At 45.8% G+C, this 126,692-nt stretch overlaps 1 protein-coding gene across 7 annotated transcripts; it reads right to left on the minus strand.

Annotated features, from left to right (window-relative positions):
* Positions 1-11,142: 11,142 nt before the first annotated feature.
* On the minus strand, positions 11,143-100,172 carry FAM83H (family with sequence similarity 83 member H). 7 transcript variants are annotated; one of them, XM_033933100.1, is made up of 5 exons: positions 100,039-100,172; positions 39,486-39,973; positions 37,622-37,786; positions 26,939-27,063; positions 11,143-16,949 (listed from the first exon to the last, which is right to left on the minus strand). In XM_033933100.1, exons 2-5 carry the CDS (start codon positions 39,939-39,941, stop codon positions 14,273-14,275), a joined length of 3,423 nt encoding a protein of 1,140 aa, XP_033788991.1. In that variant the 5' UTR covers positions 39,942-39,973; positions 100,039-100,172; the 3' UTR covers positions 11,143-14,272. The 7 variants fall into 7 exon arrangements, with proteins under 7 accessions (XP_033788991.1, XP_033788993.1, XP_033788995.1 ...); XM_033933102.1 differs by lacking the exon at positions 100,039-100,172 and adding an exon at positions 87,521-87,722; XM_033933104.1 differs by lacking the exon at positions 100,039-100,172 and adding an exon at positions 72,172-72,250.
* Between the last annotated feature and the right edge of the window lie 26,520 nt (positions 100,173-126,692).

Genomic DNA, 126,692 nt, shown 5'->3' on the forward strand with positions numbered 1-126,692 from the left:
CGGTAGGGCTAGAAAACCCAGAGGAGAAGCTGGGGAGAGGGGTGGTGGAAATGTGGGGAAACCGAAAGCTGCGAGAGTAAAGGCTAAGGGCAAAGCAGAAGCACAGGGAACAGGAGAACTGCCCCAAATTCAAGGGGAGGCGGCCCAGGTAAATACGGAGGTGGAGGAAAAACAACAGGACCTGCGGTGCTTATACGCCAATGCAAGAAGCCTCATGGCCAAGATGGGTGAACTAGAGGTCGTAGCCAAGGGGGAGGACCTGGATATAATTGGAATTACAGAAACATGGTGGACAGAGGAAAATCAATGGGATGTGGCGCTGCCAGGGTACAAGCTCTACAGGAGGGACAGGACCCACAAGAAGGGGGGAGGCATAGCACTATATATAAAGGACTCTATCTACTCGGTCGGGATGGATATGGCAAAGAAGGCAGAGGGGCTGGAATCGCTATGGGTCAAATTGCCGGGAAACAAGGGTACAGGCATAAAACTGGGGCTGTACTATCGCCCACCTGGTACGCCGGAAGAAATCGGACACGACTTGGAAGCTGAACTGAGACAAGAATGCAGGACTGGAAGTGTAACAGTGATGGGGGACTTCAACTACCCGGGGATTGACTGGAGTACGGGTCACTCCAACTGCACTAAGGAAACAGGATTTGTAGAAGCTGTGAGGGACTGCTTCATGGAGCAACTAGTCAAGGAACCAACACGAGGGAGTGCTACTCTTGACCTCATCTTAAACGGATTAGGGGGGCCTGCAAGAGGGGTAGAAGTGGGAGGACCACTAGGCAACAGTGACCACAACGCAATCCGATTCACATTAGAAAGGGGGACACCCACAGTAAAGAGGACCGCAACAACTGCGCTCAACTTCAGGAAAGGGAACTATGTTGCTATGAGGGAAATGGTGGGGAGGAAGCTCAAAAACGTCCTTAAGATGGAGACTGTAGGAAGCGCCTGGACCCTATTCAGGGACACCCTGCAGGAAGCACAAAGAATGTACATCCCAAGTTTCAGGAAAGGTGGAAAGAACAAGCGGTCAAAGGACCCGGTTTGGATCTCAACAGAAGTAAAGAGGGCAATAAACGACAAGAAAGTGTCCTTCCGGAGATGGAAAAAGGACCCAACGGAGGAAAATCACCAGGCGCACAGGAAATGCCAAAAGGAATGCCACCGAGAGGTTAGAAAAGCAAAAGGGAAATATGAAGAGGGGCTGGCCAGGGAGGCGAAAAACTTCAAGGCATTCTTCAGTTACGTAAAGGGGAAGCGACCAGCGAGAGAGGAGGTGGGGCCGTTGGACGATGGGGATAGGAAGGGAGTGATCAAGGAGGATAAAGAGGTAGCTGAGAGGTTGAACACGTTCTTCTCGTCGGTTTTCACGAGAGAAGACACATCTAATATACCAGACTCAGAGGAGCTCATGAGTGGGGAACAGGCTGAAAAATTAGAACACATAGAGGTAAGTAAGGAGGATGTCCTCAAGCAGATAGACAGGTTAAAATGCGGCAAATCGCCGGGCCCGGATGGGATCCACCCAAGGGTTCTGAAAGAACTAAGACAAGAAATAGCGGGCACAATCCAGCATGTTTGCAACCTATCCTTGAAAACTGGAGAGGTACCAGAGGACTGGAAATTGGCGAATGTCACACCTATCTTCAAGAAGGGATCGAGGGGTGACCCCGGAAACTACAGGCCGGTGAGCCTGACTTCAATTATAGGGAAGATGGTGGAAGCTATGATCAAGGATGGTATTTGCGAGCATATCGAGAGATATGGCCTACTGAGAACAAGCCAGCATGGATTCTGTAAGGGAAGGTCATGCTTAACGAACCTTCTGCACTTCTTTGAGGGAATAAGCAGTCGGGTGGACAATGGGGAACCTATAGACATCATTTACCTTGATTTTCAAAAGGCTTTCGACAAGGTGCCACATGAAAGGCTGCTTAGGAAACTGTGGAACCACGGGGTGGGAGGGGATGTGCACAGATGGATTGAGCACTGGTTGTCGGGTAGACTGCAGAGGGTCGGAGCAAAGGGACAATACTCTGACTGGCGGGGAGTCACGAGCGGTGTGCCACAGGGATCGGTGCTGGGGCCGTTACTCTTCAACATATTTATCAATGACCTGGAAAAAGAGGTAAAGTGCGAGGTTATAAAATTTGCAGACGATACCAAACTGTGCGGCAGAGTTAGGTCTAGGGAGGAGTGTGAGGACCTGCAAAGGGACCTGGACAAGCTGGAAGACTGGGCAAACAAATGGCAAATGCGCTTTAACGTGGAAAAATGCAAGGTCATGCATATAGGTAAAAAGAACCCGCTGTTCAAATACAAATTGGGGGGGGCATTATTGGGAGACAGCAGTCTTGAGAGAGACTTGGGTGTGCTGGTGGATGCATCACTGAAGCCATCTGCACAGTGCGCAGCAGCCTCGAAAAAAGCCAACAGAATGCTGGGCATCATAAAGAGGGGCATAACAACCAGGACTCGGGAAGTCATCATGCCATTGTATAGAGCTATGGTGCGTCCTCATCTGGAATACTGCGTTCAATATTGGTCGCCGTACCTCAAGAAGGACATGGCGGTGCTTGAGAGAGTCCAAAGGAGAGCAACGAAACTGGTAAGAGGGCTGGAACACTGCCCATATGCCGAGAGGTTGGACAGGCTGGGGCTCTTCTCTCTGGAAAAAAGGAGGCTCAGGGGTGATATGATAGAGACCTTCAAGATCATGAGGGGCATAGAGAGGGTGGATAGGGACAGATTCTTCAGGCTGAAGGGGTCAACAGGCACGAGGGGGCATTCGGAGAAACTGAAGGGAGATAGGTTCAGAACAGATGCAAGGAAGTTTTTCTTCACCCAAAGGGTCGTGGACACTTGGAATGCGCTACCGGAGGAAGTGATCAGGCAGAGTACGGTACAGGGATTCAAACAAGGATTGGACGGATTCCTGAGGGATAGGGGGATCGTGGGATACTGAGAGAGGTGCTGGGATGTAACACAGGTATAGAAAGCAAACCAAGTAATAAGTATAGAAATCCGACCAGGTCGTGCATGTGCAAGACCGGAGGGTTAGGACTTCGATGGGAAGATAAAACTCAATGGGAAACCAAGGTGGCAAGGGGGCCCCTTCTGGTGTCTCAGACAGGCCGTGACCTGTTAGGGCCGCCGCGGGAGCGGACTGCTGGGCAGGATGGACCTGAGGTCTGACCCAGCGGAGGCACTGCTTATGTTCTTATGTTCTTATGTTCAGTCCAACCCCCCCATGCCACTGCCCAGAACATCTTTTCAAGTAACCCCAAAAGCATCCAACTGCAGCACAAATTTCTGCACTGTTCAAGTCATTTTAGTACATTACTCTATTCTATTTTCCTTTTCATAAGAACATAAGAATAGCCTCACTGGGTCAGACCACTGGTCCATCAAGCCCAGTAGCCCATTCCTCACGGTGGCCAATCCAGGTCCCCAGTACCTGGCCAAAACCCAAGGAGTAGCAATATTCCATGCAAGCAGTGGCTTCCCCCATGTCTTTCTCAATAACAGACTATGGACTTTTCCTCCAGGAACTTGTCCAAACCTTTCTTAAAACCAGCCACGCCATCCGCTCTTACCACAACCTCTGGTAACTATTCTCTGAGTGAATATTTCCTCCTATTGGAAAAATGATATCGGTTTGAAGTTGCCATTCATCCTTAATAATACCCCAATAGAAATCGTTCCCAAATTGAAAATCTTAGGAGTTATAATCGACGACAAATTAGTATTCAAAGACCATATCAATAACATAGTTAAAATATGCTTTTATAAACTACGCTTGATACGATCTATTGCCAAATTTCTTGAGCCCAAATCGCGCAATATTTTGATTCATTCACTAGTAATAGCTAAAATGGATTATTGTAATTCTTTACTGCTTAACATTACTCAAAAAGAAAAACGACGTCTGAAAATTATCCAAAATACCGCTATCAAATTGATTTATAACGCTAGAAAATATGATCATGTTACACCATTATTTATTGACGCTCACTGGCTCCCTATTAGCCATCGCATATAGTTTAAGGTTATGTTGCTTATATTTAAAACTTTGGCTTACAACGAACCCCAGTTTATATCAAAAATGCTAATTCCCCACAGCTCTGCGTGTGCACTCAGATCATCTTTTCAAAATCTATTAGTTGTTCCTTCTCTAAAAATAATAGGCACTCGAAGATCAGACATGTTCTCTGTAATCGGTCCCCAATGGTGGAACTCTTTGCCTCAACACATCAAAAATGAAAAAGATATCTCTTCTTTTAAAAAATCCTTGAAAACACCTTTTTAAAGATGCTTTTAACATTTAAACTTTTTCGATTTTATGATATTTTTTTAATTAACTACCCTGTTTCCTTTTGTTTTTTCCCTTAATTGTCTTTCTCGATATAACAGATGTATCTTTTTACCCTCCTCCCCTTCCAACTAATGTCTGTCTTGTCTTAATCTCAATGTTCATGTATTTTGTATTTATTTTTAATTCTATCCTATTTTATAATTATGTACATCGCTTTGTAAACAGATTCAGCGATTCATCAAATATTTAATAAACCTTGAAAAGTATTTCCTTGTAACTTCATCGAGTGTCCCCTAGTCTTTGTCATTTTTGACGGAGTGAAAAATTGATCCACTTGTACCCGTTCTACTCCACTCAGGATTTTGTAGACTTCAATCATTTTAATAGTTTGTTTACATCTATTTTATGTAGTCATTTATCTGGAGAAAGACCTCAGTGGCTGCACCCAAACATATTTCATTCAAGCTAACCTCATCGATCAACCGCTCCACTAACAAATTATACAGATTTTTAAATATGGTTGTTAGTGGAGCGGTTGACCGATGAGGTTAGCTTGAATGAAATATGTTTGGGTGCAGCCACTGAGGTCTTTCTCCAGATAAATGACTATAAACAAACCCTTTCTTTAAAAAAATTTTCTTTAAATCAAAGAGATCTCTAAGAGAAAAGGAAAATAGTATGCAATAATGACTTGAACAGTGGAGATTTGTATCCTGATTTGTGGATTTGTTTCACTAATTGGCAGTACTCCGTTTTTCAAACACGATGGTGCTCCAGCAAAACAGGCGCGCTCTTCATGAAACCCCAGAATTCATTGAGCCAACAGTCCAAGTCCAGTGGCGTCAAGGGCCAAGGATGGAGGATTAGTACCATCTTTGCAAATGTTTGAACACATGATGAATTAACTATGAAAACAGAGAGGTATTAACAATGTTTAAGGGGTATCCCAGACACTGTGTAATCCACCTGGAGCAGGAAATTGGACAGTTTAGTAGTTAAATCCATTTTCATCCACACAGAACCACTCAAAAGAACAAGGATCCCAAGGTAGAAACTTTTATTAACAGATATTTTTATAAACACATATAACCGTCTTAAAATCGTATTAAACAGGAGATTTAAGTTGAGACAATGCCCCAATATATGTTACATCCCATCCTAAAAAATATAGTACAAATTTCTTATTAAAAGCCCACTGTGGTGACTCCTCATCTATCAGTAGTTATAAAATGGGCCCCAGGAATGGCCATGAGCTGAATGGCCCCTGGGAGAACAGGCCAGCCTGGTCCAGCCACATCTCATTTCCTTGGCTGCTTGTGCAAGAGTCCATGCTTGTGCCAAAATGTCCTGTCCACAGGCAGAAAGGGGGGTGGATGTGTGGAATAGTCTCCCGTTTGAGATGGTGGAGATAAAAGACTGTCTGAGTTCAAGAAAGTGTGGGACAGGGACGAGGGATCTCTTAGGGAGAGGAGAAAAGAGTGGATGCTGCGGATGGGCCATTTGGCCTTTATCTGCCATCATGTTTCTATGACCTCACAATGCAGGTGTAAAGAGCCTTAGCCTATAGGAAGAGGAGATGCAAATGTTAAGAGCCTTAGCCAATAGGGAGAGGAGGAGATAGTGGATGCTCTGGATGGGCCATTTGGCCTTTATCTGCCATCATGTTTCTATGACCTCACAATGCAGATGTAAAGAGCCTTAGCCAATAGGAAGAGGAGATGCAAATGTTAAGAGCCTTAGCCAATAGGGAGAGGAGGAGATAGTGGCTGCTCTGGATGGGCCATTTGGCCTTTATCTGCCATCATGTTTCTATGACCTCACAATGCAAGTGTTAAGAGTCTTAGCCTATAGGAAGAGGAGATGCAAATATTAAGAGCCTTAGCCAATAGGGAGAGGAGGAGATAGTGGCTGCTGCGGATGGGCCATTTGGCCTTTATCTGCCATTATGTTTCTATGCTGGCACAGTAGTACACCCTAGGACTGGCACTTCTTTAAAAACAGATCATACCAATACAATTTCAAGACCCTGTGTGGAGAGCTGCTCTGCCACTCCTTTCCTTCAATGCTCTGGATGACTTTCCCTTGTTGCTGCTTAGGCGATTTTATGCGAGTGCCTTAACCAAATGGAAGTGAGGCCTTAGCACATGGCAGTACTGTACTATCATCTCTGCTTTCCCACTGGCTACAGGCTGCAGCCAGTCAGAATATGGCTTATTACATAAGAACATAAGAATTGCTGCTGCTGCTGCTGCTGGGTCAGACCAGTGGTCCATCCTGCCCAGCAGTCCCCTCACACGGTGGTCCTTAGGTCAAAGTCCAGGGCTCTAAATGAGTCCAGCCTCACCTGCGTACTTTCCAGTTGAGCAGGAACTTGTCCAACTTTATTTTGAATCCCTGGAGGGTGTTTTCCTCTACAACAGACTTTGGAAGAACGTCCAGTTTTCCACCACTCTCTGGGTGAAGAAGAACTTCCTTATGTTTGTACGGAATCTATCCCCTTTCAACTTTAGAGAGTGCCCTCTCGTTCTCCCCACCTTGGAGAGGGTGAACAACCTGTCTTTATCTGCTAAGTCTATTCCCTTCAATATTTTGACTTAGCAGATAAAGGCAGATTGTTCACGCTCTCCAAGGTAGGGAGAACGAGAGGGCACTTTGCTGGATAAGGGAAGCAGGCAAGGGGTGATGGTGGACAGCCGAGGAAAAAGAAAGACAGAAATACAGAAAACCGCTGAGAGAGAGAAAGAAATAAAGACAGACACACACATATATATTCTAGAACCCATTAATGTAACGGGCTATAAGACTAGTAAGCCATATTCTGACTGGCTGCAGCCTGTAGCCATTGGGAAAGCAGAGATGATAGTACAGTACTGCCATGTGCTAAGGCCTCACTTCCATTTGGTTAAAGCACTCGCATAAAATCGCCTAAGCAGCAACAAGGGAAAGTCATCCAGAGCATTGCAGGAAAGGAGAGGCAGAGCAGCTCTCCATGGCTGTCATTGGCTCTTAACTCTTCTTTCCACTACAAGTTGATACAATTTCTTTGGTAAAAACTTAGAATAAAGTGTGAAACTTCTCCTGCCTTCCAGAAACAGCCACTCCCTGACTTCACCTTTACCCTATCAGCCCAACCCTGGGTCTCTCAACACCATCCTTCCCCAGCTCAGATCCTGAAGACCCTCTTCCCAGCAGCACGTCAATAGCATGGTGTGAGCCCACTCCCTCATATGGCTTCCTGTGGGGCCTGTATGTTCACATGGCCTTCTGATCGCCTACATCCTGCTACTGATACTGCCAAGAGCTGCCACCTCACCAGGTCAAGCCAAACAGGGTGATCCAAACTTGGTTTTGCCTCAATGCATGTAACAGTAGGCAAAGTAGAAATACATTTCCCTAAAGGCCTTGGGGCAAGACCAGCCTGTTCCAGCTGATCTGAGATGGCATGCCTCATACTAATTCTGCTGTCTTTTGGTTACTGGCATTAGAGAGACACGAGGAGATGGATGGTGGAAGTACGATCCCAAGTCTGGTATGGGACATGGTGAGGGCTAGATTCTGCAAATAAGCAGCTAATTCCCACCTCCCTCCTTGCTCCTGACACCAGGTTGGCAAGCTACCATCATCAGCCCACACAGGCTGGTTGCATGCATGGCGGTCTCGGAGGACTCCATTTCTATGCACACAAGAAGACAAAACATGGACTGAATCAGCTTGTCACAGCTGATCTGGATCACATGGCAATCCTAGAGGTGTCATCAAGTTTATACTCTTTACTTATTTAGATTTTAATTTATACATTGAGTGTGTTCAGTTCTCCGACTTCAAGGTCACCATCCTAAGGACCATAAGGTTGAAGAGTAAAGCACTGACGCCGGATAGATTCTTTGGCATCTTATGTCAGTTGAAAGAGAGGTTTGGTGATGAGGATCCCTACTGTGTATGAGACTTTGCAAGAAATGAATCATTTGAACTGTGCAATTTAGTTAAGTGTGAAAAGGTAGAAATTAAGGTCTATAAATTATCTTTGTTGCCAACAGTCAAGTTCTTCCTCCTGTTGGGGACAACAGAATTTCACATTGGATGATTAAAGCACTTTTTTTGAACACAGCTTCCATACCAGCGGACCTGCCATCATGGACAAGGACACACTTTACCATGGCTATAAGGAAAATATCAGTGTCTTGTCTATTAGTTATGAGCAACATTAGCCATAGAATGAAGACTTATTGGAATAAAGTGCGTCTCTGATGGTCTTTACGAGGGGGTGCTGAAAAGTTCTCAGCCCAACCAAGAAGAGAACGATGTTGGATATGGTTCAGTCCGTGATCTGAACCAAAGTCAAAACCTTGAATTTCATTTCTGCTAATTGGCACTTAACAATGGAAAATAACGCTTGGCATTTAGGAAGTTGATTGGGCTGAGAACTTTTCAGCACCCCCTCATATGTAATAAAAGTGAGCCAAGTATAGGACAATGAAGCTCTTGTGACATCACTGATGTTGACTCTTATTGGTGGAATGAAGCATTGTGACATCACAATCTCAGCTCTAGAATGTTGCTACTTAGGATTTTAAAGGGTTTGAGGCTTGTGCAGATGAGGACGGAGCTTAGGCATTGGTGGAATGAGGCATTATGACATCACAATCTCAGCTCTAGAATGTTGCTACTTAGGATTTTAAAGGGTTTGAGGCTTGTGCTGATGAGGTCGTAGCTTAGGCATTGGTGGAATGAGGCATTATGACATCACAATCTCAGCTCTAGAATGTTGCTACTTAGGATTTTAAAGTGTTTGAGGCTTGTGCTGATGAGGTCGCAGCTTAGGCATTGGTGGAATGAGGCATTATGACATCACAATCTGAGCTCTAGAATGTTGCTACTTAGGATTTGAAAGTGTTTGAGGCTTGTGCAGATGAGGACGGAGCTTAGGCATTGGTGGACTGAGGCATTATGACATCACAATCTGAGCTCTAGAATGTTGCTACTTAGGATTTGAAAGTGTTTGAGGCTTGTGCAGATGAGGACGGAGCTTAGGCATTGGTGGACTGAGGCATTATGACATCACAATCTCAGCTCTAGAATGTTGCTACTTAGGATTTTAAAGGGTTTGAGGCTTGTGCAGATGAGGACGGAGCTTAGGCATTGGTGGACTGAGGCATTATGACATCACAATCTCAGCTCTAGAATGTTGCTACTTAGGATTTGAAAGGGTTTGAGGCTTGTGCAGAAGAGGACGGAGCTTAGGCATTGGTGGAATGAGGCATTATGACATCACAATCTCAGCTCTAGAATGTTGCTACTTAGGATTTTAAAGTGTTTGGGGCTTGTGCAGATGAGGTCGCAGCTTAGGCATTGGTGGAATGAGGCATTATGACATCACAATCTCAGCTCTAGAATGTTGCTACTTAGGATTTTAAAGGGTTTGAGGCTTGTGCAGATGAGGATGGAGCTTAGGCATTGGTGGACTGAGGCATTATGACATCACAATCTGAGCTCTAGAATGTTGCTACTTAGGATTTGAAAGTGTTTGAGGCTTGTGCAGATGAGGACGGAGCTTAGGCATTGGTGGACTGAGGCATTATGACATCACAATCTGAGCTCTAGAATGTTGCTACTTAGGATTTGAAAGTGTTTGAGGCTTGTGCAGATGAGGACGGAGCTTAGGCATTGGTGGACTGAGGCATTATGACATCACAATCTCAGCTCTAGAATGTTGCTACTTAGGATTTTAAAGGGTTTGAGGCTTGTGCAGATGAGGACGGAGCTTAGGCATTGGTGGACTGAGGCATTATGACATCACAATCTCAGCTCTAGAATGTTGCTACTTAGGATTTGAAAGTGTTTGAGGCTTGTGCAGAAGAGGACGGAGCTTAGGCATTGGTGGAATGAGGCATTATGACATCACAATCTCAGCTCTAGAATGTTGCTACTTAGGATTTTAAAGGGTTTGAGGCTTGTGCTGATGAGGTCGTAGCTTAGGCATTGGTGGAATGAGGCATTATGACATCACAATCTCAGCTCTAGAATGTTGCTACTTAGGATTTTAAAGGGTTTGAGGCTTGTGCAGATGAGGACGGAGCTTAGGCATTGGTGGACTGAGGCATTATGACGTCACAATCTGAGCTCTAGAATGTTGCTACTTAGGATTTGAAAGTGTTTGAGGCTTGTGCAGATGAGGACGGAGCTTAGGCATTGGTGGACTGAGGCATTATGACATCACAATCTCAGCTCTAGAATGTTGCTACTTAGGATTTGAAAGTGTTTGAGGCTTGTGCAGATGAGGACGGAGCTTAGGCATTGGTGGAATGAGGCATTATGACATCACAATCTCAGCTCTAGAATGTTGCTACTTATGACTTTAAAGTGTTTGAGGCTTGTGCAGATGAGGATGGAGCTTAGGCATTGGTGGAATGAGGCATTATGACATCACAATCTCAGCTCTAGAATGTTGCTACTTAGGATTTTAAAGTGTTCGAGGCTTGTGCGGATGAGGACGGAGCTTAGGCATTGGTGGAATGAGGCATTATGACATCACAATCTCAGCTCTAGAATGTTGCTACTTAGGATTTTCAAGGGTTTGAGGCTTGTGCAGATGAGGACGGAGCTTGCAGGAATGGGGCAGGGACAGGAAAAGAACTCGCTGGGACGGGACCAGAAAATGAGTTCCCACGGGGACAGGCAAAAATTTATCTCCATGTCATTCTCTACTTCACACTACCAGGAGGTGCAGAAAAGTTCTCAGTCCAACCAAGAAGAGAACGATGTGGATATGGTTCAGTCAATGATTTGAAACAAAGTCAAAAACATAGAATTTCGTTTCTGCAAATTGGCACTTTATGAAATAAGATAACCCTCTTTTCAGCTACAGTGGTAAAATAAGGCTCAGAATTTAGGAAGCTGGTTGGTTGGTTGGGCTGAGATCTTTTCAGCACCCCCTCGAAGTATGGTAACCTTGAAGTCGGAGCACCGAGCACACTGAATTAATTTATAAATTAAAATATAAATTTGATGGTACAGGTATGACAATTTTTTACTAATTTGGGTACCTTTTTTTTATATATATTTACAGTACTCCCCCGATATTCACGGGGGTTCCGTTCCAGGCCCAGGTCTCTTCCTCTAAGTCTGTATATAATAAAAGTGAAGTACTTTGGGTTTAGCATCAAATCCGTGAACCTTTACTCTTCGTGGACTGTTGCTCCAGACTCCCTTTCAAACTGAAGTTTATTTCTAAATATTAAACTGAATTTGAAAACAGGCTTCTTGCTTTTTGGCCCTGAAGTAAAAGCAAGGAATGTTGCTCCTATTTGGGTTTCTGCCAGGTCTTCATGACCTAGACTGGCTAACATTGGAAACAGGAAACTGGGCTAGATGGATTCTTACATTTTTACGCTGCTTTTGTAACCCAGTTCTCTCTTATATAGCATGTAGTTTGCTATCAGCAGAAAACTGTGGCCCAAAGCTTTTTGTATCTTCCCCACGTGTCACCCTTAAGGCTGAGGAAACAGGAGTTGAAAATTCTACAAGCCCATGAGACTGTCCAGCTCAGATGCACCAGTAGTTATGCAAATATGGCTGGTGCCCCTTTGTGGACAATGGTCAGATCTCTGAGCATCTCTGCAGCAGAACAGAAACATCTGTGTGGATCAGAGGCCCCAGCTCGGCAGTCATCATCTGTTGGGAGTCGCTCTATGCGATGGGGACCAGTAACATGGTAAAAACCAGGACCATCTTGGGCTGGTGGCCTTTAAAACTTACCATTCATAAAGAACAACAAAGCATGATGGTCGTCCTCTCCTGCCCCTCGTTTCCTTGCCCAGCTCCTCTGCTTCACTTCCTAGCCCCTTTGGAGCACGATGGCTGAGCCACAGAGCTACCATTGCTCCTCCCAGGGAAGTACAGTTGAGCCACAGATCTAGAATCAGGATGGCTGTGCCATGGAGGTAGAGCTGGTTCCTCCCAGATGGCTTTACTTTCCCCAAAGGAAAACAGCTGTGCCAAAGAGGTAGCACTGCTCCTACCAAGGTGGAACTAGCATTCTTTCGCTCCAGCCAAAGACACAGAACAGGAAGTTAATTGTATGGATATAGCAGTGGAACAGCCATGCCATGAAGGCAGTGGCAGATAGGCACCCAGAGCGACACAGGGAAAGACAGTCATTTGTTAGACCTTTGGCACAGCCATCGCTACAGTAACTCCATGCCGGAAAGTTGATCCAGACCTTGGTTATGCCCCATAACTGGGTAAACCAAGCACTGGCTCTTGGCTGAGGTCAGTGACATGGAACTTTCTGGTAGCCCAGGCTAAAACATAATCATTAAAGCTTCCATAAAAAATAATTTTATTTTTTTAAAAATCGCTAATCTGTTTAGTTTTCGCCCCATCTAGCACTTGATTGCTCAGTACTCTGAAGTTGAAACACATTTCTCATCAGTGAAGTACTGAAAACGGATTGCCAAAACTCTCCACTATGACCTGCAGAAGCGAAATGTTTGCAGGTTGTCCAGAACACTGCAGGTAGACTATTTCTGGGGGTTAAAAGATATAAGCATAGTACCCCCATTGGTTGCCTATTTGTAAACATATGGAATTCAAATTGCTCTGCCCGATGTTCAAAGCATGTAACATTGGTCAACCTGAATATTTGTCAAATAAATTGTCATGATATCTACCAGCTAGACCCTTGTGTCCTTCACAAAGGGATCTATTTGAACTGCCAGGATTGAAATGAATTAAATTGTCATCTACAAGAAGCAGGGCTTCTTTGCAATTCTTTATTAAGTATCTTTCATGGCGATTGCTCTTAATTAACTTTTCGTAAGATGATTAAATCTATCTTATTTCAGCAGTATTTTATGTAATTGCTGCTTGATTATGATCTAAGCTGTAGACTGATTTTTATTTGTTTGTTAGACTAAGATCTTTTGGGTTTGTATTTGTCTTTTACTGATGCCATATTTTTTTCTCGTAACTTGTTTATATTGTAAACCACTTAATAACTGGCTGTCAATAACGGTATATCAAATTAATCAGTTCAGTCCAATCATCCCTCAGAACAGCTGGCATGCTGGGCTGCCTTGTGGCTCTGCCTCTGCGCGGCCCATTCCATGGATCCCCCTGGTGACTTTTAGTGATGTCCATTAGCAACTCAAGGCCTTCGACTTTCAGAAAAGTCTTTAAGCCCAACCAACTGTGCCTCATTAAATGTTTCTGAAAGCATCTAGGTCTAGGGAAAGTGATCAGGTCTGGGGAACAAAGGGGGTATTGGATGAAGAGAAATAAAATACAGCTGCTTAGGTGATAAAGCAGAGTAGGCCGGCTGTAGAAGAGATCATATAACCAGTGGTGAGATAAGGGAGCTGTGAGGGGTATGGACCGCCCCAGGAACCATCGTCCCATGAGCGTGGTCTTCCTAAGGATACAGCCCCACCCCTCCTTCTCTCCCCCCACCACCGCTCCCCCATACCCTTTTTACTTCCCCAGCAAGAGGTTCTTGCATCGGCTCTCTCTCCGACATCACTTTCAGGACCCGCACCTAGGAAGTGGCGTCAAAGGGCGAGCCGACACCGACGTGGGCATGCTGCTCACGCCAGAGAACGCGGCAGGGAGGGTGGAAAAGGGGTGCCATTGCCTCGGTCACCGCTCACCCTTACTACGCCGCTGTATATAACCAGTAGTGGTCACCTTTCTGAAAGTCACAATTAGGAATATTCCCACTGTACCCAGGGCCCCAAGACTAGGCTGTGAACTGTGCTGTATTTTGTTTCTTATGAGCAGTTAAATTATCATGAAAGTCCTAGCAAAAAAAACAAAAGTCTCTTATTAACTTGGATTCTTAAGCAGTGTCTTATGCTTGGAGCAACAAACGGTGACAGACACAAGCACCCTCTTCCCTTTCCTGTAGGAAGAGCCCCAGCCTGCTCCAGCAGCATATGAGTCTCGGATTCATCACTTCTTGGTTTTGAAGGACCCCAGGATTTTGGGCATAATTTTGCCTAACTTCCTATCTTTGGCATCTCCATCTCCTTCTGCTTCTCCTTGACTTGGCTGCTCATCTTTCTTGCAGAAAACCTCAAACCGGCTGTAGACCCGTTTCTCCTTACGCATATTCTCCATCTTCTTCAGAAGAGTCTCCCTGTCCTCTGAAGAGGCTTGAGAAGGCTTCAGGAAGCGATTTTGGCTGGTAAAACTTTCTGAACTAGGGATCTGGCCCTGCTCAGGTGTCTCTTCCCCTTTGTTCTCCAGGTCATTGGTGGATGTCACCTGTTGAGCCTGCTTAAGGAGTTCAGCTCGGTTCTTTTGGCTATTGGCAGAGATTTGTTCCAAGATGACTTTGGTATCATCCCTGAGATTGCTACTATAAAGGACATTGGAAGTGGAGGAACTTAGCCTGCTCTGGGAGGGCTGAATGGTTTTGGAAGCTGGGGCAGTTTTGTAGCTCATCTCCTCACTGTTTGCCACAGAAGTGACCTCATGAACATCCCCTTTGGACAGCTGTCTCAGAGCCGTATTCTGTTTCTCAATCTTAGCACTGTCCTGGACAGTTTCCTCCTCTGCCTTCTTCTCTACTTTTGTGTTCAGAAGCTGCTTCAACTTTAAGGAGCCCTTCCGGAAAAACTCCCTGGTAGGCTGGTCTGACTTGGTTGAACTCTCGGCATCTGTCTTGGTTAAAAAGCTTGATGATTCTGGGCTCCTGGCCAAGCTTTCCAGAGCATTCCCAAAAACTAAGGCAGAGTATGGCTTCTTGGTCTCCTGGGGAGTTTTCAATGAATCTGAGTTTCCTCCCAAAGAAATCTGGCTTTCTTGTGGTTCTGGGAGAGCTGGTTTAGTGGTCTCTAGAAGAGATGATTTAGTGGCATCTGGAAGAGCTAGGTTGCTGGCCTCTTTGATCTGGAATTGAGTTTCTACCTTTTCCATCTTGCTACTCATAATCCCTTGATTCAGGAGTGCCTCAAACTGTGAGCTTACAGTAGACTTACTGTACTGACTATTCAAGAGTGTCCGAGCGAATGATTCCTTTGTGTCTAGCACCTTAGATTCCATGGCTTTGAATGTCATAGTTTCTGTGCTCTTTTTCTGAGTGCTCTGAGAGTCTTCCTGCAGAAAGCTGGAGACTGCTTTAGTGTGGCTCATGGCAGTGGTCTCTGAATCTTTACCTACAGTCTTATACCTCTCCAGGAGATCAGCCACTTTAGTAGAGGAGGTCCTCCCACCATCATTCTCACTAGTCACCTCACTGGTGGCCTGCTCCTTCTGGAACAGCTGCAATGTGTCACTCGCCGAGTTGTGCTGTTCCACTTTAGAGCTGCTGAAGATAAGTGAGGATCTTAGTCTCGAGCTCCTTTGAATCAGAGGATTGATCCTGGACCGGAAGGAATCCTGTCTCACCAAAGAATTTGATTCACTGTCTTTATCAGTGCTGGTAGTCTCTTTGAATTGCTCAGGAGCCAAAGCTGAGTTGTTAAATGGCCCTGTAAGTTTGTAAGAGGGGATCGGGTCATTGGAATTCTTCGGCAGGGGCTCGCTGGGGACCACTTCTTTTTCCATAGGAACCAAGACATCATCACAGATTTCTGTGTCTATGGGAACCGGGAGGCCCTCTTCTCCTTGCTCTGATTGGTAGGCACTCAGGTAGGATGAGATTCTCCAGTTGCGGAGACCCTGCTTATTCTGTTGAGGTTTCTTATCTGTGTCTTGGTCTTGTAAGAACAGCCTTTGCTCCAAGTTCTGCTTCTGAGTTGGAGAGGTCTGACATATAAACTTCTGGCCAATGTTTTGCCTCTTCTGAGACCTCTGTCCTAGTATCCCATCTCCTGCTAGGTTCACCTGGTCTGATCCATATCTCACCTCCCGGGAAGAACCAGACGGAACATAATTTAGTCTCTGGGAATAGCCTTCTTGCTGGTAGTTGGATTCAATGGGCAGAGCATTTGGGGTGTATCTAGGGTCATTTCCAAATCCCTCCAATTCCTGGAAGCCTTGGCGGGCAGCTCGGATTCGCTCAAACAGCCCTTGTGGTCGGTTGGCACCAAACATACGCTCAGTTTGGAAGGTTTGCTCCTTCTGGAAGTGGCTAGCCTGGAATCTGTAATCATCATTGTTCACGAACATTTGTTTGCTGTACTGCTTGGAGGCCATGTAGTTTTCATATGTACCCTCTGCAAAGCTGTGCCTTTTGAAGGCGTCCATTTCCAGCTGCTTGCTGAACATTAATGCTCTTTTCTGCTCCATTTGAGTTCTCTCCATTTCCATCTGCTGTGCCATCTTCTTAGCAATCATCTGCCGCATTCCAGACCCTTCCATTGTGTGCCGAAGAACGTCATCACGTCGGAAGCTCTGAAGGAACACCTTTTCTGGATCCATCCTATCATAGGAATTGTAGGAGTTCTGGGAACCATCATCCTTGGGGAACATCATCTGGAGCTTTCTTTGGTAGAATGGACGGGCACCACCATAGGGAGCCACGGTATATGGGTTGTCTACTTTTACCAGGGCATTCTGCGCAGGAATGAGGGGGTCTGACTGGGCAAAGAGAATCCGGAACTCCTCATCAAAGCTAGCCACTAGCTCCCCTTGGAAGATGTGAGCCATGCTACGGTGGATCTTTTCAAAGGACCACATGAAGCTGCAAAAAAGAAAAAGGAGAAACAGGTTAAGAGAGTGTGATGCATACAGGATATCTTTGGTATTAGTTCCCATTCACTAAGGAAATGAAACCGCCAGGGTGAATGGGGCTCCACACCATTATTCCTGGAAGTTCTGGTTTCTGCATATATTGTGTCTATATTTCCAGTGACATCTTGAGTGGACATAAGGCATGCCTTTCACTTACATACTCAGTCAAATAAACACAGATGGGGGCAAAGGACAAAAAATGTCCTAAATCCAATGAAATAATCACTCTTAATCGATTTCAAAATGTACTGTTTCAAGGATACTTCAACTGTTAGTAAATTTTATGCTCAGAGTCATGGAGGCAATAACAGGGGAGAACCTCAACACTACTGCCTCACCGCCCAATCATTGCATATTGAAGAAACTTTTGTAAGAAGTACGGTTGTTTGAATTTCTAACATCATCTGAAACTCAGGCTACTGTTTGCTCTATACTTTTATGATTTGAATCTAAACAGCAAACTTATCTTACGGCTTGCAGGTTGCGACATGACACGTTTCGTTCCTGCTTCAGGGAACCAACAATATTTTGCAAAAGTTTTCTAATTATGGGCGATGTAGACTCAAAAGGTTAGACACGTCTTACACATTAGCCAAACAGTTCTTTGATAGGAGGACATTTCAATGATAGGAGGAAGTTCAAAGAACTGTTTGGCTAATGTGTAAGACGTGTCTAACCTTTTGAGTCTACATCGCCCATAATTAGAAAACTTTTGCAAAATATTGTTGGTTCCCTGAAGCAGGAACGAAATGTGTCATGTCGCAACCTGCAAGCCGTAAGATAAGTTTGCTGTTTAGATTCAAATCATAAAAGTATAGAGCAAACAGTAGCCTGAGTTTCAGATGATGTTAGAAATTCAAACAACCGTACTTCTTACAAAAGTTTCTTCAATATGCAATGAATGGGCGGTGAGGCAGAAGTGTTGAGGTTCTCCCCTGTTATTGCCTCCATGACTCTGAGCATAAAATTTACTAACAGTTGAAGTATCCTTGAAACAGTACATTTTGAAATCGATTAAGAGTGATTATTTCATTGGATTTAGGACATTTTCACTTACACACAGCATGCCATGAAATTAGGTGAGAGCAGTGGAATAGCCCACCCTGCAACAGCGCAGTCTTGTTGGGGCTGATGGGATGTTGTCTGTGAAGCCACTCCAACTCCCTTCCAGCACAGTTGGCAAGCTGCCCCTAATGCCAAGACCTGGTACATGCTCAGTTTTGAAGTGTACACAAAACAGGTGTAAACGAAAACTGAGCACTTGCCACTGGCCCTGTTTCGGGAATTGCATTCGCTACCGCTCAAGGCACGTATTGTCTAAATTCTCTCGGAAAACTCGTCTTATTTGCCTATCCATCAGTGAAGGGTTGCAAGCTTAAAAGATATCACGAACGTGTAAGCTGCGCTGGAGGGAATTAGGATGTCTTCACAGATGTCGTAGGTTGGTTGGGCTTGAGGATCCCATCAGCTCAGGTTAGGCTGGGAGGGCAGTGGGCAGGGGGAGGGGGTACATTGTCATTTTGCTGGTACGTTCACCCAAAATTTGGGGTCCGGTATGCCACTAAGGAGTCCACCTTATTACACAAATAGTGCATCAAATAAGATTTCTTTCAGATATTTGTAATTATTTTGGTTATTTGACCCCATTCAACCACTCAACCTACTTTTCAGCGGAGACTTCTTCTGCTGTTTGGGAAATAATGTCTCCTGTGTACGATGGTCCTTCTTTATTTGATCAATAATGTGGAGCTGGATAATATACATTTTCTAATCCTTGCTCCTGATCACTTTGTGCTTGTATTTTTTATCAAGGTAACATCTGTCTTTATATTATTACCCCAGGAAGAGCCAACATGGCAGGGACAGATGCAAGCGTGTTCGTCAATAGGTATCTCCAGGTCTGTCTATTTTCTACCCCCAGGAAGTAGGTAATATATTGAAAACAAACTATATGTTGACTGGTCTCCAGCAAACTCGTAATTTGCCTAGTCTCAACACTGTGAGTGGGGTAAGACAGAGGTTTCCCTAAAAATGATCTGTTTAGTCTCAATATCTAACTACTACATCGATAATTCACCTACCATTAAGGGGGTGCTGAAAAGTTCGCAGCCCAGCCAGCCAGTTTCCTAAATTCTGAGCTGTAGCTGAAAACCATGCTATCTTGTTTCATTAGGGGCCAATTTGCAGAAACAAAATTCTATGTTTTTCACATTGTTTCAGATCACTGATTGAACCATATCCACATCATTCTCTTCTCGGTTGGGCTGAGAAGTTTTCAGCACCCCCTCGTATGACCAGCTCCACCGCACATATAGATTAAACCAAATTCTGGTACCAGTGGCTAATTTACACGTCTGTACATGTATATAACCAAAACGAGTTTGTTAACAGTCCACCCGAGTTATAAAGCCTCTCCCCGCCCCTTGCTGTTTGATCTGATCTCCCCAGCTGAATTCCACTGCCAACTGAAACACCCAAATAACCATAAAGTCTCCAATGAGCAGCTTCTCTAGGCCCATCAAAGGAGTGGACAGCACTAAATGTCAAAATGTACAGTGCCGCATAGGCCTTGCAGTGCTATAGATGTGATAAATAGTAGTAGTAATGAATATACTGTGCTTTTCTTAAAATGCAGGTTTTTGTGGCAGCAAAAATCTATCGGCAGCAGAGCTGGAATCAAGGTGGAACAAAATCTAGTGCATGGGACCAGAAGACCAGCAGAGGGAGCTGCAGCAGCTCTGCACCTGCCAGAGACCAGAAATGTCTGTGGCTGTAATTTCAGTGAAAGACAAGCTCTGACCAGCAGATGGCAGCATTGCACTGCTTCTGCCAGTCAAGGGGCGGAGCAAAGATCACTGAAGATGATCTCTGGAAACAGGAACCAGCATGGAGGTTTATAAGCCTGCAGTTGCAAGTTCTCTCAAACTCTGCCCCTCACCAGGTTCTCCTCACCTACGTTGTGGAGAAGGGGAAGGATAGGCATTTGCTTTTGAAAATCTGCCACCGCTCGTATAGGACCCAGTTTTAAAAGGATGTTTTCCCATTCTCTTTCTTAACCGATCAAGGGGCATATTCACTAACCTGCCCGATCGTGTCCGATCCTTGGCAGGCTGACTGATCCACAACAGGTCTTTATTCAAATGAGGGCAATCAGAGGAATGCCACCCACCGACCACACGGAGTGCTGGAGAACGATCCTGACACATGTGCAGACCATCTTCTTTGCCTGCAGATGGTCTGCATATGCACTGGCATATGTGCCCGGCAGACCTGGAAACTTTTTTTTTAACTTTGCGAGCCCGTGGTTTTAACTCGCTTTAAACCTGTGGGTTAAAACCATGGGCACGCACTGCGGGGGCGAGCAGAGCAAGGCAGCCAAGAGCAGGAGAGTCGGGGCAGAGAGCAGGAGAATCGGGACAAACAGTCGCTTGTTTTTTGATCGGGCAGCCCAATTGGTGTTCCTGAAATTGTTTTGTGAATCGTGTCCTTCCTACTTTGTATGCCGTTCTTCATTTGCATGCGCAGATCGGATTGGGAGTAAGGTTAGTGAATCGGGTTGGGGTCGCAAAGTGGTCGGGACACGATCGGTGTCCTTAGTGGATCTAGCCCCCAAGTCCTTAGCACGCCATTGTGAAGTGCTATTCAAGTTTAATTTAAAATTTGATTAAATCACTTAATCTTGCTTGTAAGCGATGTACAAAATAAAAAGATTAGAAACAATTAGGGAAGTACAGCATAAAACACACAAACTTAACATAAAAAGACTTACAGTACCAATGGGGAAGAAAGGTAAGAAATACAATATCAAACTGGAAAGAAACAAATAAAGGGAAAAACATAAGGGGGGATTAAAAGAAGAAAGTTAAAAAGAATGAAAAAAGGGGGAAAAAAAGTAAATGATACTATAGAGATGAAATGAATAAGGAGCTCATCCTGGCTCAGAGTCAGAGACTGAAAGCATCCTTGAATAGGAAACATTTAAGGGAGAGTGTGGTGCAGTGGTTAAAGCTACAGCCTCAGCACCCTGAGTTTGTGGGTTCAAACCCACGCTGCTCCCTGGGCAAGTCACTTAATCCCCCACATTAGACAGACTGTGAGCCCACCAGGACAGACAGGGAAAAATGCTTGAGGACCTGAATAAATTCATGTAAACCGTTCTGAGCTCCTTTGGGATAACGGTATAGACATTGGAATAAATAGTGTGAATAACCAGAGCTGGTACTGTGACATCATAATGCCTCACTCCACCAATAAGAGCCACCTCATCAGTGATGTCACAATGGCTGGATTGTCCTATACTTGTTCACAGAAACGAAGAACGGGAAAGAGGAGAGGCGGGATTAGGAAGAAAGATAAGGAGCTCAGTCTTGGCCATGTTTAATTTTAGATGGTGGCAAAGCCATCCAGGATGTAAATGTATTTTACAGCGCTGGGTGTCAGGATCCACCTCACTATTGGGAATGGGGAGGCTAAGGGGACCCATTCTCACTCCTCGCTGTTGGAAGCATTTTCTTGAGGTGTGAGGACTTCATCTTGCTTCTCTTTGTCCTACAGCAAAAAATCTATTGATAAGTCAATGGTGATTTCTGAGTCTAACCGGTTCCATCCAACTCTACTTGGTTGCGTCATTAGACTAAGTGGGTAAAACGGGTGGAGCAATATTTACTAACAGGAGTTGTAGGGGGGAGGGGAGTAATTTGGTGTTTAAGTTGCTCACTCACAATAATTAACTAGAGTGGTGACTCAGACTAGATGGACCATCTGGCCTTTATCTGCCATCGTGTGTCTATGTTTCAATAGAGCAGAGCTGGCAGATAGTGTCTCCTCCCTAGCAGATTGGGGGGGTTTGTTTGAATTTGAAAAAGTTGATGAAGTGCAACTTTGCTTTCTCTGAGCTATGTCTTATCTTCGTTGACCTTCCTTCTTCTCCTCATGGGTTGTTCCGAGGTCGCCAATGAAAACGTTTACTACTGGAACAGCCCAATTTCTGGGCATCATGGCGACCTTGCAAGGTGAGATTTCTGGAGCTAGCTTTAACTATACCTTGACATTAAAGATATCAGGATTGGAGAGGGGAAGAGACAGCAGAGCCCGGCTCTGTCCTGTGCATAGTGATACAAAAGATATCAGGGTGAGGAGCGGAGGGGAGTGTAGAGCTAAGCTCGGTCCAGTCTGTACTGATATTAAGTCCATAGTACGCAACCGCAAGAGTAGAATGGACTTGGGATGGATACATGCAGGTTCTAGAACAGTCTCAGTTATGCTCCTTAGGGTAGCTCAAAAAACACTCATTTCTGACTGCTGGCACCTATACGAAGTTTGGAGGGAGCAGAAGCCACCAAGCCTTGAGCATGAGTATATTTCTTTTAGACAAACTATTTTATTTAACTTAAATACTGGTCCAGTTGCTGGTCCAGAAGCTACTAAGTAGTAGATTTAAAGCAAACTGCAGAAAATATTTCTTCACACAACATGTAATTAAACTCTGGAATTCATTGCCAGAGAATGTGGTGAAATCGGTTAGCTTAGCAGGGTTTAAATAAGGTTTGGATAATTTCCTAAAAGAGAGGTCCATAGGTCATTATTGAGATGGCTTGGGGAAATCCACTGCTTATTCCAAGGATAAGCAGCATAGAATCTGTTTTGCTACTTGGGATCTAGCTGAGTACTTGGGACCTGGGTTGACCATTGTTGGAAACAGGATACTGGGCTTGATGGACCTTCGGTCTGTCCCTCTACGGCTATTCTTATGTGAGTCAAGTATAGGACAATCAAACCAATGTGACATCACTGCTGAAGTTGGCTCTTAGGCACTGGTGGAATGAGGTATTATGACATCACAAAATCAGCCCTGGAATATTGCTACTCTTTGGGCTTCTGCCAGGTACCTGTGACCTGGATTAGCCATAGCTGGAAACAGGATACTGGGCTTGATGGACCTTTAGTCTATCCCAGTATGGTCATTCTTATGTTCTTATGTGAGGCAAGTAAAGGACAATCCAGCCATTGTGACATCACTGATGAGGTTGGCTCTTAGGCATGGGCGGAATAAAGCATTATGACATCATAATCTCAGCCCTGGAATGTTGCTACTCTTTGGGTTTCTGTCTGGTACTTGGGACATGGGTTGGCTACTGTTGGAAAAGGATACTGGGCTTGATGGACCTTCGGTCTGTCCCACTACAGGTATCCTTATGTGAGCCAAGTATAGGACAATCCAGCCATTGTGACATCACTGATGAGTTTGGCTCTTAGGCATTGGTGGAATGAGGTATTATGACATCACAATCTCAGCTCTGGAATGTTGCTACTCTTTGGGCTTCTGCCAGGTACCTGTGACCTGGATTAGCCACAGTTGGGGACAAGATGTTGGGCTTGATGGACCTTGGTCTGTCCCAGTATAGCAATTTTTATATTCTTAAGAAGAGATATTTATCCGACCATGAATCATGCCCATTAGGATGGCAACTTGCTCATACACTTATTCTTCCAAAATCACTGAGGATCACCGCTGATGGTTGATTATACACTTTAAATAATTATTGATGAGGTAGTGTTGAGTCTGTATTGCAATTGATGAACTCTTGAATGCAGGATTTCAAACTCAACCTTAACCCTGATAAGACAAAGTTTTTTTGTTGTGTCGCCACATAAGATTATTCACGAGCCATCGATTAGTATAAATTGTACCTTGTATACAATTCAACCAACAATTAAAATATTGGGAGTTATTTTGGACCAGTATCTGACTATGAAAAACCAAATAGATGTTGTGGTACATAAGGGTTATTACACGCGATGGAAACCTTTTTTTAATTTTCTGTTTTTAAACTTCTGGTACAATCTTTATTATTGAGTCTTTTGGATTATTGTAATATTGTGTGTTTAACAATTCCCAAGAAAGACATGGTTCGACTCAAACGGATTCAGAATACAGTGGTTAGAATGATCTACGGTCTTAAAAAATATGATCAAGTGAGTCCATTGGCTGGTGTTTTGTTTAAGTTGGGTTGCTTTTGCTATAAGGTCATGTATGGTTAACAGATTCTCTCTAGCATCGTAGAAAACTAGTCGAAAGTCTCACGCCCTATTCACCTTCCCGTCAGTCCAGGGCTGCAAAAGTAAGAAATTTCTGGGCCCTACTTTAGCATTCCAAGCAGCTTCACACGACGGAGAATTTCGATTGTTATTGCTTGGAGCCTGTTCTTATAAACGTTTCAGAACTCAACTGAAAACTTATCTCTTTTCAAAATACTTGGTCAAATAATTTCTTTCTGGCATTCTTAAATTGTTTTTAGTTTATAATCTTTTGTAAACCGCGTAGAACTCATGGTTAGGCAATTAAGAAGTATGATGCTATGTTATGTTGACCATTCTTGTTCTAGACCTTTAACTGGAAGTTACATGGCTGACTGGAAATGGTCTAAGTGAACCTTAATATGACAGGCACAGTTCACATGACCTCTAATGCAGTGGTGTAGCCAGACCTCTTATTTTGGTTGGGTCCTCAGTTAGGTTGGGTGGGCCTTCTTAAACTACTCCCCCGCCACGTAATTTATCCTGCATCCTGTCCCCTCTCCTTCTTCCTCTGGATCTGGCATTTGCTGCCACCCACACTGCCTGCAGCCTAGAAACTGTCCGTCCCCCTCCCCCCAGTGTACCTCAGTTCTGTAGAAGCTACGGTGATGGTGCCAGCCTTATTTATCCACTACTTGTGCTGAACCTGCAGGCTTCCCTCTGCTACATCCCACCAGAGAGAAAACAGGAAGTGACATCAGCAAGGGTAAGGCACAGCAGAGGGAAGTGAATATGTGTCACTGCTCCTGCCTGCAAAGCTGATGAGGTTTGGGAAGGGGGAGGTTTAGAAAGAGGGGGGAGTTGCTGGGCGGGAGCAAATGCCAGATCCAGGTGTAGGAAAGAGTGAAGGCCCACCCATAGCTACGCCACTGGACTACAAATAACAGCGATAAAGGCTAAGGAAACTTGGAAGGGGCAACTTTCTTTTTTGGAAAGTTCTGAGTACTGTAGGGTCAATAGAATAGAACAAAGCAATTTCTTCCACAACCTTGATGTTTCTATGTGCTATAGCCTAAAAACTGCAGGTACCGACAGTGGGGTATGTGACTTCTGGAATTAATTACTTTTATTATTATTATTAAGTATTTCTCCGTTTTTAAAGAGATTGTAAGTCCATACCTGAGGTTGGAATTTGATCAGGATTGCTTAATCGCACTTATCCATTACAGCTTCAAAGTGATTTACAAGATAATGGGGAAATAGTTACATCAGATTGTAGAGGAAGAGGGAAAGCAGTTACAATACTTGCAGAGGATTCATTTAATAGATGACTGCAACACTAGATTTTTATCGTTACTGGTAATGATAGTCTCCAGGTTAAGAACGAGGTCTGTTTTTTTAAACTGTTCTGAATTTGTATGTAACTCGGATCTATAAAAATATGTAGTTTAAATAGAAATAAAAGATAGGTCTACACTTACTTTCGCTGTTCATCCATCCATCTCTCTCTTCCCCGTGCATATGTACCGCACGCCTCTCCCACCACCATGTCCAATATTTCTCTCACCCTCCCTATGCCCAACAATTCATCTCTTTCTTCATTTCCCCATATGCACCATCTATCTTTCCCTCTCACTCACCCCACAATTCTCCCTTTCTATTCTTCCACCTCAGCATTTCATAGAAACATAGAAACATGACGGCAGATAAAAACCAAATGGCCCATCTGGTCTGCCCATCCGCAGTAACCATTATCACTTCCTCTCTCTAAGAGATCCCACTTGCTACCACCTCTTCTGGGAGACTATTCCATGCATCTACCATCCTTTCTGCAAAAAAGTATTTCCTTAGATTACGCTAGAGACTATCACCTCTTAACTTCATCCTATGCACTCTCATTCCAGAGTTTCCTTTCAAATGAAAGAGACTCGACTCGTGTGCATTTACACCACGTAGGTATTTAAGCGTCTCTATCATATCTCCCCTCTCCCATCTTTCATCCAAAATATACTCCCTCCATTCTATGTTCCTCTCCTCTCTCCTTCCATTCTGTGTCCCAAGTTCATGCTCCCTCCCTACTTCCTTCCCTCCCTTGTTCGAAGTTTGTGCTCCCTCTCTTCCTTCTGTGTCCCAGCGCAACCCTGCCTCTCTCTTCCTGTGTCAACGCGCCCCTTCTTCCTCCCTTTCTGTCAAAATATGACCCTCCTCCTCCTCATTTTCGTGTCCCAACGTCCCAAATTCATGCCTCTTGCCGGTGTTTAATTCCTCTGGCCAGCTCTCTCCTCCCAGTCACACTTTGCAAAGCCACGGCTGCTGGTTCCTGCACGCGGCTCGCGGCTGACCCAGAAGTCTTCCTTCACATCAGAGGGGTGCGTTGGCACAAGAAGCAAGAGGCAGAACACCAGTTCGTAAGTACAAGTTTGACGTAAGCTGGTCGTTCTTAAACCGGGGGACTCCCTGTATTTTGAATTATTGCATGTGATGTAGTGTTGTATATCTGTATATCTGATGATTTAAACCAAACTAAAACTTAGCTTTGTGTACGGGGTCTTCAGCCAAAAAGGAGCGCGACTCGGTTAACAGTAACTAAAAACATACTGAAAAAAGTAACAATCAGAAAATATTAATATGACTAGTTTCCAAAGTGTTTGGCAAATAAAATAGTTTTTAGAGATTTACGAAAAAGTTGAAAAGGACCAGGACCCCTTAAAATAAGAGGAAGTTCGTTCCATAGTTGAGAAAATTTGAAAACCAAGGACTGACTGAAATTCTTGACTCCTTTGATTCCTTTCACTTTAATACTTTTGGCTCAAATCATTAATAAACAAGTCACATATCCCACTCTTTGTACCTTTTAGCTCAGCAGGTCACATGTACAGCCCGATAGAGGAGGAAGAAGGGCCCAAGGTTGACACCCGTTACCTGTAATTCCCGCTGAGTACCATGGTACAATCAACCAGTAGAAACTTCTCCATGAGGTTGCCCTTGAACGATGCCCCCGTTCGGCAAAAGTAGGTAGAACCCATAACAGTCCTCACCCTGAAAAACTACAAAACAGCAGAAAACAAAAAGGGGGTCAGAGATATAGACAGACATAGGGTTACGGCAAAATATCTGTGGGTGGGGTGTTGTGTCTACATCGAACAAAGAAAAGGAGCAAAAAAAACCCACACGCAATCCAACAGAGGGAAAAACTTGGGATAAGCCTTGGGACAAGCAAATTGTGTTTTAATAAACTCAAAGCAAATGCAAAATCACGTAAATAAAAGCACATCTGTAAAAATGTCCTTATGTTGAAAGGATCCAGCCAATGAGCCGACACGGTCCGTGTTTCAGGAGGAGACCTGCCTCGGGGGGAAGGGGGGTCTGTAGGTCTGAAGAAAATACACTTAAAATGACTAAATCATAATAACAATAATAATTGAAAATATAAAGTCAAATGGCGTGAAAATGAAATGGGAAAACAATATCAACCATATTGAAAATAATTATTGTTATTATGATTTAGTCATTTTAAGTGTATTTTCTTCAGACCTACATACCCCCCTCCCTCCCCCCGAGGCAGGTCTCCTCCACCTGGGGGCCGAAACACGGACCGTGTCAGCTCATTGGCTGGATCCTTTCAACATAAGGACATTTTGACAGATGTGCTTTTATTTACGTGATTTTGCGTTTGCTTTGAGTTTATTAAAACACAATTTGTTTGTCCCAAGGTTGACATTTCTATACCACTCGTTTTCCTTGTGTTAAGTGTCTACAACAGGGGTGGGCAACTCCAGTCCTCGAGGGCCGGAATCCAATCGGGTTTTCAGGATTTCCCCAATGAATATGCATTGAAAGCAGTGCATGCAAATAGATCTCGTGCATATTCATTGGAGAAATTCTGAAAACCCGACTGGATTCCAGCCCTCGAGGACCGGAGTTGCCCACTCCTGGTCTACAACAAGGTATTTTGGAAAAAATTAGACTCAGCCTTTACCCAGCTAGGGTTCCAAGACAGGCAGTAGCCATGATTTCATTTCAGCAGGGCTTGAGTTCTTTTCCAAAACCTGAAAGGATAAGCAGAGGTGGGGGGCAAGGAAGGACATCTGACTGCCATCTGCTTCAACCCTAAATTCCCTTCTGAGGATGAAAACCCTGAGACATTTGACCACGTGGGACGGTTTAACCTGGGTAGAACTGCAAGCTTTATAAGGGCTGGGCGCTTTCTAACCAAGGGCCGGATTCTCAAAACTCACGGGTAAAATCTGGCAGTGGGATTGATTTTTCTTTTCTGGCGATTCTCAGTATAATAATATGCAAATTATATGCACACTATTTGTGTGGAGAATCACCAGTAAAGAGGGGGAGGGGGAGGAACTGTGCCTGGAGCTTACTCAGAAGAGTAATCGCTAGGTTCAGCTCCTCCCTCCCTGCCCTGATCAACTGAACTGCAGATCTCCCCGAGTCCTGCTCAGCTGATTGACCGGAAGGGAGAGCAGGAGAAGGAAAAGTCCCACCTTGCCTGCCGCTGACCAGCCCTCCACACGAGATCAGTGGGAGGGATGCCCATTCCCTCCAGCCTTGGTCACCGCTGTCCGGACCTGCCCAGACCCACCCCACACACACAACCCTGTGCTTTAGCAGGAGGGATGCCCCCCCCCCCCCGACAATCCCCACCCCCTGTACCTTCAAATTAAAGGATGGCAGGAGGAATAACCACTCCCTAAAGCCAGCAGGAACGCCTCTTCGAATGGCGGGCCTTCCCCTTCCTGGTGCATCCTGGGAAGCACTATGAGAGGACTAAGTCCTGATTGTCTCACGTGCTTAAGGCCTTGCCCTATCTCAGGATGCACTGGGTAGGGGCCTAAGGCTCTGAATGGCTCAGGTTGTAAGGCCCCTCCCAGGGGAGGGGGCCTTAGGCACCAGAGCCAATCAGGGTCATAGGCCCTTCCTAGTACACCCCAGAATGGGAAGGGGAATGTCTGCCATTTTGAAAAGGCAGGCCTGCCGGCCAGTGGGAATGCACATCTCTCCTGTTGCCCTTGAATTTAAAGGTGAGAGGAGAGTTGGGTTGGCAGGAGGGAGTGGGCATCCCTCCTGCCTTCCTTCAAGTTAAAGGTACAGGGGGCAAGGGGTTCTCATGGGGGCCGGGGACCCTGGCGGCAGGAGGGAGTGGCATCCCCTCTGTTGATTTTTTTTTTTTAAGTGCTGGGGATAGGAGACATCAAATGGTCCTGGGTGGGGGGGATCGGTGGAAGGGAGGGAGGAATTGGGGGTCTTTTTTTTATTTGAGGGCAGGAGGGTATTTTTTATGGTGGGGTCTGTGCTGTCAAGCCTTACTTTCCTGTCAGTGCCTAACCCAATCAGTGCTCAGGAACTGACCAGAAAGTAACGACAGATCAAACCCTGCCGGAAAATTTTGCCTGGGCAGAAAGTTTAGGGAATCGTCAGGAGTGCTCATTTTAATATTAATGTCCTCGTTGTACTACATTTACATAGTACAATCAGAGGCTGCTAGGAAGCCCAGAGAAGACCACGGTGAACTCTTCCGAGATTTGGCCAGTAAAATACTTGGATGCTAAACCAGCTACGATTAGTTTAGCATCCATCGTCAAATGCACAGTGAGTTTTGAGGATCTGGCCCTTAGTCGCTATTTTCTGTACACTTATAAAACTTTCTTTCTGCAGTCACTCAGTACAAGCAGAGAAATAATCCCCTTGATTTATTCCTAATTAACAAGGGAGTAAAGGGGATGGGACTTAATACTCATATATACCACTTTTTCTGTGTGGTTACAATCAAAGCTGTTTACTTATTTTAGACAGGTCCTTATTTTGTACCTGGGGCAATGAAGGGTTAAGTGACTTGGCCAGAGTCTCAAGGAATCAAACTCACAACCTCAGGGTGCGGAGGCAGTGGCTCTAACCACTAAGCCACTCCTCCACACCTATAAGACCATAGCAGAAAGACTAAATGAATTACTGTATTTGCTTCAGTCTTTACCAAGGAAAATGCTATTTAACAGTAATGATTTGGAGGAACTGAAACAAACCTCACTGAACTGGAAAATGTAATAAAGGCAACTGACAAACTACAGAATAGCAGATCACCTAGACCAGATGGCATCCACCCCAGAGGAAATATGAGCACACAAGAGCTGCCCTACCACAAATACAGCGATTGTATTGAAAAGGGAGCGTGAACAGAGTTCCTCATGTCCTGATGCTGACCTTTTGAAACACAGTCATGGATGGTGAGAAGTCTTTCCTGCAAGCTAAGTATGAATTGCTGTTAAAATTGTTGTACAGACGGATCAACCTCCCTATCTGGCACGCCTTTTGGATTTATATGAGCCATCTAGATCAGAAAAACAAAGACGCCTTATAGTACCATGGTATCATGAAATAGTCCACGATCACATAAGAGACGCAACTTTTGCCGTGAAGGGTCCCCAACTCTGAAATGGCCAACCATTAATAATCAAATTGTTAGGGAATTTCGATACATTTATGGTTAAAAACGCTCTGGTATGGAGAGAACCCTGGAGACATTAGAAATTTAGATTTTTGACTATTGATTTATGTAAATTTCTAAACTAATTTGAATTTAGATTGTCTTATTTACTTTTATTTTATTTTTATATTGATTTATGTAAACCCAATTGTTTGGCTTTTTAGACTATAAGCCAGTCGGGTGGACAATGGGGAGCCCATAGACATCATTTACCTCGATTTTCAAAAGGCTTTCGACAAGGTGCCACATGAAAGGCTACTTAAGAAGCTGTGGAGCCACGGGGTGGGAGGGGATGTGCACAGATGGATCAAGCACTGGTTGTCAGGTAGACTGCAGAGGGTCGGAGTAAAGGGTCAATATTCTGACTGGCGGGGAGTCACGAGCGGTGTGCCACAGGGATCGGTGCTGGGGCCGTTACTCTTTAATATATTCATCAATGACCTGGAAAGGGAGGTAAAGTGTGAGGTTATAAAATTCGCAGACAATACCAAACTGTGCGGCAGAGTTAGGACCAGGGAGGAGTGTGAGGACCTGCAAAGGGACCTGGACAAGCTGGAAGACTGGGCAAACAAATGGCAAATGCGCTTCAACGTGGACAAATGCAAGGTCATGCATATAGGGAAAAAGAACCCGTTGTTCAGCTACAAATTGGGGGGGGTATTGTTGGGAGACAGCAGACTCGAGAGAGACTTGGGTGTGCTGGTGGATGCATCACTGAAGCCATCTGCACAGTGTGCGGCAGCCTCGAAAAAAGCCAACAGGATGCTGGGCATCATAAAGAGGGGCATAACAACCAGAACACAGGAAGTCATCATGCCACTGTATCGAGCGATGGTGCGCCCACATCTGGAATACTGCGTTCAGTATTGGTCGCCGCACCTCAAGAAGGACATGGCGGTACTTGAAAGAGTCCAAAGGAGAGCAACGAGAATGGTAAGAGGGCTGGAACACTGCCCATACGCCGAGAGGTTGGATAGGCTGGGGCTCTTCTCTCTGGAGAAAAGGAGGCTCAGGGGAGATATGATAGAAACCTTCAAGATCATGAGGGGCATAGAGAGGGTGGATAGGGACAGATTCTTCAGACTGAAGGGGACAACAGGTACGAGGGGGCATTCGGAGAAACTGAAGGGAGATAGGTTCAGAACAAACGCAAGGAAGTTTTTTTTCACCCAAAGGGTCGTGGCCACTTGGAATGCGCTACCGGAGGAAGTGATCAAGCAGAATACGGTACAGGGATTCAAACAGGGATTGGACGGATTCCTGAGGGATAAAGGGATCATGGGATACTGAAGGAGGAGCTGGGATGTAACACAAGTATAGAAAGTTAACCAGGTAATGAGTAAAAACCAACCAGGTCGTGCATGTGAAAGACCGGAGGGCTAGGGCTTCGATAGGAAGGCAGGACTTAAATGGGAAGCCAAGGTGGCAAGGGAGCCCCTTCTGATGATTCTGACAGGTCGTGACCTGTTTGGGCCGCCGCGGGAGCGGACTGCTGGGCAGGATGGACCTGTGGTCTGACCCGGCGGAGGCACTGCTTATGTTCTTATGTTCTTAAGACTATGACCCTTGGTGCGGGATAGAAAATTTTAATAAACCTGGAAACTTGAAAGTCAGAACACAAATTGCACTATGAATCTTGATCACACATGCAGATAGGCTGATGATGCAATAGAGCCTATTAGCTTAATATATTAAAGAGTCATACGCTATATACTTTAAAATTTAATATGTATTATAAGAACCTAAGAATAGCCTTATTGGGTCCATCAAGCCCAGTAGCCCATTCTCACGGTGGCCAATCGCAGCGATTGTTTAAATTTCTTCACGCTTTGGAAGTTAGAGCCGACAGATTTTGAATAGTGTTCTGTCGAATTTAATTCCAAGTCTTTCCCGCTCCTGACGAAGACGATGAAACGGAGCTCTGCCGAGTGGCAGTACTTTCTTTATACAGGATTGAGCTAAGTATTCCTCGAGTAGCAGTACTTCTGAAACAGGATTGGCTAAGTACTTTTTTGTGCATTGCGGTTCCTGATGAGAATGTTCCACGAATGAAGTGGCATTATGAACCGTTTGTAGAAAGATGAATTGTGATGAATATATGAATTGTTACGAAGAAATTGAATGTGTTATAGAATTTCTTTATTTTTCTATTTTTTTGACTTCTATATATTTTTCTTAGTATTTTTTATTGTAATTGATATGAGGATTTTTGAATATTTATTTATTTATATACGTTTTCATGAATTTTCAATGACTTAAGTACTTAGGGGTTTAACCATGTATTACTCTATGCTTATAACAATCATTACATTGCATTTCATTAGAGATTTTTATTCCGCCATTACCTTGCGGTTCAAGGCGGATTACAAAAGAGTTAAAAAAGGTGGTTACAATGGAAGAACATTTGTCCTTTCTAGAGAGGTAAAGAGTAGGTCATGTAGTTTCTGTGTGGCGGGAAGAGGGAGGGAGGAAGGAAGGTAAGTTTGATGTTAGGACTGTTTCAGGAATTTCTTTTCTGAACATCTTGTAGTCTGGGGTCGTTATCAGTAAACTGGAGATTTGGTTATCTAGTTTAGCTGCTTGAGTGGCTAGGAGGCCATCGTATAGTTTTTTCCGTTTTACTTCTTTGATCGAGGGTGTGTGTGAATGGGGTGTGTGTTTTTCTATGTCTGACTGAGGTAGTTTGGATGAGGTGGTTCTTCAGGTAGGTTGGGCTGTTTCTGTTTAAGGTTTTAAATAACATACAGTAGAATTTAAATAGTATTCTTTCTTGGATTGGTAGCCAATGTGAGTTGATCTATGCTTCTGTAATATGGTCGTGTTTTCTCAATGAGTAGATGAGTCTCAGAGCTGTATTTTGGATTGTTTGCAGTTGTTTAGTCATTGTAGCAGGGCAGGGGAGGTAAAGGATGTTGCAGTAATCTAATAGATTTAGGATTAGGGATTGTACTATAAGCTGGAATTGTGTTCTTTCAAAGAATTTCCTGACTTGTCTTGGGTTTCTCATTACTGCGAAGGATTCTGTATTGTTTTATTTATTTGCGGTTGCATGGTGCAGCATCGGTCTATAGCAGTGGTCTCAAACTCAAACCCTTTGCGGGGCCACATTTTGGATTTGTTGGTACTTGGAGGGCTGCAGAAAAAATAGTTAATGTCTTATTAAAAAAATGACAATTTTGCATGAGTTAAAACTCTTTATAGTTTATAAAACTTTCCTTTAACAGTTAAAGGAAATATATATAAACTATAAAGAGTTTTACCTTATGCAAAGTTGTCATTTCTTTAACAAGACATTAACTATTTTTTCTGCGACCCTCCAAGTACTCTATTTTTTTCTGCAGCACTCACATTTAAAGTTCAATATCTTTTCTTTCTCAAAACTGGCACATTTCAATCACTAAATTGAAAATAAAATAATTTTCCTACCTTTGTTTGGTAATTTCATCAGTCTCTGGTTGCACTTTATTCTTCTGACTGTGCATCCAATACTTCTTCCCTTCTTTCAGCCTCCTGTATGCTTCCTCTCCTCCAGACCACATTCCTTCCCCCAACTTTTTCTTTCTTTCTCTGTCTGTCTTTCTCTGATTCCGAGCCCCATTTTTTTGCTTTGTTTCTGGTTCCCTGTCCCCCCTCCTTCTTTCTTCCTTCCTCCGTGCCCCATTTTTTGCTTTTTTTTCTGACCCCCTGTCCCCACCCCACCTTCTTTCTTTCTTTCTTCCTTACTTCCTGCCCTCCCCCATGCCACCGCTGCCGCGGAATAGGCTGCTGCCGCTGCCGTTATCGGGAACAGGCAAAGATCTCCCTGCTTCTCTTCTGCACTGGGCCGACCAACTCTTGCCGCCCGATGTCAATTCTAACGTCGGAAAGGACGTTCCGGGCAGCCAGGCAGCGTTTGGCTAGCCAGAACGTCCTCTCGACGTCAGAATTGACGTCGGGCCGCGAGAGTTGGTCGGCCCCACAGGGAAGAGAAGCAGGGAGATCAAAAAACACGGTGCCGGCCTGATCCCCGATGGCAGCAGTGAGAAGGGAAGGGAAGCAGGTTGGGCACCACTGCTCTAGATGAGCCGCGAGCCACACTCTAGGGAGAACAGTGGACTGCCCCCCCCCTTGGTACGCCACTGGAGCATCAGCGTGTCTGGCCAGCTCGTTCGTTCAAAGCCGCGGGTGGCGGCTCCTTGCAAGATTCGTGCCTGCGTCTGAAGCCTGTCTGATGTTGTGACATCAGAGAGGCTTCCGATGCAGGAGTGGATAGCGCAAGGAGCCGCCAACCCGCGGCTTTGAACGAACGAGCCGGCTGCTGCTCCAAAAGGAAGAGAATGATGCCTCAGACCACGGGCCGCAAATAAAACCTGGAGAGCCACATGCAGCCCTCGGGCTGCGTGTTTGAGACCGCTGGTCTATAATCATTCCTAGTAATTTTATGTGGTTTGAATGGGATAGTTGATTGAGTTGATTTCTATGTTGGTTATGGTTGGGACTTTGTCGTTTTCGAGGAGTATGAATTTAGTTTTGTCTGTGTTGAGTTTCAGTTTGTGATCTATCATCCAGGTCGCTACTGTTTCTAGTATTCGGTGTAGCGTGTTTGTCATGGCGGTCTTTGGCTAGTCAAAAGGTATGAGAATGGTAATGCCATCTGCATAACTATAGGTGGTTATGCCTAGGTCATCCAGGTAAGTTCCGAGAGAGGCAGTGTATAGGTTGAAGAGAGTAGGGGATAGCGGGGATCCTTGTGGTACGCCGCAGGGGTTGGACCAAGGTTCAGATTTTTCTTCATCTGATTTTACTCTGTATGTTCTGGATTTTAGGAAGCCTTCAAACCAAGAGTATACTTTATCTGAGATGCCTATTGCATCCAAAATTTGCAGTAGGATGTTATGGTCTACCAGGTCAAATGCTGCAGTCAGGGGGGTCACGTGATGCGTTTGCTGTGAACAGACGTGTGCCCTCGAGCTCTCCGGCCTCCGGTCTCCAAAAATCGGCTACAATCTATTAAAATACTGACTGATCGGCATTGTTATCTTCGGGGACCTTCTTTCAGCTTTGGGCGAGCGTACGACCTCCGGAGCGACGGATTGAGGCCGGAATGCCGGTCCGATCAGTGAAGACGCCAAAACACAAACCTGTCTTCCCTGCACATAAAATGGCATCGCCGCCGACTCCGTCTTCAGCCCCGGCGCAATGGGGAGAGTGGGCACAAGAAATATCTCGCATGGTGACGGCAGCACTGGAGGATCGTCTCCACAAACTTCAGTCAGCAGTGGACTGCATTAATGAACGTTTCGAGTCGCAGGTGACCCGAATTGCGGCGGTGGAGCAGCGCGTCTCAGACGGAGAGGATGCGGCCCTGCGGAATCGCAACAGCATGGTCGCGTTGCAAGCCCAGGTGACAGTGTTGACAGACCGAATCGACGAACAGGAGAATCGTCAACGCCGGAATAATCTCCGCGTAGTGGGTCTCCCTGACCTTTACAAGTTTTTTCAAATTTGGCTCCCGACTCGACTGGGCTTGGAGACTCCACCGAGTGGCTTTCTCTGTGAGCGAGCACACCGCATGGGACAATGCTTGGGAGATCAGAACCGCCCTAGGGCTGCGATTGCCCGGTATCTTAACTGGAGAGAAAAGGAGCTCATACTACAGGCGTACCGGAAAGTGGGCCAGCTGGACTATGAAGGACAGAAGCTGTTCTGTTCAATGACTATTCTCCCCATGTGGCTTCCCTCCGTAAAGGGATGGCGCCACTCTGCACTGCGCTTCACCCGACGAGGAATGCGCTTTGCGCTGGTGTACCCGGTATCGCTGTGCATTTGGAGAGAGGGAAAACCTCACACTTTTGTTGATCGAGCAGCGGCACAACAATTTCTAGACTCCCTGCCAGCGGTGGCAGCCGAGGGGACGCCTGGAGCTGCGCCGGTTCCTTGATGTGGTAGCTTGCCCTCAGTATTTTCAATTTGAGGCCTTTATTTCTTTGTGAGACCTATTAGATACCTGGGCCAATGAGGGAAGCTATGTCTGAACCCTGCCAGCTTGTGTGGGGGTGAGCTGCGGGGTCTGGGAGGCCTCGAGGAACCTTGGAGGGAGGCCCAGGCTGGTCAGACTGGGACCGGGTTGAGGCCGTGGTCAACTGACCCAGAACCGAGGAAATCTGCGAAGTAAGGATAGCCTTAAGCATATCCTCAAACATAGGCACCGAGACCAGCAAATGCTAGGGTTGAGGTGCAGCAGTACGCTCCTTCTGGGGTGAACTCGAGGAAGAGTATTCCCTACGTGAGGTGATACACTTAGGACGATGTCTCAAAGAGGCCGACGAAGCAGCACTCGCATGAGACTCTGAGGGAGGCTTCTTTGCTGGCACACCTGCGGAAGGGAGACTTACCCGAGGCCGGGGTGGCAGGAGGAGCTGAAGTCGGGGCCTTCGAAGCTGGGGCCCCCACTGTCAGGGCCAAGGCTGTCCCCGCTGTCTCCATGGGGCCAAAAAGTTGGAGGATTTTGGCCACTCGCTGATGAAGATCCCGCGGTTGGAGAGTAGCACAACGCGGACATGACTCGGCGTGATGATCAGCCCCAAGGCACTCCACACACCAACGATGGGGGTCGGTGATGGAGATCATCCAGGTGCACTTAGTGCAGTTCTTAAACCCGGACAGAGGCTGGGACATAGGAAAAAATACAGCCGTGGCCCCGCGAGGCCAGGCAGCCTGACAAAAACCGGTAGCCTGGTCGAAAAAAATTACGAGGAATTGAAAATTTTTTTTTTTTTTAACAAGACAAAACGTGCCGCACAGCGACTCACCCGAAAACAATAAAGCAAGCCGCGGTGCAAAGAGGCACTATGAATTTGCGCAAAGTAAGGGAGCAGGGCTTCTGGCTCTGCGGAAAACTTAGAAATGAGGCCACGCTGAGGAGACGCAGGCCCTGAGTCGGGCGGGAGGGGCACTTGTGCATGCGCGGTACACTCGCAAGCTTGAAGATCTTCAAGCAAGTCTGTTTGTGAGAACGTCCACTAGGGGGCTCTGTAGATGATGCCACCCACATGTAGAGAATATACTGCCTGCTTGTCCTGGGATAACTGAGCATTTGCTGAACCCCCAAGTCCCCACCCAGCACTCACCTCCACATAGTTCAGGTTCACCCTGCACTTGGCAGCCATGTCTAGGAAGTAGTGGGAGTTCACCTCATCCAGCAAGATGTAGACGGGGACCCTGCGGGCGGCAGCATCTAGGAGCTCACTCAGTATGTCCACGTCCGTGAAAATGTCCATCACAATAGCAATAACCTAGAAAAGAGGCAAAGAGCATCGGAGTGTGTCTGTAACATTATCTCAGAAGCCCCCGTCTTTCCTCCACAGTCCACCCCAGCTCTAAGCAAGTTCTTTGGCCACACAGCATTATATATATATAAATATATATATATATATATATATATATCATCTATAATAAAACCCTTACCCGCGCATGCACTGTTGAAATGGCGTGATCCCTGCCACCGTGATTTCTGCTTCTGTGCCGTGTTCCATTTGCAGCAAGTGCACAGCGGTGGATTTGCGGCACATAAGAGAAGCCTGCAGCGCTGATTATAACCATTGCCAACGGCTGTGTGAGACCCGGGAGGGGGGATGAGAAACGCTATTGATGGCTGGCCTACTATAGGACAGGGGGAGTAGGGAAGGGGTGCTGCTGGACGGGGGGGAGGTAAAAGGAAGGGAAAAGGGCTACTGCAGGATAGGGAGAGCAGGCAAGGGGTGAGTGCACATAGAAGGGGGGGAATGCTGCTGCTGCACAGGGAAGGGGGTAATGCTGCTGCTGCTGCACAGGGAAGTGGGGGGAGAGGGAAAGGGGGCCAGGGAGCAATCTTGGTTTGCTTTGGGGGGGGGAGACAGAAGGGAGCCATGGAGAGAGACAGAAAGACATGCAGACAGTGCACGAGAACGAAAGTCAGACACACAGAAAGACAGCGGGCAGGGAGAGAGACAGAAAGACAGACAGACAGGGGGAGGGAGAGAGATAGAAAGAAAGAAAGATAAACAGCGGGAGGGACAGAGACAGGGAGAGACACTGAAAGAAAGAAAGACAGACATATATTCCAGCACCCGTTAATATAACGGGCTTAAACACTAGAGAGAGGGAGAGAGAGATAGACAGAAAGAAAGTCAGACAGCGGGAGGGAGAGAGATAGAAAGAAAGAAAGAAAGATAAACAGCGGGAGGGACAGAGACAGGGAGAGACACAGAAAGAAAGACAGACAGACAGACATATATTCTAGCACCCGTTAATGTAACGGGCTTAAACACTAGTATATATATCTGTATATATCTAAAAGTAGCCATCTGGGAATGCAGTAGCAGAGGTGCCAGCTCTGTGGGTGCGGTGCACCTCCAAAATTGAGCAAGCTCCTTCATTATGTCCAGGGATGGGTAATCAGTATAGCTGGCTCCAATGCTATGGAGGGCTATATACTCCCCCCCCCCCAACTGCTGTATAAATGGTAGTCACTGGTCTGCAACTGCATAGCACTTTATAAATAATAATCTCTGCTCTGGGATTGTACAGTGCTGTGTACACTGATGGACCTTAACATATAATCACTGTTCTTGGACTGTACAGTACTGTGTACACTGACGGAGCTTAACAGATCATAATCACTGCTCTGGGACTGTGCAGTACTGTGTACACTGGCGGAGCTTTCTAGATAGTAATCACTGTTCTGGGACTGTGCAGTGCTGTGTACACTGATGGAGTTTAACAGTTAATCACTGCTTTGGAACTGTACAGTGCTGTGTACCCTGGCAAAGCTTTCTAGATAGTAATCACTGCTCTGGGACTATACAGTGCTGTGTACACTGGCGGAGCTTTCTAGATAGTAATCACTGCTCTGGGACTGTACAGTGCTGTGTACACTGATGGAGCTTAACAGTTAATGATCACTGCTCTGAGACTGTACAGTGCTGTGTATAGGACAGACCTTAGTCCTCCTACCTGCTGAGCTGAGCGGATCATTCTCCGGACCTCCTCTTTAATGCTAGGATTGTCAGGGGGAGGTGGGTGAATCAACGTCGTCACCTCGGTCCCCTGGAAGCCCAAAACCATTGGCCAGCCCAAGTCCAGCTCAGGGGCGGCCGTGTCCGAGTGCATGGGCCAATAAGTGCCAGAGGAGCCATCAGCATCCTGCTCAGTGCTGTAGGACGTCTCTTGTGAGCCGCTGTCTTGCGTGGCTGCAGGAGGCCGTTGCAAGCGCTTGCCAATGTGGTCCACCTCGGTGCTGCACAGGAAGTCGGGGAAGCCCTCGTTGGTCAGGAAGCGACTGTAGCTCTCCACGCCCTCCTCAGCCAACATGTCGATGGCCACCCGGTAGTACTCTTTGTAGTGGGGCGGCAGATAGTTCGGGTCCAGAGGGTTGTCCCCCTGGGACGAGCACTGGGACCGACGAGCCATGGCTCAGCACCAAGTGGAGGAAGGGATGGGACCTGTAGATAAAAGGAGAGTGGTGAGAAGGGATAAGACACGGCTGAAGTTGAAATCTTGGGACTCACAAGCTTAAGGCTCAGGGAATATCTTCCCTCTCCTTCCCTCATAAAACCCTTTGCCTCTGTGACTGGCTGGATATTGTTCTCCCAACGGTTTACATTAGTTTATTCAGGTCCTCAAGCGTTTTTCCGTCTGTCCTGGTGGGCTCACAATCTATCTAATATACCAGGGGCAACGGGGGGATTAAGTAACCTGCCCAGTGCCACCACGCTGCCTCTAGACCTCCTCCTTCAAACGATTCACATGATCAGTGGTTTAGTGCATCATCTGTCGCTGCCATGGGACCAAAAGAGCAAATGTGGCTCTTATGATGAGATTTGGCTCCAGCTGTAGGAGATGATGCGCTCCTTCCGCTGGGGCCAAGTTGGGTAATGCATTTGGAAGAAGAAAGTGGGGAGGCAGCGTGGCAACCCTGTGAGCTCTGCCTCTGTCCAGAGGTCAGTTGGCTGCCTTCGCTGCTAGAAGAGTTCTCCTTGTAGAGAATTCAGGATCTCCCTTCTTCTAGAAGACCCCGCAATAGGGATTCCCCAATCAACATCCGCCATGTTAAAATCACCTATTAGCAAGACTTCCCCTTTTTTAGATATATTCTGAATGTCTACTATTAAATCTCTATCCATTTCTTCCGTCTGTGAAGGAGGCCTGTGTATTACACCAATGTCAATATATTCACCATTCCCTCTTTCCAAATTGATCCACAGTGCCTCTTCCTTGCCCTGCAGATCCTGCAATTGTGTGGCTTTAATATGATCTTTCACATAGAACGCTACTCCCCCCTCCTATTCTTCCTGCCCTGTCTTTCCTGAACAAATTATAGCCCGGCATAACAATATCCCAGACATGGTTCTCCGTGAACCACGTCTCTAAGATAACCACTCTATCCAACTCATCTTCATCGTGCAGCAGAATTTTGTACGGACTGAAGGAGAAGTGGAAGACCTGTGAGAAGCGAGAGGCGATGAGGGTTTTAGTAGAGTGCTCAGAGAGGAAAGGTTGGATTTTGGTAATATTACAGAAAAAGGACAATTTAAATTAAATCATTAATTTTATAGAGCATGTACGGTTGGGCAGACTGGATGGACCATTTGGGTCTTTATCTGCCGTCATTTACTATGTTACCTATTGAATATGTGCAGAGCAAGAGAGAGGAGTCAAAGATGACCCCGAAGTTGCGAGCTGATGAGACAGGGAGGATGAGTGTGCTCGCCACAGGAAAAGAGGCCTTTGGATTACCTACATACGCACACCGTTATCACAGGACCACAGTGACAACCTTTAAACTCAACTGGAGCTTTCTACTTCCAGTTTCCCAAGAGACTCCCAGTAGCCAGAGCATTGCCCTATGGATTGCGACTCCCCCTCCTCCTATTGCTATGCCACCAGTTTCCTTCCACTGCCACCAAACTCCAAGGAACATACGTTGCGCCTGGCAATATCGTACCAAGCACGGTTGTCTTCAAGCAGTGATCCAGAGACATCGCGTTCCAGTACAGGTCTCAAGGCTTTCCATCCTGAGGCCTACAGATAAAGAGAGTCCTTCTCAGAACACAAGATTTCTCTACCGCACCCCACTGTACAAACGGGGATCTTGATCAATGCCTAATGTCTGGATCACACCAACACAGGCAGACGTCTGCATGGCTGCAGACAGGCAGAATCAATGAAAAGCTGCCAGATGGCATGGAGACCTGCATTCCATAGGTGGCAAACATCATGTGAGAAGGAAGGGGGCTGGGAGAGGGGGCTATGAAGGCCTGTCTGAATCTGCAGCCTTCTACTGAGCAAAAAAAACCCAGAGGCACCAGTGTCTACATTAGACGGCCCTGAACAAACTGAAGGGGAAGCCACTGGTCAGCTTTAGTGCAGAGTACATCAGGGCGGGGTAAATCTCAGGGAGAGTCTGTCAGTATTAGTTCAAGGCACATAGTATGGTCAGTGAACGACTGGTGGGGGCTTGCCCTTTTTCAAGCTTTAGTCCTTTTTTCTGTGTGTCTGGCTCACATGCTGCTTTGACCTGTACAAATGTTTTGCAATCCATTAAAAACTTTCCTCTCGTGCCAACTGTGGGCGAGGCTGGGCCAGGTCAGCTACCTCCAAGTTTCTTCATAACATTTCCTGATTATAAACACTCAGCAAATGGCTGCGTTCAACCGTCAGGGCCCAGCACTCGGCCAGCGCAGACACCACCTGCTCGGTTGCTCTGGAAAGGGCCAGACAAAGTTGGATGATTTATAATCAGGCAGAAAAGAGAGCAGCCTTCTGGAAAAGGGCCAAACCCTGTAGAGGTTTTGCCTGTCTGACATCTCTCTGCCAAGAATGTGATAGTTCTAATTTGTTGTCACACAGCTAGAACAATCCAAGGCCCCAGAACACTCAAGGTAAAGACCGTCCCTCTTCTGTAGTGAAGGCTCACTGCAAAGCAGTCCTTGAAAACATTACTTTATTTATCTCTACGGTAATTTGCTTTCGAACCCATTCTCCCCGACAAGCTCAGTACGGGTTACAGGTTAACTAAGATTTTTTTGGCCTAATGAAAAAATTCAGGAAACAACGATTCAATTTAAAGGTCAAAGCTTTGAGATAGCGTCAAATCTGAAGATCCTGAGAATAAGCCTGGATCGTAGTGAAAGGTCACTTGGACACACAAAGTTAGAGGCGTGAAGAAAGTACAAGAGGTTTATTCACAGCATGCCGGACTCTAGTGCAGTTAACAGCCTGCCTACTAGAGTGTCAGAAACAGGAAATACACGGACTTTTATGCCCTTTTCGCAAACTAATATATGCAAAAACTACAATTTTCATTTGTTACTTCTATAACTTTCTACAATTATTATTGGTCCTAAGCCAGCACTTATGATAGGTTCAGGGATACAACTTATAGTCCTATAGGAAACTAACTCATTTCTCTGCTTATCTAAATCTTACAGGTCTAAATGTTACATGTACAGAAGGGCAGGGCACATCATGGCTCAAACTTATCTATTCAGCTTACAATGTGGTAAGGCAGGGACATACATTTCAGGCAGATGAAGTCAATAGATTGTACACTGTTTTCAGCTATGTAGGCCAGAGCAATATTTTAAACAACAGTTAACTATTTCATGACCCTACAGTCGTTTAACATTCAGGAAGCATACAGACCTTTTAATTAAAAAAAAGTTATGCATTATTGTGGAAATTGAGGACTATCAAGAAGTATTTTGACATGGAGTCCTTTCGGTTGCTGGTCCAGTCTACAGTATTGTCCATCTTGGATTATTGTAATATAGTCTATTTAGGATTACCGGAAAAAGATTTTATTAAGGGCTCCTTTTATCAAGCCGCGCTAAACGGCCGGCCATGCTAGCCGCTACCGCCTCCTCTTGAGCAGGCGGTAGTTTTAGGCCAACACAGGGGTTAACGCGTGATGAAATGTCACACACGTTAACCCCGCTAGCGCAGCTTGATAAAAGGAGCCCTAAGACTGCGATTGGCTCAGAATGCTGCAGTTCGTTTATTCTTTGGTCTTAAAAAAATATGATCACGTAAGCCCTTTTTATGCTAGATTGCACTGGCTGCCTTTTGGGGCCAGGTGTATTTGGATTACTACCCTTTTATCTGGTATCTTACTTGAAATGGTTTAATTCCAAAAAAATACCAGAAACTCAGGTATGTTTATCTTCCCTATCCCAAGGGACTTTTTTAAACAAGACCTTGGAATATCAGGCGGGGAAGATGAATTCCTGGATAAGCCCGTTGATTGCCCAAGCTTATTCGTACCCTATATTTAGGAAATGATTAAAAACTCATTTATTTCATAAACAAGAATGTTAATTTTTACTAAGTTTTTTTGTTTATAATGGTGGGTTTTTTTTCATCACGTTAGTTTTTTAACTTATTTTTTAATCTCTGTTGTATTTACCTAAGGTATTAACATCAGTGTGTTTGAAACTGTATTTTAACTATGATGTATTAACTGTTGCATTAGACCAGGGATCTCAAAGTCCCTCCTTGAGGGCCGCAATCCAGTCGGGTTTTCAGGATTTCCCCAATGAATATGCATTGAAAGCAGTACATGCACATAGATCTCATGCAGATTCATTGGGGAAATCCTGAAAACCCGACAAGGAGAGACTTTGAGACCCCTGCACTAGGCCAACTCTTACGTTCTTATGTGAACCAAGTATGAGACAGTCCGGCCATTGTGACATCACTGCTGAGGTTGGCTCTGAGGCATTATGACATCACAATCTCAGCTCTGGAATGTTGCTACTCTTTGGGTTTCTCTCTGGTACTTGGGACCTGGGTTTCCCACTGTTGGAAACAGGATCCTGGGATTGATGGACCTTCGGTCTGTCCCACTATGGCAGGGATCTCAAAGTCCCTCCTTGAGGGCCGCAATCCAGTCGGGTTTTCAGGATTTCCCCAATGAATATGCATTGAAAGCAGTACATGCACATAGATCTCATGCAGATTCATTGGGGAAATCCTGAAAACCCGACAAGGAGAGACTTTGAGACCCCTGCACTAGGCCAACTCTTACGTTCTTATGTGAACCAAGTATGAGACAGTCCGGCCATTGTGACATCACTGATGAGGTTGGCTCTGAGGCATTATGACATCACAGTCTCAGCTCTGGAATGTTGCTACTCTTTGGGTTTCTGTCAGGTACTTGGGGCCTGGGTTGGCCACTGGGCTTGATGGACCTTCGGTCTGTCCCAGTATAGGACAATGAAGCCAATGTGACATCACTGATGAGGTTGGCTCTTAGGCATTGATGGAATGAGGCATTATGACATCACAGTCTCAGCTCTGGAATGTTGCTACTCTTTGGGTTTCTCTCTGGTACTTGGGACCTGGGTTTCCCACTGTTGGAAACAGGATCCTGGGATTGATGGACCTTCGGTCTGTCCCACTATGGCAGGGATCTCAAAGTCCCTCCTTGAGGGCCGCAATCCAATGAATATGCATTGAAAGCAGTGCATGCACATAGATCTCATGCATATTCATTGGGGAAATCCTGAAAACCCGACAAGGAGAGACTTTTAGACCCCTGCACTAGGCCAACTCTTATGTTCTTATGTGAGCCAAGTATGAGACAGTCCAGCCATTGTGACATCACTGATGAGGTTGGCTCTGAGGCATTATGACATCACAGTCTCAGCTCTGGAATGTTGCTACTCTTTGGGTTTCTGTCAGGTACTTGGGGCCTGGGTTGGCCACTGGGCTTGATGGACCTTCGGTCTGTCCCAGTATAGGACAATGAAGCCAATGTGACATCACTGATGAGGTTGGCTCTTAGGCATTGGTGGAATGAGGCATTATGACATCACAGTCTCAGCTCTGGAATGTTGCTACTCTTTGGGTTTCTGTCAGGTACTTGGGGCCTGGGTTGGCCACTGGGCTTGATGGACCTTCGGTCTGTCCCAGTATGGCTATTATGTGAGCCAAGTATAGGACAATGAAGCCAATGTGACATCACTGATGAGGTTGGCTCTTAGGCATTGGTGGAATGAGGCATTATGACATCACAATCTCAGCTCTGGAATGTTGCTATTCTGGGTTTCTTCCAGGTACTTGGGACCCGGGTTTCCCACTGTTGGAAACAGGAGACTGGGCTTGATGGACCTTCGGACTGTCCCACTATGGCAGGGATCTCAAAGTCCCTCCTTGAGGGCCACAATCCAGTCGGGTTTTCAGGATTTCCCCAATGAATATGCATTGAAAGCAGTGCATGCACATAGATCTCATGCATATTCATTGGGGAAATCCTGAAAACCCGACTGGATTGCGGCCCTCGAGGAGGGACTTTGAGACCCCTGACTTAGACGCAGTGTGCATGAGATTGTATTTTTCATTGAAATGTCTCAATTTTTCACTGTTGTAAACTGCCTAGAACTACTGGTAGGGCGGTATACAAGAAAATAAATCGGATTTGAAAGTAATAATAATAACAAGTTTATTTTATATACTGCCATACCACAAACAGCTCTAAGCGGTTTACAAGGGAAGAGACATTACAGAGAACTTTCGAGATTACATTGGCATGCTAAGTTTAGTCAGGTTTATCTGGAAGTGTTTTTTGGAAGTACATCGGCAGCAGCAAAATGTCTGTTCTCAAAAAATGCAACTCATTTTTTTCGTTTTTCCCCCGAGAATCACATATCTGGACATCCAGGCTATTGTTCGTCCGGACTGCCACATTCTTGACCAAGAATTTGTCCAAGTCCCAAACGCCCAGAACAAGATCTTTTGGGCGTCGGAGGGGCGAGCATTGTGATGGATGGCAACATACAGGGTATTGCTGTGAACTTCACAAAAAGGATGCCACATAAACATCTCATCAGAACCCCCCCAAAACCCAAAATACCCACCCATCTACAACCCCAATAGCCCTTATGGCTGCAGGTGCCACCTATATGGCAGTACAGGGTTTTTTTGGTGGGCTCACATTTACCATCATGAATGTAGTGGTTAGAATGGCTTATGGGCCTGGGTCCTTCTCTCTATGGTTCATTAGCCCACCCCCCAGGCTACTTAAGCCACCTTTGATGTTCTGGAGGCAGGTATATACGTGTTTATTCTGAACTTTGTGGGGGTGCAACGGGGTCAGTGAACAGGGGTGGGGTCTTTACTTTGTCCCTGCAGTGATTATCTGGTCACTTTGGATCCCTTTTGGGCACTTAGACCTATTTTTACATTGTCTAACTCACAACATATAAGTTCCGTCTAGGAAGTCTCGTTAAACCTTCAATTATCCCTGCAGGTGCAAATCATTTGCATACAAACTTGATAGGGCATCAATTGCTGCTGGAGAATCGGCCAGAGAATCAGCCAACAGCAATTGAGTCTGTATCATTAGTGCATCTAGCCCATAGTTGCAATGAAATTTGGTCATTAAATAATAAGTCTTTATCAATAAGAAATTAAATAGTATAAGATCTTATTTTGACACCGAGTCATTCAAGCTACTGGTACAACCGTTGGGGTTGAGCCAACTGGACTATTGTAATATATTTGGCAGGTCCTCAAAAGAATTTATCTAGGCTGAGTAACATAGAAACATAGAAACAGACGGCAGATAAGGGCCACGGCCCATCTAGTCTGCCCACCCCAATGACCCTCCCCTACCTTTCTCTGTGAATAGATCCCACAGAGAAAGAGACTCACCAGACAACAAAAAGTGGATCAGTAGCAGTGTTTAACATGTGAAGAGACTAGGCTGAATCCATCGAAAACTCAGCCGACGCTCGGTGGAGAGAGGGCAGCCAGCCTCGTGAGATCCAGCAGGAGAGGAGCGTGGGAGCACTGCTCCGCCCCCCTCCCGACTCTACAGGACCCCCGACGCCTGAAAATCTTGAAGCACCAATGGCGTGCAGCCGTTCGGCGTGCCGTCAAAGGCGTGTGCGCCTTAGCACGCGCCTTTACGAAGCACCTACGAGAGGCACCCGCACAGGGTGTCTATCCCATTTGGCCTTAAAATCAGGCACGCTGTTGGCCTCAATCACTGAAGTGGAAGACTATTCCAGCGATCAACCACCCTTTCAGGGAAAAAGAATTTCCTGGTGGGCACTGCGCAGTTTCCCGCCCCTGATTTTCCACGGATGCCCCCTTGTTGCCGCGGGACCCTTGAAAAAGAAGATATCTTCTTCCACCCAGAATGCTGCAGTCCGCTTGATCTATGGACCGATCTATACGAGTCCTTACTGCCGAGATAAATTTAAATTCGGTTGTAACTGTTACAAAGTCCTCTTTGGCATGGCATCTACTTACTTATCCGAACTACTCAATCCAAGCATTCATGTAGTTCACACAGACTTTTTTATTTCCCATCTATTAAAGGCTGTCGTTATAAAAATAAAAAAAAATCACTAATCTTTGCTTTCTTAACAGGTGGCTTTCTGGGATAAGGAACCTTTGTTATTGAGTTCTGTGTGTTATCATCACTTCCGAAAGCAGCTGAAGACACATTTGTTCGCCCAACTAATCAGTTTTCTCTAGTTTGTATTATTTGTTAAATTTTGTTAACCACATCGATTATTCGTGCTTTTAAGCTTGCTGGCTCTTTCCCCCAAATTACATCAGCTTGCATAGAGAAATCGCCAACTCCCAGCACTTTCTTCACTGTGTTTTGCTTCTCCTTCAGGAACAGGCCAGGTTTCCCACCATGTTATTCATGGTTTCACTATATTCACGATGGTTTATAATAGAAAACAGTTATTCACGTTTTTTCTGTATTTGTGGTTCTGTTAATCCCCTATCACAGCGAATACGGAGGGAGAAGGGTTTTGAATAAATTGAACTTGAACTTCCAGCCCCATTCCATGCCGTTTCTTCAGCCTACTCCCCTCCCCTCCCCTCCCCTCCCTCTCTTCATACTGTTACTCCCTCCCTTCTTTGATATTCTCTCTAGCTCCTGACTCCCTCACCTACCTCTTCCCCGGGCCCGCAGTAGCAATGAGTAACCCTGCTGCTGCCAACCTGCCCCAGAAGCTGCCCCTCTGGAAGTACCGCCTATTCAGGAACAGGAAGCTACTGCGCTGCAGAGAGGCAGCTTCTGGGGCAGGCTGGCAGCAGCAGGCTTACCTTGTTGCTACTGCCGACTGCCTAAAGATTCAATTACAGCAGCTGGGCCCGGAGAGGAGGTAGGTAGGGGGAGTCGGGAGAGCTGGCTAAACCCGGTCAGACTCTCCCATTTTTGAAAACTGTATGAGCACCCGGGTTTCCCTGGATATGTCCTTTTTTTGAGTCTGGGCGGTTTTTATATTTTACTACTTTTGTCTGAGGAAACCAGACATCTAGTAATCCTACAGCAGAGGTTTTCTCCTTCGGGGCAGCTTGCGTACCTATCTGGAGCCCCTCTCCCCACCAGTGAGATCCAGTGCTTGCTCACCATTCTTGCTCCCAGCAGCACTGCTCTAACTCTTCGGGTTGCTGGCAGTATAAGTGAAGTGACCCAGAAGCTTTTCCTCTGCAACTGCTTCCTGTCCCCACAGAAGCAGAAAGCAGTAGCAGAGAGAAAGCTTCTGGGTCTCCGACGGCAGTGTGTTCACTTCACTCACGCTGCTGGAGGCCCAAAGAGTTACAGCAGTGCTGCTGGGAAAATGCACTGGAGCCCATGGTGGTTGGGGGGGGGAGGAATAGCATAGAGAGGGTAAGAGAGATGCTGGACCGCGGGGATGGGGAGGAAAGGGAAGAAAAGATGCCAGACCTCCAGAGGAAAGAAGGGAAAGGGCAGATAAAGATGCCAGACCATGGGAGGGAAGGAAGGAGGTGTCAGACTACTGGAAGGGGGGTTGGGGGAAGAAAAGAGAGATACCAGACCAGGGAAAGGAAGGAAGAGGGAGAGATTCCAGACTAAGGCAAAGGGAGGGGAAGAGAAAGACAGAGATGCCAGACCACAAAATGGGGAGGAGGGAGAGGAAGGAGGAGAGATGCCAAACTGTGGGAAGGAGAGGACAAAGATCCCAGAGGAAGACAGATGTCAGACCACAGGAGAGGGAGGAGATGGTACACAGGGATGGGAGGGGTGGGGTGGGGTGGGGAAGGGAAGAGAGATAGAAGAAATGCTGTTTATGGATAAATGGGAATAGGAGAGAAGAAAGAGAGGGGAGATGGCATACATAGATGGTGGGGAAGGGCAGAAAGAGGGAGGAGATAGTATGCCTGAATAGGTAGGAAGGGAAGACATGGAAAAGTATATAGATTTGAGGAGGAAAGCAGAAAAATGGAAGAAAGATAAACATTAAAAGTTAATATCAAATATGAATGCAGGGCAGAAAGTGAAGAAGCAAATGGATAAGAAGGCCCAGGAGACAGAAGGAAGTGCCACCAGAGACTGGGAATAGATAAATAGAAAAATAAAATCACCAAACGAAAGGTAGGAAAAATTATTTTATTTTCAATTTAGTGATGGAAATGTGTCAATTTTCAGAATTTTGTCCAGAATTCCAGATTTTGTCCGTAGTTAAATCTACCCTTTTCCAGTTACGACTGTTAAGTTGCCTAAAATCGATAATGTCGATACATGATTTCCGGATTGTGGTTCAGACGATAGTCTTATCAAAGTTGGACTATTGTAATGCCCTTTATTTAGGGGTTCCAACAGTACAGTGTAAAGCATTACAAATGATCCAAAATGCGGCTAGGAGGTTAATTTATGGAGTTAAGAAATTTGACTACATAACACCGTGGTTAAAGAAATTGCACTGGTTACCTGTGCGAACATGTATTATTTTTAAAGCCTTAACGTTGCTGTTCAAAGTCATTTACCATGGGATTCCCCAGTGCCTGTCACAAACTAATAAACAAATTGTTGGGTACAAATAAACCACTTATAGCATGCGTTTATTGGTTACCACCTTTATACGGGACCCCTGAGGAAGACAGTGTTGATCGAAACATGGACCGTGTCGGGTCCCAAATTGCTATAAGTGGTTTATTTGTACCCAATTTGTTTATTAGTTTATAATACATTTTGCCCCATCTTGTACAGTCCTTTTCTTTGTCCTTGGCATGGAGTAGGGTGTAATGGAAGGATGAATCTTTGGATGCAGCAATTCAAACTTAAGCTTAATTCTGATAAAACAAAGTTCTTTGTAGCATCTCCTACCAAAATTTTTCATGAACTTTCCATCATCTTATACAATCCATCCAACGATTAAAATTTTAGGAATCATATTAGATCAACATCTTACTCTGAAAACCCAGATAGATGCTGTTGTATTTTACTTTATGGAGACTACGAACAATTAGACCTTATTTTGAATTTTCAGCCTTTACATTATTGGTCCAGTCATTACTGTTGAGTCTCCTTGACTATTGCAATATTGCTTATTTATCAATTAGTAAGAAGGAATTATTGAGATTATCACTGATACAGAACACAGTTAGATTGATTTACGGATTGAAGAAATACGATCATGTTACGTTATTTTATTGCAAATTGCATTGGTTGCCTGTGGAAGCTCGGGTATATTTAAATCCTCCAGTACCAAATTCCGCGCTCTCCTCTTACTATGGATACAAACCATGCTTGCATATGGCCTTTTCCCGTAAGACCTCAGCAAAATCATCATCACTCCAACCCTAAAAGACCCTAAAGGAGCAACAGATCAACCATCCAACTACAGACCCATAGCCTCAATACCATTTTATGTCAAACTAATGGAAGGCCTGGTAGCCAAACTCCTCACCAACTACCTAGAAGACCACAACATACTCCATCCTATACAATCGGGCTTCAGAACCAACTACAGCACAGAGACTCTACTAGGTTCCCTCCTGGACACAGCTAGACAACACCTCAGCACAGGTAGAAAAAGGCTGCTTATACAACTGGATCTCATCGCAGCATTTGACCTGGTGGACCACAACATCCTACTACAAATACTAGAAACAATAGGAATCACAGACAAGGTACACACATGGTTTCAAAGTTTCCTACAATCCAGAACTTACAGAGTCAAGTTGAACAAAGAAAAATCAGAACTATGGTCCAACCCCTGCGGCGTACCCCAAGGATCTCCACTATCCCCAACTCTCTTCAATCTCTACATTGCATCCCTGGCACCTGCTTGGACAAATTAGGCTTAACCTCCTATAGCTATGCAGACAACATCACCATTCTCCTTCCTTTTGACCAACCAACGTCCTCCATGACAGACACACTACACAGGACACTCGAAACAGTAGAAACATGGATGAAAAATCACAAACTGAAACTGAACCCAGACAAGACAAAATTCATTCTCCTCGAAAATAATAAAACCCCATCCATAACAAATCTAGTAATAAACTCAATCATATACCTCATACAACCCACTCTAAAACTTCTAGGAATGACGATAGACAGATGCTGTACCATGTAACCACAAATCAAGAAAACAATACAAAAATCATTCGCGGTCATGAGAAACTTAAGGCAAGTTCGAAAATTCTTCGACAGAACACAATTCCAGCTCTTGGTCCAGTCCCTAGTCCTAGGTCTTCTAGACTACTGCAACATACTCGATCTCCCCTTTCCCGCAACCATGATAAAACAACTACAAACAGTTCAAAACACAGCGCTAAGACTTATCTATTCCCTGAGGAAACATGATCACATCATGGCAGCATACCTCGACTCACACTGGCTCCCAATACAAGCAAGAGTACAATTCAAATCTACTGCCTACTATTTAAAGCCATAAATGGAGACAATCCAGCCTACCTAAACAACCGCCTAATCCAAACTACATCAACCAGACAAAGGAGAACGCACAAACCGTTCACGCTTCCCCCAATCAGAGACGTCAAACGAAAAAAAACTGTATGATGGCCTTCTAGCCACTCAAGCAGCAAAACTAGACTACCAACTCTCCAATTTACTGATAACGATTCCAGACTACAAATCGTTTAGAAAAGAAATAAAAATCATCCTATTCAAGACATCCTTGAAGACAAACTAACACCGCAAGACTCATCCCAATTCTCTGAAGCAACTCGTTCTTCTCTTCAATTCCTCTGGAAATGGCCAGATAACTTCTTTTGTAATCCGCCTTGAACCGCAAGGTATTGGCGGAATAGAAATCACTAATGTAATGTAATGTAATATTGTTCAAGCTGGGCTGTTTTTGTTACAGGGTTTTACATGGTGCAGCCCCTACTTATCTGGCTAATAGTTTTTCTATAGCTGCAAACAAATGCAGTAGAAAACTCCTGCTCTGTTCAATTTTCCTTCTGTAAAAGGTAGTAAAAGCAAGAAATTCCTAAATCACTCTGTAGCATCTCAGGCGGCTTCACATGAAAAAGAATCTCGATCATTGTTGCTCACAGCTGTTTCTTACAGACATTTTAAAAAACAGCTAAAAACCTATCTTTTCTCCAAATACCTGACTCATTCAATTAGACAATTATGTTTAATATTTATAATCTTTTGTAAACCGCTTAGAACTTTTTGGTAACGCGGTCTATAAGTATAATGTTATGTTCTCCAGGAAACACATGACCCTGCCCCAGTTGTGCTTTACCTCCCCAACACCTACAGCAAAACTGCATTTTAGTTTCCAGGAACAACTAATCCATTTTTTTTCCCTCTTTTCCTGTCCCCTCCCCCCCACCCGCAGCCATGACTGGCGCCTGTGTAAACTCGTCTCTGCCTGTACCATGACTCACAGCTCCTGCACTCTGCTCACGCCCCTTAATGATAACATTCAACAGCAAGGATCAGCCACACCGGCCAGGTCACACCTCCAAAATACTAGACTAATGTAAGTATAGAATGTACATCACACCCCACCCCCTCAGCACATCTCAGGCCTCCAGATTTAGACTACAGAAGGCAGCATACGCTGGCTATAGGTGTATAGCTCTCTGGTTTGAGGATGGATATGGTTCAGTTATAACTGGCTAAAATTAAAGGTTTTGATTCCCAAAAGTAGTACACGCTGCACCAATAACACTGAAAAGAGGATGTTATACCAATAAAGCGCCTACAGCACTGATAATTTTGCAAAGGGGATAATTAACAAAAGAAGCACACACTGCACTGATAATACTGCGAAAGGGGCCTGTTTACAAAAGAAGCACACACTGTACTCATAACCCTGCAAAGGGGCCAGTTTACAAAAGAAGCACACACTGCACTGATAATCCTGCAAAAGGGGCCGGTTTACAAAAGAAGCACACACTGCACTGATAATCCTGCAAAGGGGCCGGTTTACAAAAGAAGCACACACTGCACTGATAATCCTGCAAAGGGGCCGGTTTACAAAAGAAGCACACACTGCAATGATAATCCTGCAAAAGGGGCCGGTTTACAAAAGAAGCACACACTGCACTGATAATCCTGCAAAAGGGGCCGGTTTACAAAAGAAGCACACACTGCACTGATAATCCTGCAAAAGGGGCCGGTTTACAAAAGAAGCACACACTGCACTGATAATCCTGCAAAGGGGCCGGTTTACAAAAGAAGCACACACTGCAATGATAATCCTGCAAAAGGGGCCGGTTTACAAAAGAAGCACACACTGCACTGATAATCCTGCAAAAGGGGCCGGTTTACAAAAGAAGCACACACTGCACTGATAATCCTGCAAAGGGGCCGGTTTACAAAAGAAGCACACACTGCAATGATAATCCTGCAAAAGGGGCCGGTTTACAAAAGAAGCACACACTGCACTGATAATCCTGCAAAAGGGGCCGGTTTACAAAAGAAGCACACACTGCACTGATAATCCTGCAAAAGGGGCCGGTTTACAAAAGAAGCACACACTGCACTGATAATCCTGCAAAGGGGCCGGTTTACAAAAGAAGCACACACTGCTCTGATAATCCTGCAAAAGGGGCCGGTCTACAAAAGAAGCACACACTGCACTGATAATCCTGCAAAAGGGGCCGGTTTACAAAAGAAGCACACACTGCACTGATAATCCTGCAAAGGGGCCGGTTTACAAAAGAAGCACACACTGCACTGATAATCCTGCAAAAGGGGCCGGTTTACAAAAGAAGCACACACTGCACTGATAATCCTGCAAAAGGGGCCGGTTTACAAAAGAAGCACACACTGCACTGATAATCCTGCAAAGGGGCCGGTTTACAAAAGAAGCACACACTGCAATGATAATCCTGCAAAAGGGGCCGGTTTACAAAAGAAGCACACACTGCACTGATAATCCTGCAAAAGGGGCCGGTCTACAAAAGAAGCACACACTGCACTGATAATCCTGCAAAAGGGGCCGGTTTACAAAAGAAGCACACACTGCACTGATAATCATGCAAAGGGGCCGGTTTACAAAAGAAGCACACACTGCACTGATAATCCTGCAAAGGGGCCGGTCTACAAAACAAGCACACACTGCACTGATAATCCTGCAAAGGGGCCGGTTTACAAAAGAAGCACACACTGCACTGATAATCCTGCAAAAGGGGCCGGTTTACAAAAGAAGCACACACTGCACTGATAATCCTGCAAAAGGGGCCGGTTTACAAAAGAAGCACACACTGCACTGATAATCCTGCAAAAGGGGCCGGTTTACAAAAGAAGCACACACTGCACTGATAATCCTGCAAAAGGGGCCGGTCTACAAAAGAAGCACACACTGCACTGATAATCCTGCAAAAGGGGCCGGTCTACAAAAGAAGCACACACTGCACTGATAATCCTGCAAAAGGGGCCGGTCTACAAAAGAAGCACACACTGCACTGATAATCCTGCAAAAGGGGCCGGTTTACAAAAGAAGCACACACTGCACTGATAATCCTGCAAAAGGCGCCGGTTTACAAAAGAAGCACACACTGCACTGATAATCCTGCAAAGGGGCCGGTTTACAAAAGAAGCACACACTGCACTGATAATCCTGCAAAAGGGGCCGGTTTACAAAAGAAGCACACACTGCACTGATAATCCTGCAAAAGGCGCCGGTTTACAAAAGAAGCACACACTGCTCTGATAATCCTGCAAAAGGGGCCGGTCTACAAAAGAAGCACACACTGCACTGATAATCCTGCAAAAGGGGCCGGTTTACAAAAGAAGCACACACTGCACTGATAATCCTGCAAAGGGGCCGGTTTACAAAAGAAGCACACACTGCACTGATAATCCTGCAAAAGGGGCCGGTTTACAAAAGAAGCACACACTGCACTGATAATCCTGCAAAAGGCGCCGGTTTACAAAAGAAGCACACACTGCTCTGATAATCCTGCAAAAGGGGCCGGTCTACAAAAGAAGCACACACTGCACTGATAATCCTGCAAAAGGGGCCGGTCTACAAAAGAAGCACACACTGCACTGATAATCCTGCAAAAGGGGCCGGTCTACAAAAGAAGCACACACTGCTCTGATAATCCTGCAAAAGGGGCCGGTTTACAAAAGAAGCACACACTGCACTGATAATCCTGCAAAAGGGGCCGGTTTATAAAAGAAGCACACACTGTACTCATAACCCTGCAAAGGGGCCAGTTTACAAAAGAAGCACACACTGCACTGATAATCCTGCAAAAGGGGCCGGTTTACAAAAGAAGCACACACTGCACTGATAATCCTGCAAAGGGGCCGGTTTACAAAAGAAGCACACACTGCACTGATAATCCTGCAAAGGGGCCGGTTTACAAAAGAAGCACACACTGCACTGATAATCCTGCAAAGGGGCCGGTTTACAAAAGAAGCACACACTGCAATGATAATCCTGCAAAAGGGGCCGGTTTACAAAAGAAGCACACACTGCACTGATAATCCTGCAAAAGGGGCCGGTTTACAAAAGAAGCACACACTGCACTGATAATCCTGCAAAAGGGGCCGGTTTACAAAAGAAGCACACACTGCACTGATAATCCTGCAAAGGGGCCGGTTTACAAAAGAAGCACACACTGCAATGATAATCCTGCAAAAGGGGCCGGTTTACAAAAGAAGCACACACTGCACTGATAATCCTGCAAAAGGGGCCGGTTTACAAAAGAAGCACACACTGCACTGATAATCCTGCAAAGGGGCCGGTTTACAAAAGAAGCACACACTGCAATGATAATCCTGCAAAAGGGGCCGGTTTACAAAAGAAGCACACACTGCACTGATAATCCTGCAAAAGGGGCCGGTTTACAAAAGAAGCACACACTGCACTGATAATCCTGCAAAAGGGGCCGGTTTACAAAAGAAGCACACACTGCACTGATAATCCTGCAAAGGGGCCGGTTTACAAAAGAAGCACACACTGCTCTGATAATCCTGCAAAAGGGGCCGGTCTACAAAAGAAGCACACACTGCACTGATAATCCTGCAAAAGGGGCCGGTTTACAAAAGAAGCACACACTGCACTGATAATCCTGCAAAGGGGCCGGTTTACAAAAGAAGCACACACTGCACTGATAATCCTGCAAAAGGGGCCGGTTTACAAAAGAAGCACACACTGCACTGATAATCCTGCAAAAGGGGCCGGTTTACAAAAGAAGCACACACTGCACTGATAATCCTGCAAAGGGGCCGGTTTACAAAAGAAGCACACACTGCAATGATAATCCTGCAAAAGGGGCCGGTTTACAAAAGAAGCACACACTGCACTGATAATCCTGCAAAAGGGGCCGGTTTACAAAAGAAGCACACACTGCACTGATAATCCTGCAAAAGGGGCCGGTTTACAAAAGAAGCACACACTGCACTGATAATCATGCAAAGGGGCCGGTTTACAAAAGAAGCACACACTGCACTGATAATCCTGCAAAGGGGCCGGTCTACAAAACAAGCACACACTGCACTGATAATCCTGCAAAGGGGCCGGTTTACAAAAGAAGCACACACTGCACTGATAATCCTGCAAAAGGGGCCGGTTTACAAAAGAAGCACACACTGCACTGATAATCCTGCAAAAGGGGCCGGTTTACAAAAGAAGCACACACTGCACTGATAATCCTGCAAAAGGGGCCGGTTTACAAAAGAAGCACACACTGCACTGATAATCCTGCAAAAGGGGCCGGTCTACAAAAGAAGCACACACTGCACTGATAATCCTGCAAAAGGGGCCGGTCTACAAAAGAAGCACACACTGCACTGATAATCCTGCAAAAGGGGCCGGTCTACAAAAGAAGCACACACTGCTCTGATAATCCTGCAAAAGGGGCCGGTTTACAAAAGAAGCACACACTGCACTGATAATCCTGCAAAAGGCGCCGGTTTACAAAAGAAGCACACACTGCACTGATAATCCTGCAAAGGGGCCGGTTTACAAAAGAAGCACACACTGCACTGATAATCCTGCAAAAGGGGCCGGTTTACAAAAGAAGCACACACTGCACTGATAATCCTGCAAAAGGCGCCGGTTTACAAAAGAAGCACACACTGCTCTGATAATCCTGCAAAAGGGGCCGGTCTACAAAAGAAGCACACACTGCACTGATAATCCTGCAAAAGGGGCCGGTTTACAAAAGAAGCACACACTGCACTGATAATCCTGCAAAGGGGCCGGTTTACAAAAGAAGCACACACTGCACTGATAATCCTGCAAAAGGGGCCGGTTTACAAAAGAAGCACACACTGCACTGATAATCCTGCAAAAGGCGCCGGTTTACAAAAGAAGCACACACTGCTCTGATAATCCTGCAAAAGGGGCCGGTCTACAAAAGAAGCACACACTGCACTGATAATCCTGCAAAAGGGGCCGGTCTACAAAAGAAGCACACACTGCACTGATAATCCTGCAAAAGGGGCCGGTCTACAAAAGAAGCACACACTGCTCTGATAATCCTGCAAAAGGGGCCGGTTTACAAAAGAAGCACACACTGCACTGATAATCCTGCAAAAGGGGCCGGTTTATAAAAGAAGCACACACTGTACTCATAACCCTGCAAAGGGGCCAGTTTACAAAAGAAGCACACACTGCACTGATAATCCTGCAAAAGGGGCCGGTTTACAAAAGAAGCACACACTGCACTGATAATCCTGCAAAGGGGCCGGTTTACAAAAGAAGCACACACTGCACTGATAATCCTGCAAAGGGGCCGGTTTACAAAAGAAGCACACACTGCACTGATAATCCTGCAAAAGGGGCCGGTTTACAAAAGAAGCACACACTGCACTGATAATCCTGCAAAAGGGGCCGGTTTACAAAAGAAGCACACACTGCACTGATAATCCTGCAAAAGGGGCCGGTTTACAAAAGAAGCACACACTGCACTGATAATCCTGCAAAGGGGCCGGTTTACAAAAGAAGCACACACTGCACTGATAATCCTGCAAAGGGGCCGGTCTACAAAACAAGCACACACTGCACTGATAATCCTGCAAAGGGGCCGGTTTACAAAAGAAGCACACACTGCACTGATAATCCTGCAAAAGGGGCCGGTTTACAAAAGAAGCACACACTGCACTGATAATCCTGCAAAAGGGGCCGGTTTACAAAAGAAGCACACACTGCACTGATAAACCTGCAAAAGGGGCCGGTTTACAAAAGAAGCACACACTGCACTGATAATCCTGCAAAAGGGGCCGGTTTACAAAAGAAGCACACACTGCACTGATAATCCTGCAAAGGGGCCGGTTTACAAAAGAAGCACACACTGCACTGATAATCCTGCAAAAGGGGCCGGTCTACAAAAGAAGCACACACTGCACTGATAATCCTGCAAAAGGGGCCGGTCTACAAAAGAAGCACACACTGCACTGATAATCCTGCAAAAGGGGCCGGTCTACAAAAGAAGCACACACTGCTCTGATAATCCTGCAAAAGGGGCCGGTTTACAAAAGAAGCACACACTGCACTGATAATCCTGCAAAAGGGGCCGGTTTACAAAAGAAGCACACACTGCACTGATAATCCTGCAAAAGGCGCCGGTTTACAAAAGAAGCACACACTGCACTGATAATCCTGCAAAGGGGCCGGTTTACAAAAGAAGCACACACTGCACTGATAATCCTGCAAAAGGGGCCGGTTTACAAAAGAAGCACACACTGCACTGATAATCCTGCAAAAGGCGCCGGTTTACAAAAGAAGCACACACTGCTCTGATAATCCTGCAAAAGGGGCCGGTCTACAAAAGAAGCACACACTGCACTGATAATCCTGCAAAAGGGGCCGGTCTACAAAAGAAGCACACACTGCACTGATAATCCTGCAAAAGGGGCCGGTCTACAAAAGAAGCACACACTGCTCTGATAATCCTGCAAAAGGGGCCGGTTTACAAAAGAAGCACACACTGCACTGATAATCCTGCAAAAGGGGCCGGTTTACAAAAGAAGCACACACTGCACTGATAATCCTGCAAAAGGCGCCGGTTTACAAAAGAAGCACACACTGCTCTGATAATCCTGCAAAAGGGGCCGGTCTACAAAAGAAGCACACACTGCACTGATAATCCTGCAAAAGGGGCCGGTCTACAAAAGAAGCACACACTGCACTGATAATCCTGCAAAGGGGCCGGTTTACAAAAGAAGCACACACTGCACTGATAATCCTGCAAAAGGGGCCGGTTTACAAAAGAAGCACACACTGCACTGATAATCCTGCAAAAGGCGCCGGTTTACAAAAGAAGCACACACTGCTCTGATAATCCTGCAAAAGGGGCCGGTTTACAAAAGAAGCACACACTGCACTGATAATCCTGCAAAAGGGGCCGGTCTACAAAAGAAGCACACACTGCACTGATAATCCTGCAAAAGGCGCCGGTCTACAAAAGAAGCACACACTGCTCTGATAATCCTGCAAAAGGGGCCGGTTTACAAAAGAAGCACACACTGCACTGATAATCCTGCAAAAGGGGCCGGTTTATAAAAGAAGCACACACTGCACTGATAATCCTGCCAAGGGGCCGTTTTACAAAAGAAGCACACACTGCACTGATAATCCTGCAAAAAGCAAATTCACCAAGGGAAGCACATGGACTCATAATGCTGACAACAGACTGATTCCTGAAAAGAGTGCACACTGAATTGATAACTGTACTAATGCCCCTTTAGGTGCTGTTATTATCCCCCAGCATCTTTGTTGGGGTCGGTTCCACTGCCAGTTGATGATTGAGGGGCACCTCATACATGAGATGAGGAGATTTTGAAACTATTGAGCGAGGTTGATGTTGAAATCTTCTTCAGAATAAAAAAAAACAAACAGAAACACAGCTCCTTGAGTTATGTTGGAGCTAAGGACTGTGAAAAGAAAAAACCAAGATGAGCACAGTTGGGAAAAGAGGAAAATAAACATTGTTAGAGAGACCTTTGTTGAAGAAGAAACTGTGGGAAGTGAAGAATCGTTTCCTACCAGTAACGGGCCTGCAGGATTATTCCGTAAGGAGGAAGGGAAGAGGAGTGGGTTGAAATACGGTCTTTTTGTGGTTACAATCAAAGCTGTAACTGGGACACTGGAGGGTGAAGTGACTTGCCCAGAGTCGCAAAGAGCTGCAGTGAGAAAGTGGGATTTTGAGTGGAGTAGAACGGGTACAAGTGGATCGATTTTTCACTCGTCAAAAATTACAAAGACTAGGGGACACTCGATAAAGTTACAGGGAAATACTTTTAAAACCAATAGGAGGAAATATGTTTTCAATCAGAGAATAGTTAAGCTCTGGGACACATTGCCAGAGGTTGTGATAAGAGCTGATAGCGTAGCTGGTTTTAAGAAAGGTTTGGACAAGTTCCTGGAGGAAAAGTCCATAGTCTATTATTGAGAAAGACATGGGGGAAGCCACTACTTGCCCTGGGATCAGTAGCATAGAATGTTGCTACTCTTTAATGTTCTAGAATCTTGTTACTCCTGGGATTCCGGAATCTTGCTACTCTTGGGATTCCGGAATCTTGTTACTCCTGGGATTCCGGAATCTTGTTACTCCTGGGATTCCGGAATCTTGTTACTCCTGGGATTCCGGAATCTTGTTACTCTCTGGGATCCCTTCCCTTTCTCCATACCTCTAGTTGCTGACCGTCACAAGCAACAACTTCAACATGCTCCTCGTGACCACATCAGCTCCCACTGATGTCACTTCCGGGTGCCGCGCATAGTTAGTGACGTCAGAGGGAGAGTTGACAGCGTCGCGAAGAGCATGTTGTTGACCGCCGTGAGCAACAACTTCTACTAGAGTACGGGGGGGAAGGCAAGGGGGTGGTGCGCATGACATGCGGGATCAGGGAAGAAGCGGGGGGGGGGGGGGGGAGGGGGGCGAGACTAGGGTGGAGGAGGGGCACCACTGCTGTAGAAGTTTCTTAAAGCCAACCCTATCAACACGTAAACGCAATTGACCAGGAAGAGCATTACATAGCTTCGCCCGGCTGCTCTGGTATCACCCTAATTTGACCTCACTCTTTTACCCTATTCTTAGACTTATCATATGTCTGGATGTCCTCTTTTTAGAGGACTGTCCGGGTGGGGTGTTGGTTTTTTTTTATTCTTTATTGATTTTATATTTGCTTAATTATGAATCATCAATTTACCAACCCACTCCCCCTCCTCTGGATATGTGTGGAGAGTAATAAAGATAAATCGAATCTGGTAAACCTTAAGGAATTTGACAAATGAATCCAATGGACCCCAAATTTCTTTAAATTTCTTCGTTTCTCCTGATTGCTCTGTTAACATTCTTTCATACCGGTAGTATAAGCAGAGTAAACATTAGACGAACCCAATTTTTCCAGTTTCTACAGTGAAAGATTAGAGAAACTGGGCCTCTTTTCCCTCGAACAGAGGAGATTGAGAGGGGACATGATCGAAACATTCAAGATATTGAAGGGAACTGACTTAGTGGAGAAAGAGAGATTGTTCACCCTCTCCAAGGTGGGGAGAACGCGAGGGCACTCTCTAAAATTGAAAGGGGATAGATTTTGTACAAACGTAAGGAAGTTCTTCTTCACCCAGAGAGTGGTGGAAAACTGGAACGCTCTTCCGGAGGCTGTTATAGGGGAAAACACCCTCCAGGGATTCAAGACAAAGTTGGACAAGTTCCTGCTAAACTGGAACGTACGCAGGTGAGGCTAGACTCATTTAGAGCACTGGTCTTTGACCTAGGGGCCGCCGCGTGAGCGGACTGCTGGGCATGATGGACCACTGGTCTGACCCGGCAGCAACAATTCTTATGTTCTTAAGTTTATTAGGTGTTTATAAACCACCTATCAAGATTATCTAAGCGGTTTTTACAATCAGGTACTCAAGCATTTTCCTTATCTGTCCCGGTGGGCTCACAATCTATCTTGCACACTTCAACAGTTAAATCATAGGAGCCCATTAACTAATTATTTTGGGTGCCAATCTGAGATCTGCCCCCAATTTTGGGCAACCTTTAGAGAAGCCAAGGGATGATGTACACGCTATCTTTCATTTTCAGAGGTAGATACAGAAGTGCTGAGATCTTCGAATGGTGTAGGTGCAACCAGTGGTGTGGTGAGGTAAGAAACATAGAAACATGATGGCAGAGAAAGGTCAAATGGCCCATCCAGAGCATCCACTATCTCCTCCTCTTCCTATTGGCCAAGGCTCTTAACATTTGCATCTCCTCTTCCTATAGGCTAAGGCTTTTTACACCTGCATTGTGAGGTCATAGAGCTTTATGGTTAGATAAACATGAAGACAGATAAAGGCCAAATGGCCCATCCGCAGCATCCACTATCTCCTCCTCTCCCTATTGGCTAAGGCTCTTAACATTTGCATCTCCTCTTCCTATAGGCTAAGCCTTTTTACACCTGCATTGTGAGGTCATAGAGCTTTATGGTTAGATAAACATGAAGACAGCTAAAGGCCAAATGGCCCATCCAGAGCATCCACTCTCTCCTCCTCTCCCTATTGGCCAAGGCTCTTAACATTTGCATCTCCTCTTCCTATAGGCTAAGCCTTTTTACACCTGCATTGTGAAGTCATAGAGCTTTATGGTTAGATAAACATGAAGACAGATAAAGGCCAAATGGCCCATCCGCAGCATCCACTATCTCCTCCTCTCCCTATTGGCCAAGGCTCTTAACATTTGCATCTCCTCTTCCTATAGGCTAAGCCTTTTTACACCTGCATTGTGAGGTCATAGAGCTTTATGGTTAGATAAACATGAAGACAGATAAAGGCCAAATGGCCCATCCAGAGCATCCACTATCTCCTCCTCTTCCTATTGGCCAAGGCTCTTAACATTTGCATCTCCTCTTCCTATAGGCTAAGGCTTTTTACACCTGCATTGTGAGGTCATAGAGCTTTATGGTTAGATAAACATGAAGACAGATAAAGGCCAAATGGCCCATCCGCAGCATCCACTATCTCCTCCTCTCCCTATTGGCTAAGGCTCTTAACATTTGCATCTCCTCTTCCTATAGGCTAAGCCTTTTTACACCTGCATTGTGAGGTCATAGAGCTTTATGGTTAGATAAACATGAAGACAGCTAAAGGCCAAATGGCCCATCCAGAGCATCCACTCTCTCCTCCTCTCCCTATTGGCCAAGGCTCTTAACATTTGCATCTCCTCTTCCTATAGGCTAAGCCTTTTTACACCTGCATTGTGAAGTCATAGAGCTTTATGGTTAGATAAACATGAAGACAGATAAAGGCCAAATGGCCCATCCGCAGCATCCACTATCTCCTCCTCTCCCTATTGGCCAAGGCTCTTAACATTTGCATCTCCTCTTCCTATAGGCTAAGCCTTTTTACACCTGCATTGTGAGGTCATAGAGCTTTATGGTTAGATAAACATGAAGACAGATAAAGGCCAAATGGCCCATCCAGAGCATCCACTATCTCCTCCTCTTCCTATTGGCCAAGGCTCTTAACATTTGCATCTCCTCTTCCTATAGGCTAAGGCTTTTTACACCTGCATTGTGAGGTCATAGAGCTTTATGGTTAGATAAACATGAAGACAGATAAAGGCCAAATGGCCCATCCGCAGCATCCACTATCTCCTCCTCTCCCTATTGGCTAAGGCTCTTAACATTTGCATCTCCTCTTCCTATAGGCTAAGCCTTTTTACACCTGCATTGTGAGGTCATAGAGCTTTATGGTTAGATAAACATGAAGACAGCTAAAGGCCAAATGGCCCATCCAGAGCATCCACTCTCTCCTCCTCTCCCTATTGGCCAAGGCTCTTAACATTTGCATCTCCTCTTCCTATAGGCTAAGCCTTTTTACACCTGCATTGTGAAGTCATAGAGCTTTATGGTTAGATAAACATGAAGACAGATAAAGGCCAAATGGCCCATCCGCAGCATCCACTATCTCCTCCTCTCCCTATTGGCCAAGGCTCTTAACATTTGCATCTCCTCTTCCTATAGGCTAAGCCTTTTTACACCTGCATTGTGAGGTCATAGAGCTTTATGGTTAGATAAACATGAAGACAGATAAAGGCCAAATGGCCCATCCGCAGCATCCACTATCTCCTCCTCTCCCTATTGGCCAAGGCTCTTAACATTTGCATCTCCTCTTCCTATAGGCTAAGGCTCTTTACACCTGCATTGTGAGGTCATAGAAACATAATGGCAAATAAAGGCCAAATGGCCCATCTGCAGCAGCCACTATCTCCTCCTCTCCCTATTGGCTAAGGCTCTTAACATTTGCATCTCCTCTTCCTATAGGCTAAGGCTCTTTGCACCTGCATTGTGAGGTCATAAAGCTTTATGGTTATAGAAACATGATGGCAGAGAAAGGCCAAATGGCCCATCCGCAGCATCCACTATCTCCTCCTCTCCCTAAGAGATCCCACATGTCTGTCTCACGCTTGTCCTTGTCTCTATTGGAGGCTGTTCCATGTATCTACCACCATTTCTGTGAAAAAGTATTTCCTTAGATTATTCCTGGGCCTATCACCTCATAACTCCCTGCTGCACCCGTCCCCCACAACACTCCTTCTCCATCCTGCTAGCCCCTCTCCCCACATGCCTCTTAAAATCTTCACCAGCAACGAGCAGCATTATCCACCTACTGTTCGCATCAGTTTCAGCTCTCCCTCTGATGTCATTTCCTGGTCATGCAACCAGGAAGTGATGACAGACACAGAGCAAGTGGGAGACGCTGCTTGCACTGGCTAAGTTTTGAAGGGGTGAGTGGGTGCAGAGGAGAGGTGACAGCGCCCCTGCCAAGATGGTACCTGGGGCTGTCTGGCTTTCCACCCCCTTCCTATGCCACTGGGTGCAACATGTTTAAGTTTATGAAACCTTATATATTGCCTTTAATGACAGGCAGGCCAAAGCTGTGTACATCAAAACCAAAAAGAGAAGGAAATCAGAAGAACGCCATAGAAAATAAGACAGTCATCATTCAACAAGATGATGCATTCACACTAAAGCTTAAAAAATAATTATAATATTGAAATGACATGATATAAAGGTTCCAAATGTAGATTTTATAGACCGTTTACAAGGCTTGCTTTCAATGGAAGTAACACCCGGATGTCTCAATCCGTTCTCCTTTTCCTGGAGCCCTATGGTAACCCTAAGTACAAGCCATAGGGTTCATGATGAATAAACTGTCTCTCGGCTCTTTTGATTACACGACGTCACCCATTTCTGCCATCACAGAATTAAGCCACAGTAATACAAGCCATCATCATTAGAGAATGACACGGGGGACATATTTTTCCCTGTCCCCGCGGGAACTCATTTTCCCATTCCCGCCCCTACGAGCTCCGTCCTCATCTGCACTTTAAAATCTAATTAATTCAGCGGCTAGATTGATCATGGGCATTCCTAGGGTTGCCCATATGACTCCGATCTTGAAAGCTCTCCACTGGTTTCCTGTTCAACAGAGAATTTGCAATTGCCATCAGGACATGTTTCATGTCATGGGAATGGATTGGATAATCAAACACGTGCAGTCTGAAAGAGTTTTGTTCCTAACCTTCTTAGATTTTTCTTAGTAGTAGGAAAAGAACTTGACAAATAGAATAGATTTTCACTTGCAAAGAAAACTTGCTGGGAAGAATCTCTGGAATTCAATTCCAGGTAGAATGAGATTATGCAAAGATCGTGCGTCTTTTAAGAAAATATTAAAAACACAATTATTTGTGGAGGCCTTTCTCTAACTCTGTGGTTAGTATTTGTTTTAGATTGGAATATTTCTGTATTTAGGGGGGGAGACTGACTTGTTTGTTTACTGCATTATACAATGTTTGAAATTGTGGATGTAAATGCTTTTTGTACATCGCTTAGATTTTTAGCGATTCATACATTTTTAAAATAAATAAAATGATGTGTTTGAGGCTTTTGCGTTGAAGGCAGAGCTTACAGGAATGGGGCGTGGACATTCTCTAATCATCATCTCAATACTGGATTTCAGTGGCAGTGGATTACAAAGAAGAAGCCACAAATATCTTAGATAATAAAATTCAATAATAATTATAAATATCCGTATATTTTTTTTGGAAAATCTATTCTATTTGTCAAGTTCTTTTCCTACTACTAAGAAAAATCTAAGAAGGTTAGGAACAAAACTCTTTCAGACTGCACGTGTTTGATTATCCAATCCATTCCCATGACATGAAACATGTCCTGATGGCAATTGCAAAATTTAACCTCACAGCATACATAAACGAAGAAAGCACTCAGCCTTCAAATATCTGACATACCAAGCACATAACCAGTGCAAATAAAACAGTACAAGTATCACTCAATCAAATTTTCAAAGTAAGGTCCCCTTTTATGAAGCCGTGTTAGGCTTTTTTTATTGCCAGCCATGACGGAATTAACTCTGACACTCGTAGGAATTAACATAAGAACATAAGAACAGCCTTACTGGGTCAGACTAATGGTCCATGAAGCCCAGTAGCCCGTTCTCACAGTGGCCAATCCAGGTCACTAGGACCTGGCCAAAATCCAAGGAGTAGCAACATTCCATGCTACCGATCCAGGGCAAGCAGTGGCTTTCTCAATAACAAGACTATGGATTTTTCCTCCAGGAACATGTCCAAACCTTTCTTGAAACCAGCTTCGCTATCCGCTCTTACCACAACCTCTGGCAAACCGTTCCACAGCTTAACTATTCTCTGAATGAAGAGTATTTCCCTGTAACTTCATCAGGTGTCCCCTAGTCTTTGTAATTTTTGACGGCGTGAAAAATTGATCCACTTGTACCCGTTCTACTCCATTCAGGATTTTGTAGACTTCAATCCTATCTCCCCTCAGCCGTCTCTTTTCCAAGCTGAAGAGCCCTAACCGTTTTACTCTTTCCTCATACGAGAGGAGTTCCATCCCCTTTACCATCTTGGTCGCTCTTCTGAACCTTTTCTAGCGCCACTATACCTTTCTTGAGATAAGGAGACCAGAATTGAACGCAATACTCCAGGTGAGGTTGCACCATGGAGCAATACAGGGACATTATGACATTCTTAGTCTTGTTAACCATCCCTTTTTTTAATAATTCCTATGAATGTTGGTAACAGAGCAGAGCATTCAATGCGGCTCCCTGCACTAATAACCACTATCGTCATTTAGTGAAAAGGGGTGGGGGGGGGTTAAATAATAAGGAAAAGAGGGGACCACTCTGTGGCACTCCACCTAAAGGACTTTTGGATTTCACAACTAGACTACTACAACACCATTTACGCTGAGATTCCCTTTTCATCATTAAGGGGGAACTTATCAATTAAGATGCATTATTTTAGCTCAACTGTGCGATTTTATCAGTGATCCCACGTTATGCAATGAGATCTAGTTACTAATATCTGGGGTTAACAGTAAAATAAGACATCTTAATGGTAGACCATATTGATAACCCCCCCCAGCCCCCAGCCCCTTTAAAGGCAAAAGAAATATCTCTAGGAATTGAAATCACTACTATATGTAATAAAAGGGATCCAAGTGTAGGACAATCCAGCCATTGTGACATCACTGATGAGGTTGGCTCTTATTGGTGGGATGAGGCATTATGACATCACAATACCAGCTCTGGTTATCAGAGGCTGAAACTTTTCACACTATTTATTCACTTTTCTATACTGTTCTCCCAGGGGAGCTCAGAATGGTTTACATGAATTTATTCAGATACTCAAGCATTTTTCCCTGTCTGTCCCGGTGGGCTCCCAATCTATCTAATGTACCTGGGGCATTGGAGGGATTAAGTGACTTGCCCAGGGTCACAAGGAGCAGTGGGAGGGTTTGAACCCCCAACCTCAGGGTGCCGAGGCTGTAGCTTTAACCACTGCACCACTCTAGAAATCAAAATGTAGCAAAAGGGATCCAAGTATAGGACAATCCAGCCATGGTGACATCACTGATGAGGTTGGCTCTTATTGGTGGAATGAGGCATTATGATGTCACAATACCAGCTCTGGTTACCAGAGACTGAACCTCTTCACTTTAAGAGGGGAAGTTATCAACATGAGTTATTTGCAGGACCCATTTTATGCAGCGAGGCCTAGTTATTAATAGCTGAGGTTAACAGTAGAATAACAGCAGTTTTCAACTTGACTGCGATATCTATCGATGGCATTATTCAGCCCACTCTGATCATATTTAGTGAACCAGGGTCAGAGCAAGGGTCCATCTAGCCCAGTAGTCCGTCTTCACAGAGGCCAACCCAGGTCACGAGCACCTGGCAGAAAGCCAAAGAGTAGCAGCATTCCAAAGGATCCCTGAGGCAGGCATTCCTCACCGAAACACGGCCCATGTTGGCTCCCACAATAAAGCAGAACTAATTTTCCCATTCTGGATGGTCCCTGGTGGGTTTTTTTTCTTTCTTCTACATATTTTGCACTTTGGCTCATCTTAATGGCAGCCCATGTTGTTCACTATCCTCCCCAAAATGTTTGCAGACACTTCAAAATACTGCCGCTTGAGTTCTGCGTCAAGTTGCGTACAGGTAGGGAATTGTGCGGCTCGGGGGGGCTCTTAATCTAATCAAACCAAAATCTTCCTCTTACGTACTGTATCAGCCCCCTTGTCCATGGAGCTCGATGCAGTTTACTGTAAGATTTATATTAACTCTTTAAACTAATGTGATTATACATTGAACAGAAACGCGAACTAGGAATGACATTCTCCTAAGTATAACAGAAAGCCTTTCCACAAAGCAGTAAAAAGGAAGGGGATAGAAACCTGAATACCTTTAACTGATGGAAAACCAAAGCTTCTTTGTCTTGATGGATAAAATGTCAAAGGAGACTGGGACGGTACCATTAAAGAACTCAGGCCGAAGCTGCTATAGAATTGGTTTCAAGACCAGATCAAGATCAAGACGGAGCAAAGGTTTCAGACCAGATGGCCGGTCTCTTGGGAACCAGGAATTGTCTTACTTAATAGACCCATCCTAATTTGACTTTTGCTCAGAATGCCTTTCTTCAGCATTCTCTAACGCTGCCAAACTGGTCCTGGAAAGCTCTTCAAATACCACGGGAGCTCCTTTGCTCACAACTGGCTCGCCGAGCTGTGGAATACATGATAGGAAATAAATTCTTGCCGAGCATAACAAATCCCTGAAATTATTTGCAGCTCTTTGACCCTTTTTGCACTCGACTATCAATCCAGTCGTTCATGTGTATGCTGCACGCAAGACTGCCCGAGTTTTGCTGGAACCTAAGCATCAGACCCTAACTTAGACTGATTTCCGTACAAGGTTCGGGGCTGGGTGGAGTTTGTGGGTTTTCTTCTTTCGCGATATTTGGTTGGAAAATTTGCAAAATGGCTGGTCTTACAACGGCTGTGTCAACCTCTTAGTCACATGCATTTTCTCTTCTGTTTGATTAGATTTATACATTAACTCCACCCCCCCCACCCCCAATTCTATATATAGCATCTAAAAAATTGGCATCGACTAGTGCGGCAGTAATCATGATTCTATAAAAGTTATGTGTATCTTATGAAATCCTGCTTAGTGCTAGTATGTCATATATCCACACACCCCCCCCCCCTGCAGTGGTTAAAGCTAGAGCCTCAGCACCCTGAGGTTGTGGGTTCAAAACCATGCTGCACCTTGTGACCCTGGGCAAGTCACTTAATCCCCCCATTACCCCAGGAACATTTGATTGTGAGTCCACCAGGACGCTTTTTTAACCCTATCTGCACCTCCAGACCTGTCAGAGATTTTGGAGCGTTAAAAATCAGCGCTTCATTTTGTGCATTATCTGAGCATCGGTCAGAGGGCTCATTTGAATATTGATGAAGGAAAAGATCGCGATTAGCCATTTTGGGCATCGATAGCTGAAACACTTTGACGCTAAACTGGTTAAAACTGGTTTAGCGTCAGTCGTTAAAGGCACGGAGAGCTTTGAGCATATGGGCCCAACTCCTATGTGGTGGTCAGCAGTGAATATGTTGATCAAATCATATTTTTCCGACCCTCAGCTTGTGGTTTTCTTTACGAAGCCATCCCCTCAGACACATCCCTGTCTTTCAGTGCAAAACCTGCCTCTTCCTATGTCATCTCTGGCACCCCATCCCTCAGCCCCTGCCCCACAAATGCCCAGACTGGGAACCTACCTAACCTGTTCTCACTTATCTGGTGTGAATGAATCTCCCTGGACACTCCCTGTATGGCTTTCATGCCGAGGCCTGGCCCTCACTGCAGATGTGTGATCTTTAACTTCTGGGAGGTGTCTCCCACAATGCCTGTCAGCCATACTGCTGACTCTCCGGGTGACCCTGAATGAATCACCTTATCTCCAGTTCCTCGGTTCTAATCTTGGCCTAATGAGTGTGTGTGAGTGGAGCCTGGGGTCCTGGGCTTGTGCAGAAGGGGGGTGGTGAGGGATAGAGAGAGTGGTGTGTCTGTGTGTTGTGTGTCTGTGTGCAGCCTGAGGTCCTGGGCTTGTACAGAAAGGGGGTGGTGAGGGATAGAGAGAGTGGTGTGTTTGTGTGTTGTGGGTCTGTGTGTTGTGGGTTTGTGTGTTGTGGGTCTGTGTGTGTGCAGCCTGGGGTCCTGGGCTTGTGCAGAAGGGGGGTGGTGAGGGATAGAGAGAGTGGTGTGTCTGTGTGTTGTGTGTCTGTGTGCAGCCTGAGGTCCTGGGCTTGTACAGAAAGGGGGTGGTGAGGGATAGAGAGAGTGGCGTGTTTGTGTGTTGTGGGTCTGTGTGTTGTGGGTCTGTGTGTGTGCAGCCTGGGGTCCTGGGCTTGTGCAGAAGGGGGGTGGTGAGGGATAGAGAGAGTGGTGTGTTTGTGTGTTGTGGGTCTGTGTGTTGTGGGTTTGTGTGTTGTGTGTCTGTGTGCAGCCTGAGGTCCTGGGCTTGTACAGAAAGGGGGTGGTGAGGGATAGAGAGAGTGGCGTGTTTGTGTGTTGTGGGTCTGTGTGTTGTGGGTCTGTGTGTGTGCAGCCTGGGGTCCTGGGCTTGTGCAGAAGGGGGGTGGTGAGGGATAGAGAGAGTGGTGTGTGTGTGTGTGTGTGTGTGTTGCCACAATGTACAGTGCTGCGTACACCTTTCAGCGTTGTAGAAATGCTAAATGGAAGTAGACAACCCACACAGGTGTCAAGTTGCCGAACTAGGGAAAGAAAAGAGCAGCCGAAGAAGCAAAAGCAAGTCCGGAGCTTATCATGAGCAGAGGCGAAGCAGAACCAGCCCCTGTGCTTTCTGTCAAGTCCTTTCCCACAGCCACAGAGCAGCTCTCCCTGGCCTGGACACCCCCCCCCAGCCCCTGCCCTGCCAGTTTACCTGAAGGCGCGACCTCCTCGCCGTGGCACTCCCCCGCAGCTCCCTCATGAACACCTGAGCCACGGCAGGGCTGGCTCCCGCCTCTCTCCACCCTTCTACCTGACGTGAGCTTCCGGGGCTCCCCTTTCCGTGTTCCTGTCCTCACCTCGTTGCCTCGCCCGCATACCTGACATCCCAGGAGCCTGCCACGGCCTGTGCGTCACCTGACACCGGGGAGGGTTGAGCAGACGCTGGGTGGAGAGGGGCCAGGCCCTCCCTCTGGAAACACTGCCTGATGCCGAGCTCGGGGAAGGAATTCCTCTGATAGCGGGAGTCGCCAGCGCTGGGGAATTTTCCTTCTCACCCACTTCTCTGCCCAGAACTTTTCTGCTCTGTTGCAACTATCACTTTGTATCTCCTCTCATCCTATTCTCTTCCTACCAGTGAATGTATTACGTCGGCAACGTTTGTAACATTGTTTCTGCTGCTAAAGCTATGAAAAGGGACGCTGTCCTCTCTGGCCCACAACTGGTCCAGTGTCCCGGCACGGCGTAAGGGGATGGAACGCCGTTCTGTGGTTACAATCAAAGCAGATTAAATATTTACTTCTCCCTCCGAATCCGCGGTTTCAGCATCCGCGGGTTTGGTTATTCACGGAGACGGGGGCGGAAATCTGTTTTTTTAAGTTCAGTCTTAGTAGTTTGCCGGTCCACAAAATAATTATTTTATTTCTGCCGGTCCACGGGTGTAAAAAGGTTGAAAAACACTGCTCTAGAGCAGAGTCGGCAGCTGCGCTGAGGTGCAGGAAGGTCCCCCGATGACTCGTCTGCCGGCTTTGTTCCGGAAGAAGTAAGTTACGTTGGAGGGGGTGGACCCGGCAGAGGCAGTCATCGCGGGACCTTTTTTTTTTTTGAGGGGGGGCTATTGTGAGCCCTCTGAGATTCTCCCGAACCGTACCTGGTGGTCTAGCAGGCTTTCGGGGCAGGAGCAATCCGTGTGCAGATCACTCATAGGAAATGGCTGCCATGCGCTCCCGTAGTCTCTCAAGACTAGGCTAGGAGTGATCTGCACAGGGCAGGTGCTTAGGAAGATCGCTCCTGCCCCGAAAGCCCGCTAGACCACCAGGGTTCGGGGGAGACTCAGAGGGCTTAAAGGAAGGTCCAGGATTCCGGGGGAAGGCCATGGGGGGGGGGGGTTAGAACCGGCCTGAATATTATTCGCGGGCCGGCTCTGCTCCTAACCCCCATGAATATTGAGGGAGAAGTGTACATACAGGCAGTGGCATAGCAAAGGCAAGAGACACCCCTCCCCCATCCTCTCCTCTGCCCCGCCCCCACCCTCATCTTCTCCTTCCCTGGTACCTTTTTAACGTTCGCGGCACCAGTAGCAACTCCAACCTGTTGGCTCTTCCTCTGACATCACTTTCCAGGTGCAGGTCCAGGAACCAGCATCAGAGGAAGAGCCGGCAAACGCTACAGAGGCGAAAAGGGAGGGAAGTTGGAGGGGGCGGGGCGATGCAATGCCAGTGCTGGTGCCCCCACCCAAACAGCGCCCAGGGCAGACCACCCCCCATCCCACCCTCTTATTATACCACTGCATGCAGGTACATGACTGACCCAATAGACATTCTCCTCTCTCAACCAGTACTGACCCAGTATCCCAGCATGTGTTGGGAGTGACGTTTCCCTTTTTTCAGGCTCCCACACCCCTTTGACTGATCAGTGAAACCCTCGAACCCCTGTCCTAAACCACAAGTCCACTAGTGACTACTCAGTTAAAGAATCCATCATTTAACCCACTGATTCAAATATTAATATACTAGTCTTTAAGCCCGTTACATTAATGGGTGCTAGAATAGATGTGTGTGTCTGTCTGTCTTTCTTTCTTTCTTTCTCTCTCTCTCCTTGGTCACTGTCTGTCTTTCTTTCTGTCTCCCTCTCTCCTTGGCCGCTGTCTGTCTTTCTTTCTGTCTCTCTCTCTCCTTGGCCGCTGTCTTTCTTTCTGTCTCTCTCCTTGGCCGCTGTCTTTCTTTCTTTCTGTCTCTCTCCTTGGCCGCTGTCTTTCTTTCTTTCTGTCTCTCTCCTTGGCCGCTGTCTATCTTTCTTTCTATCTCTCTCTCTCCTTGGCCACTGTCTGTCTTTCTTTCTATCTCTCTCTCTCCTTGGCCACTGTCTGTCTTTCTTTCTGTCTCTCTCTCTCCTTGGCCGCTGTCTGTCTTTCTTTCTGTCTCTCTCTTTCCTCAGCTGTCCACCACCACCCTTTCCCTGCTCCCCCTCTCCAGCATCAGCCCTTCTCCCTTCCTTTTACCTCCCCCTGTCAGCAGCACCTCTTCCCTGCTCTCTAATACCTGCTCCCAAACCGCCGTTCCTACCCTCCCTCCATCCTGGCTTCCTGGTCTCTTCTGGCCCACCGGCACGAACCGCTGCCGCTGCTGCTGCTCTTCATTCTATTTCTGTCTGTCTGTCAATGTCCCTGCCACCACAGGATAGAGGAAACCGCCACACGCACTGTACCAAACCGTTATGCGTGCACGCGCCACACGCTTTAACACTTCTCTGCAAGCCACGGAGTTACAGATCACAGAGGCAGGGATCACACAGGTAGAAGTGCGCATGCACGCTTAGGGTTTTATTATTAGCGATACACCCACACATATATTATATATAAAAAGTTACCCTACTACTGAGTCACTGGCAAGAAAAACCTCCCTCCCCCACCTATGTAATAATAGCTTTCTCCTTTTCTTTTCCGCCAAATATTACACCAATACCTAAGTTTCCCAAAAATATTCCAAATATATTTTTTTAACAAAAATCTTCTGGTGGCTTCATTCATTGTGTATTATTTAAAGAATAATAATGGTGGGTGAATGTGTGTACTATATACAGATACGAATGAATTAATGCGGAGTGTAGGGGATTTAGTGAGATATTCAATAAAATTTGGAGCCCATTGACTAAATTTGTAAAAACATAATAATGTATTTTCATCTTATTTTTTCTTTGGTTCATTTATCTTTGCACATCCAGGGGGGATGGGGGGTTGGATGGAGGGGAGAAAATATTGATAGTGATATTTAGGCAACTTGATTTTTCATTTTTATTATATATTAGGTTATTGTGTTATTATTATATGCAAGAAAATGTTACCTATATAGATATTAGTGTAATGTATGCAATACCTACTGTTCTTTTATTTGTATGACACTGTTTTTGATTAAAAATCAATAAAGAATAAAATAAAATAAAGAACCACCAACTCCTTACTCAATAAACGTCAGCAGAATTGAGATTTTGGACTTATCTTTTTCTTACAGATATTGCCAGTGAGAAAACAAATTTTATAGTCATACTTCACGCTTCCATAGCTCTGGCACCATTTCTTCTCATCATCGACATAGCCAACATTTCACTGCAGGATTTTCTTCGATCGACTCCTCAATTTGACGCACTTCTTGTATTTTCACGCCTCTAAACTTCAAGGCAAAGTCATGAGTGGGTTTGAGGAGTCGATCAAAGAAAATTCTGACGCAGTAGCTCTTTTCCAAGCTGAAGAGCTCTGGCCTCCTTAGTCTTTCCTCATACGAGAGGAGTTCCATCCCCTTTATCATCTTTAAACCTTTTCTAGTGCCACTATATCTTTCTTGAGATAAGGAGACCAGAACTGAACACTATACTTGAGGTAAGATCACACCATGGAGCAATACAGAGGCATTATAAAAGGGGTGGGGAACGAGGGCCGCAATCCAGTTGAGTTTTCAAGATTTGCCCCATGAATATGCATGAGATCTATTTGCATGCTGCTGTGCAGGGCTTTTTTTTAGCCCTACTTGCACCTCCAGACTTGTCAGAGATTTCAGAGCATTAAAAATCAGCGTTTCAATTTGTGCATTATCTGAGCATCAATCAGAGGGCTCATTTGAATATTAATATTCTATTAATTTGAGCTCTGCATACCTTCTTCCTCGAGGCGTCTCATATTTTACTTAAACATTTACATGGGTTGCAATACCATTTTTATAAATACACCCCTGGATTAAAGAGGCGTGCCAGAGGATGGGAATATTGTTGACCAGAGGCCCAAGAAAAAATAACCCACTGATCCGAGTACGGCTGAGACTGGAGGCTGCACTTTGAAGAGACAGGCAAGTTACGAGCTGTACCCTGCAGTGAAAAAAATATCACTAGGGAAACTTCATTGCCTGTTTGGGAAATTCACTTTGGATTAAGTTATACAAGGAGCTGTGTTTGCTGAAGAAGTTAGATGTGCATTAGTGCCACAGGCTATATTCTGTATAATGAACAGTTGTGGTTAGAGCACTTTTTATTGCATGTTGGTAACTTCACATTGGATCGTATTATACAAAGGACTCGGGTCTGGGGTTTTTGGTTTGGTTTTAGAGTTAATGGAACACTAGGTTGTTCTCTAATTACAGCTACTTATATGTGTCTCGGACAGCCTTGTTGGCGAAACGCTTCAGGCATTGTTCCTGGGAGCATCTTGATTAAATCATGTTTGATCTCCATATGGTCTCTGCTTATTGTCATTTCTGCAAAGCCAATCCCCCAGAAGCTGGTCCAGAAGTCTAGACATCTACTCAGCTGCTACAAACAGTCCTTTAAGCAAACAGTTTTGCTCAGTCTGCCATCTGCTGGCAGGAGGACCTTAACTCACTGGGCAGGCAGGGACAAAGAGGAAAAATAGAACACCTTGGGGAAAATTCTCAAATGTTGGCGGTAAAATCCAACGGGCTGCTGTTCCAGCCTCTACTGTAACGATTTCCAAAAGGCGAGCCATTCTTTAAAAACTGTACATGCAAATGAGGTTCGCGGAGAGTCACGGTGGGTCGCTAAAGTTGCATGTGCTGATCGCTGGTGATAGCAATCAGCACTTGTGCAGAATAAACCCACAAATAAAAAAAAAAGACCCCCAAATCAAAGATTGGTGGGAGGGATGCCCACTGCCCCCCCCCTGCTACCAATGTCAAGCAAACCCCTGGCAGCGGGAGGGATGCCCACTCTCTCCTACCGCCGACATCGAGCAACTCTCCCCGATAGCGAGAGTAACATAGTAGATGACGGCAGATAAAGACCCAAATGGTCCATCCAGTCTGCCCAACCTGATTCAATTTAAATTTTTTTCTTCTGAGGTCACCTGATGTCATGAACGAGTGAAGACGTCTCCTCGTTCACTCCGGGGTAACCCTGCCGAAATTTATATATTTGAGACGCTTTCCCAATCTCACACACGCGGGTGGTGCCTGGTCCGATCTCTTAATATATGGACCACTACTTAACCAGGTCGCAAGAATCGAGGAAGCCAAAAGCAGCGAGAAAAGAACGAGAACGTGCACGGCCTGTTGATCCAAAGATGGCGGCGAGTCCCGCAGCGGCGGTCTCCAGCCTAACAGAATCGGCACTGAGTGACATTAAAACAGCCCTGGCACAAGTATTGGGGCCCCAAATGGAAACACTTACTGCCCAAATCACGAACATCGAAATGCTGCTAGCCGCAGCCGCGGCTCGCACATCGGAGCTTGAAAAGAGAGTGTCTGATCTGGAGGACGCCTCTGTGGCGCGGGACACGGACTTCGGCACGCTGCAGGCGCAGGTTAGAGCTCAGGCTGAAAAACTTGACGATCTGGAGAACAGATCTCGGCGCTCTAACCTGCGTCTGATGGGCATCCCTGAAACGCTGCCTGAGCGACTACTTTTGGAGAGGTTGGAGAAATGGCTGCAGGACGAGTTTCCTCTACAGCCCTCGATGGGGCCTTTGCAGCTGGAACGGGCGCATCGTTTGGGCCCCCGACTGGGCTTGGACACACGCCCGCGAGTTGTGATCCAAAGACTCACCCGCCCCCTTACCTTGTTTACAAAGGCCAGCTGGAGGAATGCCTACTCCTTCTGGCCAGCAGTCCCACTTCTTCAAAACGGAGGGAGGGGCCTAAGTCTCTGATTGGCCTAGACGCCTAAGGCCCCCTCCTATAGGGCTACCAGGGGGGTGTCAGGAGGGTTGTTGCTTGGCGGTGGGAGGAAATGGCCATCCCTCCTTCTGCCCGGGGGGAGGGGAGGGTTGCTCGTTGGCAGCAAAATTTTCTGGCAGGTCTCAGCTGTCAATTTTTACTTTCCTGTCAACGCCTGAGCCAATCAGCGTTCAACCAATGACTAGAAAGTAAGGCTGTGACAGCTCAGACTTGCTGAAAAATTTTGCTCGCAAATGTAGGACAGCGAGGTTAGAGAATCTGCATGGCAGAGTCGGTGACTGCTTGGAAGGTCGGAGCAGGCTTAAAAGGCAACATTCAGCTTTAAGAATCTTTAGGCCTTGTTAATGTTGAGACCTTCTTTATTATTGTATGATGTAATATCTTAGAGAGTGTTATGTGATGCTCAGGATTATCTATGATGTAATACCTCATACTTTAATCTTCCATTTCATATAGTGCCACCTACATTCTCATTGTTTACATAAAAACCTGTTAAATTGTTATAAACACTAAATATAACAGAGTGTGTGCAGCACTATATGAATGATTTATGTCAATGTGGTGCTGGAGTGTGTGGTGCAGTGGTTAGAGCTACTGGGTCGGCACCCTGAGGTTGTGGGTTCAAATCCCACACTGCTCCTTGTGACCCCGGGCAAGACACTTAATCCCCATTGCCCAAGGTACATTAGACAGAGTGGGAGCCTGCCGGGACACTTAGGGAAAAATGCTTGAGGACCTGAATAATTTGTAATCGCCATAGAATTGTAGGATATGCAGAATATAAATGATTTTATTTGTAGGAAGTTATATGAAGTATTCAATATCATGTCAACAACCAAAGTAGGTGAAAAAATTATCCCGATACAGTCAATAATTGGTCACTGTCCAGAGCAGTTACACCCCCCTCCCTCCCCCCCCCCACACACACGGAGGGACATAATCAAAAGAAACGTCTAAGTCTAATTCGGACATATGGTGACAGACACCCAAAGTCAGTACGTCTTATCTTTATACCACATTCTCGACCAAACATTTGTCCAAGTCTGAAACTTCCAGAACAAGACCTTTTGGATGAGGGAGGGGCCAGCTTTGTGATGGACTGGCCACCCAGACATGGCACCTTACAGGGCACTGCTGTGAACTTCACAAAAAGGGTGCCAGATAAACATCTCACCAAAACTCCCGTATAAGATAAATGAAGCCCCCAAAACCTACTAAACGTACCAGTCTACCACTTCAGCAGCCCTTATGGCTGCAGGTGGCAACTACATGGTAGTACAGTAGGGTTTGGGTTTTTTTGGTGGGCTCACATTTTCTACCATGAATGTAGTGGTTAGGGTGGCTTATGGACCTGGGTCCTCCTCTCTATGGTTCACTAGCCCAACCCCCAGACTACATATAGCAGGTGCTGATGTTCTGGAGACAGGTATGTACTTTTTTATTCTGATCTTTGCGTGGGGGGGGGGGGGTGAGGGGGTCAGTGATCACTTATCACTGGGGGAGTGTGTGTGGGTCTTTACTTTGACTCTACAGGGATGAGGCCTGAAGAGACTGAGCAAATCAGGGCCTTCCAGATATCCACTTATGTAAAGGGTTCCCATAATCATGATGTAAACCTTACCCTAACACTAGATAGTGTGACAGGGAAGCTCCTGTCACGGTTAAAAAGACTGCTAGCCCAGTCAAAAGTGCAGCCATTAAACTTGTAATCCCTAGAACAAGCCTGTACACCCTGCTAAAGGCAGTAATTTAGTACAGCAAGATAGAAGGGAGAAAAGGCAGCTGAGGTCACAGCCAGAAATTCAGGCAGGGAGGGCACAGAACACACAATCTATCCCCTATTACTCCTTTCCCAGAGCTAGGGAGAAACATGAGAGCAATACAGAAGGGGGTGGAGTTAGCCACCGAGCTCTGCAATCACGTAAGCCTCAAGTAGGAAGGCTGCAGGGAAGTCAAGTAGTCTCAGCTGGCTCTGATTGGGGGAGCCAAGCAGCACACGGGAATAGCAGTTTCTACACTTCTCCTACTTCCCAGCAAGGAAGGTTTTCAGGAGGCCAGCCCACAAGGAAAGAAAGGCTAACTCCAGGGAGGTATAGTAACTTTCCCATTAAGCCTTGGGATGAAGGGCTGGAAGTTTATCCTAATGAAGAAAATGGTTTAGGAAAGCTTGCAAGCATTCAGAGAGGGGGAGGAGAGGTAAAGCCAGAAGTGGATGACTTGATGGAAAGCCCCAGTTCCCTGGACACTGAATGGGAAATGTATACTGAAGGTGACCTGGAAGAAAGTGGCTTTGGGGAGGACATGGACATAGGAATGAGCAGTGTATGAGTGTTTCTGTCCTTCCTGTAGGAGTCCAGTCACTGCCATGGAGACCTGAGCCGGAGGGAGGCTACAAGCAATGATAAGGCAGCAGTGCCTAATTAAGAAAAATGTTTCTTTGAACCTCATTTTTCCAAGTCTCCCTAAGAACTGAAGATAAAGGATGTTAGGGGCATAATTGGGTGGGTCTGAAGACCTTAGGTAAAGGGAGGCTTGCCCCACACATCCTGTAAGGCCGGGCTGTGAATGTCCTTCAAAGGGACAGAGTGTTAAAGGGGGAAAATAGTGAAAGAAATGACATCATTTTTTTGTTGTTGTTTTTGCTCTTTCTGAAAAGATATGTGAAAAGAGAGCTGACACCTGCATTGCTCAGCTATGCTGTAATGAGCTGTGGCTTAGAGAAGCCAGTGACCCTGAGAAGGGAAAATATTAGGCATATGAAAGACTGAAAAGTTTAATTGATTTTGGAGTTATCCTTTTGGTTAACAAGGACTGTCCAGTCCCTGAACTAGAGCACGGATAAAGTGCACTGGACTTAAGAGAAAGAAATCGCATGGTTGATGCCTAGGAGAAACAATTGTTTATTTTTTGAATTTTATTTTTTTTCTTTTTGGCCTTAATAAACCTGGTGAAGTTTTGTAAGAAATCCGGTGTCCGGGTTTTCCTTCAACCAACCATATAAAAGGCGCAAATAAATCTTACCTGCAGTCCAAGCCGGGTTTTACACTTGCTCGCGGCCTGGCTCGGCCACAATAGCAAGGGTTAGGGCAAGGTTAAAAAGACAAAACAGGGTAAGGTCAAAAAGACAAAACAGTATCCACCGTCGGGACGTATTTGACGGGTCACCTCCCATTCAGTGCACACATAGAAGTGAGCATTGAGGACGTTCGCAGGCAGATAGAAAAACTAAAAACTGACAAATCCCCGGGTCCGGATGGCATACATCCAAGGGTTCTGAAGGAATTAAAGGAGGAGATAGCGGAACTACTGCAGTAAATTTGCAACTTATCCCTGAAAACAGGCGAGATCCCGGAGGATTGGAAGATAGCCAACGTTACGCCCATCTTTAAAAAGGGATCAAGAGGTGATCCGGGAAACTACAGGCCAGTGAGCCTGACTTCAGTTCCTGGGAAAATGGCAGAAGCACTGATAAAAGAAAGCATTGATCAACATTTTGAAAAGCACGAACTTCTGATAGCCAGCCAGCATGGTTTCTGCAAGGGACGATCGTGCCAAACAAACTTATTGCACTTCTTCGAAGGGATTAACAAACAGATGGACAAAGGAGACCCCATTGACATCATATATCTAGATTTCCAAAAAGCCTTTGACAAGGTGCCCCATGAACGTCTACTCCGGAAACTAAAGAACCATGGGGTGGAAGGAGACGTACATAGATGGATCAGAAACTGGTTGGAGGGTAGAAAACAAAGGATAGGAGTGAAGGGCCACTACTCCGACTGGAGGAGGGTCACGAGCAGTGTTCCCTCTAAGCGGGCGGGTGTTGTGAGCAAACTTTTTTCACTGTGAGCTAAAAATATCGGGCGCCAGCAAGTTATGAGCCAAATAAATATGTTGCTTTCTACCACAGAACTTCCTTACGTTTGTATGGAATCTATCCCCTTTCAACTTTAGAGAGTGCCCTCTCGTTCTCCCTGCCTTAGCTACTAAGTCTATTCCCTTCAGTACCTTGAATGTTTCTATCATGTCCCCTCTCAATCTCCTCTGCTCAAGGGAGAAGAGGCCCAGTTTCTCTAATCTTTCGCTGTACGGCAACTCCTCCAGCCCCTTAACCATACGTGACAAAAAATCAATTCATGTAGCAAATGCTACATTTATCTTTTGGCATGGCCCATCATGTAGCAAATGCTATAACTGATGGGCCATGCCAAAAGATAAATATATATATACTAAAAAATAAAAAATAAAAATAAATATATACTAGGAGTAAAGGGGCATGCAATAAAGCTTTTAAGTAGTAGATTTAAAACAAACCTGGGAAAATATTTTTCATTCAACATGTAATTAAAAAAAGATTTGGATAATTTCCTTAAAAAATCTGCATGACATTATTAAGATGGACTTAGGAAAGCCCACTGCTTATTCCTAGAATAAACAGCATAAAATCTGTTTTACTCTTTTGCACTGTTGTGCTTTCAGCAAAATGTTTTAAACACAAAAACAGAAAATCACATGCACAGGCATTAGGTCACCCAGGCATCTAGAATTAGCAATCTTGCACAGCCAGCCTATGATTGACAGGAGCTGCCAAATCACATTGAAAAGGATGATAAGGAAGGCAGATAAGAGATGGTGGAAGGAAGACAAAACGAAAAGGCAAGAACAAAACTGAAGTAGAAACGAGCCAAACATACAGTATAGCATACAAAAAATGTATGTTTTCCTTTGGCTTCCAAAAACTGATTGGCATCCAAGTTCCCTAAAGTTTCACACAGTCATCTTCTAATAATGTCACCATATACAGTTGGCTTGCCAGAAATATGTTTAGGATGCCACTGCAACTCTACCAACAGCATATTAACTTAACAGTGTAGCTTCAAAATAACTGCATCTCTATCCTTCCCTCCCCCCTGTGGTTTTTAGCATATCTCTCTTCTCATTTCCTCCACTCAGATCTGATCATTCTCTGCTCTCTCTTCCCTTTTCTTCTCTGGTCTTCCTTCTCTATTTTCTGCCTCCATCTAAATTAAATTCTTTCTTACTATTTAGTCCCGTTTCCCTCTTTTCACTGTGTCTACACACAGCTTGTCAGTCACCCCTTTCCCTCACCCCTCCATTATCTTACTATTTTCTTCCCCCTTTATTTATCTCCTCCTTCCATCCAGTATGTGTTCTTTCCCCACTTCCATTCAGCATCTGCTCTCCCTTCTCAACTGACATCCATCTGCCTTCTGCTCTCTCTCCCTTCTTCTCACTTCCATCATCTGTCCCCTTCTCTCTCTCTCTCATCTCCTCCATTCCATCATCTGCCCCTTCTCTCTCTCTCTCTCTCTCCCCCCCCCCAACTTCCATCATCTGCCCCCCTTCCCCTCACCTTTGTGGGTCACTTTCTTTCCCCTGAGGGTGGCTCATGTCACAGGGGAAGCTTTGGCCGAGCAGAACCGCTTGATTGACAGTGGAACTTACTTGATTGATGTCGATGCTGGGGCCCGTTGCCGTTTGAAGGAAAAAAAAAAAAGGTGGAAAAAAGGAACCTGTAAAGGCGAGAGGAAGGGAAACCTCCAGGACAGCTGCTTTTTGCCCTCCTTCAGCGGCCCAAGAGTTCAGACCAGCAGCGGCAGCTCTGTATGCTTTTAACTTCGGCACAGAGCTGCCCCTAATCAATAGTTTAGCGCGGTTTCATGAGGCAGCCTCGGGGCCTTTGATAGCCGGCCCGCTTCGATGATGCGATGTGGGCCGGCCTAGCAAAGGCCCCGAGGCTGCCTTATGAAACCGCGCTAAACTATTGATTAGGGGCAGCTCTGTGCCGAAGTTAAAAGCATACACAGCTGCCGCTGCTGGTCTGGAGGTGCGGAGACAAGGCAGGAGGCAAACGCGGTGGAAGGCAGGAGTCCCGGCGAAGGCAGGAGTCCCGGCACAGCGACTGCAACAGGAAGTTGCAAGTCAGCTGACGCCAGCCTTTCGTTGCGGCGGGGACCGAATCCTTCGCGGACCGGCAAGATTTTGTTTGCGGACCGGCGGTTGAAGAACTGTGCTCTACACTGTGTGCGCTGTGACGAGAAACTTGTGCGCTGCGAGGTAATATTTTGTGCGCCAGCGCACCCCAGCGCAGCTTAGCGGGAACACTGACAGGGCTCGGTGCTTGGGCCGCTACTATTTAATATCTTCATAAATGATCTAGAAACAGGGACGAAGTGTGAGATAATAAAATTTGCGGACGACACTAAACTATTTAATGGAGCTCGGACTACAGAGGAATGTGAAGAATTGCAAAGGGACTTGAACAAACTAGAAGATTGGGCGACGAGATGGCAGATGAAGTTCAACATTGAGAAATGTAAGGTATTACATGTGGGGAGCAGAAACTCGAGGTACAACTATACAATGGGAAGGATATTATTGAATAAGAGTACCCAGGAAAGGGACTTGGGGGTATTGGTGGACAAGACAATGAAGCCGACGGCACAGTGTGCAGCGGCCGCTAAGAGAGCGAATAGAATGCTTGGTATAATCAAAAAGGGTATTACAGCCAGAACGAAAGAGGTTATCCTGCCGTTGTATCGGGCGATGGTGCGCCCGCATTTGGAGTACTGCGTCCAATATTGGTCGCCGTACCTTAAGAAGGATATGGCGATAGTCGAGAGGGTTCAGAGGAGAGCGACACGTCTGATAAAAGGAATGGAAAACCTTTCATACGCTGAGAAATTGGAGAAACTGGGTCTCTTATAAGATCATGAAGGGCATAGAGAGAGTAGAGAGGGACAGATTCTTTAAACTTTCAAAAATAAAAGAACAAGAGGGCACTCAGAAAAGTTGATAGGAGACAGATTCAAAACAAATACTAGGAAGTTCTTTTTTACCCAACGTGTGGTGGACACCTGGAATGCGCTTCCAGAGGACATAATTGGGCAGAGTACAGTACTGGGGTTCAAGAAAGGATTAGACAAATTCCTACTGGAAAAGAGGATAGAGGGGTATAGATAGAAGATTACTGCGCAGGTCCTGGACCTGTTGGGCCACCGCGTGAGTGGACTGCTGGGCACGATGGACCTCGGGTCTGACCCAGCAGAGGCATTTCTTATGTTCTTATGTTGTGCGCAATTGTCGAGGCACATTTGACAGGTCACCCCAAACAGAAATTAGAACTGGTTAACACTGACTTCAAAGGGTGCAAAAGCCTCAGCTTGAAAAAAGACTTTTTTTAAACAATATAAGAAGCATGCTCTTTCATCTTCTAAGAAGTATCCAAATAGGCTCCTAAAGTTTTTAAGTATTTTTACGAATGAAATTGCCACTTCCTTAAATCTAACCAGTGTTGGAAAATCATGAATAACATGACTCGAAAACAAAACGGTTGTTGTATTTCCCACAATCCATTTGAGATGATTATCATAGAGCCAATTACTGATCGTGTGGTGTCATTGCATCGCCATCCATGCATGTGCAGAAGCCCTCCAGACGCGACCCCCAAGCTCGGGGAAAGAAACACGAGGTTCGTCTGGGGGCGGAACGGAGCGTGTCCTCTTTTTTTTTAAAAGGAAATCCGGTCATAAGAACATAAGAATTGCTGCTGCTGGGTCAGACCAGTGATCCATCATGCCCAGCAGTCCGCTCACGCGGCAGCCCCCAGGTCTAAGACCAGTGCTCTAAATGAGTCAAGCCTCACCTGCGTATGTTCCAGTTTAGCAGGAACTTGTCCAGCTCACCCTACCTATACAGTCTTCAGAAGGAACGAGGAAGAGCTGATGCCATGTGGACAGGTAGAAATACCCACAGATAGTAAGGGAGAGGGGCGGTCCACCCCAGGCCCTGGCACCCATCCACCTCTCCATCCCCCCCTGCCGCCCACATGCACCCCTTCCATTCCCCGAAAAGTATCATGAACTTGCTGTTCGTGTCGGCTCCTTCTGATGTTACTTCCGGGCAACAAGTGGGGGGTCATGAAGGAGCAGGAGGCCAGAGAAGAGGGTGGGGGAGGGGGGCCAATCACACTCACCACGCCACTGCCCACAGACTTTACAAGTCCCCTATTCTCCAAGGCTACATAAAATGAAGCGTGACTGCCGACCGTCTGATTTCTGGCCCATGAGGAAGCAGAGCATAGGCTGGCAGCAGCCTTCACTGGCCTACTCACACGCCGCTGGGTCTGTATTGGAATGTCTTAACATTAGCAGCCTTGGAGGGAGGAGGAGCTTAATGCTTATCAAATGCATTCTGGGAGTTGTAGTCCTGCGTTTCCAATACTAGCAGGGGCCCCAAATAAGCCATTGTGGTCCTGTATTCTGAGTGGGGCAGAGAGGCCCCATCTTTCCCTCAGCGCCCTCTGTAAAGGAATGACGCAAAAGGAAATCAGACCGTTACAACGCATTCAAAACATCGCTGTTAAAATTGTTAATAACGCAAAAAAAAATGACCATGTCACTCCGTTATTAAAAAAGGCAGCCTGGCTTCTCATTCCACATCGTGTCACTTTCAAAGCGCTCAAATCCAGACGACCGATTCCGCACACTCCAGTTAGAATTCTAAGATCCTCCTCTCAGAATCTACTTTTTCTTCCCTCCCTCAAAACATTTCCCATGCGACATTCCACTTCATTTGCTGTTACATCACCCCAAATCTGGAATGCCCTGCCCTCTTATCTGAGGGAGGAATCAAATATTGACAAATTTATAGGGGCATTAAAAAGCTTTTACTCCATAATTCAGGACTAAGCAGGGCTCAACTAACTCCCCCCCCCCCTCTGTGTTATCCTTAACTGTTTTCTTTTCTAAAATATTGTACTTCACCCTCTACCCTCTTGTTTTCCGTTTGTCTGTGGGTCTAGTCTGTGTTTTGGTTCTTGTTAATTATTTTCTAATCTAGTCTTCAGTTTATATACCGGGTCATCTCCCAACGGAGCTCAACTCGGTTCACATGTAATTAAGATTAAAGTACATAAGAAAGAGAGCATAAAAGAAAAAAAGCTGGATTATCGTCAATTCTTTGATACTATACGCCATTTAAATGTTGATCCTTATTGCCTAGAATGCTAATAGGCGAGTAATCATATTTCTAATAAACCTTGATGAGGCAGAGGTAGGTTATTGCAGGAGAGGCAAAAGGGGTGAGTCCATCTGTTATTCCTGTCAAAAAGACCCTGGCCTATCAGAACCCACAGGCAGAGCAAGAACCACCTAAGAGCAGGGCTGCATGAACGTTAAAAAAGCTTCGATACTTAAATAAGATTCAGGCCCCAGAAAAGCAAGGTCAGGCTGCCTGGGTCCCAGTAAATAATCTAAAAGCATTTGACAGGAATACAGCTTGGGCAGGGGTGTCAAATTCCCTCCTTGAGGGCCGCAATCCAGTCGGGTTTTCAGGATTTCCCCAATGAATATACATGAGATCTATTTGCATGCACTGCTTTTATTGTATGCTAATAGATCTCATGCATGTTCATTGGAGAAACCCTGAAAACCCGACTGGATTGTGGCTCTCGAGAAGGGACTATGACACCCCTGAGCTAGGGTGAATCTCTACCTCTGACACACATCTATAAACTAGTACAAAATCTTACCCCTCCATAGCTGAAGCTGTGCATCTTGTGTCCTGCACTATGGAAAATGACATCATCACACCAGCAGCCATGACATCAGCAGAGCAGGAGAAGTGATGTCATCAGAGCAGCAGCAATGACATCAGCAGAGCAGGAGGAGTGAAAGAGGAGCAAGACCTATGACATCAGCAGAGCAGGAGTGATGTCATCAGTGCATCAGGTTCCCTCTTGCTGCTGAGCAAGCAAAGAGGACGAAAGGCCCAGAGAGAGCTGAGAAGGCAAAAGGAGAGAAAAGAAATCAGCAGATTAGAGACCAAAAGGGAGAAGAACAACATGAAATAAAGGAGAGAATGTGTCAGGTAAGAACAGGGGGGTGGGTGGGTGGGAGGAAAACAGTGAGGGAGGGAGGGTAACTTAAATGATGGAGAACCATAAGCATGGCAGAAGATAGACTCCAAACCCCAGAGCTGTGCAAGTAATACCATATTACCGAGTTACATCTTATGATTTAATGCACCATCTGTCCTGATGAGCTAAAGCAGTGAACAGACAGTAAATGTAAATCTGAGAGGAAAGAATGCCAATTGTCAAATGAAAGGAAATAAATGGAAGGAAAGTAATTGTAATTGTAATTGTAATTGTAATTGTAGTATTTCAGTAGTAATATATTACTTTTAAAAGGTGGCGTAGTAAGAGGGGGCGGACTGCCTCGGGCATCATCTTCCCGGAGGGGGGGTGTCGGCGCCTCTCTTCCTCTCCATTCCCACCCCCATTTATCTCTTTAAATGTCTGTCATGGGAGCAGCATCTTCCACTTGCTGTTCCTGCTGGTGTCGGCTCCCTTCTGACATCACTTCCTTGTCATGGGAGCAGGATGTGACATCAGAAGGGAGCTGATGTGAGCGGAAGCAGCAAAATTTTCAAGAGGTACGTGGGGGGGGGGGGGGGAAATGCCCATGAGACGGGGAAGAGTGAGGGGACACACAGCGTTGTGATGCCGGGTGCCAACCTCCTTCGCTACGCCACTGGGTATGAATAACCACTAGTTTCATTAGGAAACAGGAATATGTTACAGTTACTGTGAAAAAAATAATGTTTGACTTGTAATATATTACTGGTAATATACTGATGCCCAAAAACGATGCTGGCAAAAGCCTTAGACCGAGGGCCTGACTACAGCACTCTCCCAACGCATGTAAGCTCATGTGGGAAGGGACTACCCTGCTCACTGTTACACCTCTCTGTGTACAACCACTGGTGTAAGCTCACTGGGGCAGGGACTACCCTGGTCACGTTTGTTAACGCAACACCATCAGCAAATCAGTGCTACAGTTCCACAATGTTTCTATAGACTACGTATGATTCGTTCACTATCAATCAACATACTAATACACTCATTAGTTATCTCAAAACTATATTACTGTAACTCATAAAGGGATTTCACAAAAGGAAATGAGAAGACTTCAAATCATACAAAATATAGCAATAAAACTCATAATGAAGGCAAAAAAATACGACTATGTAAGTCCGCTACTGATTAAAGCACATTGGCTCCCTATTTCATACTGAATTACATATAAAATACTCCTCCTCACATTTAAGACCTTACAAACAAACTCCCCTGAATTTATAAACCGACTATTGAGAAAGACACGGGGGAAGCCACTGCTTGCCCTGGATCAGTCGCATGGAATGTTGCTACTACTTGGGATTCCGGAATCTTTTGTTACTTTTTTGGAGTTCTGAAATCTTGCTATTCTTTGAGATTCTGTATGGAATGTTGCTACTCTTTGGGATTCTAGAATCTTGTTATTCTCTGGGATTCCGGAATCTTACTATTCTTTGAGATTCTGTATGGAATGTTGCTACTCTCTGGGGATTCTAGAATCTTGTTACTCTCTGGGATTCCGGAATCTTACTATTCTTTGAGGTTCTGTATGGAATGTTGCTACTCTTTGGGATTCTAGAATCTTGTTATTCTCTGGGATTCCGGAATCTTACTATTCTTTGAGATTCTGTATGGAATGTTGCTACTCTCTGGGGATTCTAGAATCTTGTTACTCTCTGGGATTCCGGAATCTTGCTATTCTTTGAGATTCTGTATGGAATGTTGATATTCTTTGGGATTCTAGAATCTTGTTACTCTCTGGGATTCCGGAATCTTACTATTCTTTGAGGTTCTGTATGGAATGTTGCTACTCTCTGGGGATTCTAGAATCTTGATATTCTCTGGGATTCCGGAATCTTGCTATTCTTTGAGATTCTATATGGAATGTTGCTACTCTCTGGGGATTCTAGAATCTTGTTACTCCTGGGATTCCGGAATCTTGCTATATTTTGAGATTCTGTATAGAATGTTGCTACTCTAGGGATTCCGGAATCTTGCTACTCTTTAGGATTCTGGAATGTTGCTACTCCTTGGGTTTTGGCCAGGTACTAGGGACCTGGATTGGCCACCGTGAGAACGGGCTACTGGGCTTGATGGACCATTGGTCTGACCCAATAAGACTATTCTTAGGTTCTTATGTATTAATCCCCTACATACCATCCAGATCGTTAAGATGGCAATCCCAACATCTACTTTCAACACCCTCTCTTCGCCACATAAACTATGATACAACCCGATCTTCTATCTTTTCAGCAACAGCTCCCTCACTCTGGAACTCTATTCCAACTTATATAAGAGAAGAAAACCAATTAAACCTCTTTAAATTAAAAATAAAAACCTTCCTATTCACTGACGCTTTTGAAATCTGAAACCTTTGCTTCTGTGCTACAAAAAAAATTAATTCTTCAATTACTGCTCAAACAAGATCCTCCCTTCAATGCCTTTACTATTCTATATATTATATGGATTTCCCCCATATCTTTTTGTCTGTATAGTTTTGAATTAGTTTATAATTCCTCTTTTATTTTTTACTATTTTTATATTCCGTACACTGCTTAAAAGTACGATAAGTGGTATAACACATTTTAAATAAACTATAAATATGGCTGTTGATATTCAGCCAGTAACAGTCAATAGACCTCCCCCTCCCCCGGCTAAATTACACCTGGATCTTCGCTGTTGATACCGCTAGACAATATCCAGGTCTTTGGCATCACCTGAAGGCTATCCGTGTGGGGCTGATGTTCAGATCTGTCCCCACATAGCTAACCGGACACTAGCACGGACTATCACCAGGGTCCATGTGGCTTCCGACTCTGCTCCTGGCCCTGGCGGCACTGACTGGTTAAATGACACTGAAATTAACTCCTGGGCCAGCCGCAATGGCTTAGTTGTGGCCTGTTAAATCCCTCTGAATGAGATCCCCTTGTCTGTGGAGGCCACGCCTGCGTTCAGGGATCTACAGGGTATATTTCATGCCTTGTAAGGTGCCCCGTGCACCACCAGCGTCACACAAAGACAGTAACACTTTTTCTGGCCCTCACACCTGCTCTCAGAACAAAGTGCAGGTAATTTTGTGTGTGAAGCACGTTTTCTGTGTGGAAAATGACTCACAAGACTTGTGCAGAGGAGACAGCATGTACTCTTAAAAGACTGCACATGTCCATCCCCGGGGGCGGAGGATGGGGGCAGCACAAAGTTGCATTTTATAAATCACACTCACAAACGTACAGCTGCTCAAAGAGGATTTCCAAGCAACTGAGTGTTTTAGGCATGGTCTTATGACAAAAAATACACAGACAGATCAAACAGTCTAAACTGGACTATGGTGTCACACAGTATAAGGAATGGACCACCAGTCAAACCCCAAGTCTTTCTGGGGTCATTGGTCCTTGAACCTTACCAAATAGTTTTATTTTAAAAATTCAAAACATATTTTTTAAAAATATTTTAAAATATTCTTTTATGACTTTAAACGCACTGGAGAAAAAAATGAAGTTATGCAAATAAGAAACACTTAACTTTCGTTAACCCAACGGAGAGTCTGCCGTCTCACTAAGGCTTCGTGTCTCAAACACAATGACAGACTGAATGTCGCCAATTAACAGTGTTAATTTGGTGGACAAAGAAGGTGTTTTGGTTGGGCCCGAAATCTGTGAACTGATCCTTGATGAATCAGCAGCATGGGAAGCATTCGGGCTGGTGGTTCAGAATTTTCTTGGTCATCACAGATCAGAGAATTATGCTGACTTCTTCCCACCCAATCTTGGTGATGTCAGAGAGGAGCATGAGGAAAGATTTAATCAAGATATCAAGGGAAAGTTCAATCCCAGTATGACGGGAGACTATTGTTGGTTCTTGCAAAGAGAGACAAATGTACAGTACAAGCGTAAAAGCGTCTCAAACATTTCTGAACGTGCTGACATCACTTTTGTGCGCGTTAAGAGAGGCGTAAATATAGGTTGTAACATGTCTCCTTATTGCCTTTCAGAGTAAACTCCTTAACACAAGTTTGGTGGGACACAGTTCATACTCGCAATATTGTGCCGATATGGCAAACTGTCTACAAAATCAGGAACGTGTATCTCAGAAACCTGATGTGCTACTGAATTTCAATTACAGATCTGAAATCGGAGCCATTCAATTAACTAAGAACACTTCTTAACTTCTCAGTAGCAAAGAAAACTTTTGGGGGTTGACCAGTACAGCTCCTTCCTACACAAATCTGCACACTGTTAGCGCTCTATAAATACAACCCCCTAGCACAGTGGCAGTACTATATATAAGTATGGAGGTTAAAGCTACAGCCTCAGCACTCTGGGGTTCCAGGTTCAAGCCCAGCGCTGCTCCTTGTGACCCTGGGCAAGTCACTTAATCCCCCCCCCCCAGATAGAGTGTGAGCCCACCGGGACAGACAGGGAAAAATGCTTGAGTGCCTGAATGGTTATGTTTATTGTTTTATTGGAAGCTTCTATACCGCTACGAATGACTGGGGAGTCAAATCAGAGCGGTTTGCATGAGCTTCAGTAAAGGTGTTACAATACTTGAGCTTAGGTTATAAATACAAAAAATAAATTAATTCAAGCACTATACACACAGTCAGCATTCAACTTCTAAGCAGCCTGTAGTCGCAAGGAAAAAACACAATTTGAAGGGTCTGTATGCAAATGCTAGAAGCCTAAAAAATAAAATAGGAGAGTTAGAGTATATAGCACTGAATGAAGAGACAGATATAAGAGGCATCTTGGAGACCTGGTGGAAGGAGGACAATCAATGGGACACTGTGTTACCTGGGTACAAATTATATCGCAAGGATAGAGTGGATCAAATTAGAGGGAGGAGGGGTTGCGCTATATGTTAAAGAGAGAATTGAATCAAACAGAATAAAATTCCACATGAAACACACAGCAGCGTGGAATCTTTATGGATAGAAATTCCTACCACTCGATGACGTTACAGGGAAATACTTTTAAAACCAATAGGAGGAAATATTTTTTCACTCATTACGCTCGGGAACTTGTTTGCTAGAGGATGTGGTAAGAGCAGATAGCATTGCTTGTTTTAAGAAAGGTTTGGACAGGTTCCTGGAGGGAAAGTCCATAGTCTGTTATTCAGAAAAACATGGAGGAAGACACTGCTTGCCCTGGATCGGTAGCATGGAATATTGCTACACCTTTGGTTTTGGCCACCTTGAGAACGGGCTACTAGGCTTCATGGACCATTGGTCTGACCCAATAAGACTATTCTTATGTACCAGTGAGGCTGTGCTTCCATCTGCCAGGACAGAATGAAGAGACAGATGAAGAAATATTTACAGAGATTAGGAAACTGGCAAATTGGGCAACAGCATAATAATGGGTGATTTTAATTACCACAAATTAGGGATCAGAGAAGAATATACAATAAAGTCCACTGCAGGGAGGGGAAACAGCCACGAAGATGGAACTCCATGAATGAAAGAGGGTTGGAGTGCAAGCCTAGCCATTGAGCTGTCTTTGCCTATTACTGGAGGTTGTATTTCGTTTTTACCCGCTGAAGTACGATATCAAGTTTTTCTGACCAATGACTGATGTGGACCTACTGCATTAGCAAAGCGATGCTTAGTGGTAGGGGAGTCTTTTTGCTCCACAAATATGATTGTGCGCTGGTTCATAAAGACTATTTCCCTCCCCACAGTGGAAGAGGCTAGACCTCTTTGACTTTGATGGGATGATTTTCCAAGGGATGGTCTACATCTATCAAAGGAGGGAAGAAGTGTCTTTGCCAGCAGACTGGCTAACCTACTCAACAGGGCTGAAAACTAGAACCATTGGGGCAGACTGATCAAAGCCCTCAGGTGGGTGAATCACTAAATACCTCTAAGCAAATAGGAAAAGGGGGAAATGGCTGGAAATATACTATTGCTTGAGGTATAGGAAACAAAGTTTTGGATCTAGAGGCTGAGTTGGATTTAGTGGCAATCACGGAGACATGGTTCACGGACAACCATGACTGGGATGTAGTTATACCGGGCTATAATCTGTTCAGGAAAGACAGGGTAGGAAGAAAAGGAGGAGGAAGTTAAAGCCACACAATTGCAGGATCTACAGGGTAAAGAAGAGGCACCGTGGATAAATCTGGAAAGAGGGAATTGGTTCGATAAACAGGCTCCATCACAGACGGAAGAAGTGGACAGAGATTTAATAGGAGACATTCAGAATATTATTTATAAGAACATAAGAATTGCCAGTGCCCTATTGGAGTCTAGCCTTACCTGTGTACGTTCTGTTCCAGTAGGAACTTATCCAACCTTTTCTTGAATCCCTGAAGGGTTCTTTCCCCTATAACAGCCTCCGGAAGAGCGTTCCAGATTTACTTATTTCAGTATTTCTATACCACTTATAGCCTAAGTGGTTTACATTCAGGTACGCAAGCACTTTTTCCTCTCTGTCCTGGTGGGTTCACACTCTATCTAATGTACCTGGGGCATTGGGGGATTAAGTGACTTGCCCAGGGTCACAAGAAGCAGTGCGGGATTTGAGCCCACAACCTCAGGGTGCTGAGGCTGTAGCTCTAACTACTGCGCCACACATATATACCTAAAAAAAGAGGAAGTTTTACTAATAGGTGATGTTAACGTGCCGGATGTTGACTGGGGTATCCCTATTGCGGGGTCTTTTAGAAGTAGGGAATCCTGGATTCTCTACAAGGAGAACTGTTGGTAATGGAACCCACACGGGATGGGGTCATACTGGAATTAGGGCTAGATTCACAAAGCAAACTGGACTGGAAGAGCGTCACCAGCGGGGTCCGCAGGGCTCGGTGCTTGGACCCGTGCTCTTCAACATCTTTATACATGATCTGGACACTGGTGCGACGAGTGAGGTGATTAAATTTGTGGACGATACGAAGTTATACAGAGTAGTGAAGACACAGGGGGATTGCGAAGATATACAAAGTGACATAATCAAGCTCGAAAATGGGCATCGACATGGCAAATGAGGTTCAACATGGATAAGTGTAAAGTGATGTATGTAGGTAACAAAAATCTCATGCACGAATATAGGATGTCCAGGGCGGTACTTGGAGAGACCTCCCAGGAAAGGGACTTGGGAGTTCTGATCGACAAGTCCATGAAGCCATCTGCACAATGCGCTTTGGTGGCGACAAGGGCGAACAGAATGCTAGGAATGATCAAGAAGGGGATCACGAACAGATCGGAGAAGGTTATCATGCCGCTGTACCAGGCCATGGTGCGCCCTCACCTGGAGTACTGTGTCCAGCACTGGTTACCGTACATGAAGAAGGACACAGTACTACTCGAAAGGTTCCAGAGAAGAGCGACTAAGATGGTTAAGGGCCTGGAGGAGTTGCCGTACAGCGAGAGATTAGAGAAACTGGGCCTCTTCTCCCTTGAAAAGAGGAGACTGAGAGGGGACATGATTGAAACCTTCAAGATAATGAAGGGAATAGACTTAGTAGATAAAGACAGGTTGTTCACCCTCTCCAAGGTAGGGAGAACGAGAGGGCGCACTCTGAAATTAAAAGGGGACAGATTCCGTACAAATGTAAGGAAGTTCTTCTTCACCCAGAGAGTGGTGGAGAGCTGGAAAGCTCTTCCGGAGGCTTTTGTAGGGGAAAACACCCTCCAGGGTTTCAAGACTAAGCTGGACAAGTTCCTGCTAAACTGGGACTTAAGCAGGTGAGGCTGGACTCATTTAGAGCACTGGTCTTTGACCTGGGGGCTGCCATGTGAGCGGATTGCAGGGCAGGATGGACCACCGGCCTGACCCAGCAATGGCAACTCTTACGTTCTTATGTTATAACCGATCGTGTACAGATTGGTTTGCGACCAGATTTCCCTCGGGCCCCATTCACTAACCTCTCCAGCGATCCATTTTGAATCCGTGCATGCAAATGAGGAGAAACGCATGCAAAGTAGGCAGGGACGCGATTCATAACACAAAAATTACGATCTGACTGGGCTGGCCGATTAACTCAAGAAGCGACTGCTGGGGACCAGTCACAAACCTTCTTTTCCCACTCTCCAGCTCCATTTCCTGCTCTGTGCTGCCCCGATCTCGCTGTCTTTACTGTTTCAGGGGCGGCAGAAGCCCTGGGGCCGGGGGGAGAGAGCAGTGCCTGTTGGCTCCCTGACAAACAAAGCTGGAATGGACTGCAGTGGGGACAAAACTTTAAAATGTGAAACTTTAGCTCCTCTTGCCACCCAGAGTGATCTCTGCTGCCTTCCCTGCAGTGCGAGCCTGCGGGTTCAAAGCGGGGCTGCATGCCGCAGTGCAGCTCCACTTTAAACTCGCGGGCTCGCACTGCAGGGAAGGCGCAGAGAGCAGGGCATGGGAAGAGGCTGCCGCCGGCGGGAATAACAGGAGGAGAGTCGGGCCTGGAAAAAAAAAAACGGACACAAAACGCATGCACAGACCATCTGCAGGGAAAGCAGGGAAGCATGCGTGGGAATCGCATACAAGCAATCCGGGCAGGCAGATGGTGGGGCGTTCCTCCAGTCACCCCATTTGCATATTTTTCTTTGTAGAATTAGTTGGACCTGCCCGGATCGAGCGCTTACAAACGGGGAAAGTGTTTCTGATGTTACAGTGGGTGATCTGGCATCCAGTGATCACTGCATAGTAAGGTTTAATATTAAGACAGGTGTAAAGAGGGATCATTCAATAGTAAAAGTCTTCGCATTTGTTCACCTTTGTCTGGAAGAAGCAAGAAATCATTTTGTAAGGAAAGGAAGCAAACGTGAGAGGAAAAGAAGGCCGCTTTGGTTCTCAAAAGTAGCAGCTGACAAGCTAAAGAAAAATTAATAGAGCAAGAATATTATAATGCATCTGAATTGCTCCTTGAGTATTATTTAGTTGTTTAAAAAATGTATATACTGCCTAAAGTCTCCAGGCAGTTTCCAAAATAAATACTGTAACAACAATTCAACATACTACTGTTCAAAAAATATCTCCCATCACTCTAACCACCGCCCAATGAGTTCCCATTCAACGACTTCGGAATCACTCATCCATATTATCTCTTTAACTGTGATCAAGAATGTACTGTAACTCTTCTACACTACACCCGACTTAACTGATCGAGTTGACATATATTACCTCTGCAAAATGCATTATCTTCTGCTATATGTACTATCTTCTGTAATAAGTAATATCTTCTGTGAAATTGTAATATCATAACTCTTCACTGTTCCTGTAACTTACTCCTATCCTGAAATGTAATTCTACTAGAATGTCCCAGATATTTTTCTATATTGTAATCCGCCTAGAACCGCAAGGCACAGGCGGAATAGAAATCCGTAATGTAATGTAATGTAATATACATATACAACCTCCACTACGAACATCCTCATTTCGTTCCTATAACTCAATCTTCACAAATACATTGACAAATAACAAAAGTTTCTTAAAAGTATCCCTGGGTTTACGTCAACTGACCTGTCGATAAGTTCCAAAGTTTCACCCCTACTATTGAAAACAGAGAATTCCCGGCCCTGGTATGTTTCACATTTCCCCTTTTCATCAATGACAATCTCATAGGCTGGGCAGATCTTACTTCCCTTCTTGGGCAACAAACTCCAACAAATCTCAAAAACATCCTGAGGCTGCATGAGATAAAAAAACCTGATTGCATTCAATTCCGGTCGTGTATCTCAACAAAGTTATAGCATAATTAGAAAAGGTTCAATGAAGAGCGACCAAGATGATACAGAGGTTGGAACTCCTCTCAGATGAGGGCTCTTCAGCTTGGAAAAGAGACGGCTGAGGGGAGACAGGGTTGAAGTCTACAAAATCCTGAGTGGATCGATTTTTCACTCAGGCAAAAATGACAAAGACTAGGGGGACACGCGATGAAGTTACAGGGAAATACTTTTTAAAACCAATAGGAGGAAATAGTTTTTCACTCAGAGAAGAGTTAAGCTCTAGATGTGGTAAGAGCGGATAGCGTAGCTGGTTTCAAGAACGGTTTGGACAAGTTCCTGGAGGAAAAGTCCATAGTCTGCAATTGAGAAAGACATGGGTTGGCCACTGTGAAAAGCAAATACTGGCCTAGATGGACCATTGGTCTGACCCAGTATGGCTTTTCTTATATTTTTATGAACTCTATAAATAAAATACTCTGACACAACCTGTAAGACACTGTTAGCACTATGGAAGTAGAATGTTCTCTCATACAGCACTACGCTTGCGGTCAGTGGTGGAGAAACACCATCCATGTAATATTCAGGGCTATTTAACTGACTCCCTGAGGCCTATCTTTGGCTGCTACAAGGAGTCGCTGAAAAGTTCTCAGCCGAAGCAAGACAGCTGGGGCAGTCTCCATCGAGGGCTAGTCACTTAGTCCAGTGATTTCCCACTTTTTATGTTCCGTTGGAAAAATACGGAACAAAAAAATAAAAAGGAAAAAAAATCACTGGACTAAGTGAATAGCCCTCGATGGAGACTGCCCCAGCTTTCTTGCTTCGGCTGAGAACTTTTCAGCAGTCCCTCATTTAAATTTAACTGGCCAATGCTCAATATTGACTTAGTCTGCTAAGTTTTAGGCCAGCCAAAAATAAACTGGATATTCATAAGAACATAAGAGTTGCCATACTGGGACAGACCAAAGGTCCATCGAGCCCAGTCTCCTGTTCCCAACAGTGGCCAACCCAGGTCCCAAGTAACAGACAGAAACCCAAAGAGTAGCAACATTCCAGAGCTGAGATTGTGATGTCATAATGCCTAAGAGCCAACCTCAGCAGTGATGTCACAGTGGCTGGACTGTCTCATACTTGGCTCACATAAGAGTTGGCATACTGGGACAGACTGAAGGTCCATCGAGCCCCGTCTCCTGTTTCCAACAGTGGGAAACCCAGGGCCCAAGTAACAGACAGAAACCCAAAGAGTAGCAACATTTCAGAGCTGAGATTGTGATGTCATAATGCTTCATTCCACCAATGCCCAAGAGCCAACCTCAGCAGTGATGTCACAGTGGCTCAATTGTCCTGGCTCACATAAGAACATAAGAATTGCCGTACTGGGACAGACTGAAGGTCCATCAAGCCCAGTATCCTGTTCCCAACAGTGGCCAACCCAGGTCCCAAGTACCTGGCACAAACCCAGAGCTGAGATTGTGATGTCATAATGCCTCAGAGCCAACCTAAGCAGTGATGTCATAATGGCTGGACTGTCTCACACTTGGCTCACATAAGAACATAAGAATTACCACACTGGGACAGACTGAAGATCCATCAAGCCCAGTATCCTGTTCCCAACAGTGGCCAACCCAGGTCACAATAATAAAACAGATTTCATTTGATGCCAGTAACTGGAAATGGCTCAACAATGAGCATCCATGGTCTAACATCAGTGTCTCTCAACTCAGTCCTGGCTTCCTCCCTTGCCTTTCAGGATGTCCGTCATGAATATACATGAAAGAAATTTGCATGCAAATCAAGTTTATGCATATTCATTGCAGATATCCAGAAAACCTGACTGGCAAGGGGGGACTCCAGGACCGTCTACGTCAACTGTGGGGATTAGCTGGCCTCCCTGTCGCAGCCCCAGTGATCTCACATCCTCTCAAACACATTGACAGCACTTTTATGTAGAATATTTAGTCATAGAGCAATATGTCCACTGCCACTAGTACATAAATACAGTACAGTCAAACCTTGGTTTGCGAGCATAAGAAAACCTGCTTGGAATCCAAAGCACTGGTATAGCAAAGCGAATTTCCCCCTAGGAAATAATGGAAACGCAGACGGTTCGTTCCTCAAAATACTATAGGTACTTGTGTTGCAAGACTTTGTCACTACAGTCCCATGTGGGTGGTGGATTGTATGTACTTGTGTTGCAAGTCATTGCTTGAATATCAAGTTCAAATGTAATGAAATGTTTTGCTTGTCTTGCAATCCAAGGTTTTACTGTAGTTGATTTCTTAAACCTAAATCCTCTCTGGACAGCATAAGACACACCATTAGCATAGGGAAATATGTAGTACAGAATGATGCTTATACTTTGTATACAACTAAGGTAAGCAAGAAATATGGACAAGAATCGGATGAAAGATCAAAGGAAGCCTTAAGTAAAAGTCGGATGCAGCACTAGGCAGGCAAAGGGGGAGGGGACCTGCTTACTGCTCCCGGCCAGCATTTGCTCCCCCCTCACCTGGTCTCCGGCCGCTCCTCGCCTCCCCTTCCCTTCCCTTCAAAGGACGAAGCCGGCGGCACTGGGGGGCATCGCCCCCAACCGGATCCGAATGCGCGCCCGAGAGCCTGGGGAAGGACTCCGGATCCGCCCAGCAGCGCCCAGAGAGCGAGAGGAGGCTCCGCCCACATCGGGGGAGGGATCGCAGCTCCCAGGGGAGGAGTAGAAAAAAACCACCTCCCAACCTTCCCTCCATTGTGCTCAGGCTGACTCAGCCCTGCCCAGACAGGTTGCTTTCAGTTTTTCTGCACCCTGCAAGCAACCCACAGGAACAGTGGAGGAGGAGGAGGGAAGAATGCATGGAAAACAGGGCTGGCAATCCCTAGGCTCCCTCTGTCTACTTACAGGAGAGAGATCGTTTCTGGGGTACTTTCTCTGGCCTTGGAGGGCCCATCCATATTTTAAGGTTCAAAGAGCCATCAAAATGATTAAGGGGGTGCCTTTCATAGGAGGAAAGGTGTTAAGAGATTTGGAAAGGAGACAGCAGAGGGGGGGATATAAGAGAGGTTTACAAACTCCTGAGTGGTGCAGACCAGTGTTTCTCAACTCGGTCCCGGAGCCCCCCCTGGGCCAGTCACGATATCCGCAATGAATATGCATGAAAGAATTTTGCATATGATGGAGGCAGTGTATGCAAATCAAGTTTATGCAAATTCAGCGTGGCTATTCTGAAAATCTGATTGGCAAGGGGGGGGGGGGACTCCAGGACCAAGTGTAGAACGAGTAAACGCGTATCGATTTTTTAATTTTTTTTTAATCTTTCAAAACGTGCAAAGACTAAGGTACACTAGGCGAAGTTGCAAAGTAAATATTTAAAAAAATAATAGGAGATAATTTTTTTCAATCAAAGAATAGTTAAGCTCTGGAATTGATTGCCAGAGGATGTGGGAACAGCCAGTAGCAGATTTGGGTTTAAAAATTATTTGGTCAAGTTGCTGGAGGAAAAGTCCATAGTCTGCTATTGAGATAGAAATGGGGGAAGCCACTGCTGTCCCTGGAATCTTGCTACTATTTGGTAACATAACATAGCAGATGACATATGCTTTGGACTTGTCCGCGTATTCTTCAATTCTGGAGCAGCCTTGGTAATTATATTACGTTTCTCTGGGGGAGGCGTTGGTCCCCTACGCCCAGAGCTCTATTCGGATATTTCAATATTGTAACACCAAAACCGAAAGGGATGACAGCTTTTGTGTCAAGGGCGGTGCTGATGGGAAAGAAAGCCATTTTGACCAACTGGTTGTCCCAGGAACCGCCATCTTACAGTCAATGGAGATCTTCAATAACTGTGCACACTTCCTTGGAGCGGAGACAAGCTGGTGATCTTGACCGGGTCCCAGGTCGCCACTTTTGTCAGATTTGGGAGCATTTCTGGATTGACCTAATGCCTCAAGCCCGTAGCAAACGATTAAATTTGTGAAGGAGGCCACAAGCTACATGGTGGACTGTTGGACATTGATTTTTTTGATGCGGGGGGAGGGGGGTGGTTAGTGCATATGTAAAAGTATTCGGTTTGCATTGCTGTGTGTAATTTTCTTTGCATTATATTGAAAATCTTAATGAATATATTTAAACATAACATGGCAGATGACCTCAGATAAAGCCGTGTCCAGTACGTCCAGCGGGCCTAACAAGATAAAATCATAGCATAAGGATGTTATATTTGATGGATTCCAGCAGATACAACATAGTAACATAGTAGATGACGGCAGATAAAGACCCGAATGGTCCATCCAGTCTGCCCAACCTGATTCAATTAAAATTTTTTTTTTTTTTTTTAATTTTTTCTTCTTAGCTATTTCTGGGCAAGAATCCAAAGCTTTACCCGGTACTGTGCTTGGGTTCCAACTGTCGAAATCTCTGTTAAGACTTACTCCAGCCCATCTACACCCTCCCAGTCATTGAAGCCCTCCCCAGCCCATCCTCCCCCAAAGTCTGCCCAGTACTGGCCTTAGTTCAATATTTAATATTATTTTCTGATTCTAAATCCTCTGTGTTCATCCCACGCTTCTTTGAACTCCGTCACAGTTGACCTGGATTTAGGGTGAGAGGCACCTGGGACGGGGGCACCTCCCCCCCCTCATCTCCAACCTGCTGCACTAGCGTCGGTACTTCCTCTGACATCACTTCCTAAGCGCGGATCCAGGAAGTGACATCAGAGGAACAGCCGACGCTGGTGCAAGCAGCAGGTTGGGATTGCTGCTTGCGCCCCGAACGTAAAAGAGGTACAGGGGAGGGAAGGGGTTCACGCGGGCGGGGGAGGTGGAGAGCAGGCTGGGTGCTGGATTGGCTTCTGCTGGAACCAAAATACTGGACTCGACGGACTATCACTTTGACCCCGTAGGGCTATTTTTATGTTCTAACCTAGGCAATAGAGGATTAAGTGACTTGACCAAGGTCACAGGAAGCTACGGAGGGGATTGAACTCAGTTCCCCAGGTTCTCGGACAAATGCACAATTAGGGCTACTCGTCCACAGCTGTGGTTTTCCAGGCCATAGAAAATCTATGGTGGACTACATTTGCCTCATAGGTTGCCCAACCCCTGACCCCAGAGTGAAGTGGAATGGGTAGATGTCAAGCATTTGTTTACTCTTTCCAAAAATACCAGGGGGCATGTGATGAAGCTACTAAGTCATAGATTTAAAATAAACCAGAGAAAATATTTCTTCACACGTGTAAACTCTGGAATTTGTTGCCAGAGAATGTGGTGAAATCAGTTAGCTTAGCAGGGTTTAAAAAAATGATTGGCTCATTTCCTAAAAGAGAAGTACATAGGTCATTATTGAGATATCTTGGGGAATAAGCAGCATAAAATCTTTTTCACTACTTGGGATCTAGCTAGGGACCTGAGTTGGCCACTGTTGGAAACAGGATACTGGGCTTGATGGACCTTCAGTCTGTCCAATTATGACAATTCTTATGTTCTTATGACCTAAACTATCTTATATAGGGAAAGGGATTGGGACTTGTATACCACCTTTTGTAGTTTTCCAACTACACTCAATCTATCTAATGCAACGGCGTATCAAGTGTGGGGGGGAGGCGGTTGTCTCCAGGTGCAGACCATAAAGGGGTGCTCCTGGGGTCAGCGTCGGCATCATGGTCTGGGAACTTCACTGCTCTGCTGGCATCGAGCTTTCCTCTCTGCCGGAGCCTTCCTTTGCAGTAGCAGAAATTAGGTGGGAACTGGCAGAGAGGAAGGTCCGACAGTAGCAGAGCAGTGAGTTAAGGCTGCCAACAATGAGAAAGCGCTCTGAACAAGGTTCTTATGTACTGTCAGAGCCTTCCCTCTGACACCTCATTAATGACGTCACTGATGTTGTAGCAGAGAGAAACCCTGGCGGAGCAGGGCAAAAAAATCTCACTGTGAAGGGTCGGGTCCAGAGGTGCTACACAGGGGGATGGGAGGGAGGACTGATACATGGCCAGAGAGAAAGAAATGTTGCTCATTATAATGGAGGGGAGGGAGGGAGAGATGCTGCATGGAGGGGAATAGAGACCCAGGGCACAAGAGGGGGGAGACAGAAAGAGAGAGAGAGATGGTAGACAGTGGGAAAGAAACAGAAATTTTGTATATGGCAGTGGAAGGGAAGGTACAGAGATGGAAGATGGATGACGAGCATGGAGAAAGAAGAAAAGTCAAATGAAACATAGAAACAGAAAATGACGGCAGAAAAGGGCCACGGCCCCTCTAGTCTGCCCACACTAATGGCCCACCCCCTAACTACCTCCATGAAGAGATCCCACATGCCAATCCCATTTTTTCTTAAAATCTGGCACGCTGCTGGCCTCAATTACCTGTTGTGGAAGATTATTCCAGCGGTCAACCACCCTTTCGGTGAAGAAATATTTTCTGGTGTCGCCATGAAATTTCCCACCCCTGATTTTCAACGGATGCCCTCTTGTTGCCGTGGGTCCTTTAAGGAAAAAGAGATCTTCTTCCACCTCGATACAGCCCGTGACATATTTGAACGTCTCGATCATGTCTCCCCTCTCTCTGCGTAACTCGAGTGAGGAGACCCTGGTAAGCGAGTTAACAGAAGACAAATAGAAACCAGAGCTTGGGACCAACATGATTTGAATAATGACCAGACAACAAAAGGTAGAAAAATAATTTTATTTTCTATTTTGTGATTACAATAGGTCAGATTTGAAATGTGTATCCTGCCAGAGCTGGTGTTAGCAAGTGTGAGCTAGGACCTAACGGGAAGAGGAAAAGTCTTTTTTGTTTACAGTATTTTGTTTACATCACAGTGCCGCGTGGGGTTGGAGAGGTTGTAAGCCTATGTAATGTTATATTATAACACTGTGAATGTTAAACTGATCTCTCTGGGAAGGCAGGACATAAAAATAAATAAAATTACTAAAATATTTTTTATATGGGGGGTGTTACAAAAATGATCAGCTCTGGATGTCACATACCCTATGTTTGCCACCTGGGACAGTGGAGGATTAAGTGGCTGTAGCTGTAGCTCTAACCACTACGCCACCTCTGACCTTCTCAGAGCAGGGAGTGTGGACTTAGCCCAGTGGTCTCCAACTCAAACCATTTGCAGGGCCACATTTTGGATTTGACGGTACTTGGAGGGCCTCAGAAAAAATACTTAATGTCTTATTAAAGAAATGACAATAAAACTCTTTCTAGTTTATAAATCTTTACTTTTGGCTAAGTCTTAATCATAATATTGTCATTTATAGCTAAAGAGACAGATGATCAAGAAACTTTGTGATTATGATAAACATACCGAGGGCTGTGAGTTTGAGAGAGAGTTCATGGCCAAAAGAAAAGTGAGGGGAGCCCTGACAGAGGAGATTCATTAGGATGGAGGAGGAAGTGCTATGTGCAGCCTTTGGACTGCAGAAAGCAAGGTTTCTGCACTTGGTGATTCATGCTGCATCCAGGAATGAGAGAGGCATGTTCTCAGGAAGGAGCCACTCCTGCTACGAGATGCAGAGAGCAGAGTCCACCCGCTGCTCTGGACTTTTCAGCAGCCCAGGTGAAGGTCTGCTGGTCCAGAAACAATCTCAAATGAATTACTAAAAGAAATATTCCCAGCAGTGGCATAGTAAGAGGGTGAGCGGCTTTGCCAACGCAAGCAATTTCTCTGGCCTGCTGCTCGCACCAACCTGGCTCCCCTCCAAAATCACTTCCAGGTCACAGAGCCAGGAAGTGATGTCAGAAGGAAAGCCAACACTGGCACGAGCAGCAGGCCGGACAGATTTAAAGAGGTACCGGGGGGAAGGGAGGGCACGAGTGTGACGTGAGGGGCATGGAAGGAGTGGAGAGGAGGGCTTTGGGATCACCTCCTACCCTCACTCTGCCACCAATTCCCAGCTCCACTTGTGCTGGCCTTCCGTCTGAAATAGAAACACCTCAAAGGATCCCACAGTCACTCCTATGGGACAAACATTCAACGTAAGGGGACCCTTCACATGCGGTCTATTTCGTTCAATGCAAAAAGTGCATCGAAGGATGTTACGTTGGTGAAACAGGCCAGAGGCTAAAGATGAGGATCAACCTACATGGATATCCTATTAAAAATTGCCACAGTTTGGAGAAACTGGCCACTGCGCCAATGATTTCATGGTGAGGATACGAAAAGGACATTTTGAAATGAGAATGATGAACTATTTTGCTACTTACCAGACAGGACTTAACAAAAACCTGGGCTTCCTTTCCCATGACTAAGACATTTCAATTGCTTTATCACCTGTCTCCTTCTTACTTCCCCACCCATCCCTCCCTCTTCCTGTGAAATGATCACTGAAATGCTTTCATGGTTCCCTTAACTTTATTCTTTTTCTTGATATTCCGCAGATCCCACAGTAACTAAGCAGCTTCCAGTCCATCAAATGTTTCTGATTTTTGTCAATACTTGGTCATTTCTGATCTGAAGAAGGGGTTACGTTCGAAAGCGAATCATAACATGCATTGAGTTAGTCCAATAAAAAAAAGTATCGGCTTATTTCCTTGGGTTTTATTTCTAAATATTACCTTGAAAAGTGGACTAACACGACCACCGCAGCATTTCACTCAAAATGAAACCCTGAAAGACGGCTGTCCACAAATCCCTTTCCTTGGAATCATTTGTCAGGGCCATGCGCTATCCTGAGGCCTTTCTTGATTTCCTGCCCAGTTGTAGGGGTGTGTAGTAGTGTTGGATAATCTTTAATTACCCTGTGCAGCTCTGCTGTGCTTTCAATCTTCCCCTTTAATCTCTTTAGAGCTATTGTGCAAAGGCTCCGTCCAAAGTCTGCCTCTGGATTGCTTTTATCGGCGTGGTTTGGGATTTGACTGGCTTGTTCGTTTTCACAAAGGGTTTTTTCTTTGTCTTCAGATCTTTCCACTTCAGGATGGGTTGTCCTGTGGTGTCTTGTGCTTTGGAGAAGTCACTTTATCTCTTTGTACAATACAATTCAACATAAGAACATAAGTGTCATGCAGAATGTTGATTTGGTTTGATTCAACCCCACCTCCAATTTGATCTACTCTATCCTTGCAATATAATTTGTACCCAGGTAACACAGTGTCCCATTGATTGTCCTCCTTCCACCAGGTCTCCGAGGTGGAAGGAGGACATTCAGTGCTATATACTCTAACTCTCCTATTTTATTTTTTAGGCTTCCAGCATTTGCATACAGACACTTCAAATCGTGTTTTTTCCTTGCAACTACAGGTTGCTGAGAAGACGGAAAATTTGAGTCTTTTACTCTGCCTGTACTGTCAAGTTCACAGTTACATCAAGAATATCAAAAACAATATTATAAAATTCAGTAGTCAATCAATACAAATCAGGAGGGATCTTTCACAATAATAGTTCAAAGCTTTCCTAAAGGCAGAATAAGTTGGCCCAACAGGAATCAGAAATTTGGAGGCCTTCAATGCTAGGTTCAAGGTTTATTAAATATTTGATGAATCGCTGAATCTGTTTACAAAGCGATGTACATAATTATAAAATAGGATGGAATTAAAAATAAATACAAAATACATAAACATTGAGATTAAGACAAGACAGACATTAGTTGGAAGGGGAGGAGGGTAAAAAGATACATCTGTTATATCGAGAAAGACAAATAAGGGAAAAAACAAAAGGAAACAGGGTAGTTAATAAAAAAAAATATCATAAAAGTCAAAAAGGTTTAAATGTTAAAAGCATCTTTAAAAAGGTGTTTTCAAGGATTTTTTTAAAGAAGAAATATCTTTTTCGTTTTTGATATGTTGAGGCAAAGAGTTCCACCATTGGGGACCGATTACAGAAAACATGTCTGATCGTCGTGTGTCTATTATTTTAGAGAAGGAACAACTAATAGGCTGGTTTCTTCTCATTAGAGGATCTCACACTGCATTTTTATGTTGGAGGGAGGGACAGTCCACCCCAGAGATGGATGCCCTGCTTCGTATAAAGGCTTTGGGCCTCAGGACCTTATTTTTCCCACCGTGCTCTGTCTGTCTAATGTCTGACTCACTGAGTTTAGTGAGTGAATGCATTGCCTCCTTGCCAGCTCCCACAGGATGCCAGCTGAGAGTGATGGGTAAGAATGGAAGGGCTCTTGTTGGGTTTAGCCTCAGCGGGCAATGAGGGGTTAAGAGCACTGGGCCGCAGGCGTGGCAGCAGAAACTGACTCTGGGCTTCTCTCCTCTACCCTGTCATTACACCTGGCAAGAGCTTGTGTTCAGGGTGTGGTCCATACAGACAACAGGGAGGAGGGGTGCGCAGGTAGAAGAAACAGTAGTGTTAGGAAGGGGGAGGTGTGGGAGGTGATTCACTCCCCTGTAAGATGACTTTGGCTCTGGCCTAAGGAAGCAAAGGGAGGAAAGAGACTTCAGTGAATTCCAGACAATCTCTGTCCGTCATGTTCAATGCACCAGGGCCAAAAGTCCCAAGAAGACTAGCTTGGCAGCAGAGCCACTTCATGAGAAGAAGACATGTTAGGCAACTCTTCAGCCCTGCCTGCTTGTGCCCCCCCCCCCCACACACACAAATAACCTTCTAGAATCCACCATCCCTCCCAGAAAAATCCTAGCATCATACTTTTAAATAGTAAACTTTTTTCAGAATATGTTTACAATACTGATTGGCCCCTCTGGCCACTCCCACTGGGAAGGAGGTCTAAGACTCCGGTTGGGGATAGTTCTAGTGAACTCCAAAATGGCTCCCAGAACCGGGCTCGATAGTGCACAAATTTACAGCTGCCCCAGGTTTAAATGCATGTGTGTTACTCTACATATGAGTACATGGCCACACTATTTTCTCAAGTACGTCACACCTCTGCTGCTGGGAATGCGGGAGGGACCCTTTGCCCATGCGCCTCCGGGTCTACGACCACGCATCGCTAGAAAGGCTTTTTTCTCTATGTGAAACACCTGCAGAAGAGGCTTTAGAGAATGGCTCCAAACTATTGACCTCCATAAATGGCTCTTTGAAAATTGCCCCCCTTCCCCCAGGCTGAACCTTTTGCTTTGACTGCACCTGATATTTGTCGCCTCCAAGAAGCTTCTGCCCTAGGTGGGGGGGGGGGGGGGGAGGTCTGCCCCAGGCGCCATGTTGGTGGGAGCGCTAACACACCTTCTCCTCTCCGCCCCCTTTCCCTTCCCCCATACCTCTAGTTGAAGTTGCTGTTCTTGGCAGTCAACACCGTGCTCTCCCACTGACCTCACTTCCAGGTGCCGCGCGTAGGAAGTGACACCAGAGGGAGAGCCGACGGGGTCACAAGGAGCAACAACTTCAACTAGAGGTACAGGGAAAGGGAAGGGGAGAGGGGAAGGAGGGTGTGGGGAAGGAGTGGGGGTTTGTGGCAGGGGGGTGTGGGGAAGGAGTGGGGGCACATGTGGCAGGAGAGTGTGGGGAAGGAGCAGGGGGTACGTGGCAGGAGGTTGTGAGGAAGGAGCGGGGGGGGCACATGGCAGGAGGGTGCGGGGAAGGAGCGGGGGGGCACATGGCAGGAGGGTGTATGGAAAAAGCAGGGGGCACATATGGCAGGAGGATGTGGGGAAGGAGCAGGGGCATTGGCAGGAGGGTGTGGGGAAGGAGTGTGGGGTGCACGTGGCAGGAGGGTGTGGGGAAGGAGCGGGGGGCGCACGTAGCAGGAGGGTGTGGGGAAGGAGCAGGGGGGCACGTGGCAGGAGGTTGTGAGAAAGGAGCGGGGGGCACACACGGCAGGCGGGAGCAGGGAAGGAGGGTGTGGGGAAGGAGCGGGGGCACATGGAAGGAGGGTGTGGGGAAGGAGCAGGAGGCGCACATGGCAGGAGGGTATGGGGAAGGAGTGGGGGGCACATGGAAAGGGGGTGTGGGGAAGGAGCAGGGGGCTCGTGGTAGGAGGGTGTGGGGAAAAAGCAGGGGCGCATGTGACAGCCCTGCCCTGGGGGTGTGGGGAAGGAGCGGGGGACAAATGGCAGGAGGGTGTGGGAAAGGAGCAGGGGGCATACATGGCAGGAGGGTGTGGGGAAGGAGTGGGGGGGCAGTGGCAAGAGGGTGTGGAGAAGGAGCAGGGGGCATGTGGCAGGAGGGTGTGGGGAAGGGGAAGGAGCAGGAGGCACACATGGCAGGAGGATGTGGGGAAGGAGCAGGGGGCATACATGGCAGGAGGGTGTGGGGAAGGAGCAGAGGGCATGTGGCAGGAGGGTGCGGGGAAGGGGAAGGAGCAGGGGGCACATGTGGCAGGAGGGTGTGGGGAAGGAGCGGGTGGCATGTAGAAGGAGGGTGTGGGGAAGGGGCAGGAGGGTGTGGGGAAGGAGCAGGGAGCACACATGGCAGGAGGGTGTGGGGAAGGAGCAGAGGGCATGTGACAGGAGGGTGCGGGGAAGGGGAAGGAGCAGGGGGCACACGTGGCAGGAGGGTGTGGGGAAGGGGCGGGAGGGCACATGGCAGGAGGGTGTGGGGAAGGAGCAGAGGGCATACATGGCAGACGGGAGCAGGGGCACACGCGGGAGCAAATAAGTTCTTCACCCCCCTAAACTGTACCGTTCCTTCAGGTTTTTTGCAGCCCAAATGCAAATGCTAAATCCAAGACAGCAAAATAATAGATGGCAGATCAAAACAGGGAAACCTTTATTAGCTACAACTGATGATACATAAGCACCCAAGAAAGGCTGTGTTTCACCCGCAGGGGCATTAAGCAACCAAGTGATGTTTTGCTATTAGTTCAACAACTTAGTTAAACCACCACATCCAGCGGATGGCAACAGGTTACAGCACTGAGCTCAGTCTCCCCCAGAAGGAGAGACTGAGATTTATTTTATTTCAGTATTTATAGACCACTTATAGCCTAAGTGGTTTAAGAACATAAAAATTGCTGCTGCTGGGTCAGACCAGTGGTCCATTGTGCCCAGTAGTCCACTCCCGCCCGGCCAGTGCCCTAACAGAGACCAGCTCTACCTGTGTACGTTCTGGTTCAGCAGGAACTTGTCTAACTTTGTCTTGAATCCCTGGAGGGTGTTTTCCCCTATAACAGACTCCGGAAGAGCATTCCAGCTTTCTACCATTCTCTGGGTGAAGAAGAACTTCCTTACGTTCGTACGGAATCTATCCCCTTTCAACTTTAGAGAGTGCCCTCTCGTTCTCCCTACCTTGGAGAGGGTGAACAACCTGTCTTTATCTACTTTGTCTTGAATCCCTGGAGGGTGTTTTCTCCTATAACAGCCTCCGGAAGAGCGTTCTAGTTTTCCACCACTCTCTGGGTGAAGAAGAACTTCCTTATGTTCGTACGGAATCTATCCCCTTTCAACTTTAGAGAGTGTCATCTCGTTCTCCCTACCTTGGAGAGGGTGAACAACCTGTCTTTATCTACTTTGTCTTGAATCCCTGGAGGGTGTTTTCTCCTATAACAGCCTCCGGAAGAGCGTTCTAGTTTTCCACCACTCTCTGGGTGAAGAAGAACTTCCTTATGTTCGTACGGAATCTATCCCCTTTCAACTTTAGAGAGTGCCCTCTCGTTCTCCCTACCTTGGAGAGGGTGAACAACCTGTCTTTATCTACTTTGTCTTGAATCCCTGGAGGGTGTTTTCTCCTATAACAGCCTCCGGAAGAGCGTTCTAGTTTTCCACCACTCTCTGGGTGAAGAAGAACTTCCTTATGTTCGTACGGAATCTATCCCCTTTCAACTTTAGAGAGTGTCATCTCGTTCTCCCTACCTTGGAGAGGGTGAACAACCTGTCTTTATCTACTTTGTCTTGAATCCCTGGAGGGTGTTTTCTCCTATAACAGCCTCCGGAAGAGCGTTCTAGTTTTCCACCACTCTCTGGGTGAAGAAGAACTTCCTTATGTTCGTACGGAATCTATCCCCTTTCAACTTTAGAGAGTGCCCTCTCATTCTTCCTACCTTGGAGAGGGTGAACAGCCTGTCCTTATCTACTAAGTCTATTCCCTTCAGTACCTTGAATGTTTCAATCATGTCCCCTCTCAATTTCCTCTGTTCGAGGGAGAAGAGGCCCAGTTTCTCTAATCTTTCACTGTACTGCAACTCCTCCAGCCTCTTAACCATCTTAGTCGCTCTTCTCAGGTACTCAAGCATTTTTCCCTCTCTGTCCCGGTGGTGCATCTTATCCTCTCTCTGGCCACATTTGAGCCTGTTTCAGGCTGTGTTGCATCTTGAATCCCAGCTCTTCCTAATCACAGCCCACACGCTTCTAGCTATGTGCACTGTAATAAAAGCCATTTCTGGAAAAAGCAACAGCGAGGTTTTAATGCCAGCCTCTTCCACGTGCAGCGTCCTCGTCACGTGTTCTGTAAAGAAAGATTCAGCTTGCTCCCAGCTGCCTGCAGGGCTTATCCCAGTTCAGTCACGCATGCACTATACCATGCAGTTCAGAAACACACCTGTGTGAGAAAGGAGACCATTAATCTGACCCATCCGAGAATCCCTGCATGAAGTGCAGTCGCTCACACAGACGCACTCCCTCCTTCACGCCTTTCTCATGCATACAGCCAAAAACACGCCACATGAATTGTAACATAGTAAATGACAGCAGATAAAGACAAAACGGTCCATCCAGTCTGCCCCATAGTTACACACATTATAAATTCACGATTAATTGGCAGATGGTGAAAGCGGCTGCTTTACATAACAGTGCCAAGCAAGAAGCATTTGGAGATGCTGCAGATCTCCCATAAGAGCCATTGAAACACGTTGCCTCTGAGCAACAATGCCAAACCAAGGGTTATCTTAAATCGTCTTTTCAGAATTTCAAGCTCCCTCCAATCCTGAAAACTTGGCTCTTTTCAAAAATCTAACACCTCCCGCTCTTTGGTTCTTTATCTTCCTAGCTCCTTTCCTATAACCCTTCATTGTAGCTCCTTTTCAACCTAACCCTAGTGTAAACCGTGCCGAGCTCTATGCTTGTGGAGATGGCGCGGTATACAAACCTAAGGTTTAGTTTAGATTAGTTTAGTCATAGACTGTAGAAATTTGCCCGGTTCTGTCCTTAGGTTTCAACTACTGGACTTGCCGTCGAAGCTCACTCCAGCCTATCCAAACCGTCTTGTCATTTGTGGGACACAGCACCCTCCTCATGTCCCAAATTACTGCAGTTCCCATCTAAGACTACTACCCTGTTACCCCGAAAATAAAACCTATCCCATAAATAAGCCCTAGCATGATTTTTAAAGATGCTCCTAATATAAGCCCTACCCCCCAAAATAAGCCCTAGTTAATATCAACCCCCAAAACCCCCCCACACACAAAATGTCCCTGACACTCCCTGACTCCATCCCTGCCTAATTTGCTGAAAAAAATCAGACTCATCAATTCAGCAACCCCCACCCCAGTGAGACCTGACATACCTCTGCTCTAAGGCCTCCTAAAGTAGCAGCAGTGGCTGCTGCTTCGCGGCCTTCCCCACCACTGACATCATCAGTGGTGTGGCAGAGGGAAGGCCACTGTGGGGAAGGCCGCAAAGCAGCCCATTCAGAGCACTGCCGCCGCTGCTGTTTTTGGAGGCCTCTCGGTGGGAGGGTTGGCGGGGTTCTGCTGCACAGGGGAAGGGGAGGAAAGATGCTGCACATGGGGGGAGAAAGGAAAGAGAGACGGAACCCTCGCCCCCCCTTAGAACAATCCGTTCTTCCTGGTGCCTACCTGAACATCCGCTCGGTCAGAAACAAAGCCCAACTCTTTAAAGATTGGCTTGAAGAATCCCACCTAGACATTGTACTTCTAACTGAAACTTGGCTCATTTCCGACCAGGATGCCATCATAGCTGACATTCTCCCACCACATTACAAAATTACCCCCCTCTCAAGAAACTAAAAATGGGGAGGTGGCCTGGCCATCATACTACGCGACCACTTTCACTTCCAAATCCTAGATTCCAAATTAACCAAAGACCTAGAAATCCTCACATGCAAAATCTCCAAAACCGACCTCATCGATAACCTCATCATCACACTATTCTACATCCCCCCTAATAAATGGAACCTTGCAAAAGAAGACTACTATGAATTCCTTCTCTCGAATTCGGCAGCTGGCACCCACAACCTCCTAGCAGGAGACATCAACCTTCACCTCGAGCAAGAAGAAAACCCCAATGTTGCAGACTTATACTCCTTCCTCACATCAATAGGCTTCACCAAGCCCCCCCCTACCACAACACACAACAAAGGACACCAGCTTGACATGGTCACCTTCCTTTCCAACTCCCCCACTACCCCCAACATAAATCTCACAAAACAAAATTGGTCTATTACCCCCTGGTCCGACCACCTCCTATGCCACTTTGAACTATCCTGGTTCAAAAAACAACCAGACAGGAAACACACACACAACCAAACAAAGACAATGACCTGGACAAGAGAAAAAATCAATCCAGTAGATTTCTGGTCCCATTACACCCTCCCTCCTAACCCCGACCCCAACCCCAACTTCCACCTTGACTGGAAAAACTTCAGCAACCAAGTCCTCAATACCATCGCCCCCCTAAAACTCCGCAAGAAAACCCCTCGGCCCCCAAACAAATGGTTTGACGTGGATCTCTCAGCCTTAAAACGCGAAGTAAGGAAACTTGAAAGAACATGGCGTAAATCAGGGACCGACAATGATAGGCTTATCTGGCGACGAAAAGTCATCGAATACAAAAAATTAATTACCGAAAAACGCAGCAAATACTACTCCCAACTCATCAACACCCCTTCCCTAAATAGCAAAGTACTTTTCAGATTAGTAGTTAACTCCCTTCTAGACACTGATTCATACAAACGGTCCAGCTCAGAACTCCCGCCTCCCGCAACAATCCTAGCTGACCACTTTGCCAACAAAATCCAAACCCTAAAATCATCTCTTACTACCCCCAACACCGAGACAATATTCAACCATCCAGCAATAGACACAACAGGTTCAAGGGCTGACATGTCCTGGAGCTCCTTCGAAAGCCCAGACTGGAGCCTTTTTCTCAAACTCCTCTCCAAATACGCCAACTCCAACTGCCTGTTAGACAACTGCCCACCTGCCATCATTAAATCCGCCCTCCCCCAATTCAAAGCCGAACTCTTCAATTGGGTCACTCTATGCTTATCCACCAGTCTCTTCCCAACCGAACTCAGACACATTCTCATATCCCCCCGCCTCAAAAACAACAAAGAACCCATCGCCGCCACTGCCAACTATAGACCCATCGCTAATATCCCACTCTTCCAGAAACTCATAGAAGGCCTCATTAACCATGACCTCACGAACTACCTAGAAAAGTTCAACATCCTTCATGATTCGCAATCCGGCTTCCGCTCTAACCACAGCACAGAAACGGTCATAGCTGCTCTAACCAATTACCTCCTCCACCTATTCTCTCTAGGCAAAAGCGCCCTCATACTCCAATTCGACCTAAGCAGCGCTTTCGACCTGGTCGACCATGACATCATGCTCCGCTGCCTCGACTCCATCGGCATCTCCAGCCAAGTACTTAACTGGTTCTCAAGCTTCCTAACCAACCGTACCTATCAGGTCCACAGCAACGGAACCTTCTCCCATCAATGGCGTAACTCCTGCGGAGTCCCACAAGGCTCCCCACTATCCCCCTCCATTTTCAATATTTACTTGGCCCCTCTAGCATGGATACTAGCCGACCTAAACCTTAAATCTTTCATATACGCCGATGACATCACCATTATCATCCCCCTAACTTCATTCACCCAACAGACGGAACAACTCACCTCCTCTATCCTCACCAAGATAGAACAATGGACCTCACAATTTAAACTAAAATTAAACACAGAAAAAACCAAAATCTTCTTGCAAGCCCTACCCATAAAATAACAAACACTTCCCTGAAACTGAATGGCCTAGAATACCCCATCAACCCCACCATAAAAATACTCGGAGTCATCCTAGATAGAAGCTTGACCTTCGAAGCCCACACCAGTGCCCAGGTCAAAAAATGCCTCTATTCCCTCTGGAAACTTCGCACCATCAAACACCACTTCGACCACCTCTCCTTCCGTTTACTGGTCCAATCCCTAATCCTTAGCATACTGGACTACTGCAATATCATTTACCTGGGAGCCTATAAAAACACCATCAAACGTCTCAGAATAGTACAAAATGCCGCTGTCCGCCTCATTTTCGGCCTCAAAAAATATGACCACGTCAGCCCCTATTACTCCAAACTCCACTGGCTGCCGGTGGAGGCAAGAATCTTCTTTAAATTCGCCTGCCTCTGCTTCAAAACCTTAGCAGGCTCTTCTCCAATTTACCTATCTGAGCACCTTGAAATTGCAGGCCCCTCTCGTACTCGAAATACCTACCTGTTTTCATTTCCCTCCCCTAAGGGCTGCCTCTACAAAAAATTCCTCGACCGATCCCTAGCATTCCAAGCGGGCAAATGGAACAAATGCCTCTCCACTCTCATCTCCAATTCCCCCCCCCCCTATCAAACTTTCAGGAAGTTAACTAAAACCTACCTTTTTGACAAATTCCTCTGAACGTTCTCCTCTCCTCCCTCCTCCTCCTCCGACCTTGACTCTCCCCAGACTCTTTACCGCCGTATGTAACACTTCTACTTGTAACTCTGATGTATGTAACTCATAGCAAACATAACTACTCCGAATATATTACCTATCTGCAAAAATTAACTTCTCTGTAAATATATCGTCTAAAATGTAAATTCAATTTGATTGAAAATATGCATTATCTAAAATATTATTGTAACATTAACGAAATTGTATCTTCGCTGTAATTGTACAGTCTCTTCTTCTGTTAACCGCATAGAACTTCCATGGTAATGCGGTATACAAGAATAAAGTTATTATTATTATTATTACATGAAAAAAAAAAAAAGACATCCCCTGAAAATAAGCCCTAATGTGTTTTTTGGACCCAAAATTAATATGACCCGGTCTTATTTTGGGGGAAACACAGTACTACTGTTAATTATTTCTAGAGCGCTACCAGACGTACACAGTGCTGTCCAGAGTCACGAAGGAGACAGTCCCTGCTTGAAAGAGCTTACAATCTAAAACAGACAAGACAGGCAAACAGGATGCCAGCTAGGGAGGGGGATATAGTTACCTCCCCAGCCCATCCTAAACACACAATAATTTGCACACAAACACTCCCAAAACCAGAGACATCTACAGCAGCACTCAAGCATTCAGCTGATTGTTCTTCCCACTGGGGAAGGTGCTATAGGGGGTGATTAATTGCAATCCATCCCTTAGGGTGTGTGATCATTCACCAGGATAGGAGTCTCCTGTCCTCTCCAGGTATCACAGGGAGGGAAAAGGGATGGTAAGTTTTCCTTTCCAATAGGATAGATTTCGTATGAACGTAAGGAAGTTCTTCTTCACCCAGAGAGTGGTAGAAAACTGGAACGCTCTTTCGGAGTCCGACATAGGGGAAAACACCCTCCAGGGTTTCAAGACAAAGTTGGACAAGTTCCTGCTGAACCGGAGCGTACGCAGGTAAGGCTAGTCTCAGTTAGGGCACTGGTCTTTGACCAGAGGGCCGCCACGGGAGCAGAATGCTGGGCACGATGGACCACTGGTCTGACCCAGCAGCGGCAATTCTTATGTTCTTATGTTTAAGGCTCCTGAGAAGTGATTCATCCAAGCAGTGCTTAGTGTTTCTTTCGCCAATTTTGCTCACCTGCCCAAAGCAATGGATAGGACTTTTGGTATTGGGGTCAAGGTAGAGAACATAAGAGCTTAGTTGTTGCCAAACTGGGACCTGGATTGGCCACTGTTGGAAGAAGGCACGAGTCATAGAAACCTAGAAGATGACGGCAGAAAAGGGCTACAGCCCATCAAGTCTGCCCACTCTGCTTACCCACCCCCTATCTATGCCCTAATGACCCAATTTCCTGATCTTGACCCTCGTAGGGATCCCACATGGGTATCCCATTTCTTCTTAAAGTCTGGCACGCTGTCTGCCTCGATCACCTGCACTGGAAGCTTGTTCCAATGATCAACCACTCTCTCTGTGAAGAAATACTTTCTGGTGTCTGCAGCAGCCACTCTCTCCTCCTCTCCCTATTGGCTAAGGCTCTTAACATTTGCATCTCCTCTTCCCATAGGCTAAGGCTCTTTACACCTGCATTGTGATGTCATAGAACTTTCTGATTATAGAAACATAGAAACATAGAAGAAGACGGCAGAAAAGGGCTACAGCCCTTCAAGTCTGCCCACTCTGCTTACCCACCCCCTGTCTATGCCCTAATGACCCAGTTTCCTTATCTTGACCCTCGTAGGGATCCCACATGGGTATCCCATTTCTTCTTAAAGTCTGGCACGCTGTCTGCCTCGATCACCTGCACTGGAAGCTTGTTCCAATGATCAACCACTCTCTCTGTGAAGAAATACTTTCTGGTGTCGCCATGAAATTTTCCGCCCCTGAGTTTGAGCAGGTGCCCTCTTGTGGCCGAGGGACCCTTGAGAAAGAAAATATCATCTTCCACTTCGACACGTCCCGTGAGGTACTTAAATGTTTCGATCATGTCTCCCCTCTCCCTACGTTCCTCGAGAGTGTAGAGCTGCAATTTGTTCAGTCTCTCTTCGTACGAGAGACCCTTGAGCCCCGAGATCATCCTGGTGGCCGTCCGCTGAACCGATTCAATTCTGCGCACATCTTTACTGCCCTAGTACGGCTATTCTGATACCTCTAAATACATACACTGCACCGTTTGCACACGCACACGTGCCAATTTGCACCCAATATGTATTATGATAACCAAGCCAGCATTGCTTATTGCTACAGTAATTGCTCCTACAATTTGACCTTTCCGCTGCTTTCGATGTTGTTCACCATGATATTCTTGTTTACCAACTCTCTGAGATAGGTATCAACTCCACAGTCCTAGGTTGGTTCTCTAAATTCCTCCGCTCTCGTTCTTACATTGTTAACATGAATGGCACCTCATCCTCCCCCTGGAAACCGAATTATGGAGTCCCTCAAGGCTCTCCACTATCCCCTATCCTTTTCAACATCTATATGTCCTCCCTAAAACTCCTCCATCTATCCCCCCTTGAAACAATTTACACTTATGCAGACGACATCCTCGTCCTCCTCGAGACCGATTCGAACCTCACCGACCTGTCTAAGAACATATCCTCTTGTATAATGAACCTACAATCCTGGGCCCACACTGTGCAAATGAAATTGAATGAGTTCAAAACAAGACTTCTTTGGCTCGGTCCAAAACTAGATCACCTACCCACCTCCATCCCACTACCCTCTGGCTCCTCTCTGCAACTTGAATTCTCGAGCAAGGTCTTGGGCATCATCATTGATTCCACATTGTCCTTCAATGACCACCTCCAATCCTTGATAAAAAAAATGCTTTTTCAGCCTTCACATGCTGAGGAAAGTTAGATCCTGCTTCCATCAAAAACATTTTACCCTCCTTGTCCAATCCATCATCCTCTCCAGATTGGACTATTGCAACTCTATCTACTTAAGCCTAACTAAGAAAAACCTCCACAGATTCCAACGGATTCAGAATGCCGCGGCCAAGCTCATCTTCGCTAAAAGTAAATTTGACCATGTCTCCCCGCTCCTGGCCAAGCTCCACTGGCTTCCGATAATCGCCTGGGTCCACTATAAATGCGCCTGTTTAACTTTCAAAATCCTATATGGTATCCTCCCTCCCTTTATCCCTCTTTCTTGGAATTCCTCAAACCCTAATACCACCAGATCCTCCCACAAATTAAAACTATCCTTCCCCTCGCTAAAAGGCATTTCCCACACAGGAAAGCTAGGGACCTCCCTCCACTTCAAAATCACTGAGCTCTGGAACAACCTTACCTCCCCTCTTCGGAACTTGAGCTCTCTCCAAGTTTTCCGCAAACACCTGAAAACCTGGCTTTTCTCAAAAAATGTAAGTCTCCCTCCAACTTAGGAATCAAGGAAACTCTTATATCTTGGCATCCCAAGTCCTGTAAATTTTCTTCACACTTCTACCTCTAACCCTCTGTTGTAGTTCCTTCCTATTTCTCCTACTGTAAACCACGTCGAGCTCTACGAACGTGGAGATGATGCGGTATACAAACCTAAGGATTAGATTAGATTAGATAATGCTATAATAACCCATTTTAGCCCTTTAAAAAGCCAGAATAGAGCTTTATTGGAATGAACTACATGTCCCACAGTGCACTGGGGTTTTCAGCTCTGTGCTAAGGTAACCTTAGGGCCGGACGGAGTGCAGAGAAGTCCTCTCCAGAAGATGCTGATGATCAGCAAGGCAAATAGTCCGAGGGAACCAATTTTGCTCTGCTGAGAGAAGAAGTAGGAAGGCCGGTAGCGAGAAAAAAAGATGCCCTGTTTGAAGCCTGGAAAAGGAGAAAAGGGTTCCAGGGGCAGGAAACATAACATAACATAAGAACATAAGAATTGCTGCTGCTGGGTCAAACCAGTGGTCCATCATGCCCAGCAGTCCGCCCACACGGCAGCCCTCTGGTCAAAGACCAGCACCCTAACCGAGACTAGTCCTACCAGCGCCCGTTCTTGTTCAGCAGGAACTTGTCTAACTTTGTCTTGAATCCCTGGAGGGTTGTTTTACCCTATGACAGATTCCGGAAGAGCGTTCCAGTTTTCTACCACTCTCTGGGTGAAGAAGAACTTCCTTACGTTCGTACGGAATCTATTCCCTTTCAGCTTTAGAGAGTGCCCTCTCATTCTCCCTACCTTGGAGAGGTGAACAACCTGTCCTTGAATGTTTCGATCATGTCCCCTCCCAATCTCCTCGAGGGAGAAGAGGCTCAGTTTCTCTAATCTTTTGCTGTACGGAAGTTCCTCCAACCCCTTAACCATCTTAGTCGCTCTTCTCTGGACTCTTTCGAGTAGTACCATGTCCTTCTTCATGTACGGCGACCAGTGCTGGACATAGTACTCCATGTGAGGGCGCACCGTGGCCTGGTACAGCGGCATGATAACCTTCACTGATCTGTTCGTGATCCCCTTCTTTATCATTCCTAGCATTCTGTTTGCCCTTTTTGCCGCTGCCGCACATTGCTTGGACGGCTTCATCGACTTGTCGAACAGAACTCCCAAGTCCCTTTCCTGGGAGGTCTCTCCAAGTACCGTCCCGGACATCCTGTATTCATGCATAAGATTTTTGTTACCGACATGCATCACTTTACACTTATCTACGTTGAACCTCATCTGCCATGTTGATGCCCATTCCTCGAGCCTGATTATGTCACGTTGCAGATCTTCGCAATCCCTCTGCGTCTTCACTATGAATAACTTTGTATCGTCCGCAAATTTAATCACCTCGCTCGTCGTACCTATGTCCAGATCGTTTATAAAGATGTTAAAGAGCACGGGTCCAAGCACTGAGTCCTGTGGCACCCCACTGGTGACGCTCTGCCAGTCCGAGTATTGTCCATTTACCCCCACTCTCTGTTTCCTATGCTCCAGCCAGTTTTTAATCCACGTGAGTATTTCACCCTCGATTCCATGGCTCGCAATTTTTCAAAGTAGTCGTTCATGCGGAACCTTGTCGAATGCCTTCTGAAAATCCAGATATACAATGTCAACCGGATCGCCCTTGTCTATCTGTCTGTTTACTCCCTCAAAGAAGTGCAGCAAGTTTGTCAAACAAGATCTGCCTTTGCTGAAACCGTGCTGACTGGTCCTCATCAGCCCGTGTCTGTCAAGGTGATCAATGATGCTGTCCTTTATCAGTGACTCTACCATCTTTCCCGGTACCGAGGTCAGACTCACAGGTCTGTAGTTTCCTGGATCTCCCCTCGAACCTTTCTTGAAGATCGGTGTAACATTCACCACCTTCCAGTCTTCTGGAATCTTTCCCGATTTGATCGACAGATTGGCTATTAGTTGAAGCAGTTCAGCTATGGTCCCTTTCAGTTCCTTGATGACCCTTGGATGGATGCCATCCAGTCCCGGGGATTTATCGCTCTTAAGCCTATCAATCTGCTTACACATCTCCTCTAGACTGACCGTCAATCCTGTCAGCTTTCCGTCTTCGTTTCCAGCATATAGCCTGATGGGTTCCAGTATGCTGTGCACATCTTCTTCAGTAAATACAGACGCAAAAAATGTGTTCAGTTTATTGGCAATTGCTTTGTCCTCTTTTAGTGCTCCCTTTATTCCATGGTCATCCAATGGTCCCACCGCTTCCTTTGCGGGTTCTTTCTCCTTAATATGTCGAAAGAATATATCGGGAAATGACCTGCGAAGGAAGCGGTGGGACCCTTGGATGCAGCCTGTGCTCCTTACGCTGCCATTTATTACCAGGTATTTCGGTCTCACGGTTGAGGTTCGGATGGGAGGGAGAAATGGAAGGGTTGGCGGGGGGGGGGGGGGAGCGCAGGGGAAGCGCTGCTGCCGGCGATTAGGGCTTATTTTCAGGGAAACACGGTGGATGTTGCCAATTAACGTGAACAAACCGTGTCTTATCTTTTCAATGGCGTGCTTTACCAAGTTGTTTTTTTCCAAGCTTTAATTGGGGTTCTTGAAGAAGGGGACGTTAACCTCGAAACCGAGATCCGTAGAACCCTCTCCATTAGCACAGTTTTCAGCGGCGTGAAACTTTACATATTTTCATTTTGTACGCCGCTTAAGTGAATCGATCCAGCTGCCTTTGAACAAGATAAAGGATAAACTTTCAAGATAAGTGCTGTTTTGGACTCTGCCTCAGACTCATTTGCAAGCTATTTCACAGCATTTATTGCTAAGTCTCAGTCAAATTCACCATATTTAAGTGTTTATTTGATTTATATAGTCACATTGTCACACATGCTGTGTAATCCTATGATGGTGTGTGTTACAGGGCTGAAATATAGCCTAAGCTAGGTTTACCAGATTTTGCATCTGGCCAAAGAGGACGCGAGGCCACGCTCCATTCCACTCCCTAACCCCAGCCTCACGCAAACCTCGTCTCTTCGGGCTAAGTCTGAAGTGCATTTGCACATGCGCAGGTGTGACATGGCAACATGGCACGCATGCACGACCTCAACAGCTTTTCAAAACCCGGAAAAAGTGCCGGGTTTTGAAAAGCCATCCGGACGGTCCTCTAAAAAGATGTGTCCAGGTAAATCCAGATGCCTGGTAACCCTAGTCCAGGGATCTCAAAGTCCCTCCTTGAGGGCCGCATTCCAGTCGGGTTTTCAGGATTTCCCCAATGAATATGCATTGAAAGCAGTGCATGCACATAGATCTCATGCATATTCATTGGGGAAATCCTGAAAACCCGACAAGGAGAGACTTTGAGACTCCTGCACTATGCCAACTCTTATGTTCTTATGTGAGCCAAGTATAGGACAATCCAGCTATTGTGACATCACTGCTGAGTTTGGCTCTTAGACATTGGTGGAATGAGGCATTATGACATCACAATCTCAGCTCTGAAATGTTGCTACTCTTTGGGTTTCTGTCTGGTACTTGGGCCCTGGGTTGGCCACTGTTGGAAACAGGATCCTGGGATTGATGGACCTTCTGTCCGTCCCACTATGGCAGAGATCTCAAAGTCTCTCCTTTTCGGATTTTCAGAATTTCCCCAATGAATATGCATTGAAAGCAGTGCATGCACATAGATCTCATGCATATTCATTGGGGAAATCCTGAAAACCCGACTGGATTGCGGCCCTCGAGGAGGGACTTTGCGGTCCCTGTCCTAGTCTAAGCATTGGAAAGCAATAGAGCTTTTGCCCTTGTGGGTCTTATGACATATACAGGATTACAACTTATAGAAACAGAAACTGAGACATTCACTATGAGTAGGGTTACCAGACGTCCGGATTTCCATGGACGGCTTTTCAAAACCTGGCACTTTGTCCGGATTTTTGAAAAGCTGTGTCGGGCAGGGAGGAAGTCCACGCATGCGCAGCCGTCACACGATGATGTCACGCAGCGTCCGCGCATGCGGGGACTTCCTGCCTGCCCGACAAGAGCAGGCGGTGGGGCTGGGGCTGGGGCGGGGCTAGGGAGGGCGGATTTTCCCTAACTATGAATGAAAGAAAAAGCCTGAGGTTGACGGAGAGCTCGACCACATCATTGGCAGAGAAAACTTTAATTCGTGTGAAATGCCAATTATTTAACTGAAACTTATGGTGAACAATTCTGGATCTCTATCTACAAGATGTGCGCAGAATTGAATCGGTTCAGCGGACGGCCACCAGGATGATCTCGGGGCTCAAGGGTCTCTCGTACGAAGAGAGACTGAACAAATTGCAGCTCTACACTCTCGAGGAACGTAGGGAGAGGGGAGACATGATCGAAACATTTAAGTACCTCACGGGACGTGTCGAAGTGGAAGATGATATTTTCTTTCTCAAGGGTCCCTCGGCCACAAGAGGGCACCTGCTCAAACTCAGGGGCGGAAAATTTCATGGCGACACCAGAAAGTATTTCTTCACAGAGAGAGTGGTTGATCATTGGAACAAGCTTCCAGTGCAGGTGATCGAGGCAGACAGCGTGCCAGACTTTAAGAAGAAATGGGATACCCATGTGGGATCCCTACGAGGGTCAAGATAAGGAAATTGGGTCATTAGGGCATAGACAGGGGGTGGGTAAGCAGAGTGGGCAGACTTGATGGGCTGTAGCCCTTTTCTGCCGTCATCTTCTATGTTTCTATGTTACATTCAGAAACGACTGTTGCCGCTACTTCCCCTCTCTGTTAGTTCCAGTCAACATTTCACAGCACTATTGCCAACAATTGTGTCTTAACTTCTGTGTCCCTTCCATGCTCACCCCTCTTAGGGCTCCTTTCTGGAAAATCTGGACCTCCTAGACCCACCCCCCAGGCCCACCCAAACCCCACCACGCCCCCGCCGCCTGTTCTTGTCGGGTAGCGCATGTACGTGACATCATCGCGTCGTATCCGCGCATGTGCAGATGCTCTCCTGTACGAAGGAAAGCTTTTCCAAACCCGGACAAAGTGCCAGACCCCTGGAAATGTCCTCAAAAGCAGGACCTGTCTGGGGAAATCCAGACGTCTGTTTTTGATTTTGTAATACACATATATTACAAAATTTATGATTATTTTTTTTATAATTGCAACTTATTGCAATGGTATTCGCTATGCAGGCAAACTGGGAAAATCCCTTCTCTTCAGAATCACAGGTCTTTGGAACGACCTTACTACCCCGCTGCGGAACCTGGGCTCCCTCCAATTATTCCGCAAGCAACTGAGAACCTGGCTTTTCACTAAAAAGTAATTCTATCCCCCCCTTACTCTTCTCTTCATGTAAACCTTTTTTTCCTTCTCTTCCTATATTTTAAGTTCTTGTAAACCGTGACAAGCTCCACAACATCCGTGGAGATGATGCGGTATATAAACTTAGGGTTTAGTTTAGTTTAGTTTATGTTACTAATTGCATTCCCTGTAAAATTAGCACGGTTGTCCTTAAGGACCTATTTTGTGAGGCAAGGTGTCCGAGCGTAGGCACAGCCCGGGGATCTTGTGTTGTTGTTGCTTAGTAACACCGGGCCTGGGAGTAGTGTGTCAGTTGGCGAGTGCAGGCGGTGTAGCTCAGGGTGCATAACCTGCTGAGTGTATATGGTTTGCTAGACTTGGGGAAGTGGTGTAAATGTTGCTTAGGAACGCCAGTGCTGGAAGTCCTCAAGTGTGTGCAGGGTGAGGTCTGTGCCTCTGGGCTGCCATTGGGGAGCTTTGGACTGGAGGCACCGGGGGTTTAAGCATTGCTCCCTCGCCACCTGCATTGTGTCCAATCAGTTCTCAGGCTCCCACTAGATAACTTGTCCAGCAGGCTGGTGAGTTGGACATAAAACATTTTGTGCTGTCTGAGAGATTTTGTAGGTGGCATGGGGACTTGGGAGGGGGGCGGGGAGTGTTACAGTCAGTAATAGGGCAGGGCAGGGGCAGGTTTGCAGATCCACAATTTTAAGAGGGTTTTTCTTTTTTCTGCCCTTTCTAGAAATGACTCTAGCCCAGGCTCATTTGAGTCAGACTGGGCCCAGATAAGTCTTGCTCTGATACACAGGCTGGTTTGAAACATGCTGGGCCCAGTTCCCTTCCTGGTGCTGGTGAAGCTGGGCACAGTTCCCTTCCTGGTGCTGGTGAAGCTGGGCACAGTTCCAGACCGGTTTTGGTTTAGGATACGGGAAAACACAAGTGACAAATTATCAGGCAGCAAGTTCATTAAAAGCAGTCACCTCCCTCCCCCCCCCCCCCCCAATGAACTGTATAGCTAACACTTTTCAGTCCAGCGAGCCAAGCATGCATGAAATCACACTGAAGAGCAAATGAGAAATCCTGGAAAATGCCAGACACAGCACTCTGTAAATTGCTCCAGGATGTATTTCAATCATGCCTAGCGGAGACCCATGGGCTGAGAACCAGGGGGATCAGGGTTCAAATCATATCTTCTCTGAACTCCCAAGGACTGATTCCAAAGAGTGGGCGCCAAAATTGATCTTATCTTATGGGACATTACATGTCTAATCCCTTACCGAGGGTCAAAATGGGCTAACAGAAGAAGAGTGCTACAATAAACAGGAATTACCATAAAACATAGCTATCACTACAAAAACAGAGAACATAAGAATAGCCCGTACTATAAAAATTTGGTTAAAAAAATATGATTTCACTCTCTTTCTAAACTAAAAATGGCATAAAGAAGAGAAGATTTCATTTGGGACATTATTCCAGAGTTTCATTGAAGAATAGATAAATTAGGGCACCTGAGTGGCAAATGCGACGCAGCCCATAGGAAATGAATTTGCTGCGTTGCATTTGTTGCGCCGGGAATTGCTACTGCAGCTTTGTAAAAGGGATGTTCTTGAGATTGTTCAAGAAGGGAATTAAGATCTGCCCCAGATATGAGTGTCATTGATGAAAGAGAGAATTGTGATGCACACCAGGGTCGGAAATTCTCTGTTTTCAATAGTAGGGGTGAAATTTTGGAACTTATTGACAGGTCAGTTACGATGATGAAGAAACTTTTGAAGACACAGTTATTTGTCAGTGTATTTATGTGAACAAAAATACAGTAAGTATTTCTGCAATACTTTTCAAAACTCATAAGAACATAAGCAGTGCCTCTGCTGGGTCAGACCAGAGGTCCATCACGCGCTGGCCCATCAGGTCCAGGACCTGTATAGTAATCCTCTATCTATACCCTTCTATCCCCTTTTCCTTCAGGAAATCATCTAATCCTTTCTTGAACCCCAGTACCGTACTCTGTCCTATCATACCTTCTGGAAGCGCATTTCA

Source organism: Geotrypetes seraphini, chromosome 2 (assembly GCF_902459505.1).
Source record: "Geotrypetes seraphini chromosome 2, aGeoSer1.1, whole genome shotgun sequence".
NCBI classification, from domain to species: Eukaryota; Metazoa; Chordata; class Amphibia; order Gymnophiona; family Dermophiidae; genus Geotrypetes; species Geotrypetes seraphini.

Excerpts from the sequence above, each read along its gene's own strand:
- FAM83H (XM_033933100.1), bottom strand. The coding sequence starts at position 39,941 with ATGGCTCGTCGGTCCCAGTGCTCGTCCCAGGGGGACAACCCTCTGGAC. Across the intron at positions 27,064-37,621 it reads TGAACCTGAACTATGTGGAG|TTTTTCAGGGTGAGGACTGT; the intron begins GTGAGTGCTGGG and ends GCTGTTTTGTAG. Across the intron at positions 16,950-26,938 it reads GTACTCAGCGGGAATTACAG|CTTCATGTGGTCCTTTGAAA; the intron begins GTAACGGGTGTC and ends TCTTTTTTGCAG.